The 140,382-nt window shown below is 40.1% G+C and overlaps 9 protein-coding genes across 16 annotated transcripts; 5 read left to right on the top strand and 4 right to left on the bottom strand.

Annotated features, from left to right (window-relative positions):
- Positions 1–4,372: 4,372 nt before the first annotated feature.
- On the bottom strand, positions 4,373–17,805 carry zfyve27 (zinc finger, FYVE domain containing 27). Of its 3 annotated transcripts, XM_084716057.1 has the most exons (14): positions 17,367–17,805; positions 14,870–15,101; positions 14,130–14,200; positions 13,835–14,021; positions 13,027–13,122; positions 11,766–11,878; positions 11,557–11,675; positions 9,436–9,507; positions 8,490–8,510; positions 8,231–8,251; positions 6,142–6,283; positions 5,945–5,991; positions 5,748–5,829; positions 4,373–5,631 (listed from the first exon to the last, which is right to left on the bottom strand). In XM_084716057.1, exons 2-14 carry the CDS (start codon positions 15,097–15,099, stop codon positions 5,561–5,563), a joined length of 1,272 nt encoding a protein of 423 aa, XP_084572183.1. In that variant the 5' UTR covers positions 15,100–15,101; positions 17,367–17,805; the 3' UTR covers positions 4,373–5,560. The 3 variants fall into 3 exon arrangements, with proteins under 3 accessions (XP_084572183.1, XP_084572184.1, XP_084572185.1); XM_084716058.1 differs by lacking the exon at positions 8,231–8,251 and having other exon boundaries at positions 17,367–17,800; XM_084716059.1 differs by lacking the exons at positions 8,231–8,251; positions 8,490–8,510 and having other exon boundaries at positions 17,367–17,788.
- Positions 17,806–20,512: 2,707 nt separating this feature from the next.
- LOC146330490 (regulator of G-protein signaling 5) lies at positions 20,513–24,962 on the bottom strand. 2 transcript variants are annotated; one of them, XM_084716056.1, is made up of 6 exons: positions 23,273–24,962; positions 23,100–23,164; positions 22,933–22,989; positions 22,790–22,842; positions 21,077–21,231; positions 20,513–20,952 (listed from the first exon to the last, which is right to left on the bottom strand). In XM_084716056.1, the coding sequence occupies exons 2-6, from the start codon at positions 23,141–23,143 to the stop codon at positions 20,785–20,787; spliced, it is 477 nt and encodes a 158-aa protein (XP_084572182.1). In that variant the 5' UTR covers positions 23,144–23,164; positions 23,273–24,962; the 3' UTR covers positions 20,513–20,784. The 2 variants fall into 2 exon arrangements, with proteins under 2 accessions (XP_084572182.1, XP_084572181.1); XM_084716055.1 differs by lacking the exon at positions 23,273–24,962 and having other exon boundaries at positions 23,100–23,251.
- An 8-nt stretch (positions 24,963–24,970) lies between these two features.
- On the top strand, positions 24,971–37,983 carry slc25a23a (solute carrier family 25 member 23a). 3 transcript variants are annotated; one of them, XM_084716052.1, is made up of 12 exons: positions 24,971–25,291; positions 26,968–27,178; positions 31,031–31,154; positions 31,277–31,364; positions 32,352–32,463; positions 33,839–33,997; positions 34,160–34,312; positions 35,337–35,450; positions 35,577–35,744; positions 35,826–35,973; positions 37,168–37,350; positions 37,802–37,983. In XM_084716052.1, exons 2-12 carry the CDS (start codon positions 26,990–26,992, stop codon positions 37,810–37,812), a joined length of 1,449 nt encoding a protein of 482 aa, XP_084572178.1. In that variant the 5' UTR covers positions 24,971–25,291; positions 26,968–26,989; the 3' UTR covers positions 37,813–37,983. The 3 variants fall into 3 exon arrangements, with proteins under 3 accessions (XP_084572178.1, XP_084572179.1, XP_084572177.1); XM_084716053.1 differs by lacking the exon at positions 37,168–37,350; XM_084716051.1 differs by having other exon boundaries at positions 37,168–37,983.
- Positions 37,984–42,896: 4,913 nt separating this feature from the next.
- On the top strand, positions 42,897–53,784 carry khsrp (KH-type splicing regulatory protein). Its single transcript, XM_084716050.1, has 18 exons — positions 42,897–43,139; positions 45,627–45,729; positions 45,810–45,863; positions 45,950–45,986; positions 46,097–46,155; positions 46,262–46,333; positions 46,427–46,484; positions 47,537–47,684; positions 47,803–47,901; positions 48,011–48,118; positions 48,287–48,389; positions 48,509–48,633; positions 49,379–49,675; positions 49,765–49,868; positions 49,982–50,070; positions 50,207–50,413; positions 51,229–51,440; positions 52,494–53,784. Exons 1-18 carry the CDS (start codon positions 43,050–43,052, stop codon positions 52,500–52,502), a joined length of 1,974 nt encoding a protein of 657 aa, XP_084572176.1. The 5' UTR covers positions 42,897–43,049; the 3' UTR covers positions 52,503–53,784.
- A 251-nt stretch (positions 53,785–54,035) lies between these two features.
- dcaf15 (DDB1 and CUL4 associated factor 15) lies at positions 54,036–64,636 on the top strand. The gene is made up of 13 exons (XM_084716049.1): positions 54,036–54,187; positions 56,801–56,898; positions 57,133–57,271; positions 57,431–57,537; positions 57,791–57,936; positions 58,047–58,208; positions 58,995–59,621; positions 59,717–59,808; positions 59,983–60,105; positions 60,329–60,411; positions 60,514–60,618; positions 60,730–60,845; positions 63,804–64,636. Exons 1-13 carry the CDS (start codon positions 54,092–54,094, stop codon positions 63,857–63,859), a joined length of 1,950 nt encoding a protein of 649 aa, XP_084572175.1. The 5' UTR covers positions 54,036–54,091; the 3' UTR covers positions 63,860–64,636.
- Positions 64,637–67,693: 3,057 nt separating this feature from the next.
- rfx1b (regulatory factor X, 1b (influences HLA class II expression)) lies at positions 67,694–88,451 on the bottom strand. 3 transcript variants are annotated; one of them, XM_084716046.1, is made up of 18 exons: positions 88,298–88,451; positions 86,301–86,676; positions 80,634–80,731; positions 80,448–80,540; positions 78,401–78,471; positions 77,959–78,277; positions 77,683–77,864; positions 77,474–77,593; positions 75,745–75,866; positions 75,239–75,357; positions 73,034–73,137; positions 72,795–72,946; positions 71,798–71,895; positions 70,349–70,498; positions 70,042–70,253; positions 69,804–69,957; positions 69,666–69,711; positions 67,694–68,676 (listed from the first exon to the last, which is right to left on the bottom strand). In XM_084716046.1, the coding sequence occupies exons 2-18, from the start codon at positions 86,647–86,649 to the stop codon at positions 68,498–68,500; spliced, it is 2,568 nt and encodes an 855-aa protein (XP_084572172.1). In that variant the 5' UTR covers positions 86,650–86,676; positions 88,298–88,451; the 3' UTR covers positions 67,694–68,497. The 3 variants fall into 3 exon arrangements, with proteins under 3 accessions (XP_084572172.1, XP_084572173.1, XP_084572174.1); XM_084716047.1 differs by having other exon boundaries at positions 80,448–80,537; XM_084716048.1 differs by lacking the exon at positions 80,448–80,540.
- A 4,424-nt stretch (positions 88,452–92,875) lies between these two features.
- rln3b (relaxin 3b) lies at positions 92,876–93,896 on the top strand. Its single transcript, XM_084714090.1, has 2 exons — positions 92,876–93,105; positions 93,374–93,896. The coding sequence occupies exons 1-2, from the start codon at positions 92,931–92,933 to the stop codon at positions 93,652–93,654; spliced, it is 456 nt and encodes a 151-aa protein (XP_084570216.1). The 5' UTR covers positions 92,876–92,930; the 3' UTR covers positions 93,655–93,896.
- Positions 93,897–96,209: 2,313 nt separating this feature from the next.
- On the top strand, positions 96,210–114,702 carry tnpo2b (transportin 2b). The gene is made up of 24 exons (XM_084716045.1): positions 96,210–96,504; positions 97,509–97,608; positions 99,271–99,346; positions 99,841–99,990; positions 100,232–100,338; positions 100,441–100,574; positions 100,711–100,792; positions 103,610–103,732; positions 104,817–104,935; positions 105,760–105,820; positions 105,943–106,114; positions 106,257–106,409; positions 107,130–107,355; positions 108,144–108,315; positions 108,429–108,623; positions 108,747–108,905; positions 109,583–109,670; positions 109,789–109,887; positions 110,766–110,861; positions 111,056–111,131; positions 111,696–111,795; positions 112,498–112,572; positions 114,332–114,461; positions 114,566–114,702. Exons 2-23 carry the CDS (start codon positions 97,510–97,512, stop codon positions 114,437–114,439), a joined length of 2,670 nt encoding a protein of 889 aa, XP_084572171.1. The 5' UTR covers positions 96,210–96,504; position 97,509; the 3' UTR covers positions 114,440–114,461; positions 114,566–114,702.
- Positions 114,703–121,473: 6,771 nt separating this feature from the next.
- nherf2 (NHERF family PDZ scaffold protein 2) lies at positions 121,474–139,712 on the bottom strand. The gene is made up of 6 exons (XM_084716044.1): positions 138,858–139,712; positions 137,435–137,752; positions 124,533–124,724; positions 122,937–123,090; positions 122,024–122,244; positions 121,474–121,922 (listed from the first exon to the last, which is right to left on the bottom strand). The coding sequence occupies exons 1-6, from the start codon at positions 139,062–139,064 to the stop codon at positions 121,755–121,757; spliced, it is 1,260 nt and encodes a 419-aa protein (XP_084572170.1). The 5' UTR covers positions 139,065–139,712; the 3' UTR covers positions 121,474–121,754.
- Positions 139,713–140,382: the final 670 nt, after the last annotated feature.

Genomic DNA, 140,382 nt, shown 5'->3' with positions numbered 1-140,382 from the left:
GTCCTTGCTTGACAGTACATAATAAATAAAACAACAAAACTGTAAATGATTTACACACAAAAAAAAAATAGCATCTTATTTTCACAAAGGAAAGAAAAACAACAAAACCGTATAATTTCCACATAGAAATAAATCAACAAAAACAATAAATAAAAGACAAATATTAATAAATAAATAATACCTTAGGCATGCAATGTAGGCAAGAAAAAAACTAAATATGAATAAATAACACAAATAAGAAAAATGATAATAGAATAACGTAAAATCAAATGTCACAAAACACATTTTTTTTAAATTATACAGGTAATTTGTTCTGTTGTTGGCTGAAAGAGAAATGATGTAGATTAGTGTGAATGCATTTCTCCAAAGTCTGGTTTAAACAAAGACAGAATTGCACCGCATTTAATTTTTAATATAAATGTAATGACCATGGTTGGGAGGGTTACTTTAAAAATGTACTCTTATACAGTTAATTACCTGTTAAAAATGTAGTCAGTAAAATAATCCAAGTATCACAGTATTAATGTAATTGACTACTTTCTATAATTTTTGGATTACCTCAATATAAAATATGATGAAATCATTTAGTCTAATGTAGTGCTTTTAGGGCTGCAACTGACAATTATTTTCTCAATAAATCGATTGGTTGTTTGGTTGCTCAGTATAATGTCCTCAAATGTCTTGTTTTGTCCACAAATAAAAATATTCAGTTTACTATCAGAGAGGAATAAAGAAACTAGAACATATTTACATTTAAGAAGCTGCAATCAGACACTTTGGATTTTTGATTCAAAAACGATTAACCAATTAATTAATTAATTAATTAATTAATTAATTAATTAATACTGTCACAATTTTGCCACTTGAAAAATGGGTCCAAACATGTGTGGACATATTTGTAAAACACTATCTTGCTGTGTTGTTCATTAATCAGCTGGTTATTTGGTCTATAAAATGTCAGAAAATGGTGAAAATGTTCATCAGTGTTTCCCTTTCAGCTTCAAGTGTTTTATGTTGGTTGTTAAGTTTATTAGTTTGTCCAGCTGCTACTTCCGTTGTTGTGTGCAATTGACTGATCGATTTAAAGAAAAAAAATGTGAAATTTCCAGCCATTGAAGCATTTTTTCACTAGAGACAATGACAATGAATTGACAACTGTTCTTTATTTAAAAATTCTAATCCTACTAATAATCCCCATTTTTACTAAATGTATCTGTAATCTGATTACATCTTTTTATCTGTAACTGTAATGGAATACAGTTATGTTTTATTTCTATCCAGATTATATCATGCTGTTTCATGTAATCTATTACTCCCCAAGCCTGGTCATGAAAACAAATAGGCCGTGTGCTGCTTTGATTATACCGAGCGACCAGAAGACATTTATACCTCTCCTATTGTATTGTGTAACAACAAAATAGGAAGTGGTTATATTTAGCTTTAAAAAAAAAAAAGAGGAAACAGTCACATGACAACAATTTGTCAGATTCTCTGACACAACTTGCAACGTGAAACACACCAGTACAACATTTTAGCTTCCCATCCTGAGTGAGACATCAGTGAAAAATGGCTGCCATGTGAACATGGTAAATGAAGAAGACTCATGATGATAACGCAACAAATCAGGAGATTATTTTAATCAGGTTTGTCAGAAGTGTGACTGAATGATGTTTATTCATTTGTGCAACCATGTATTTCCTATCACAATGAAAACATTTTTAGTATCAAAAGTTGATACATGTATAATTACTATCACGTCAAATGTGACATGTTATTCAATAAACAGATAAAACAGCACACAGTAACACCAGTGACAGACAATCTTATTGAACTTCACCAGTATACCCATTGATAAGTAACACAAGTGACAATTTATGTAAAATGTATTTTACAAATTGGTCACTACAGAGCATCAAACCACATGTTAATCATGGTATACTCAATAAATGATGCAATGGACTTACCAAGGGGACCACTACTGTTATTATATATTCTATATTATTTATTTGGCATTTTGTTTTTTTTGTTTTTTTTATGTCATTCATATTTGGTAGTTAGGTATAAATTATTGTATTTTATATGTTAGAAAAAGATGTTTGTCTGGAAAGGCTCTGCTACACTAAATGTAACAGGACTTTATTTAGTATCATTGTTAACACCTGTGTTCATCTACTATTTCATATACGACTGCTGTGAAAAAGGTCTATTTCATGGGAGCAAAGAGAGGCTTTAAACCAGCATTAAAGGAACAATGCGAAGCACTTACATTTAGTAATTGCTGAGAATTCTGGGAATATCCAAGGGGTGTGACACTGCATACACACTCTCAAGTGCTTTGCCTCTCTACAGCTCCCCTACAGTACAAACAGTGTACACCAAGAGCTAACATTAGCTTAGAAATTGAGTCTGCTAACATCAACAAATGACTGCAACCCATTACAACACAAGCCCAACTTAACTTACCTCACCTACCGACATGATATCGGTCAATCGTGTTCAGTCACATCACTTTTTTGGCTGATGCATGGTGACAAAAGCCTATGGAGTGTGAGCACAACCACAGGACACTGACTTGACGGCCACCGGTGTCGTTAATAACAACTGTTTCCTGAAAATTCTACATAGTGTGATTTTTTTGGGATACGAATCAAAGTCGTTGGCAAACAGTTGCCTTTTTACACATGTAACAGTTGCAGAGCACCAGCAGCATTCATTTGGACTCATGTTTCTGGCCACATGGCGAATGGGAGTCCAATATTTGCTCTTAGTTTGATTTTTCCTCTCTACAAACTGCTGAGGGGAAAATTTGCTCTTCAGCTGCTAAATGACACTGTGTTCACCAGCTAGTTGCTAACTGTGTCTGTGTGCTGTGTACAGTTGGTTAATGAGAGCTTTTTTGGCTGAAAACAGCTGCCTGCCATGTCTGAAAGTGACTCTGATGAGGGCGTTGAGAGTAGTTGGCCGTGAAACCAAAATAATAAGCTGAAAGATGCTAAATCTCTGTGTAGAGCTGAGGAGCAATAATTCTCAGTGGGTCTGTCACCAGGAGCAAAACATCTTTCACTTTACATTTTGAGTCATTGTTGATATAAAAATATTGTTTAGAGCCACTTTAAGGGTTTGTTTCTCATAAGCAAATGGACAGGCTTACATTACTGAGAAATGTAATCATACCTAAATGTTTATAATAGAATTTTACTTTACTTTGAAACCCAAATATCTGAACTTATGTAGTTTGAATTCCTGTCTTAGGTTACTCGAGTAAATGAGTAATTTTTGGACCACAAAAATCCAATCAAGCCAAAAACACTTAGCACTTACCACTTCTGGCTGTAAGTTAATCAAATAATCACAGAATTTATTTCAATTATGGCATTTCTCATCCATAAAATAAGGGCAATATATACAGAATGAATCATTAGGTCAAATAATAACTTGCGCTTTCTGGAGTTTTAAATTAAATATATTAGATATAATAGAACAATTTATAGTGACAGTTTATATATGATTACATTAAAAGCAAAGCAAACAGTTACAATCATCTGTGTCTGAATCATGATTAAAACAATGTTTCCAACAAGATCCACATTTTGAGTTATAATGCCTCCACACCAATTCTTTGAAGTCCCGCTTGCAAGAGTGTGAGGCTCTGGTGACAGTTTCAGCTGGTTGCTCAGTCCATTCAAACAACGTTAATCCAGTTGGGTCGGCTTCGATCCAGGTCGGGGTGAAAAAGCTCCAGGGACCTCTAGCAGCTTTTTCTGACATGTCAACATCAACTTCACGTGGCTTCGTTTGCCGCCCTCCACAACACCATCGCTGGCAACTTGTCAAAAAATGTAATGTGATTCATTGCTGTCCACGCATTTTCAGTTTACTGCCATAGAGTTATTGTTTTATGGTATGTCATGTCTGCTCGCCTTGTGTATTCTAGGGCTGAATGTCATTTGGATTTGGATTTTAAATGATTCTGCTAATTGATTCATGAAATACAAATTGCCCCCGATAAATGTTAGCAGTGGAAACAAGGAGCTAAGATAACGTTAGCTAGATAAAGTTGACTCTTTTCTGGTTCCTTGAATATCGTGGGGTTTACTTCTGCTACTTTACTGTAACAATAGTGAGCATCCCATCCTTGTAAAGCATTTTGTAGCATAGCATTTGCTAAATTGAGGTGACTTTTACAAGACTTACACAATTTGTACTATTCACCCGCTAGTTAAGCAACTGAGAATAATGCTAGACCCGCAATTTAGTAAGACAATTGCATTTTGAGACACAAAGATGTATACATTCAACTTGCATGTCTATAGGTGCAGACGGATCGGCTGGTCAATATACGTTAACGTAGGTGTTTGCTGTACACGGAAACTAGCATGACTGAAATTTGCGTAGGAATCGATTAGCAGAATCAAAAGTAGAATTTCGTAATGACTCCTGTGGAATCAAAATTTCTGAATTAATTGGAAACACCTTTTTACTTGAGGTCTGGTAAATAATGTGCGCACCATCAAGAGGAACATGTGGGTTGCAGTGGCAGCAGACACAACTGGCAAAACAAGAAATAAACAAATACATTGTCCTCAAAGACATGGACAAACTCAAAACTGATGACATGACACTGTAGACCAGCTGCAGGTCAAAGTGGATTGGTGGACGGCAAACAAGACCAACAGAAATTCCTTTACTGGCCAGCCTGCGTAAAATCTGGCAAATTTAGAGCTTCTTCACCAGTCATCTTCAATCTGGAAACATGCCAGATTTAATATATAATCAGTGCTCTAGGAGGGACTACTGCCAGCTACGGGTGTGGTTTTAGCTGTGACAGCAGCGAGAAGCGTCCAACAGAGGCACTGATCTGACTGGTTGAAGTTAGCCTGTGTTAGACATGATAGACAGATGGTTCATCCAATCACCTGCCAAGTGTTTTTTGAAAGTGCCTGCCCTTTTCCAAACAGTTTCTAAGGAAGACTTCCCAGATGACAAACAACAAACCACCTGGCGTGTCAGGTTAAGATTTATACAGTGCTGGCCTTAGTCATGTTTGTACAGGAAATACCTCTCAGCGTTACAGTACAGGTAAACTGCTACACAGGGCTGAAGATATCAACATTCAAGTGGAATCAACTTTGCGGCAATGAGACACGCGTACAAGCAAAGCCGATGACAGCCTATGAGCTAATTTGTATCACCAGACACCACTAGCCCGATCCTGGCCTCCACCCTCCACCCTCTGCTCAGCAAAGGGAAAAAGGTCCTTTGATTTTGGCGCCATTGTGCTCTGTAGAAAGTCTCACTGATTCATAAGGTCCAGTTCTTCATTGACAGTTGAAACATGAAATATTTAACATATTACAGTAGGAGTCCCATAAGCAGTACGAGTAGCTAACAAGGGATGCAACTGGTAGAGACGTGGGGTGGGGGACTATCTTGCAGACAGAAGTGTCTTCACTTGAAAACCAAGGCATGTGTTAGGGTTTCAGTAACTTGGAGTAGGACTCAGGAGGGAACAGTGAATGACCTCCAGCTGGCCACTGGGACACAAGACTGGCACACCACCTCATTGTACCTTGATGAGAGAGGAATTACAGGCAGCGCAAACAAACACTGTCTCTCTCTGGGCCTCTGGAGCTGAAGGAGACACAATAATAAGAGAATACAATCAAAGGTCAAAGAACAGACGAGTAAGAGAACAGGGAGATGATGCAACTGTCATGAAACTCTGATGATCAGTTTCTCCTTCTCACCTGTTGCCCCCATACAAGATCTCAGCACCTTGTAGGAGCAGCAGCGGGAGCAGAAGCTGTTGCCACAGTTACTGCAGTTCCTCTGTAATATGAAGAGACATTGTGTTGAAGCTTGTGCCAATAAAAGACAAAATTAAACATGATGATGACGTGATGCCTAAATATATCCCCAATTCTTCACAAGTTTTCAGTCTCACCCTTTTCTTCAGGACTGAGAAGACGGCATTGCAGCTAGAACAGTTGCCTTGGGGGGAAAAAAGGACAGAGATAAATAGTTTTGTGAAAATTAAATGTTCAGAGCTGAGATGTGACACTAAGCTCAGACAGATTCTTCTTTCATTGCTGAGGTATAATAAGAGGAAATAAATCGGCGGATGAGTCAGAGCAGACTGACCTGTGCTGGTGGTGGGGTAGCGTTTACGCAGTTTCTCTGTCAGTTTGGACACCTTGCTGCGTATTGGCTCGTTGCGGCTCAAGAGTCCATTTTCGGAGATGGTGTCATACTCAGGCACTCCAAGAGGCCCGTCATCATCCTCCTGAGGAAGAGGGAGGAAGGACGGAGGGGGGGTCGTGGTGAACAGAGAAAAAGGCAGTTACATGATGTAAGCAACAGTAACTGGAGCTGGGTTTACTGGAGGATGAAAACCTGGCCAGGAAACTGAGCCAAGCTCAGTGACAGAGTGAAACTGGATAAAAATCATTGTGATGATTTCAGCCAGTTTGACTGATTGATGTCTGGCAGATAAATCAAGCATGATGATGACAACTATGAAGACTACTAGGGAGACAGAACGGGATGGAAAACACATGAACAGTTTACACGCTTGTACAGCTGTACTTCATCTATCTGCTAAGCATAAGCACACCGAACCCTCTAAAGAGCTGAGAAAAAAAATGCATTATTATATCCTTAAACTGCTGAAATCCTAATTAAGATTTGTTTACACCTTTATATCTACCTACTTTTCTTGTTTGTAATGGTCATTGATAGTGTTACAGGTGTTACATGATGTTTGGGCATACACCATGTACACTACTTGTTGGGCTGGGATGTTAACGATTAACACAAGATCATATGAAAAAGTTGAATCATACACCTCTAGAGACTGTATATCATGTGTCATGTTTGCAAAAACGATGCACACCCCATGTCAGTGAGTCTTCCTGGGTTTTATTTTAGCAGTATTATTGGTATACTATTTAATAAAATACTTTATGTAAACTGCTACATTTAGCTGTGAGCTAGCACCATTAGAAAATAATAAATAAATTTAAAAAATTAGATGTTAGGCCAAAATTTATGGAGTGTTTTTAAACTCATTGAGTTTTGACTTGTTGAGGTCTGGTCAATGTGAAGAACTGAAGCCAAACTAGCAGACTGAGTTAGCAGTGTGAGGTCAGCAGGAGGAAACATATGCCTGACAGTATGAGGAGACACGTCGCACACATGTCAGTTTATGTTAAAGCTACTACAAAGAACTTTCATAATGTGTAGATTTTGAAGGTCCCTGTTGTCAAAAGTGGTAGTGATTCCACTATAATAACAACAAATGATATTGTTCAAAATATATATTTTTTTTAAATAAAAATCTCCTGCTTCTCTGTAACCAGTTAATGTGCCACTCACTGTAACTTCGCCTGGGAAAATGTAAATGTAAACCTGGTGGCAGCCATTAGGAATAATTATAGGAAAATAGCTGATCTTTTTACTGAGGGTCTCATTTGATTATGCAGGTCATTATGAGGCATCAGTATTAAATTGAGACTGTTTCATAAGAAGTTCCTCACTGTGGCATCTCTACTGCATTTCTACCTCTAAACCCACCTACATTTATGTCTCTATAGCAACCTATATGTTCCCAGAATAAAACTTGTTAAAAGGTCTGTTCCCCACGTTCTGCCTGTGTTCAAAGAAGAACTTACATTACATTTAAAATGGTGCCATTTGCTATCAAACAGGTTGGTAAAACTCGCTCAAAGACACAACTATGACTTTGGATGGTACAAGATGACCAGAGAGTAAGAGGACAGAGAAGAAGAAAATAAAATAACTTGTTTTGCCGTAGAAAACCATCCACCTCACCCTCAATAAACAGGGCTTTCAGGAAACAGGATAACCCGTTTCTGCTTGCTATGTGTCCGACAGCAGAAAGACAATTTGAAAAGGGCAACATAAATCTGCTATTACAGGAGTTTCTTAGCCAAGGTCCCCTTACAAGAAAATATACTGGGGACCCCCTCATATATGTCCCTTGGAATGATATCCAAAATCTAAGACAACATCAGTGCAACCTACTGAAATGGTTTGAGGAGGGAAAAGCTGATTTCACTGATGTGATTTGTTTCATGAACAATGCCAGTTGCGCAGACTAGAAATGAATGAGCAGCCTGCACGATGGGATTATTATTATCACTATCACATAACTGGATGGATTGATGGATGGATGAATAGATGGGAAAGAGGCACTGGGAAATCCACTTACCACTAAGACCAAAGGTGTTTCCTGATCAGGAAGCAGAGCAACACATGAGAACAACGTTACCAGCTAACTCTGATACTCAGTGAAATTACACAAGATCGCACCCAGACCATGCTGCAAAGAGCAAAGCAAGAACTACACCACAAGGTCACCAGCTCACAACACATGAAGTCGTTGTTCATGTGTCGAGTAGTTTCTACAATGCTAGTTTACTGAGTGGCAGAGCACTAGCCTCTTCTAAACAAAGGGGGGCGACACTCACCTGCAGGGACATTGAATGCTCCTGAGATAAGAGGACAGCAGAGACAAAAAAACAAAAAAAACAAAACAGGAAGCAACAGGACATACATCATGAGAGGAGGATTTTCCAAACAGTGATGTAAGCTCCAACAACTGTCCAATATGTAATGCTGACTTTTTCCAGCTGTGTTTATTCTACAGTGCCTTCATAACATAGTCAAACCCTGTTACTTCTCTTTAATCTGTTATAGAGTTAATTTAAAATGGATTAAATCGGCCACAAGTGTACACAAAACAACTGAAATCTCTCATACATATTAGTATTCAAACGCCTTCTTATTGCATTAATTGTTACTGTGATATCTCTAAGAATATTTAATTTTGAGCCCATTCAACCTCAGTCAGGCCCTTTGATCATTTATAGATATGAAAAAATCAATCATTGTGATTTTATTGAAATAACCTCTTAACATTCTAGTTAGTTCGTTTAGGGGTGTTAACATTTTTATCAAAAGATTATCATTTTTTAGCAGGCTAATTATGTGAAATGCAACACTGTGTGCTTGTCATGTTTATTTTACTTTAAGTCTAGGATTACAAAAGTGCTTTTTGACGTCTTGTTGAAGTCCACCTGTGGCATTCAATTGTGAATGTACTTTCCATAGCCACTGTGCTTTAAGACAAATATGGTTGAGCAACTTTAGACAACATTCAAAGTGACTAGTGGACACGCAACACTATATGTTTGCTAATGCTTGTAATGCTTCTTTTTATCCTGGTGTTTTTTTTAAACATCATCAATCTAACAAGAAATGTCAGAGGCCTGCATGTCTTAAATTCCACCATCAGATCTGATATTATTAGTAAAAAGTAAAGTGAGTCAGAAAAGATTTTTAAAAACACTTAGACATTGAGTGGGAAAATATGTGGGATTAAAAATTATAATAGAAAAATTAAGTAGTATTTACCTCAATGGCATCCTTGAATTCATCATCAGGCTCTGCCTCCTCAGCTTCCTCCACACTGCCAGGAGACAGGTCCTGTCATCAAACACACACACACACACACACACACACACACACACACACACACACACACACACACACACACACACACACACACACACACACACACACACACAAATTAATATATAAAGATGGAGCTGCGAAGCACACTCCAGACAGCTCCAGAATCCCAGGTCATCACAGCATCAGCACCTTGGGAGGAGGTTGTGCTATAATTCATCTGTCTGAAGCTGAGTTCACACTACAGGATTTTAGCCCTGAGCTGATTTTGAAAGTCACTGACAAAAGCCCCAAAATCAGAAGCTAATTGGTTCCCACTTCATTGAGTGAGGATCCTATGTGTTAGCTGAAACTGCTTTAGACTGTATAGCCACTACTACTTCATAATTACTATTAAAGAAGTTATAAAGAAGTTCCAACTAACATGACTTCCAGTAGTGCTGAGACCACACTGCACACTGATGCTTCGATATTAATAATCTAATATCACTTCAAGTTTGTTTTCATGACAAAACATAGTTTGCTCTGCTGCTTATTTTAGACTTTTTTACAAGAGGTGAGGAAAGGAGAGAGCTGAGTTTTATTTCTTCAGAAACTAATGTTATATTATTTTGTGCTACAGACACTTCATATCCAGGTTAAAGAGGTACTGCACACTTAAAGGGATAGTTCACCTGCGCCTGTACACCATCACATCACGTCCACGCAGTTCGGATGGTGTGAACACGCACGTGGCTCCAAGCTAAGGATTTACAGTGAAGATTTCGGCTGAACATGGTGTAAATGACGTCTTTCAAGTGAGCTTGGCATGTTGGGGCTTTAGGAGACTTGGATTACACCAGACACAGTATGGAGGCATTTTATGTTTGTTTTTTTTTGTTGTTTTTTCAGTCTTTTTTTTTTTGTTTTTGTAAACTGGTCACCATTCACCTACATTGTTTGGGAAATTCTGTAACGCCATTTTACCATGAATCTCCAGCAGTGTTTTGTGGACTAAAAAACTAAACCCAACCTTTAATTGGTATAAGGGTGAGTATTAGTTGTAAATCTAATCACATTACTGTACTGTGATGAAACATGAATGCTGTTGTTAATATTGACGTTTCTTAATAAGCTTATAGAAATCTGTATTTCACGGGTTGAAAATGGCTCCACATTCTACCCACCCAATGAGTGTTACACTCAGTGTTCAGTCTGTCTCTGGTTCTGTGCCTTATTACCCATTACACAGCCATGAGGCCACGCCCCCTATAGTGATTGTCCTGTGTGCTGCACCTCGCCCCTCTTCTCGGTCCCGCTCCCAAACTTTTTAGCATTTTCTAAAATTATGTAGCGGGTGGCGTTGGGCTCAGACCTGGGGTGCAGTTACGTTTTAATTGACATACTTGTGAGTAAAGTATATGAACGGATAGGAAATGGGCTCCATCCTCCTTGTCCTGTTTCAGAACATATAGCTCTGGCTATGCAAACACAGCAGTAACATGCTGTACACTGACGCTGCAGAATTAATACACAAGTGTCACTTGTAGTGTGTCTTCATGACCAAATGTCTAGAGGGCAGACAGAGTCACAGGGATTTCTCCTGGTCTATGATCTTGTAAGTGTGACCCCCCTCCGTTACTGATCAGTCATGTAGTGTGCAAACCACAACCTCAAAATTCATAATCACAAGACACAGTGATCTGACAACTTTGAAAGTTATGCAGTGTGATCAAGGCATAAGCTGCTCATAAACAGTAGGGTCTTATTAACTGTATGATGCTGTATGATGCCATGCTGTGAGCCAGAGGCCTCGGAGCAGGTAAGGTCCCATTAATCTGAGTCCCTGTCCAAGCCTTTGCTCGAGAATAAAATCACGACAGAAAAGAAGTGGCTCTGTGGATGGATGGAGCAAATCTGTGCATGGATTTGCATTACTCGTACCAGATAAATACATTGAGAGCATGGGATAAACTGGATAAGAAGCTTACAGTCATGGTTTGGTTTTAATGTAAATCACAACCACTAAATCCGTCGCTGTTCAACTGCGCATGCACGTTTCTCCACCATGCTCCTTCCTCTCACCTCCAGACTTGTTGGTGTGGGGGTCCTGTCCAACAAGTTGCCCTGCTCCTGTTCCTCACACGTCCCTTCTGCGGCCTGGGCCGGGCCCAGGTGGAACAGCTTCCTGAGGTCCAACAAAACTGGAGGCACAGGAGAAACAACACTTCACTTCAGGTTTACTTTCTCAAATGAGAGTGACCGTTTGCTTCTTACAGACAGGATGAACTAACCTCTGCAGAAGTCTCTGTTCCACAGGAAGATGGTGCTGTTGAGCCCAGCAAGCACCCAGCCCACAGGAGCGACGTAGAGCAGACACACCAAGATTAACATCCCTCCATAGAACCTGGAGGAAGTCAAGACACACACAGACAAACCACCATATGAGTGAATGATCAGTATGTTCTTATGAGTAGATGGACATTTAATGCAGTTAATGATGTAACTAAAACAGAATTAACCACTATTTAATTTTTTTTCTGACAGAAATATTTTATTACTATTCCAAATTCAACCCAATTAAGTAACATTAAATTACAACGTGAATTTAAAACTAGAAGACCTCATGTCTCTGTTTAATTATGCTTATAACTATGACCTTAGATGCTTTTAATACTAGACCAGACACAACAGTGACAAAGTGTTTGTTTTTTCATATAAAACCTTTTAATAAAAGCAACACAAAAGGCAAAGAATTTGTGATCATTTTTATCTATTTCGGCCATACATGGTCATAATGGAAATTGCCACCATTATATTGTTTTGTTTTTTTGTATGTATGATGTATCTTGGTTACTTAGCAACTAGCACTGTCTCTGTCAAAGAAATTTTGCTAACATTCTCGCGTTCACCCACATTAAAATACAAATAATTAGACTAAACTGTCCTAATCAGTAGAATAATTGAATAATTTGTGGAACATAAAGTAGGGGAGACTGGGGACAGCTGCAACACTTTTGGTCTCAGTATCTATCACTTTCAGAATTTCTGTATTAGAGCTCTCATATTTTGACACAAAGTACCATTATTTACTACAGAAACCAACGTTGCAACTTTTTCTGTTTTATTTTTTTCACAGTTTAAAAAAATATGCACAAATGTGAAGCATAACAAATCGACCAACGACTGCAGCTGAATACACCAGGAGAGGCAGTACCAGGTTCAGAAAAGATGTGAGCAGAACAAAAATTTCAGTTTCAGTATTTATGGAAATCTGGCATTTCTGGTATTAAGGTAATCACAAAAAGCTGTTTAAATTTAATTTACTTTTCTTGCCAGTATTAGTTAGTGCTACTAAGTCTGTGTACATGCGGCCAATGACAACATCAGCGCCGAAACCAAGCATAACAAGTCTGTTGTGTCCATGAGCAGAACATTAGTAACGACCAATGGCTTGGCTGTTATAGGTGATACTGTCCGTGTGTGTGTGTGTGTGTGTGTGTGTGTGTGTGTGTGTGTGTGTGTGTGTGTGTGTGTGTGTGTGTGAATGCAGACCTCGAAGACTTGGTGTGATTATCCCAGTACAGGACTTTGTAAATAGCTTCTGCTGACACACATGCAGAGGACAGCATGTCATCCAGGTGCTTCAACCTGGTGAAGACAAGACACAGAGGCACACCCACAAACACTGTGAGAACAAAGACACACCTCAACCCACACACGAACAAATGTTCTGTAAACATATGACATGTGAGTATAAGCCACAGAGTGTAGACCTGTTCCAAAAAGGGCAGCTAGCCGATATTATATATCATTTATTTGATAATGGTACATAACAAAGAAAACAAGTTAATTTAAAGGTATTCTGTGGAGTCTGTGGCTACAAAGCAGAGCTGTAGGAAAATGGTTAGATGATCACAGATAAAAGTGCTTTGTTTTGTTTGACAAGGAGGAGGATGAGGTGACAAGTTTGGAAGGTCATAAGGGGTTGTTGGGAATTACAAGTAACGTAACTGTTCCCCAACTATATAGAAACAAGGCTGGGAGAAAATGACATTATGAATAAATAACTTATACACTTAACTTACTCATCTGCAGAGACGCCGCTGTGACATTGCCTCAATTATATCTGGGGATTTTTTCTTCCTGCATCTGCTCAAGTTCGTTCACTCATTGTATTTTTTGTTTTTGGACTGTTTTGACAAAACTATACACTTAACAACATCAACTCTGACTTCAGGAAACTGTTTTTTTCTACTATTTGCTGACATTTTATAGACTTACTTAAGAAATAATTTGTCAAGAAAATCAGAAGATTAATAAAAAAAAGAAAACAATCATTAGTTGCAGCCCTACAGCTTACAGGTCTTTGACTTCCAGCATGGCCTCCTGTTTAGTGAGATGCACTGTCAGCAGGTCTCTGCGGTGCACAGCGTGGTAGCGCCTCTTCTGGAGCTCAGTTTCCGAGGCTCTGCCCCCACACCTGTCCTGCAGGTAACCCAGGGCAGCAGGCGCACACAGTGCCACCACACCAACTGTGAACCAACCCACTGATACCAGAGAGGCAGACACAACAGCAAGATAATAAATTATTCAACCGCTTTTTAAAACACCAAACAAAAGCTGGATCAATATTAAAGCCTAATGCCTCATCTTACCTTCATTAACAGTGCAGAAGAAGATATTGAGGAAAACACAGACGAGCAGAGAGCACACGGGCATCCTCCATCTGAGGGATTTAAAAAAACAGAAGAAGAAAAGCAGATGACATTGAATACTTCAGCATGAACATGGCTTCCTGTCATTACTCCTTACTCCATGGTGGAAAACGCACCATGGAGTAAGGAGTAATGATGCTTGTATTTCTAATATACTCTTTCCTTTGTTGAATTTCTGTTCTTTGTTTTGTTTTGTGTAAAATTTGAAGCAGTTTAAGCTTAATGACCTTTGTCTCTGTGTTTGTCTCTCCCTCTTTCAGTCTGTTGCTCAGCCCAACTCTCAACAGCTGCTGGTGTCTCAGTTGTATTTCCCACTTTTCTTCATTTATTATCATACTAAACTGAATATCTTTGGATTTTAGACAAACACGACATTTAAGTGCGAGGGAATTTTTTTTACTATTTTCTGACATTTTATAGACTGCAACCCTTGATTAAAATGACAATTAACTCTAGTCTTTGCTGTAATTTAATAACTACTAATAAATTTCAGTTTGTGAGTTTGGGCAAGTAGATCTCTCAATATAAATATTAACACTGAATGCTGCAACAGTTTCAAAAATATGCAAGATTGTTTTTTAATTTTTGAATCTAAAACCAGAAACCCAGCATAGTGCCAGAGAACTTTAAGCCCTGTAATACGATGCTCAAATTGGCCACAGACAAACACACATACACACCCGAGCAGGAAGCGGGTCAGCTCCACAGCATCTGCAACTGGTTCCAGAAACAGAGCCATTCTCTTATACGACACAACCATGTTGAAGAGGTCAAAGTGTGGTGTGGACCGTGGGCTCCCCAACTCAGAGGCATCTGGAGACCCGGGAGTCTCTTTAGATAATGTGTTTACCAGCTCGCCCCCTTCACCTGTACCCTGTGAAGGGTCCTGGGACACGCTGTGCATTGTCATTCCTGTGCAGAGGGAGGAAAAGAAAGCAGGCAGGAATCAGAGGGTGGACAGGCAAAAAGATTTCTGACTCGCTAAAGAGTTACATATTCCAAACCCCCTCAAAACAAAATTTCACAGTTCAGTCACAGTGAGGCCAAACTGGCAAACATGCAAACAAACTGAAACTGTCTGTTCAGAAGGTGGTGGTGAAGTTGGGAGACTGTAGCCTGGCTCCAGGCGTCTCAATCACACCCAATTCCTGCTATTTTTACAGCAGCTCAAGTGAAACAACGCAGCAATTCAGTCTATTATCAGACCAGCGAGACTGAACCCTTTGATTAAGTCATCAGAAAGCAACTTAACGGTGTGTATGTGATGGTGAAGTGCACTCCAGTGTGTACCAGTACACTGTAACATTACAGTTATAGTTGGTGCAGCAAAGACTGTGCTGGGATCATTCTGGTCTACTGCTTGTCACATGGCAGCATCTGAGGCTGCAGGTATGATGTCTTTTGTCTTTTCACAGCTTTAAGTGTCTGCTGAGAAAATACAATCATTTTCTATTTGAATTCAGCCACTATAAGCCAAGTGAAGCATGTGTTTATCTGTCTGTGTTGTTTATGGTGCTATTGGCACAGTTTGCATTTTACTTACAAAGGAGAGCTGCAATGATTAGTTGATTATTCGATTAGCCAATTATGTTGTGTCGTATCATATTATTCACAATATATATTTAGGTTTTTTTTCAAGATTAAAAAGATCATATAGAGGGAATGGCAATATTACGGCAAAGGAGTTAATTCCAAAAAGGGAAGCAACTTCAGTAGCATGGAAGTGGTTTGGTTACAAAAGCTCAGATGTAGAATAAACCACTGTAAAATGTAAGAAGTGCCAGAAGACTGTAGCAACAAATGGAGCAATACAACGAACTAATTTCACCATCTGAAGTATCAGACTGAGGACAAGCTGAGGCAAGCGAAAGATCTTGTGAGGAGAGCTGAAGAACTATTGTGAGTTATAAACCAAAAATATATATCAATATTTTGCAGAGCTCCAGTGATTGATGATTACATTAATCGCCAACCATATTGATTATCTATTAATCAGTGGAAGTCAATTTTTTTAAGGAAAAAAGTGCCCAAATTCTCTGATTTCGCCTAAATATTTTCATTTACTCCTCTCTGACAGTAAACTGAATATCTTTAGGTTGTGGACAAAACAAGACATTTGAGGACATCGTGTTGGGCTTTGGTAAACACTGATCAACAATTTCTGACATTTTATGGACCAAACAGCTAATCGATTAGTGGAGAAAATGATCAACAGATTGATCAGCAATGGAAATAACTGTTACAGGAAAGACTTAAAAAATAGAACGTATGTCCGTGTGCTCCAGATGTTTGAACCTATTTTTCAACTGCCATGATTGTGACAGAATCAATTAACTGAGAAAATTATCGACAAATTAATCAACAATGAAAAAACTGTTAGTTGCAGCCCTCCTATTTTGTCATGCCATCATAAATACCATTGCCGCAGAATGCCCTGAAATACTGTGATATAATTTCAGCGTGATATCGCCCATGCTTAGACAATCAAAAGAAACTTAGCTGCCAACTATTATGATAATAAAGTAATTGTTTCAGCCATTTTTCAAGTTAAAAAGTCCAACATTTGATGGTTTGAGCTTCTTACGGATTTGCTGCTTTTCCTTATTATTTATGATAGTAAAATGAAAAGTCTTTGAGTTTTGGGAACAATTAATCAAAAATGAAAATAACTGTTAGGTACAGCCCTATTACAAAGAGCCATCAGTTCACATGAGCACAAGTGTCAAAATGTCTCTTGTACAATTATACAGTCAAATTCACTCTCTGCATTCAATCTCTCCTAGTAGAGCAGTAATTCCTGGTCAAAATGATATTTTCAGGTCCCTGATAGTTTTCAAAAGAGCTACATGAACTTGTACATTTACCTGAGTACTGTATTTTCAACCCAGGTAATCCTAACCAGTAATCACACGGGTATTTTTTCGGGTACACTCCGTCCCTGACCATCCACCTCTTTGAACACCGTGTGTAATGAAACTATTCATTGTGACCGTGAACAGCCCCGGAGAGGAGAGGAGAAGAGAGGAGCAGCACCTCCGTAAATCAGCGCTGTGGCCTGTGAGATGCTGTCAAACAGGAAAGTTCACTTGGCTTGCTAACAGAAGAACACTGTGGATGTATTGATGCTAATTTAGCCCAGCTAATATCGTCTGTCGTGGTGTGGAGTAGGTAAGTTACCCCGAGCCGAGTGTCCAACAACAGCCAACTTGTGAAGCAGCAGCAGCGGCGGCAGCAGCGCTGTGAAGAGCTCAGGCGAAACTAGCGAGTCCCACCGACATCATCAACCCGGAGGAAGAGAGAGCCTCCAAATTCAACCGTCCAGGTCACCATGACAGCAGCCTGCCCTCCCGCCTCATGAACCGGTCACAACGAGCCGCTTTTAAAAAACTGTCAAGCTGTCAGCGGAGAAAACCTGCGGGTAGAGCAGTGGTTTAGTTTGTGGACGGCAGCTGGTCCCAGCTAGCTTTGTGTTAGCTCTGTGTTATTCTGAGAACATCCGCTTCCTCGTTTAATCCAGGCCGACTAGTAGATAACAGAAAGGGAGAGTGTGACCGATGCAATCGATCACAGAGCAGGATGATCTTTGGCTGCACTGTTGAACTCATCTAGACTTCCTAAAATAACATTTTGGGAGCTCTACTTTGTGTGAAGGGCGTAGATATACATTATGTTGAAAAACAAATAAATGTATGCTTCTAATATGAAACAGTCTAAAAGTAAAGACATGTTTTCAGGCAACCATTCAGCAGCCTCTGTGGAGACCAGACTGTCTGTCCACACAGAGGACATGACGAAGATCCTTTACAAAGGTAACAGTACTAATATCAGACTGTAAAAATATTTCACTACAAGTAAAAGTCCTGCATTCACAAAACCTCACAGAAGTATGGAAATATTATCAGATAAATATATTTATACTAAAAGTGTTCATGTTGCAATAAAATGTTCCCTGTCAGTGTTATTGCACAGACCCCAGACAACAGACCCCCAACAAGGTAAAAAAAATTAAAAAAAAGCTTTCACATCTATGGCAGACTTTCACTGAGTGATAGTTTTCATTCTTTCAGGCCAAGGTTAATTTTTAGGGTGATGTCTAGAGGGGAACCCCAGACCTGTGAAAAAGCTCAAACCTCAAAGGGATAGTTCACCCAAAAATGAAAATTCAGCCATTATTTAAACACCCTCATGCCAACTGAAGGTCGGGATTTTTTTTTTCCACAAAACACTGCTGGAGTTTTGCAGGAAAACACTGTTACAGTATCTCCCAAACAATGGAAGTGACAAGTGTTTTGTGGACTAACAAAACTCAACTCTCAATCAGCATTAGGGTGAATAGATGACAGAATTTTCATTTTTGTGTGAACTGTTCCTTCGAATACTGATCTATGGAGAGTTTAGGAAATCACAGGTTCCCTTCTGGACATGAGCAGGAGGTCTGTTGTAGTGAGTTTCTATGGTTACAGTGACGCTCTCACTTTGAAACTTTCTGTGAGTTGGATCTTCTTAAAGTGTGAGTGAGCTTCTCTCACTCTTTCTGTCCAGATTGAGACGTTTCTAAAAAATTATGTAAACAGTTTGAGCTCCTCTCTCACTCTCTCTCCTGATCTCTGGCTCAGTGTGTTCATATACGGAGTCATAGGAGGCCATAAAAATATAAATCTGTAAAACAATAAGAAAAGAAAGGTGGGAATCTAAATAGTTAGTTTGATCTTATAAATATAGAAACAGTTTGAACTATAGTCCATTTCTCCAAAAGCTGGTTGATTAACGCACAGATTAAACTTCTACTGCATGTCTATATTGGTATCAACATATATTAGCCAAAGTATTTCATTTGATTTTTGGGTAAATGTTATATTAAAGCCTAAATATGTTTCTGAACTTTTATACTGCACTTTACTAGGATTTACAAAACCATGCTAAATGTACATTGATTACATCTGTTGACTATAATCTTTTGACCAGCTACCAAAGCTGTTTTGCCCCCTGAATGCATGTTCACCCTGTAAAGTTTGTAAACAAGAAACCTGTCTATATGTTGTATGTATTACTATACATTTCTGATTATTTAATAACTAATTCCTCTAGACTTCAGTCCAGAAAGAGGATTTTTTTTTTCCAGGGTTTTTAATTCATTTTCACTTTTAAAGGAGCAGTATGTGGACCTGCACATGAAAAATTGAGTACTGTAGTCCAAATAGCGAGTTAGTAACATAGATATTGAATAAGTTGAAATCCTATTGAATATACGACCTCTGGTTGAAGAGAGTTGTTTCTGTCCACTGTCTCCTCCACAGACTCGGGGAGCAAAGTGAAACACCGCAGGAGTGCAGGACGAGGACAACATGGTCAACTGACAATAACAAGTGAGGACGACGACTCCACTGTCAGTTGATCAGCTGTTCATAACTCTGTCAGTTGATGTAAAGTTCAGTCTGTTATCCTGAAACTAAAAGCCCACTGTTCTGAAAATACACACTCTGGAGTTTGAGTTCAGTGACTGCCTGTCTTACTATCTGTCCATTAGCATTTTGTTCAATTTAACTGTTATAAACATCTACGTCTTCTACAAGGTCATTAATGATTTCTTATGACTCATCAACAGACACTAACTCATTCAGAGATCATTCAGCATTAATCTGAACCCTGATTAATATGAAACAGACAAACAAAACAGTTATTCTGCAGAGAACCTTTGATCTGATGATCTCTGATGGCATATCATGGTCATATTCTGATTTTTTTACAGTAAACATATTACAGATTTATCCTTTAACTGAACATTTTAATTGTAGGCAATTAGTGCATGGATTTTAAAGTTCTGATTGTACTTGAAGAAAACCAGAAAGAAAGTGAGACAGTGTGTAGGAGTCTTTCTGCTTTTCTTTAAGCTGAATCTTCCTCTGATGCACCTGTCATACATTCAGGTGTGCAGAGACCTTTTTTTTTAATAAAAGTTCTGATTGTAAAGATGCTTTGTGAGGTGTCAAGAGATTCCCACCCTAATAACTAGGAAACTTACTGCAAACCTCTATTGTATTGGACTGAAAAGACATGGTGAAGCTGTTCTGCTGAGGTGTGCCCCACATTGTTTGTCTTTAATAAACACCATCATCTAAGGAGGTGGACTTGAATGTTCCCAAGGCCACCAACTTAGCAGTGAGCTAGTCAGCGATAAGGCTGAAACACTGTTTAAACTGCTTAAATGTCAACAAATGCTCTCAAGCAGACTGTCAGAACAAGATTAGCAGGCTTCTTTATATGAAAAAACAGCTGATCTACAAAAAAATACTCATTAGCATCATTAAATACTACATGAAGAGTCTCTTTTATGGAGTATTTATTTAAATCTTCTGTGGATGTCACTTGTAGCTTATGCAGTCTGGAGGTGCAATTACATTTAAACTTTTTAACTATGTCTACAACTCAGTGTCATAATAACAACATGTATCATGCATACAACACACAAGGATAGCACAGCCATATGGACAACAATCACAAAACAAGCTAAATAACTGTTAAAATACAATCAATATGTCAAGCAGAGCGGATTCATCAGCATATATTTTTAAAGCAGGTAATAAACAGTATATGTTTAGAAAGCCTTAATGGTCTCCATGTAGTGAGTGGAGCGCAGGAACCTGGGGAAGGGGTCTTTGGCCATCAGATTGTAGATCCTCTGCTGTGCCTTGCTGAATGTGTCGGCACACAGAGAGTTCATCACACTCAGCAGAGCCTCCCGGGTCTCAGCGTCCAAGTTTACCTGAGAGGAAAACAGACAACCAAAAGAAGATCTTTAATTGCCCTGACTCTACAGACATCACTAAATCCCATTCATCATTTTTGTCAACTGTTCACACTCTTCCTCCACTCTCCTTTCCACCAACCTCCTGTGGGGCGTCAGAGTTGATAAACTGGCTGTAGATGCCGCTGGCCTTTGTCTTTGAAGGAGAAACCCTGTAGTCCTCACAGGCCAGCCAGAACTCGAGGTTCTCCTCACTGAACTCCGAACGCAGGAAGCCACGAAACGCCTGCAGACCACCTGAAGGAGAGGTGAATGAAAGAGAAAGAGAGGAGAGCAAGGCAGAGGGAGGGGGAAAGGGTGAGACGAATCACAGGGTCACTGTACAATGTAAACAGCATGGATCATTAACTTTTCAAAACCCTGGACTCAACCTGAAAGCACTTTTTCCATGCGGCTCTGTCATGGAAAATGTCAAAAACAAACTGTAGGGAAGTTAACTAAAGTGTAAACTAAAAATTAGAAATACTCATTTTGAAACTTGAAAACTGCTTAAACCGATACTCTGGTGATTTAGTGAGACATTTATAAGTTTGGGCTCTCGCAAGAGATGATAGATGTCAACATCAAATTGGCACAGCACAAGATATTGAGACATTTAGTGTGGTCTTCTGCTGCTGTAGTCCATCTGCTTCAAGGTTCAATGTGTTGTGCGTTCAGAGATGGTCTTTTTTATATCTTGATTGTAACAAGTGGTTATTTGAGTTACTGTTGCCTTTCTATCATCTCTAACCAGTCTGGCCGTTCTCCTCTGACCTCTGGCCTCAACAAGGCATTTTCGCCCAGAGAACTGCCACTCACTGGATATTTTCTCTTTTTCACACCATTCTCTGTAAACCCTAGTGATGGTTGTGTGTGAAAATCTCAGTAGATCATCAGTTTTTTGTGAAATACTCAGACCAGCCTGTCTGGCACCGACAACCATGCCACGTTCAAAGTCACTTAAATCCTTTCTTCCCCATTTTGATGCTCGGTTTGAACTTCAGCTGGTCATCTTAACCATGTCTACATGTGGTGAGTGTATACCAACAAACAAGTCAGTGCGGGTCTCAAAACAATATCCCAACCTTATAAGTCACATATGTACAGAGGTTTGCTTATTCCTTTATCTTCATGTTAATATTTCTTAAATTAAACCTAAAGTTAAAGTTGAAAACATGTATTTTTAAAGCCCTTAATAAATTTTAACAAGAGAGATTTGTTAACAGTTATTTAATGCTTATTACTGTATCAATTAACAGTAAGTTAATGCTTAAAACTGTTTTGACTGATGTTAAGAGCATCTTTATAAACTGTTAAATAATGTATGAATGAATACCTCAGTTAACATGAACACAGCAAATGATTACTAGACATATTAGTAAACTTAATAATAATTATTACAACGTTATCTAATGACAATTTATGTATCCTTATTGTAAAGTGTTACCACTTAAACGTATAAATAATTGTGCATATTTTATAAGAATTACCTGACATAATTTACCATTAATGAATGCTTAATAAATGTTAACAAGACACATTTAACAGTTATTTCATTATTTCTGTAGTAGTAAGTAACCTTTATTATTATTATTTTAGTAATTAACAGTTAGTTAATGCTTAATGCTTAATGAACTAATCCAAATCTTAATAAACTATTTAATACTGTATGAATGAATACCGTAGTTAACATGAATGCTAATAGTTAATGATTATTAGACATATTTGTAGACTTATCTGTTAGTTAATGATTATTACTGCAGTATCTGATGTAAAGCATTACCTAAAAAGAAATCATAGGACAAATCTTCCTTACTTTTGGTGCTCAGTAGAGTTTCCAGGTCCTGAAAAGCTTTTCCATCCTGAGCCCTGAGAAGAGAGACAGAAGAAATTCAGCTTCACTGTGATAGCTGTCCGATAAGTGTGATTATTTTAAAACATGGTTTTCAGTAGGTTTACTTGTGCTTGTAGTGCGTCTCAGCCAGATGGCTTAACTTCACCCGCATTTCTTTTGCCCTGAAACACACAAGTGGGGAAAAAAATTACATACATGCAACACTTTATAATACAAACTCAGGGAATCACATATTAAAATAGGAACCATGATGAGCCAGTTGGATACTTACTTCTCCCGACATGAGGAGGGCAGGGAGGAGAGCCCCTTACACATTGAAGTGTAGTTTGAGAAAAGCTGCAAAGGGAAAACAAGCAGACAAATCTGTGTTTGTCTGCACTACACGATTTACTCTGAGTTTTTCAGTCAGTCAGCCTCCCAAACTACAGCTCATATATAGTTTACCTGTTTGCTATCTGATCTGTCAGTCTGCACCTCTCAGAACAGCAGGTGTAGAGACAGCAGCTGAATGGAGGTGGCGTACGTGCCTGAAGGACATGTAACCCTGTCAACATGAAATACAAAACAAGTCAGCACGTATAATTGGAAAATTTCAGTGTGTGTGTGTGTGTTTTGTCAGGGATCATTAATAGTGTTAGAAGTCTGTCATACACAGAACCCTGATTGGCCTTTAGATTGTTTATCACAAGAGAATAAAGTGATGAGGGAGGAGCAGGTGGGTGGGCACCATCACTCTTCTCTGGACAGTCAGAGACCTGCAGGATGGAGACATGAGTGTTAACGTTGATGGATAATAATAATAAGATAATAAGATAAAACACCTGGCAAGATCATTAAATACAGTTTCTCTACAATACACTAATACCACTATGTTTCTTCTTCTTTTCTTAACCAGTTTTTCTCCTTTGTTCTCATTTGTTAGGTTTCTATGTCTGTTTTATAAGCCGTCTACATGGTTCTCTGCAGTCAGTGCTCATCTCTGAAAACTTCAATGCATAAAAAAGGGGTGCCTAAAAGGGATAGTTCAGATTTTTCTGACAGGAAACCAACTTTATGTAAGCCAAATATTGCTTTATATTACTCAGCCAGACTCCATTGGGGAAATCAGTCATGTTACGTCACAAGAACAAGGAAGTTGCCAGCTTACCACCGCTTTGATTTCGCTTATACAACAGTGGTTTCCCATTGGAAAAGGCTGCACAATGAGAGAGAGAAAGTGGTCAGTATATTCTAAATATAACATACACTTACATACGTTTTGCTGCTGACCATCCACAGCAGTGCATTGCTGAGCTTTCTCCACCAGGACCCCACTTCAAAAAATCTGAACTATCCCTTTAAATCTGAGCTTAACATTTGGAATGTATGAGTGTTTTTTGACATTACAGCTAGATTGGAAGCCATGGGTCTGGTGGACTATCTTCATTCTGTGATGTCAGGAGCAGCACAGCGGCGGACTCTGAGGAGCAGGGGCGTAACAAATAAAAAGGGCACCAGCATGCTGAAAGTCATGATGCATTTCCAATCCCTGTTTTAGGTTAAAATCGTTTTATTGTGAGACTTAAAGTACAACAACCACTGCACAGCTGTAATAAAAACACACAGGGAACTATTAACCATTTAACTATTTAGAAGCCAACAAAGTTTGTAGTATGTAGGGCAACCTACATTTTCTTTGCTGAAGGGGGACCCTAGAGGGGCCTTTACCATGTTTTGATCTACCATAGGGGCATACAAGAGGGCACTATCATACTTGTACACTAAAAGGGCAGCCTAAAGGGCCCTGCATCACATTTAGTCACTTAGAAGCCACCCAAGAGGACTTTACCAGACTTTGTCTACTTGGAGGCACCTGAGAGGGGGCCTAACCATACTTCGTCCACTAGAAGGCACCCAAGACAGCTCTTAATCACACTTTCACTGCTAGAGGAGAACTCCAGAGGGTATTTATCACATTTAGTCCACTGGAGGATATGAAAGAAGGGGATTTGACAGGTTTTATCCATCACAGGGACATCCAGTGCTCCAACATCAGTATTAATCAATAATGAACAAAATCTATAAGTGGCTGCTACAAGACGCTAAATGCCAACCACAGACTGTATCCTGTCAAAATCCAGTCTATGGTAAAGTCGAAGTGTCTCAGTTCATCCTCCGCATACACACACACACACGCGCGCGCGCGGCTCTGACACTTGGCCGCAGGCTGCAGGCTCCTCCGGCGGTGGGACGGACGGTTGTTTCTCGCTTCCTGCTTCTACAACAACAGTCGTAGCTGTGAAATCCACAAAGCAGGACCGATCGATATCCTCCGTGGAGCTCTAGGGTCCAGAGGGAGCTGCTTGTTTGGTGTCGGATTCGGCTCCGGGACTGACTGAGCTCCAGTAAGCTGAGCTCCGGAGCCGCTGCTTCCTCTGCATCCTACCATGGGCGGCGGGTTGTCGGTGTGGAGATAAACACACAGTGAGTCACAAAATGTCCCGTTGGTTTTATTATTAGATCAAAACAGCGACCATAAGAGAGAGAGGGGAGGATCAGGTGAACGCCGTCATGTATATGGAAGATAAAATGCTCTTGTCTTTGAGCTCAAATGGTTTATTGCAGTACCAATATATCGATAATAATCGATCGTGTCTCCAAACATCATGTAGTCTATAGCTCCACCCAACATAATGCTCTAGAGACGTTGAAAATGTTGATTTTTCTGGTTTGAACGATCAAAATAGATTGAGCGGGTAAACGCAGACACATGTACACACACCCGAGCGTGTCCTGTCACGCAATCTGATTTTTGAAAAACGCGTGTTGATTTAATTGCTATAAGTGGCTGCTGCCTGCATACACTATGTTTTGACAGTGGACAAAATAACAGGCACACACTGTTCATCCGGTGTAACCCAACCAAATATAATGTAATCACTGACTAATCAGTGGTTTCCTAACCTCTTGGCTTACGACCCCTCACAGGAGACCTATAGCTACGTTTCCACTGCAGGAACTTTCCCCAGGGACCAGGAACCTTTGGAGGAGTTCAGTGCATTTCCATCGCAGGGACCAGGCTCTAAATTATGGTCTGGGTACATTATTTTGCCCCTGAAAAAGTCCTTGCTCGGCTGGTAGGACTTTCCAAAAGAACAGGAACTTTGTGGGTGGGGCTTGCAACTCTGTACATTGCTGACTGGTTGAGTACTTGCAGCATTTTTTTTTTAAATATATAGAAAATCTGCAGCCACAAATCAGTAAGTTTTTGTTTACTGTGATTCAACACAACAACATGGTCCAACGATGTAGCTGATGTCATTGATGATGTTGATTGACAGCTGTTATGTTTTCATACGTCAACCGATTAATTTCCCTTACCTCCATGGGCCTTCAGATAATGACGAAAATGCAGACAACAACATGGAAAAAGTAGTAGTTCCTGGAACTACAAGTTCTGGGTACTTCAGGTTGAAACACCCCTTATCGCTTGTTAAATAAGTCTACTGGTTGTGGTCCATTCAACTTCAAAGACTTTACACATCAAAGTCTGTTTACAGGTCATGTGCAGTACTGCTGTGTGTGTGTAATATATTAAAACTAAAACATGTTAAAGGTATAACCAGGAATCATTAAAAATATCTCAACTAAAATGGTTACAATATGCCTTGTCTGCTGTGAATGTGTGGAGATTGATTTGGACTAAAGGTAGCCTATATTCTCAGATTAATTGGATTATAACATGAATAATAATCCTCGTCCAGCCCTGCCTACTCCTTAAACTGCTTGAGGCATGAGACTTGTTGCATTGTGGGTAATATAGATGCCTGGTTTTAACCAGGCAGAAGAAAATTTTGGAATAAAAAAGATGATAGCTCTGATTCTGCTGAATATGTATTTTCTAAAATTGTCCTTTGTGACTCTGACAGTGTCATAGGGCTGCAAAGATAATTCAGTTGAGTTGTCTTTTCATGACCCTCAAAATCAGTTTGTGACCTGTTGTGGGGTTCATTACCCCTAGGTTGGGAACCACTTAACATTGATTACAGGTGTGTATTGGATTGATTATACTTTTTATGCTTGCTGTAGAATTAAGTGTTTTGCTTTTGTAGCTTGTGTCAGGCTGTGGTGATTGAACTGCTTCTTCTGTATCCCATCAGCTGACTCTGACTGGCACCAGTTATGGGACCCCAGTGGATCCCTTGGGCGCGCTGCCAGGACAGTGAATCCTCTGGTCCGGACCTGGACAGGGAGAAGCACTGGGCTGAGCTGTTTGATCAGCTGGACGTCAACAAAGATGGACACATCGACATCGCTGAACTGCGGGCCGGGCTGGCAGGTCGAGGGCTTTCCAGAGCCTCCCTGGAGAAGGTAAGACAGCAGGACACCTGTATCACACACACATCTGTTGCAGTACTGGGATACCATACAGTGGCATGCACAGGGTTATGAGTATTGCATATATATGTTGTATCACATTAAACAAATACAGCTGTTTATATTAAAGGTGCAATACACAACATTCAGCCTCACTAGTTATCAGCAAACAATTCTTTGCTCAGTGAAGACAGTGAAGACAGTGGCGTCCTGAGCAGAGACTGAAGTCACACTTGCACGTTCGTCTCTCTGTCTTCCCCGTGTCTGCTTCAGCATGAACTGGAAGTATTTTAGGCAAGAAATAGGTGATGCAACAACATAATCTCAAACCATCTTTGATCGACACTGAAGGTTTGATCTGAGTTTCACGAGTCTCCGTTGGAAACCAGAACCAAAATGGCAGCCAGCTGGTCACAATATATCCTCTCTGTATTACAGCTAAACAGCTGACTAAAATCTGTTTCTGAAAACATTCAACGCAGGTAATTGACAATTTAGTAACATAATTCTGATCCATATTTTATCAGCACTGCCTAGTTTGACAGTTTGATCTGAGTTTTGTGAGCAGTGTGTGTTCACATGACACTTTTCCCCCCAACTTTACAGAGTGAATGAAGCGTGGATTTGTTTTGGTCTGAGATACTGGTGGTCTGCTACTCTTGATGAAGCAGATGTCGTACACAGCACCTTTAAGAAACTAAAGACAAAGAGTCAGAGTTCTTTGGTCAGATCAAAGAATCAGAGAGTCAGTGGAGAAAGGACTGTTCACGTGACACAATGTCATCGCCATCTGTGAATCAATCAATAAATTATTCCTTGTTTGTTCCCTAATAAAACTGTGTTAACCGAGCTTCCTAGCTGGTCTACAGAGTACCTCAGTCATTATTCTTGCTTAATAATTCAATTAGAGCCTGTATGTTTGCAGTCATTTGTTGTCACACTTGCGACAGGGCCATTGTTTAAACTGGTTTGTACATATGTTGTGTGTGTGTGTGTGTGTGTGTGTGTGTGTGTGTGTGTGTGTGTGTGTGTGTGTGTGTGTGTCTGTCTGTCTGTCTGTCTGTGTTATTAAGAGTTTCAAAGCATGGAACAGTATATAATAATAATAGTGATGATGATAATGATAATGGCAGTAATAACATTAATAACAGCATTAATAACATTAATAATAATAACAGCAATAAGAAAGATGCTATGATGACACAAAAAACTAAGTAAAAACTTATATATATATATATATATATATAAAGATTAAATAATAATAAAAACAATGCTAATAATAATACATACATACGTACATACATGAGTGTGTGAGGTGTTTATAGGGATTTCGTTATCTTGATAAATCAAAGGGCCCAATGATCTCTCCTCTTTACAGGAAACATCCAGTGTGATTGTTCCCATTTTTCATGATGTGGCGCCTCCTTGATCCTGGTGATCTGCTCTCAATGTTTGTGCAACAGCAGGAGTCACGGACATCACTTTATTGTGAATACACACAGTCTGTGTCTTTCCTCTCAGTCCGTCTTTGACTGTTTGTTTTGACAAAAAGTGAGTGGGTCACCAAGAAGACCCATTGTCACTTCCTCTCCTCTCTCTCTCTCTCTCTCTCTCTCTCTCTCTCTCTCTGTGTGTGTGTGTGTGTGTGTGTGTGTGTGGACATATATTACTCATGTTTTGAGAACCTGTTTACACAGCCACTTTGTGCCTCACTTTTCGCCTCCCTTTTGTGGACAAAATCTAAGTCTCCAAAACGTTCATCATTAAAATTTACTTTAATCCATAGATTAGGACAAGAGTTGGTGTGTGTGTGTGTGTGTGTGTGTGTGTGTGTGTGTGTGTGTGTGTGTGTGTGTGTGTGTGTGTGTGTGTGCAAACATGTAAAGGGCATCTTGCTGTCTATTTTTGCACAAGGAGCAGGACTTTGTAAGATGAGAATGATAACCTTTCTCTCGGTCCGACACTTGATCTCTTTTCACGTGTGAATGATTGTCCAGCGTGTTAAGCTTCTCTTCTGTACCATTTCTTATTGGCTGTGTAAATAATTCTTATTTGAGCTATTTGAGCTCTCCATTTTTTTCTTCACATTTATTTCATGCAGTTTTATAGCGTGGACCCACTTTTCCGAAACTTTCTGACAGTATTTCAGTAATGGGACTGGATCATATGTGAAAATTTACCTTTTTCAAAACAATAAATTAAATTCTTATCATATAATATATGGTCTGTACTGTGCATCGTCAATATATTTACTATTAAATGTTTACACTGTGTTTAATTAACAAAGCCTTCAAAATAAATTCTCATAAACAAGTGCTACACAAAATACAAGTCTCCAAGCTGCAACATTTGTATGTGTTCAATAGTTCAACAAACAGACTAATGAAACAAGCTTAATACAAACTCTTTTTTTTATGTAGGTCAGTTCTGGACTACACAACATGCTGTAGCATGATTTGTCCAACAGATGGCGAGGTAGAGAAGTATTCAAAGACTACAAACCTGGAGTGCAGTCTTGGTCTTGTGGTATAACTACAGCTGTTTGCTGTGTTTCCACTGATAGATTAGGTACATTTATTAGATTGCCTTTACAATAATCCAACAGCATGATATGTTGTCAGATGTTCCTCGTGTGCAGAGGCCAGCGGTTCTCCATTTTTTTTCTGCCTAGGACTCCTTACAGAAAGAGAAAATAAACTGAGGACCCGCTCATATATGTCCCTTGGAATAATTTGTTGTAGGCTTTTTTTTCTTTACACTTTGGCATAGTTATATGAAAGAACAAAACAAGAAAAATATTTGCACCATGTCAACACAGAATACCTATAATACACATACAAAATACATCAAGAGAGTGTTTTTCCCTCTTGCATACATAAATAAATGTGTATGCATTAAAAAAAAACTGTATCACGATGATTTGAAATTATATATAATAAAATATATGAAAAATAAAGGTAGCCAAAAGTATAAAATTGGGCTAGTAAAAACATAAAAAGAACAATAATCGACCTTGCCTGGGACTTGAATTTGATAAATGAAACTGTTTGCATAAAGGATATAGTTTGTGTAAATAACTGATGATTGCTAAGAGTCTAATCATAAAATAAACACAGGCTATATGAAACCTTTTGTACAATAGTGTATATACATACATATATATATATATATATATATATATATATATATATATACATATATATATATATATATATATATATATATATATATATATATATATATATATGTATATACATATATTTATTTAAATGAATGAATCTAAAAACTTTTCATGGACCCTCTCATGGCCTTCAGTAAGACAGAAGGTCCAAACAGCTCTCTGAACAGTACAGTACAGGCACATTAAGGTTTCAGACTCTATAAATCGTTTGTTGCTCTTGTGTTTGTTTTGTTTTTTTACTAGAGATGCACCTGAACTTGAATATGCTATTCATGAAAGCACAAATAATGCAATGGATATTTCTTCTATCTGAACTTGCTCATTATTATTCAAAATATGTCAGCTCCATGGTTACCTCAGCAGACTTTAAAAAGGTCATATCTACCTTAATAAATCACTGATTTAATGCACTAACTTTATTACCTTCATCACTATTGTAGAGGTTCTATTTTTAATGTAAAACAGAATATTTTGATGTATTCAGTTTCAGATTTTTCAGTATCCTCCAGGTAAAGGGGAGGTGGCGGTGGGCTTCAGACAGTTCACAAAACTTAGTTTAACTCAAATTAAAAAGACAGGGAGATGAAAAGTACAGTATGACAATGTCGAAATGTATGTCATAAGATATGTTTTTCATCGCCTGCTCTGGACGTCTGTATTTTCAGCTCGTGAAGGCCGGGGACACCAACCAGGATGGAGTACTGGACTTTGAAGAGTTCACAGAATATCTTCGCTCAAATGAGAAACAGCTGAAAATCATGTTCAGAAGGCTGGACACAAACAATGACGGTCTGGAGCAGCCCACACACAGTGCACAGTTGAAATAATAATTGATGGCACTATTACTTCAAAATGTTCAAAGTTTTTCTTTACTCTAATTCTGTACTCTCTTACTGTGTGGGACTTTGCAGGTCAGATCGATGCAGCAGAGATCCAGGACTCGCTTCGCACCATCGGAGTGAACATCAGCCTGAAGGACGCTACCAGGATTTTGCAAAGGTCTGATAACAGTATGTTGATGTCTGCACATCACCCCCATATATTTACAGCTGGGCTGATTCTTACTTTGCTTTATGAGTGTACATGTAAATGCAATCAGTAACAACAAGGATGTCTCATATTCTTGGTTTGTAGTATATTTGACTGCTTTCAGCTTAAACAAATCAGTTTAATCAGCTTAATCAAACAGTTTATATGAAAAGTCAAAGGCTAAAGGATTAGCTCAAGTTAAAAATCCAAATTTCAGCAGCAAACTGCAGCTTTACCATTTTGCACAGTCACACCAACAGACAAAATACCATTCAGTCATTTTCCTGTCTTGTGAACTAACACAGCTGAAGACAAATACCACTTCCTCCTAAAACTGGTCTCTGAGTGTGTTGTGTAAGTGGTTTCTGGTTATTTTAACAGCAGATCAAACATCTTTGTACTCAGATTAAATTTCTGTTTAAAGCTCATACATCTGAGCTTTGCATCCTTGTGTGATTTCCCACATTAAAGTTTCACAGGTTCATTGACATGCTGGACCTTCACCTGGCCAGAGTAGGTCAAGAGGTTTTTGGATGATAGCAAAACGTGGTGGTTGCTCTAACAATCAGAGCTTGGATGATTCTCTTCACCTGATATTCTTCTTCATGCATGTTTCTAGTTCATCTCTTCTCAGAAACGTCTTTTCTAATGCTGCTGTTTTGTTCATGAAAATGTATTTCCTTTTACTCTGTGTGAGTGCTACTTGTTGTACTTCAGTATCTTTAAAATGGCTTTAGTTTTGCACATTCAGTTCCTCTGTCAGATTAGATTGTGGTAAACCAAGAAGCGTCTCATACATTGTTATACTGTCAAATCAATCAAATCAAATTGAAGGATTCCTCATCGCCATTTCTAAATATAGCCATATTACTGATCCTACCCTCTGTAACTCAATGGGTACCTTAATGATTCTACGTTCTATGAGTTTCTGAGGTGGTTTATTTGTTTCTCACTCAGAATGGACAAAGATGGCACCATGACCATTGACTGGAACGAGTGGCGAGACTACTTCCTGTTTAACCCTCTCAGTAACATGGAAGATGTGGCACGCTTCTGGAAACGTTCAATGGTGAGGTCACACACACTGAAACATACACACCTTGAACAACAACGTTTTTGTGTAGGCTAACGAAATACGACATGGTCGGGTTAAAGCATCAATTGAAGGTTCCAGTGTTCCGCCCCTTTTTGCTCTGTGCTCAAATGACACTTGAGCGATCTTGGTACCTCAGATAACTTTGTCCATTCTTGTTTCCTGTATTTAAATATGCTATGTGCTAGACTGGTCTAAGTTGAAAAGAAAAACAAATTTTGGGGATGGTTAAAAGACTTGCATGGAGACCTATAAAAGGAACATATATTTACATTTTAAGTTAGTAATGTAATGTAGTAATTTAATGTAAATAAATACGAGCTAACTAGCTAACTAATCATCATTAGCTAACTAGCCAGCTAGTGTCTTGCTCACATTAGCTAAGTTAAGATGTGATGGGCCAGTGTCAGTTTTACAGGACAGGAGAAAGTTGACTGAGGTACCAAGTTTGCTCAGCTATTATTGGAGCACAGAGTGAGAAGGGGTGGGACTTAGAGAGGGTTAATTGTCCCCTCCCCCTTCCAGTGGACTGCCATGAGACCTTTCTTTGGAAATTACACACATGGGGTTTGTCAATTTTGAAGACAATTTTACAAGTCAAGAAAGTCGCTGTTTGTCACAGAACTGTTTAAGTGTAACACTGTGAAGATACGTAAATAGAAAGACTACACACTCAGAAGTTGCGCAGTGACATCAGGACTTTCTCCCTCTAAAAGCTAACGTTTGCCGCTGAAGCTATGATGCCTATGTGTTTCATATCGGGATGAAGTCACACAAGCAACGAGTTTAGCTCATTTTTCCTCCTCCCAGCTGATAAAAGGACCAAGAGGCTAAAACACTTCAGATAAGATAATGTTACGAGGCACAGCCATGTTGGTGAACACGACGTATATTGTGGGGGGGGGGAGATGTAGTTCATGAGCAATTTCACACAAAACCAAACCAAACTATGACAAACCTACCAAGAACTGTGACTTTCTTGTATTTTCTTGTATCTGTTAAACTGACAAACATCATATGTGTAATTTGGGACACAATTTAAAGCCTAAAATTATTTGTCTCCCGTCTTTGACACCTGTTCATATTTTTTCTGAAGTTTGGTCCCATGTGACAGAGCAGAAGGGGACGGACTTTGCCGTTCTATTAATTCTTGAAAAACACAAAATTTAACCGTCAATAACAACCTCAATTACATACTGTTTAACAAAAAAAACAACTGTATTTTAAGAGGAAACAGGTTTCTGTGTTTCACCTCTGACTGACAGACATGTCCTGCCTTTTTGACCTCCTAAATCTTCCCCTTTATTGTCTTAATTTCTGATCCTCATTCCGATCTCCGCGGGTCCAGTAGATGTTGGATATAGGTGAGCAGCTGACAGTCCCAGATGAATTTTCTGAAGAGGAGAAGAAGTCTGGCTACGCGTGGCGGCAGCTGATGGCTGGAGCCATGGCTGGGTCTGTGTCTCGGACTGGCACTGCCCCCTTAGACCGCATCAAGGTCTTCCGACAGGTCCGTTGGGGACAGCTATGATTTAATCTCTTTGATCAGTCTGAACCAAACGATCATTTTTGTGTCACCGCTTATGTGTTAAAGTTTTCTGGTTGTCTTTGGTTTGTGGCCGAGTGCTTTAAGATAAACCGTCAGTCAGCCATTACTCTGTGACTCTGACAGGTTCACGGGTCCACTGATTTTAAAGGGAATGTGCGGAGCAGTTTTCAGTACATGGTGAAAGAAGGAGGGCTGCAGTCGTTGTGGAGGGGAAATGGAATGAATGTTCTTAAAATTGCCCCAGAAACTGCTATCAAGTTTACAGCGTATGAACAGGTGGAGTAGACTTGAGATCCTACTTTTGCAGACTTGCACGACTACTTTACACTCTATCCTGTCACTGTCTCTTTCCCTACCTTTCACTACAGGCCTATTCAACAAGCAGCCCATTATGGCCCTTTTAAAATTTTCAGTGGCATTTGTGTGATCAGTAGGACTGTACCAAATGATATTGCCCGGGTAATAAACGGCTAAATTAGTATTCAATAGTATATAATAGACTAGAATAGAAAAAGATAGAGAAGATAATAGGGAGAGGAGAAGGTGGGCTGCTGCACTCATTGTTTCTTAAGTGATTTTTCTATTTGGTCCACCTGTTACTGAAGTTAGTAGCCCTGTTTTAATATCTTACCATTCTCTCTTTTAAAGATTGTATTTTATTTTCTCTTGACCAGCTGCCTCTGCAGTCATTTGCCAGGTCAACTGTTTAAAGGAATAGTTCCACATATTTGGAAAGGTGCTCTTTCACTTTCTACTTAAATTTAGACAAGAAGATCGATACTGGTGTCTTGTCTGTATACTTATGAAGCTACCAGGCAACAGCTAGTTAGCACTTAGCGTAGCATAAAGACAGCCAAACAGCAAACAGCTCCGCTAAGTCTAACAACTGTATAATAATTGATCAAAAATAAACAACTCAAATGATCCTGTGGCACTTCAGATGTCATCACACCAAGAGTTTCATTAATGTTTTTATGTGTGAGAGAGTCCTAGCAGGAGAATTTACATATTGCACTTTTAACAAATAAAATTACGTGATTACCAGTGTCTGTTATGTTTGAACAGAGCTAGGCTAACTGTCTCCCCCTCTCTCCAGTCTTTAGGTTAAGCTAAGCTAGCCAGCTGTGCAATCTTCTTATCTGACTCTTAGCAACAAAATAAGCAAATTTCCCAAAATGTCTATCTATGTCTTGAAGCAACACATCTATTTCCCATCAACTGTATATTATCATTTGTCTGTGACTCTCAACTCTCTCTTATGGTTACTTTATTGTTTCCTTTGCTCTATAACTCTACATAGATCAAGAAAGTGATGCGTGGCAGTAATGAAAAAAGAAATCTGAGGGTCCATGAAAGGTTTTTTGCCGGCTCTTTGGCTGGAGCCACAGCTCAGACAGTCATCTACCCAATGGAGGTAATATCAGGGTACATAGAAACACTCGAGGTTGCATGATGGGTGAAATGATTCACGTCTTTTATTTTTATGTTCCTCCATGTTTTTTTTCCCCCTTTCCATCTCTTCTCTGCCTTTTCCCCACAGGTGCTGAAGACCCGCCTCACACTAAGAAAAACAGGCCAATACTCAGGAATAGCAGACTGTGCCAAACAGATCATGCAGAGAGAAGGTGTCGCCGCCTTCTACAAGGGCTATTTACCCAACTTGCTGAGTATTGTCCCTTACGCCGGCATCGACCTGGCTGTGTATGAGGTCAGAGAGACGTGACAGCAGACAGCTTTCGTAGTGCATCTCTTTGGTGTTTACCTTCTTCTCTCTCCCTCTGCTCCACAGACTCTGAAGCTTTCCTGGCTGAACAGGAACAGAGGTTTAGCTGATCCAGGGGTCATGGTGCTGGTTGGCTGTGGCGCTGTTTCCAGCACCTGTGGACAGTTGGCAAGTTACCCACTGGCACTGATTCGCACCCGAATGCAGGCACAAGGTAAGGTTAACAGTCTCATACTAATATAGAAACAGATGGGTGGCTAATTACAGGAAAAGAATAATAAAAAGGGTCTAACCTGCACTTTTTAGTCCGGTTAAATGATTTGTCTTTCCCCTTGGTGCTGACCAAAACAAAACCCAAGTTTGTTAATATAAACTGAAATTAAATAGAGTTTCATCAATATGGAGATATTTACTTAACCAAATTAAAACAAACAAATAAATCAATTAAATAAATTTGAGTCCCATTGCAATTATATAAGAGGGGGAAAACTGCTAACTCTCAGTTGCTCTGTTTTCTTTAACAAAGTGTTGCATTTTTTATTAGCTAGCTAAAAAGTAAGTTAGCCTAATTAGCATACTGATGATTGCTTTACAGAAAAGCTCGAATTTATCTCCTTTGAGAAAAAGTTGTCGTCTGAATTAATGGAGCAGTATGGCTGCTGATATGTTGATCAGCTGGAGTGAAAAAAAGGTACATCATAAAACCCAACTGGGTTGAGTCTGTCCCATAACTTTTTTTGGCGAACTTGATTATTTTGCTCAATCCATCTCAAAAAGGCAGCCATTTTAAAAGTTACATTTCATCAAGTAGAAGTTTAAAGTTAACACTGGATTCCATTTTAAAGTTTGGGTGCAACAGAATTAAATTTAATTACGTTTAGGATAAAACCCAAGCTGATCGGTTTAAATTTTATCTTTCTCAATTTTAAGTTCAATGAATCACAAACGTTCTTTCTTATAATATACAGTATCTCTTTGACAAAATCTTATCTCAAGGTCCACTTCAGCTTTCTACTTCATGCTCCATTCTTCAGGAAGATGTGGTGGTGTTTGCAAAATGTGGTTGAAAGCACTCTGAAAACCATGCGCTTGAATTTCTTTTTATCAAACTACTGTCTCTAAGGTCTTTCTTAATGCATGATATGCTTTTTATTGTTGGTCAATAATGTAATTCCAGATCTATTCAGATTTACAGACAATGTCACATTGTTTACCACCTTTATACTGTAGTTAAAGAGCTAAAAAACACCAGGATTAACTCTTGACTTAGTTGGGTTAGGGTCACAGAGAGACAATCGAGAGCAAACAGGACTTCTGTTCGTTAGTACCAGATGCCCTCAGTTTTACAAAATTGTGTAGGTAGATACTAGAATGTGTTGGTGGTCATCTTTTTGTTTTCTTCCCTCAGTTTTAGTGAAAGGAGCCCCTAAACCCTCCATGTTTGCCTTACTCCACAACATCGTGACCCAGGAGGGTTTGGCTGGACTTTATCGAGGAATTTCCCCCAACTTGCTGAAAGTCATCCCGGCTGTCAGTGTGTCCTACGTTGTCTACGAATACACGAGGATAGTCATGGGAGTGGACATCGAGGGTAGGAGGGGTGGGAAAGGGAAGGGGTAGAAAAAGCTTTGATGGTTTGGGGCAGCTTTCAACTACAAGCACGTACAGATCTGTTGGCAGTGCATGAGGATTTGGGCCTTGACTGTGGATCAATACATGATCCTGTGATCACAAGTCTTGAGTTTTCAGGATGGGGATGACAGGATGGAAAATAAACCATGAAAGGCAAAGAGAAAAACAACAGATCATCATCATATCTAATCTCTTGCTCACATTTGGAGGACCTCACCTGAACCGTGATGACTTTCCCGTGTGATATATTGCACTGCAATGCATGCCGGCGGTTGTGTAAAAGCTAATCAACTAGTCTCCTGCTACTGCATTGACTTGGACAGATGAAGACTTGCATGAACTTGCCTGGCAACGAACAGAACCAAACTTGAAGCCATGTTACATTCCTACAGCATTATCTTTTCTCCTAGGTGGTATATAAGGAAGATACAGAACTGATAGGAGGACCGATCCAATTTCCTGCTCTGTAAGTGAGGGGATCTTGAAGTCGCTGCACAACGGAGGAGTTACAGACTCAGGACTTTGATTGACTTGTCTGAAACCAACATTACACATACTTAAGTACTGAAATAATTATAAAACAACAGAAAATTATTAACTCTCGAATGAGGATTAAAATGGTAAATGGTGAGAAAAAGATGAGACTCTGTCAGTCTTCTCTCTACTGGAAGAGTTACTACTGAATAAAGTGCACCAAAAGACTTTATATTTTACAGAAGTGAAACTGCCAAAGCCATGTCAAGAAGCACAGAGGACTTTCTACGACCTCTCATGCAAAATATTCATGTTTTGTATGTCTTATAAGCAGTAGCTTGTTTGTTCCTTTTTTCAGGGGGATGTCCCAATGGGAACATCCTACTAATGAGAAGAGTGGTTCTTTTTAAGTCTGTAAAAGAAAGTTTTTCCTCTAAACACAATATACATGTTAGAAAATAGATGCTGCAAACAATAAACACTGAGAACTATGTAGTACTGAATTACAGTTAGACCGTTAAACTGTTGTTCACGATTTCTGTGTTCAGGATTTTTTTGGTGGACCTGAAATATGACTTGGGCTTGTTGACCCACCAGAGCCATGGTCCCCCAACATTATATAAGGCCTGACAATGAAGGAGACCACCTCCCCCTCACTGATGGTCTGTGACAAACGCACCTCAGTGACTCTCTCAGTTCAAATCAGCCCTGCAGTTCACATCAGCTCACTTCAGTTCCAACAGCCTGACACAGAAGTAAATAAAATACCATCCTGTCACCGTCCTCGGGTGCTGGTGACTCAAACATGTCTGGACATGTCCAATAAAGCTTCATGTTTCAGGTCATTAGGTTGTAGTAGTGTTTGACACTGAGACATGCCCCTAGTTTTTCAGAGCTGAGAAAACTGACTGACACATTTATTGTTGCTTTATTTATTTATATAAATTTATATATTTATGTTGCTTTACACAAACGTTAAAAACATGTTGCTGGAGAACCTGTAAAAGCAACATATAGTCACATCTCAAGTTAGCTAATGTTAGCAAAACTTCTGATAAAAACACATCTGATAGTTAATGTGAGCAAAACACTAGCTAACTAGCCTGCCATTCTATCTAAATCTTTAGTTAGCTATTTAGCTATCTTTTTTGCTAACATGCTAACATGAGATGAGACTATATGTCACTTTTAAAGGTTCCCCTGCAGCATCTTTAAGCCATCTTCAAAATTTGCTTTTCTTGTCAACGCAGATAAGCCTAGCAGAGCATATCTAAGTACAGGGAATAGAAGAGGAGAAAAGGTGAGCGTGGTTCTGCCAGGTATCAAGCCTGCTCGACTGTTACTGGAGCACAGAGCAAAAAGGGACGGGACTTCAGAGGGGTCCATTACAAATCCGTCTGCTGCTTCAGTGCTATGGACAATTCCATGGGTTTATCTATACACAGCACAGTTGGGCTACTGATTTTTCAGTGCCGTGGTCGGGGTCATAGATTCTAACTTGCACAGACCTTAGTCAGATAAAGGATCACTGGTCATTTTGCTAAGAAAGATGACATCCCTCCTCATCCCCACTCAAACTGTCTGCTGCTTATAAGTAAGTTCCTATGCAGAGAGGTGTTTGTGTTTTTTATGTTTGAGACACACTACAGGGTCCAGTGCCACATAGTATTTTCATTAACCGTATGTGCACAATGTGCAGGTTTAACACTATGGTGTTCATGCCAAGGTAAAGGTCGCATCGTGTTTAGTTAACACTAAAGAGTTAACTTTGTATCATGAAACAATAAGAAATGAGATTTAATGCCAATGAACATTTTTGATGTGTCAGTATTTATTACAGAATGTGCAAATAAATACATGCGTGGTGCTACTTTTGTTAAATAAATGCCATTGCGATTTTTTCTGAAGGACTGACATGTTGAGAGAAGGTAGATTTCTGTAGACATGACAGCCTAATGAAAATACTACACTAATAATTACCAACTTGTCTCTATCAAAGTATTACTGAACTGACTGAACTTTGCTCAAACCTGTCACCTTTAGGTGCCGTGCAACTGTAGTTAAAAATGTCATATTTAGAGTTACTGTCACACTGCTACTAATTACACATGTCCAATCGGTGTAGTTTCATTGAGGAGCTCTGGCTGTGTAGTATAATAATTGATAATTATGCAACCAAATGCAACTTTAATAGCAAAAGGCAGTATCATGTAGTTTGACCTCATGGTTTCCCAACAAATATGAGATTTTTTTGATAAAGCTTTATAACAAATATGTAAGTAATATTGCCCAAAAGGACACTTAGCTTATTTGTATGTTAGTCATGTTGACCTTGCTATTCATTACCTTATAGGAATAAATATGTATCATGGCAGCCATATTGATATGAAGTCATGGGGTAAACACATGTGTTTCCATTGATGCTAATTAAGGACCTCTTCCATTTAATGTGCACGACACTTGGGTTTTATTTAGTCTGTAAAAGTATGTTATATATTTATGCTGCTGTTTTATTTATCTCATTAGAGTATTTTTTGCTAAGTCTTCATTGACATGTATTTGTATCATTGTTTTTGTTTTTGTTTACCCTAAGCACACGCCATGACAAATTACAATCGATGTTTGACTTAAATGGTAAGAAATGACTCAGTCTTTAACATTTTCAGTGAACCCTGCAGCACCCTGACTGTGTTTGAACTGAACTTTATTGGTAACACTTGTGTTTACATTACTATTGGTAGACAAAATGGCCCTTGTGAGAATGGTCTGTTATTATTTAAAAAAAAAAAAATCAGTGACTCAGATAATGTGTGCAAATCTTATCCACTCTCTTAAGTGTGTTCTTATGGGAGGGAGATCTGATTTTTCCACCTCAGTTATTTAAAAAAACATACTTACATTTTTAAATAGTATATGCAATAAATTGCTTAAAGGTCAGATATGAAGGAGTTGACCCCTCCTCCCTGACTCAATGAATGAAGGAGGCCTATAGACTGAATGGAGTGAGGGCGTGCCGTCACGAGAGCAAAGCAGTGAATTAGAGAAATAAAACATTATTGTTTCACATTAGTTAGATTTTAACTTGTATCACATTTTATGGAAAGTTGTAATAACACAGGAAGGGTCACTTTGATTGACTTGAAGAGTGACCCCAGTTTGATCATTGTCTGACTATGAGGACTTCATGACTTGCAAACCTAAATAAAAAAAAGGGGTCAGAGGGGTTCCTTAAGACAAAATCCTATCAGTTAGGGGTCTATGGTCTAATGTGTACATATTGTTGGGGTCCTTGACATGAAAAAGTTTAGGAAATCCTGTTCTAATTCACAAATAAACACACCCACACTTAGAAGCGATTCCCAGTCTGCTCTGCCTGTGTGTGTATATTTGTGTGTATAACTCTTTCTGAAGCTCTCACAGACCGAGAGCAGAGGAAAAAGACAGACAGTGATGTAACCGTTGGTCTCTACAAACCACTGCTAAACAGATTGGAGGAGCAAGACATGAGAAAATAAGAAAATACAGGCAGAGGGCAGGGTCTCTGCAGATACAAACACCCCCACTCACTTCATAGGCATAGACAATAATTAGTGGAAGGAGCCACTGTGACATCACCCACTGGTTTAGTGGCTCTCATTTTGAATCCTCAAATTTTTCATTATGGTGGTTGCCATCTTGCAAACAAAGCCTGTACAGTACTGACAAGAGGGTGGAGGTGGTACTTGATTTTGGCTTGTTTGTTCAGTAGGAATTATGGCAGCCCACCTGGTTGTGATCTTTCTCATATATATTTCTGAAAATATTTCATGAAAATATTTAAAGCAAGAACTAGGCAATGTAGTAACAGGATTTTGATCCAAATTTGATCAGTGCTGCCGAGTTTATAACAGGAAACCAGAAACACAAGAGCAGATGATCTTTCCATGGATGTATTGAGGATCTGCCTTGTATTACAACCTGACAGTACACACTGTAGTAACAGAATCTCAATCAATAATTGATCAATACTGTCTTGTTTGACAGTTTCGTGAGCCCTGTGTGTTGCACTGTATAAATGGGACCATAATTTATTAAATGAACATAATGCTGTATAGAAGAAGACTTTAAACTAGCAATGGAGACCATAAAGCGTAGATGTATTATAATGAACAAAATAGTCAATGCAAAGTTGGTGCCCATTCAGTCCAATTAGAGTTGCTCACCTGGTGCACAAGCTAAAAATTTTTTCTAGCTTTCAGGTTTACTTCCTGCTTATACAACCCACTGACTATGCACAGCAGTGTTTCACTCTTTCCCCTGTCCATGAGTTCCTGCTCAGCCTATAGACATTACATTGTGGAGATGTCATAGATTTTTAAAATGTTTTTTTTTTTTTTGGCTTGAGGAAAGTTTTACAAGTATAAAAACTCCATGGATCAAAAAGTCATAATATTAAGTTCCATAACTGATCTTGTTTGCATTTTTAGGTGTCCTGTCAACAGATTTTACAGACATCTCTTTTACAATGGTGGTCTATGGGGGAAAATGCCTTGGGAAATTGTTGCTGCAACAACACTGGAACAAACTGATGTCATCATTAAGTGGTCTAGTTCCAAAACAAGTCTATGCCATAAGTCAATTAGGAAACAGTTCACTGAGGTCACAAATCAAGTGGTCATTTTCTCATAAACCCCTGCTGGTCATTAGAAAGACTGCAGGTTGTAGGTGCCTTTGCATAGGCCTCACTTTTCAGATCTGGAAGCTGTATCCACTTATTCTACTGTCTGTGGTCTTAAGCAATGAGATATTATGCTTATTTGAGTCTACACTGTAATTTTAGACAAATGCTGCGTAGCATGGCTTTAATAAAAAAAGGCAATTCTTGCTAAAGGATTCACAGGCTCGTCCTCGGTGAGCGGTGTGTGCCAGACCCCCTCCAGCCCAGGAGGTGGCAGTATTTCCTATTTAATAACCTGAGACACGAACGCAGAGAGGCACAAGGAAGAAGCAGAAGAAGAAGACCCGGTTGCTGAAGGTTCGTTGATTGGTTATTTTAAGCAGGGAAGTTTGCCGGCGTGGTTGGCAGGCTCACTCACATTGGTGTCCCCCCGCACGCTCTTGTTTAGCCTTCCCGCTTCTGCGCAGCTCGACCCGGCCAAAGCTACTCAGCCTGCCCCCTGTGTCTATTTGTCCCTTGTGAGCAGCATGTCTGATTACGGCTCTCTGCCGACTAACGGAGTCGGCGCTGGGATGAAAAAAGACGCCTTTGCTGATGCTGTACAACGAGCCAGACAGGTAACTGAAGAGCCCGGCTTGAGGGGGAGACAGCCGGCGAGCTAGTTAGTTAGCTGGTGGGAAACCTGCAGCTAGCTTAATCACCCGTGACGTTAGCTTTAGTTTACTAGCTAGCTAGCGGGCTAGCTATCAGCAGTGCCATTCATTTGTCTAACACGCCCGCCAGGGTGAGAGATCAGATGAAAATGTTTGCTGGGCGGATTGAGCAGTGGCAGAAATGTAGGTCACTCTTTTACTTAAAGATAAGGACTTGTCGCCACCGGGAAGCTTAGGGTAGTTAAGCTAGCTACTTCAGCTAACTTAGCTCGGATAGTTAGTGTAGTTCATTGACGGTGACCTGGTCTGAAGTTTCATCCTCCATGTATGAAACTCCATTTTAGAAAAAAAAAAAAAAAAAAAAAAGAATAATATACAGTCGTGGCATTATTGTCAAGTAAGGTGTCTTGTTATATTAACTTAGCGTTATATTGATAACTAGCATTTAATTAACAAAACTATGCTTGTAAGTTATTGAGTGACTACAACATCAGTTCTCAGTGGCTGTTTCCTTCACGGTCACAGGCGAGAGTGTGAACTGGGTGCAAAATCAACTTTTTTTTTTTTTGGTCCTTCAGCCAAATATCCAGTGAATGTTGATATTTTACCTGCTATTTAATAAATTACCCTTGGGCTTTTTTTTGCTGGTTAGTGAAGCAAATCTGACTACCAGCTTCTTCTGGTGCTAATGCAGGTCATCAGTGTTAGAACGGCATCTGATGTTTGCGTTATTGATTAAACCAGCCCTATTCGGTTATTTTTAAAAAGGGCAAAAATGTTGAAAAGGTGCCGAGGGCCTGGATATTTGCATTTGTTATATCTGATATGTAAAGTTAGGAATTCAACGAGTAAAACAACGCACTTCTTACATTTTGAGAAACTTTTGAGAAAATTTTGAGATTTAACTGTTTGAAATATAATTAATTTATCAAGCAGAACAATGAATCAATTGATTCTTTCAACTTGAATCAAGGGGCTGTGAAGATATAGTTTAGACTAGAGCCTGACCCATACTGGGTTTTGGAGGCTGATAAAGATATTAAGGATTTATACAGACTATGAAATGTATACATAAACACATTTTTTGCCTTAATCCCTCAAACGTGGTTAACAAACACTTGTTACAAAGATATGTAATGGAAACAGGATATTTTACAGATTAACAAAAAACTTTATTGTCTGAAATGTCCTCAGGACACTGAAACAGTAAACTTTCACTGGTATTTTTAATTATAAATAACTACAAATAAGATAACACAAATAGAACAAAATGTGTATATTTAACTCAAATTAAGAAAACTGATAAAATATTTACGTATATTTACATAAAATGCTAGCCATAAAAACAATCTGCATTATGTTCTGTTAAAAAAAAATATTCATATACATGCGTATCGAATAACAGATACAGTGTGCTGATACAGATATAGCTGTGATTGGGCTGATGGCCTGACATATTGGCACTATTTTTTTAATTTTGTGTAACTTAAAGGTGCACTCTAACTATTTAGTATTAGGGTTAGGGTACTAAAGTTGAGGCACTTGTGAGACACATTTAAAAATGAAAGATAAAAAATTGTTGCAGCAATCAGGAACTCAAAGTTCCAACCTCCTACTAGAAAAAGTGCAATGGAACACCAGGCAACATCGGAGTTCCTGCTTGTGAGTTTGGGGCAAATCCATTAACCCTGATGATCTTCTTCATGAAGTAGCAGTTGTTGGATGTCAACAATAGCAGCACCCATGGAAGCCTAAAATAATACATACTATGACATATTATAACCTGTTCTGCATATAAATTGATGTAAAAAATATGTCACCATTGTTAAAGGCCATAAAATGTAGCATCTGTTCCCTTGTGTGTTGTTTTTCTTCCTGTGTCATTTATATCAAGGAGGCTGCACTGCTGAGGGTTTAGTTGTGTGTAAATTTGCCAAAGAATCTCAATAGTTTGTCAGTTCAGCCATGTATTTTGTTTACCTTTGCTGTCTTGTGGAGGTCAGTAGTTGGAAATTTCAACGGGGAAATTCCGGCCTCTGATGTTGTGAAGGAACGTAGCATCAGTCCATAGTATGGGTCAAGCTCCAAAAAGACTAAATTTTACACTTCCCATAATGTAACGCATTCCATCTTTCATTAGATCCTCCCTGTCTGTTAATGCTCACATTATTTCAAACTCCACATGCCCAACAAAGGCTTTCTGTTCTAAATTTGTCGTCTGCTGGCCCAGATGATGTAATCAGTGTAGAGCTCTTTGTGAGTAAATCGATCTTCATGTGTCACTTAGATAATCTTTATTTATATAAATCACAATTATACAATAAAATATGGTTGGAAGGTCACTTAGTTCTGATAGGGTTGTTGATGTACTCTCACCAAAACTTGTATCTCTGAAAGTTCATCGTATTTAAGGGTGACTGCAGACACTTCATCCCGTGTATGTCTTTTTAGATTGCTGCTAAAATCGGTGGAGACAGTGTTCCCTCAGTGAGCAACAACGGAGGTGCTGAGAGCTACCCGTTTGCAGCACAGAAAAGATCACTGGAAGAAGCAGGTTAAACATCAGCTCAAACAGGCACTTTGTCTTCATTTGCTTGTCCACAGTGTTCAACTCGTGTTTTCTTTTATTTTCAGATGAACCCGATCCTAAGAAGGTAGCATCACAGAGCGAAATAGATTCTGCATTGTGTACGTTAAATACACACATTGATCCAATTACAAACCCGCTCAGCTCATTTGCCAGCTACTCACTGCTTTTTCTCCTCCTTTTGCAGCTATTGGAGCTCAGCTGGCTGCCCTGTCCCAACAAAGGTATAGTTATTTTTTAAGGTTTCTTTAACATCAACACTTTTGTTTCTTATGGCTATTATGAAGACAAGATCCTTTTTTTTATATTTCTTTTTTTTTTAACTTGTCTGCAGTATTAGACCCTCCACAATGACAGAGGAGTACAGAGTGCCTGATGGCATGGTTGGTCTCAGTGAGTACATGTGCATATGTTTCCTAAACCATTGACATTATGCCTGTGTTTCTGCATTACCTGTGTTCAAACTAATATCTAAATGTCTTTGCTCTTGTCCCTAAAGTCATCGGGCGAGGAGGCGAACAGATCAACAAAATACAGCAGGATTCTGGCTGCAAGGTGCAGATTGCACACGGTGAGCAATGTGCTATCCCCAGATTTGTAAATTCAAAATGTTGTAAATGAGTTGTCCAGTTGGACTGATACACATTTTCCTACTCATTTACAGACAGTGCCGGCCTTCCAGAAAGAAGTGTTTCTCTGACTGGGACACCAGATGCCGTACAGTAAGTTGGTGTTATTTCTCAATTTCCAATGTAATCGCTAGACTCAACTCTCAAAGACAAAGTTTGGTTTTGTTGGAATTTCGTACATGGACGTCTATACAACTATACAAAAGTTTATTAGTGTTATTTCTTCACCTTTGAGTAGAGATGCCTTAATCAGATAAATGGTTTTACAATGATTTCCTGTTTGCTTGTGCAGTTACAATGGTTTGTGCTGTCGGGCCTTTCAGAATTTGGTCTATAAGCAGCACTTCCTTTCAGACTTTGTACAAATGCCTGACATTGCAAAAGATAAATGCCATTTGTTGTCCTTCTTCTTATCTTAATAATTTCTACCCTACTCATTTCTACTTAAGCCTGAGAGGCACAAACATGTCTTAAACATGACATGGACAGCTTGACTTAAAAAAAAAAAAAAGAAGTAGTTAATTTCCAGTTTTAGCTTAAAGCAAGATGAATATGTCTGCTCTCTCAATGGAGTTGCTACTTGAGTTAATTGAGGCCAGAAATTCCTGAGTATGAATTAACTAAGAAAGCTGAGTTTTCTTGCTGCAAAAACTGTTGTTCTTCCTTCATCTAGTGATGCCACAGTTGTATAGTTAAGGAGTATATAGGAAGAACTACAGACTGTTTCAGCTTTGAGTTCTTGTCTCTGCCTCTGGGTAGCCAGGGGGCACTGCTAAATGAGTATGTCACCTACAGAGTAATAGTTGTAGGCTAGGTTTGTGACACACAGCTCAACTCGGCTTACTTCAATACAGCACACACTGAGGAATTTATTGCTTTGATTGACTACATTTACAATCAACACTGAGTGTCCACATGAAACATGGCAAAATTTCCCTGTAAATGCACAGGAAAAAGACCAAAGCAAGACATTGCCTGTTCAAAACTCTGGCATACTGTAAGTGTACTGTACCGTAGGTGCTTCTTGTACTGCCTGTAATAGGTCAGAATAGTGGGACCGAATAAGTAAATTGTTTATATCCCATGCTAGCCTTGTTTCCTTCAATGATTTCATCACCCTGCTTTCATTTGAATTTTGTTTCCAGGAGAGCAAAGGCACTTATCGATGAAATAGTGTCAAGGGGTCATGAATCGACCAATGGGCAAGCAGGTTCCATGCAGGAGATGATCATCCCTGCAGGCAAGGCCGGCCTCATTATAGGCAAAGGAGGAGAGACCATCAAACAGCTACAGGTGAGAATCACAGATTATATAACTTTGTGACCACTCTATTCAGTGTTTCTACTTTACAAATGTTAGCAAGAATTTGTTGTGTGCGTATTTAATGTAACATACTTCTGCAAAATCTCAGGAGCGGGCAGGAGTTAAAATGATTCTTATTCAAGACGGATCCCAGCCACCCAACATTGATAAACCCCTGCGCATCATTGGAGACCCCTACAAAGTGCAGGTACTTTCTAAACAAAGTGGAGATAATTTTGGTTAAGTGGGATAATTTAATTTTACCCTTCAAATCATCATGTCTTCTTTGTGCTGCTTTTTGTTTTGTTTTTTCTTAGCAAGCAAAAGAGATGGTCAATGAGATTCTACGAGAACGGGATCATGCAGGTTTTGGAGACCGGAACGAATATGGATCAAGAATGGGAGGAGGTGGCGGCGGCATCGATGTAAGCTATCTGTTTGTTTCAATACAAAAAGAAAAGTTACAACAGACCACTTCTCTTGATAATAGAATAATAATTTGCAAATGTATGATTGTTTGCTGTAATCTTAATTTAATAGATGAAATGAAGTCATTTTCAGCAGTTATCAGTAGCTGTTTTGTCGTTTTACAGATAGCTGTGCCCCGCCACTCTGTGGGCGTTGTAATTGGTCGAAGTGGGGAGATGATCAAGAAGATCCAGAGCGATGCTGGAGTGAAAATCCAGTTCAAACCAGGTGAACTCTGCAAACATTTTGTCAAAGATTGATCTGTGTATCTTCAAAATACATCCCTCCTTGCAGTTGATGGTCTTTTTGTTTATGACCCTGCTTGTCCTTTTATCATTTCATTACAGATGATGGTACAGGTCCTGATAAAATAGCCCATATTATGGGTCCACCAGACCAGTGTCAGCATGCTGCTTCAATCATCACTGACTTGTTACAGAGCATACGTGCCCGAGAGGAGGGTGGGCAGGGGGTAGGTACAGGGTGCAGAGGCAGACCTTTGATTTCTTGTAAAGATTCTGGAAACCCAAACCCACAACAGCATTTTAACCATGTAATGTAGGGTCTCATGTTCACTAAATTGTGCATGCTCATGCTTGGACATGTATCATGAAAATGGCACACTTAATTTCATGAGCCCAACTCTAAAACAGTAATGACAGTAATTTGATCTCAAGAACACAGGAGGTACTGATCTATCACAGCTTCGATCTACAGCAAATAACATTAGCTTGGATCCAAACTAACATGTTAAAACACCAGTCAAGCAATTATACAAACTAACCAATCAAGGAGGTGGCAGTTCAGCCAGTCCTGTGTTCTGCAATGTGAAATGAGTCCAAGGACTCTGGTGTCTTTGAAAAGAGCATAAATAGTGGCTTCAGTTTCCTGTCAGAAAATGCTGTCCAATGACAACATAAAGCTGTGAAAATATTCTAAATATAGCATACACTTGTTGTATATTTTAAAGTATGTTTTGCAGCTGACCCTGTCCACAGCAGTATGTGGGTTTGTGTTGTTACTCCTTGTAATAGTTACAACTGTTTGTTTTCACTCAGATTTTTGGGGATGAAATTAAAAACTAAACTTTCATATCATACAAGAATTTTACTATTTAAAGCCAAATTTCCATAGGATTTTAATTGTCAGTCCAGATTTCTGGAACAGGTCTTCACTGTCACACTTATTGTGGCTTATGTGTTGTGTTTCCTCCGCAGGGCCCCCCAGGACCTGGTTCAGGGATGCCGCCTGGTGGGCGAGGACGGGGTAGAGGCCAGGGGAGCTGGGGACCTCCGGGAGGAGAGATGACCTTCTCCATTCCTGCTCACAAATGCGGGCTCGTCATTGGCAGAGGAGGAGAGAATGTCAAATCTATCAACCAACAGACCGGTGCATTTGTGGAGATATCTCGTCAGCCCCCACCAAACGGTGACCCAAACTTCAAACTGTTCATAATCCGAGGCTCCCCGCAACAGATTGACCACGCAAAGCAGCTCATAGAAGAGAAGATTGAGGTATGTTTCAGAGCGGAGGAGCAGCACACAGTTCCTCTGAGTTTATTCATAGTTTAAATGGCTTCTTCCTGTTGTGTTTTTTTCCTCAGGCTCCGTTATGTCCGGTGGGGAGTGGTCCTGGAGGCCCAAGTGGTCCGATGGGTCCCTATAATCCTAACCCTTATAATGCAGGGCCTCCTGGTGGTGCTCCTCAGTAAGTACAATCACTAACAACACTTAAAAATAAGAATTTTGAATTTTCCTTCAGGGAACAGTGATATCAGTAAGTGGCTTTGTGTGTTTAAATACTCCTGTCCTTCTCTGCAGTGGAGCTGCGCCTGGTGGTCCCCAGTTCTGCCCTCAAGGATGGGGAAATACCTATCAGCAGTGGCAAACCCCAGGTCCACAGGACCCCAGTGAGTACCAGTACTTACCTCAAATGTTTTTTTTTGTTTTGTTTTTTTTATCCTATAAGGCACTTAAATTGTTTTCAGGTATGTTCATAAATTTAAAAATCTTAATTCATTCTGTTTTCCCCCCTCCTCTTATTAGGTAAGGCAGCAGCAGACCCGAACGCAGCATGGGCAGCCTACTATGCACAGTATTATGGCCAACAGCCAGGGGGTGCCATGGCAGCTCAGACTCCAGGAGCCGCAGCAGCAGCAGCACCAGGGGACCAGAGCCAAGCAGCACAGGCCTCTGGAGGCCAACCAGACTACACCAAAGCCTGGGAGGAGTACTACAAAAAGATGGGCATGAGTAAGTAGTGAGCTCTATTGAGACTCAGTTATATGTACTTGGGTAAACTGTGAACTTTAAACTTCAAGCTTCTGTCTGAGAGTATTGCTGCAGTTATTACTGTTAAAGGAAGAATCTAATATTTACTGTACTGAATTAGAAAATGACAATGATATGTCATCAGAGGTCACGCTAAGTTGAAATACTGGCTTCTATGACAATAATACTATAGCTAGCAAGTTCTCCTTTGAAATTTCCATTCCTGGACAGGACAACTATTTTAGTTTGCCCATTTCTTGTTTATTCACATTACATAGAGTTAAAATTGAAGGCGAATGTTTGCCAAATGAGTTGGTGTCTCTTTATGAGGTTTAAGTAATCTTCTAAAAGGGTTAGATGTTTATGAAGGTTAAATTGAGCATCATGTTAGTGGAGTCTGGCAGGCAGTGGCTGAACTCCAACTCCAGTGTGTGTTTTCAGAGCACTGTGCTTTTGTTTTAAGGATAACAGGCTTAACTTTACATTGACACACAACTGACAGAGGAATATACAGCTGATCGACTTGGAGTGTAGGACTTTTCGTTTGGCATTGTCAAGGTATAATGTTGCACATGTCTGGTGTTAGGTTCAGTCTACTTGCAGCCTGCAGGCAACCTGCCTGTGCTTTGAGTCTGTGCAGGAGGGGATGAGGGCAAAAACAACTCGCTCAGTACTCATTTTTGAGCACTCTAGTCTTACATATTTCACCTTAAATTAATCAGTCATACTCATGTCAGTAGTGTATCATGAAATGAAATCAGTACGTGACTGTATGTGCATCTGTGCTATTCTTTCAGCCCAGCCAGCTGGAGGGGCAGCAGCCGCTCCAGGTGCAGCAGCAGCAGCAGCAGCAGCAGCAGCAGCAGCAGCAGCAGCAGGAGGAGCTGCAGCTGGAGGCCAACAGGACTACAGTGCAGCCTGGGCTGAGTACTACAGACAGCAGGCTGCATACTATGGACAGGGAGGGCAGGCACCTGGACAGGCAGCTGCTCCACAGCAGGGACAACAGGTAGAACATTGATGACCACTGTCCAAAATTAACCTTGTAACAACATAAACAATTACCTGCCAAGAACATTTACTGGCAAAGATATTGAATATCCATTTTCATAGAAATGATTCCCACACCGCTTGCTCTGCCTTATTGAGTTAAGAATGAGATAGTATGATAGTTGATATAGAAAGCATATTAGATCTGCAAAGATTAATTGATTATTACATTAATCACCAACTATTTTTATAGACTGATAATCAGTTTGAGTATTTTTTTTTACTCCTCTGACAGTAAACTGAATATCTTTGGGTTGTGAGTAATACAAGACATTTGAGAGGGGAAAGTGTAGCTTAGAGAAGCATGTGGACAACAAACTAATGGATACTGCTTTGTGTACCAGCAGCTTAAAGGGATTGTTCAGATTTAGTTTTTTTGGGAGGTTGGTACGAGGTGCTTTATCTATAGTCAGTGTATTAGCCCAGTTTGGAGAAGCAGCAGGAGTATTGCTGTAGGAAGCTAAGTGTACTGTTGTGGACAGAGTCTGCAACAAGACCTGTTTTAGCCACTTAATAAAAATCAATATCAGTTTAAGTTTATGCTATATTTTTAAAACTTTACCTTTCCATCACACAGTCTTTTCCTACTAAAAACCACCATTATGTAAGCAAAATATGACTCTGTCCAAAGCAGCCAGTGTTTGTGGTATTATGACTTCTGTGTTTTTATAGGGTTGGTTTGAATTCACTGAAGATATAACTGTTCCCATAGTATAAATCTACAGTATCTAATGTAATATGTATTGTATTTCACAGTATTTTGCTGTGCTTGGGATGCTTTACTAGCCCAAATTGTCGGTATCTGACACTCTGGGAATGAGACTCGATGATCAACCATCTTAAAGAGCATGCAAAAATCAAAAGCATTCACATTTTGTTTTGAAGTGTGACAGGTCGTGGCGCTATTTGTCACCAGGCAGTTAATTTTACTATGGTTATATTTTCATATGCTTGAAAGAATTTTCATATTTCTTTCAAAGTTACATTTTGTTTCTGCGATGTGTCATTTCAGGCCCAGTAAACGGTTGACTCAGTCTGTTGGACGGCTGCAATGACCCTCTGGACTTACTTCTTTTTTCTATCAAGAGATTTCCTTTTTGGCTTTAATAACACAAGACCATGGTTTACTCATCCACCCAGACATTTTCTATTCCAAACTTCTTGTTTGTTTTTTAAAGTCAAAATTGAAGAAAGGGGAAAAGGGAACACATTTGCCCATGCATTGAACAAAGCACTAAATAACTACTTTTCAGTTTGCCCCAAATCTGTTTTCACCTCACTCACGCCTTGGTATACATCTTTTAAATGTGAAACAATAAGCATCTTTGCTTGCAAGCTAGCACAACAGCATCTCAACACTGACTGACATTTAAGTAGTTTTTTTCCCTGTCAATTTCCTGAGGGTAAAAACAGACTAGCAGTATTTTGAATATACTCAGAAATTATGTTTGTAAGAAAAAAATACAGAAATGTTGGTCTCTTTCTTTTCTTGTTCTTGGTACTTTTTTTAAACTTGATTTTTAAAAACATTCCCAGTGTTTAAGTTGCAGGTGTGTTTCTTCCTGCAATCATTATTTCTTAGTTTAATTTTATTCGTGGTAATTATTTTCCTTAAAGGGACCGTTCACCCCAAAATCAAAAATGCATATTTTACCTCTTACATGTAGTGCTAATGATGCATAGAGATGGTTTTGAAGAGAGTTGCAGATTTTTGGAGTTATTGGTTGTAGAAACGTCTGCCTTACAGTGACTATAATGGAACTAGACGTCACTCAGCTTGTGGTGCTCAGAGCACCAAAAAACGCATTTGAAAAACTCAACAGCATTGTCTCTTTCTAGAAATCATGACCCAGAGTTTGTGCTTTGAGCATCACACAACCCAAGTGGCTTTTAGCCTTTTTGTATTTGAGAGAAGTCTGACATCTCTATGGCTGACGTCTCCAAAACTCGGCAGCTCACACCAAAACGGCCCACATGGATGAATAGCACGACAGGGTGTAGGGAAAATGTGCATTTTTGCTTTTGGGGTGAACTATCCCTTTTAAGAGGGCTGTGTGTCTGTATACAGTGTATGCTACTGAACAGAAAAATGTGTGTACGTTTGCTGTAATATGGCACTAACTGTCCTACAGTTTGTAGGCTGGTTGTGTGAGCATGTATGTGTTTGTGTGCTTGACTGCCCTCTGTTTAATTTCCTTATTGCTGGAGATTTTTTTTGTTCTAATAGGTTACTGTATGCTGATTTTTTTAATATTATTTTTTACAGCTTGTTTTTAAATACTTAAATAAAAACATTCAAATGACCGATTTCTTCCTCCTTTCTTTACTTCCTCTTGTCACCAGCATTATGTTTGAGTTTGTTTACCTAATGAAAAATATTTGGCTGATCCTACATTTTATTTCTTATGCTGGAAGTGACACCGGTAGAACCAGACTTAATTGGAGCCTTCAGCAGTGTCTTCCCACAGGATGTCACCTCTGTTGTCGTGCCCTACCTTTGTTTTGGTTCTGATGGATGAGTCCACCGGCCAGTGAGGGCAGTCACGTGCGGTCCGTGGACCAACCAGAACGCGCCTCACTGGAACGAGGGACAGCACAGTTCAGTGGGAGATGGCGCCCAGCTCGAAATCCGAAAAGGACGATAGCAAACAAAAAGCTCAACGGAAACATAAAGACCATGTCGTGAAGCTTCTTATGCGTGGGAAGGTAGGCGTGAATCCACGAAACATGTCATAAAACACGACAAGAGTGGTTCAGAAATGATGTGAGGCTGCATCAGTGGAAACCGTGTTTTCAGCAGCCTCTGTGGCTACGTTAGCTAACTGCTAACCAGCTTGGAGGCTAACTAACGTCTGACGGCAGGCAGGTGGCTAATTAGTTAATGCTACAAAGTATGAAAGCATTCAGTGTCTCCTGTCTTCAAGCAGTTGTTCCCGGTATTTGTCTCTCTGGGTGTGGTTTGCTAACAGGCCTATAGACCTCTGAATGTGAATAAACTGTTAGCATGCTAGCTATTAAAGCCACTGGCAAACACCTTTATATTGTGACCTGAAAGCTCAAGCGGCGTTAGCTTCAGCTAATCCACAGCAGCAACATGTAACGTTACTCTGCAGCTCATAAATGCATCTTCAAACCCCGAATCCAGCGTTGATCATTGAACCATCTGATCTGATATTATAAACATCTGGTCTGCTGTGTGTGCTCAAGCCTTTTAAATACCGTTAATACTGATGCTTTTGAATGAAGCTGAATATCCAGTGTAGTTTGTTCTATGTTGAACAGTCACCACTGAAAATGATTTTCTATTACAGTTCCTCTCAAGCACTTTGGCTCTCTCTCTTTTTAAAATAGTCTTATACCTTCTAAAACAGGGACACTCAACTACTTTGCTAGGGAACAATTTTACAAAATAACAGGATGCCAGGGGGGCAGTTAATAAACAAATTTAAAGGGGTAGTTCACTCCAAAATAAAAATTCAGTCATTATCTACTCACCCTCTTGCTGATCGAAGGTCGAGTTTAGTTTTTCAGTCCATGAAACACTGGTGGAGTTTAACAGGCAAACAGTGTTGCAGAAACTCTCAAACAGTGTAAGTGAAAGGTAACCTGTTTTCAGGCATAAAAAAAAACTAACAAAAAACATAAAAAAAACCTCCATACTGCTCATTTGGTGTAATCCAAGTCTCCCAAAGCCCCAGCATGCAGTTCACTTCCACATGCACATCTTCACACCACACACCCAGCTCAGATGGTGTGCACGTGTGAACATGGCTCCAAGCTAAGGCTCTACAGTAAAGATTTAGGCCAAAAACATGGTGTAAATGACATCTTTCAAGTCAACATGGCATATTGGGGCTTTAGGAGACTTGGATTTTAAGAAAATTACTGCTCACAGTTTTTTTCTCTTCTTTCTTTACACATTTGTCATAATGATCAGGAAGACAATTAATTGTAGTGTTGAAGGAATCTCATTTGGCTCCTCTTCACATGATCGTCACTGAGCAGTCATTGCAAATAGCAACTCTGCTATCCTTTTCAGACATTTACAAAAAACCTATCCACACCTCACACCATATGTGCATAATTAACGAATCATCTTGTTGGCAGAAATATTGGCATTTCTGGGAGCCCCTGTAGCTCAGTTGGTAGACCTTTCTTCCCATGTATTAAGGTTATTAGCCTTCTGCAGCTGCCATGGGTCTGATTCTAGCCTGTGGCCCTTTACTGTGTGTCAGTAAGGCCCTCTGTCTCTCTCCCCTTTTATTTCTTCTCTATAGCTGACCTCACAAGGCACAAAAGCACAAAAAATTATAAAAGAGAAAAAAGAAGAAAGAAATACCGGCATTTTGAGCCAATACAGATGTTGTGCTGATAATATCATGCATCCCTAGTCTAACCTTAAGGCACTTTGCACAGTCTGAAAGGCCATCACACAGAGATCAGCTTTCTGTTACTAAAGGCCTCATTTATTCTATCAAAACTACCATATCTGTATTTCTTTTGTTTGAAAAACAGTAAAAGCAATTTATTTTCATTGCTAATTAGAAAATAGTTGGAGGGCCACCCAGCACACTACTGGGGGCCAGACTTGGCCTGCGGCACACAAGTTGAGTGTCACTGTTCTAGATTGTAAGTGTAATTTCATATCCTGATTATAGTGATGTAAATTATCATGGTTATCAATATTATCATGGCTTTGTTAAAATGTGCTGAAAATGTTTTATATCGGAAACAAATTTACAAGGTATCATGTCCTTTGTGATGTCAGTGTTTTCACTGATGCAAAAAAGAAAAAAAAAATGTTGCTGCCGCACCTGCGTCTGGGAGACTGTTGCTAACTTTGCTTGATGCTGGACAGTATTTACTTTGCGTTTTTCAGAGCACAGTAATCAAACACTGCCAGTATGATAATTAAAATTTGAAACTATACTACTAATCGTCAGTAATTTTATCACCATTTATCATGAAGGTGATTATCGTTTCATCCATATTCTTTTTCATTCATGTACATGACTTAAGCCTCTTCTTTACCCTCTTCTTTACCCCATTTAGGGGCATGAAGTGTGCACCAGAGCTCACCATCTCATTCATTCTTTTGCACATATGTCGCAAAACATCTGCAGTTTGCTTGCATGAATGAAGAGCAAATCTGTGGTGATCAACAAACTAATTGTTCCAAAATTTGAATGTGTTGCTATCAAAAAAGTAATTCTCATTCAAGAATTGAGTCAAAGCAAAGAAAAAAAAATGTAACATTGCAAATCCTATATGACAAGTTTTCATGCTTGTTTATTTTGATGTCTCCTGCTTGTTCTGCAGCTGTCAGGACAGTTTTCCCAGCGCCTGTTCAGGAAGCTGCCACCTCGAGTGTGCGTCCCATTAAAGAACATCGTCAGCGAGGAGTTCCTGAGAGCAGGGTCAGTGTTTACTGAATAGGTTTGCCAAAAAGCAACTTGTTCTATGCAGTGGACTGCAGTATACATTGTTTAGCTCACTGAGAGTCACTATCTGTACCAGTACTCATCTGATGTATTGGACTGGTGCATCTGTATCTGCTAATGACCGTCATGCTCAGACTGAAGATTCACCATGTGTAATACTGTTCAGGGTAAGACATCTGTGACAGTGGTGTGTCCCATTTTTGGTTCTAGACATATCTTTCTTGGCTTCACCAAGTGTGGCCGCTACGTTCTGTCCTACACCAGCGACTGTGGAGAAGATGATGATTTCTCTTTCTATACCTACCATCTCTACTGGTGGGAGTTCAACCTGCACAGTAGACTCAAACAGGTAAAGGAAATGAAAAGCTCTCACTGAAATCATATTGTATTCCATACCACAGGCCTAACTAGATGTAATTCCAAATCCTCCTGTGAGAATTATAACAGGAGAACTTAGATAATCCAAATTAATGTATAGATATCTGTCTCATGTGCTTTTTCTCTTCAGGTCCATCATGTACGTCTGTTCGCAGGAGAGGAAATCTACAGTGACCTGTACCTGACGGTGTGTGAATGGCCGAATGACCACTCCAAAATTGTCATCTTTGGCTTCAAGTAAGAAATACGAAACGCATTCCTCAGCAGCCGTATGGAGCAGATTCAGTTTAAGCTAGAATTCTGTTTTTTCAGTGTGGGTAATGATGTTCGTATGGGTGCTACAAATCTTTGAAAACACTTGAATTTTAAGCTTGTTAGCTTTTTACATCAAGAAATACACCTTGAAAATGTTTAAAAATTACCCGAATTTAACTGTGGACAAAATGCAGGAACCTTGTGATAATAAGTCACGTGTTGTTCTCCCTGCCAGCACTCGCAGTTCAAGCTCCGTTCTGATGAACTTAATGATGAGTGATGAAAACAACAGAGACATCTACATCACCATTGCCTCCATGCCCCCTCCTAAACCTTGCTCGCACTGCTGCCCAGTTCCCTCAGCTTCCACCATACGCACAGGTAAAAAAAAACACACACACACACACACACACACACACACACACACATTATTTACTGTTTCCACAGCCTCCATCTCTCTCTGATATGACTTTCTCCTCTTCTCTCATCAGGAAGTGGCGAGTGTCTGGAGCATGGCTATGTGCTCAACAGCAGGTACCAGGTTGTGTACCCGTTCCCCACGTTCCAGCCAGCTTTTCAGTTGAAGAAGGACCAGGTCATCCTGCTAAACACTAGCTACTCCCTGGTGGCCTGCGGCATCTCACTCTGCCCAGGTAATACACCTACACCAATTTTACAATGAGGACATTTCCTCATCCTTGTCTGTGTCTTATGATAATTAAATCATATGATCATATGTTAGATTTTGTCTTCAGATAGGATGGACAACATACTTACTCAATTATATTAATAGGTTTTCTATGTAGTGACTCCCCAGAACCCACAGAGGGGCAGTTGAGTGGGTCTCAAAAAAAGAGATTTAAAAAAACAACAACATTATATTATATTTAAGAGACAGTTCACTTCAAAATCAAGAATACGTGTTTTCCTCTTACCTGTAGTGCTATTTATCCATTTATATTGTTTTGGTGTGAGTTGATGAGTTTTGGAGATATCAGCCGTAAAGTCGTCTGCCCTCCTCCTGATATAAAGGAACAAGATGGCATGTGTGGTCCTCAAAGTGCCAAAAAACATTTGAAATATTCCTTTGCAGTAGTATTGTGCATGTCTGTAATTGTAATAACCCAGAATTCCATGTGCTTTGTACATGTATGAACATGACCCATTAAATACTATAAACCTACACCTTGGTTAATAGTGCTTAAAATTAGTAGCGCTGTGACACAATAAATGTAAAACAGGTGTTCTTTTTTATTACGGTGCTAAGTTAATTAAGAATCAGAGGCGGTATATCTGAAATAAACATGTAAGGGCCCATGCTGATTAGTTGTGGGCCCTAATGCAGCTGTTTTACTCACATCTATAGTAGTTCCACTGCTGGGTTGAGTTTGATTTCAGCATTAGGTTGTTTTTCAGCTCCCTCCCTTTGTCTCTTGCAGGTAAGCAGGGCCAGTCATCGCAGATCCTTTATACAAAGGGAGCAGCTCTGTCAAGTCAAGCCTCCGCTGCGTTTTCCTCTCCTCCTCCTCCTCCTCTCTCCTCCTCCTCCTCTTCCTTGCTACCTCAGGGATCTCCCGAAAGCCGACTGCCACCTAGCAGACCCGCTCCAGTTCCCTCATCTCCTAGCCAGTCGCAAGCAGCCGTGCGGGCCCGTGAGTTCGCAGCCGACCTGTTCAGGCGGGCACAGGCTGGAGGAGGAGGGGGGAAAGAAAATGAAGGCCAAGCAGAAAGGAGAACAGCTGATGGCGGTGAAAAAGAGGCAGCGCAGATACCAGGAGACAAAGGGATAATTGCAGAGAGGAGGAGAGAGGAGGGGGATCTTAGAGAGAGGAGGGAGGAAGAGAGACGGACTAGTTTAACACAAGCGTCAACGTCAGCCGGGAGCCACAGTTTGCCACAGTGCTCTGAGCAAGTGATGTCTCCTGCCTCCTCTTCTTCATCACCGTCATCCCCTTCGACCCCATCCTCATCGCAGGAGGCTGGCCCCAGCGAGCCAGGATATGTCAACTACTCACGCCTGCACTACCGCCTCCAACAGCCAGGGGCAGCAGAACAGAACACAGGAGGTGAGAGAAAGAGGAGGATAACACGAGGTGAACGCGTACGTTAAAAAAGTCTAACACTGCTGATGAGCACTTGTCCTCTCTGTTTGTCTCTCCAGGTTATGAAGACGATAAAGTTCAGCTTCCTTTCACAGTCACTGACCTAAAAGGACGGAACCTGCAGCTGGTCACCGGGGCACACAATGGACAGGTGTGTGTTTGTACCTGTGTGTAGTGGCTGTGAACTTAGAAATGTTTTAGTCAATATAGCAAAGATTGAGGAAAGTATAACTTCAGCTAACTGGACGTCCGTATGAAAGTGTAGGATTTTCCCTAAAAATAAATGTTTACATGTTTGAATGTGTGTGTGTGTTCTCCCTTGCAGAGTGTGTGTGTGGAGCAGTTGACTCTAGACTTTGAGTATCTTATCAATGAGGTGATCAGGAGCGATGCTGCCTGGGCCCCTCAGTTCTGCTCCTTCAGCGACTACGATGTTGTGATATTAGAGGTCAGCACACATATACACACACGCACACACACAGTCTGCACTGTCTGCACCAAAGTGAAACTATATCAGTTGCCAGCTCAGGTGTGTGTTGCCGAGTTGAGGCACTGTAACCTGTGATTCTGTCCATATTAGAACCATGTTTCAATACCCAACCCTACATTTGACCTGGATAATAATATGTGTGTGTGTGTGTGTGTGTGTCTGTGTGTATGATGTGTGTCAGGTGTGTCCTGAAACCAACACTGTGATGATCAACATTGGTCTGCTGTTACTGGCCTTCTCCAACTCAGATGAGGAGCACTGCAGGTACTTGTACTGAGATAAACCCAAACCCTCTTCAGCTCCCAGCTGCCCCTTTCTTCTGTCCCCACTTAGTTTGCTCTTCATTATTTTTGTTTTTGTTCGCAGGCCGAATACGTACCATTCCAACCTGCAGGTCAGCTGGGACCTAAACACTGGTGTGTGTTGCACCGTGGGTGTAGGTGACCTCACAGAGGTCAAGGGACAGACCAGGTGAAGAACTGCTGCCACACACACACACACACACACACACACACCCCTACACACCTATATCTCTGTTTTTGACAGAGTGTTAAAGGTGTTCATCTTTCCCTCTCCTGTCAGTGGGTCAGTGTGGAGTTCTTACAGGAAGTCCTGTGTCAACACGGTGATGAAGTGGTTGGTTCCTGAGAGCAGCTCCCGCTACATTAACCGGATGACCAACGAAGCTCTACACAAAGGTGAGTTCTGCGGCACTCATTTCTGATATTTAACACAGAAAGATGAGTCAGAGGTCAAACTTCTAGTGTCCAGATGTGTAGCAGCTGGGCAGTCTTTGTAAAGCTCTGTTAAAAGTTGAATACAAACATAAATGTCACCAAAAAGGTCGGAAAAACTGCTATACAGCTTGATCTTGTTTGCTAGTCAGCATATGATGAATATACTGACACAGATTTACTTATGAAAATTTGACAATTAAATGAACATATACTTTGATACGTCACAGTCTTGTTTGCCTGACTTAGAGCCCACTTTATATGCCATGTGCCAGTAGGTTACCAGTAATGGATTACATTTAGGCTGGTTTGCACTAACAAGAATGTTGAATTGAATGATTAAATCCTGGTTTAACTTTAAATTTTTAAACTTTATACTTTTAAATTAAAGGAGAAGTGTGTGATTTCCAGTGGCATCTAGTGTTCAAACCTTAGATTGCAACTAAGATGATTTACCCCGACACTGCCCCTCTCTCACCAAGAGTACGGTGGCCGTCAGCGGACAAAATGGCGAGCGAAAGCTATCTCACAACAAACTACAATTATGTGTGTAGGATGAATTACCTGTCCAGCAGAAAACACGCAACCTCGGCGTCACTGTGAAAACGTTTGTCCTCCATCAGCGATTTCCATCGTGTAAACGCTATGCCGATGTTGATTTGTGTTTTTGCCGTTTCCTGTCATGCTTGCGTTTACTTTCTTCGCGTCTCTGCTTCTTGGATGACGGGGATTCACTGTCCGCTGCTTTTTGTTCTGGTACAGTGTATGTATGATCCTCCATTTGTCAAAACTGTGCCAGTCAAGGTTCACAACGCTAAATGGTCTGCCAGCAATCACCCGCGTCTATCCTCCCCGTCTACTTCCGTGTTTACACTGCGGTGTCTACGTAAGGTCGCCATGGCCTTCCCAAGACTCACTATTAGTGCAGTTTGTCCGCTCTGCGCTGCCGTAGACGGCGCAGGATGATGATCTCTGTAAGTCGACCCGCCCGTATGTAACTATAAATGGCTATTTCTAAAGTAACGGGAACATATAGATTATGAGTTTACGTTGATTGATAATAATAAATAACATACTTATATATAATATATCTCATTTATGTACATAAATTCCTGTAATTATTACACACTGGTCCTTTAAGATTACATCTAAACCCCAGTTTACTTTTTACTCTAAACCTACATCAAATTAAATTTTGTCATACCAAAACTTTAAACCCCAATTTAAAATGTTATCCAGTATTAACATTCAACTTTCTCTTGATGAGGTCTTACTCTTAAAATAGATGGACTGAGCAAAATAATCAAGTTCCTGAAAGAAATTTAAGGGACAGACTCGACCCAAGTGAAGTTTATGATTCATCTCTTCTTTCTTTCACTCCAGTTGATCTGTTACAACAGTCTGCCAGCAGCTCCCACACAGTCTCTTTTATTCCTTACTGTGCTGTTTATTTCATCTTCTGTTTTTTTCTCAAAACAGGAGAAATCAGGGCTTTTCTGGCTAACTACATTTTTAATTTAAAAAAAAAATTGCTAACATTTAGTTAAATTATTACAATACAATATTAAATAAATACAAATTATAATAATAACATACAATTATTTTAGCAAATAATGTAGCATTTCTTTAACCTTATGGCTGGCTATCAAATAATGCAACGTTTTAACTTTCTAGCTATCTAGCAAAAAATATAGCTAATTATAATTCTACTTCAGATTTCCTAAACTGAGACTAGTTTTTAATTATGCAACAGATCGCTGCTTAATTTTAAATCTGGATTTACTCATTTTAAACCTAGTTTTGCTAAAAAAAAAAAATCTTTGTTTGTGCAACCTCATCTTAGGCTTGTTAAAGCAAGAAAAGCACCTGTATGATGACGAGTCTGTTTTACTGAGTCATGCAGGAGGACTTTGTCACCGCAGACAGTCTGACTCTCCCAGTAGGAAAAGCACAGGTGTTACTCATAATTAACAATGGCTCTGTTAATTACTGTTATGACAGTGTGACAGTGAGCCAGCATGCTCAATTTACTTTATTTGAGATGTCACAGCAGTAAAAGCACAGGCGTAAATAATAAAATCAACAACGGCTTAATTCCAATAAGCTATTTTTGTGCATGCTGGCTTACTGTCACATTGTCATGGTATACAACGGTAATGCTAACACCTGTTTTTACTACTGTGACACATCAAAATGTCTACTGTGAACGGGGACTAACCAGGACCCTGACAACAAGTCAGCTCATTTTTATTATTTATACCTCTGCTTTTCCTCTTCTGACAAGTCACAGTGTCTTCAGTGAAAAAAGAGATCCAGTATGGATGATACCAGGTGCTGTGGAATTACTAACTGGTTACTTTGGATCAATTTAGCTGTAGTATTTACTATCAGTGCTAGTTGAAGTTTCATTAATTTGAGCAGCACAGTTTTTTATTGCAGTAGCGTAACTTCTCAGGAGCTAGTACTGTGTGACACTGGTGTAATGCAGAATTTACAATAAGATTTTACTTTCCCACTCTGGAGGCAAATAAACATGTTTGCAAAATGTGTTTTTGTTTTTAACGGGCAGCCTGCTGGGACAAATTGACACTATGTTTTTTCCACAAATTTTTCCAAAATATGAGGCTCATTGTGGACTGATAGAGAGGTTTAGTTTGGACTAAAATAAGGAACGGATAAATGTCCAAATGGTGAGTAATAAACATTTAACTGACAAATAGTTTATTTGCATAAAGGGCAGGGAAATGTTATCTGATCACACGTGGTCACTTGATGTGCAGTGTAATAACAGGTGTGAACTCACGTATTTAAAGTTGTGATAACCATACCAGTTTACACCAGGTGTGAACAGGCTCTTTGATTTGTGTTTGTGCAGAAGAGCGTGGATTCTAATTCAAACGTTGCTCATCTTCTCACCTGCAGGCTCGTCCCTGCAAGTGCTGGCAGACAGCGACAGATGCACCTGGATTGTATTATGAAGAAAGAAGACGACCACAAGTGTCAAAGCAACAGAAACAAAAGCACACACGCAGAAACACAACGACACGGCCTCGTCTCAGCAAAGCTGCACACGTCCAGTGACTGCGCTTTTGTAACGTGTTAAAACAGGTGTCAAATTGAAACTGAACAAAGAACGCTCCAAATTAAATATTGTAAAGATGAAGTTTCTTAGGTGGTGTGTGTTTAATTTTACAGGATTCATCTTTTTTGTAATTGTGTACTGTATCACTGCAGCCACCAAAACCAAGAGCTGGACTGAACGAAGATTTTGTTTTTATGTTTTTGTTTTTATACATAAAGGCGTACTGTTATTGTAATGTGAGTGCTTTACCGTGTGTGTGTGTGTGTGTGTGTGAGTGAACGTATGCAACATCTTCACCTGTGTGATGTTCACAAGGGTGTTTGACCCCGAGAATAATTGTGTTCATGTGTGAATATGTGCATGTTTAATATGTATGTTAACATTTGACAGATTCTGCTGCTTCTGAAGTTTGTTCTCAAGTTTGTTTCCTCAGCTGGCCTCTGGACCAGTTCAGTCCAGCTGTGCTGATTCATACAGCTGCAGTATTTAAAGTGAGACAAATTGAACACAGTGCTGCATCACTTGACTCTTTTTTTCAAAGCTGTCATGGAAGAAGGAGAGGGTTGTTGGAGTCGCCTGCTCGGCAGGTTGACATCACGCTGTATGTGTACTAGAATGGAAGTCAGACTTTGTTTTATTGGAATATTTTGTTAAAATAAAATGTTCAAACGTTTGTGTTTGTCAAACTCAAACTCCTAAGTTTCAGAATAAGCTCAAAAATGTTTTGCTGACCTATAATCTTTTAAAAGTCATAGTATTTATGATATAATGTTTTAATCATTTACTTTTCTTCTTTAGATAAACTTGAATCTTTGAATTCTGTATTTCAAAAAAATGTTCACCAGATATATCATTATTTAGGTCCCTAAAAAATTAAATTTAATAACCATTATTCACTTTCACTTCAGTGAGTTTACTCAACAACTTTAAAATACAAAATGTTTTGTTTTGAAACTCAAAGAATCAAGTTTATCTAAAGAAGAAAAGTAAATTATGTCAACAAGAGAATATAGTTTGTAAAAACTTAAGTTTATTTCAAAACTTAGGTGACGTTTAGTGAAGACGGTTGTCTTGATGCCTTTTTTCAACTTTCCTTTTTACAGTGTTCCTGATGAAACCCTCCTCTGTACTTTATTCTCTAAGGAGAGATCACTGATTTAAAAGCCTGTGCTGTTAATTTTAAGTTAAGTTGAGATTAGTAGATCACACGTACTTAAGTTGAAAATGTTCATCTCAAACCCTGCTTAAGCAAAGCTTTTATTCCTAGTATCTTTTATAAATTGAACTTAAGCACACCGTTGGAAAAGATCTTAAGACTAAGTTCAATTACAAGAACATTTTTTACAAATGAGGGCCCTGGTGTTTCACATGAGAATCCATCTTGCCAGGCTTCAGGTTATCCATTTGTGTCCCCACCAAAAGTGGAGCAGCCAATCAGCGTCCTAGCAGGGACTACTAGCAGCTATGGGCGTGGATATAGGTGTGCTGACAGTGAGAAATGTCCATGGAAGAATTGATCTGATTGGCTGAAGTTAACCCATGATAGAGGGTTCATCAAATTGCCTGCTGAGTGTTTTTTAAAAGTGTCTGCCCTTTTCCAAATAGTTATTAAGGACAACTTCCCAGATGGTTCTGAGTAACAAGCCATCTGGCGTGACAGGTTACCCTGGTGCAGGTGATGTGGAGGAACAAAGTCCAGGAGTGATCCTGTGTAGAAAAAGATTCAGGCACAAGTTTTCAGAGCAATCACATCCTTTTAGTTAACAGTGAGAATAAAGCTACAAACGTTGATCACAGATTTAAGTACAAAGGTCTTCAGAGTAACATCAAGAGGACCTCATTTATAAAAGGATCAGCTGCACAAGCCAAGGACAGAATCCAAGCCACAAATTCTTTAGAGTAGTGACATCGCAGTTAGCAGTTGTTACTTTTCAAGTCAGATTTTGTAAATATACCCTTGTTTTAGTGCTCTTTGGTGGGATCTGGGAGGCCATCCTGAAGGACATCCCACTACTATCAATATCATCTCTATTATTTTTCAATTCAGTCCAACACTTAATAAAGTCAACATCTGCTCCTGCCACGTAAGAGGCTGCTGGTCGAGCATGTGCTCTTTGGAAAGGGTTCAACCAGAAAGTCACCATATTCACATGCTTGGTCCATCATCATCATCATCACAATAAAAATATAGCTCAATAATCTGGATGGTGGACATACCACGACATATTTCTTAAGGCAATAATGGTTAAACAACATACAAATAGTTTCGCTATATGACAGTGTTCACAAAAGGTACATAATATAGGTAATTATCTACAAAATGTTCAACATTGATACCCAGAAAATAAACATTTACTTATACACTACAAAAACAGATAGAGATAGCTGTAGCTGGTACATCTAACTGGTACAAAGGTTGCCATGGAAACAGTGTAATAAGTGCTGCTGAGATAAGCTTTGGCCTCGTCTTGTGGCCTGTTCAGGCTGCACTGTATCTATGAACTGTAAAAAAAAATGTCGAGAAAAATGTATAAAAGTAAAGCAACCAGCTGATTTTCGGGTTCACTCAACTGAGGGCTGATTTAATGTGGCAACTTAGGTTAAGAAGTTCACTCAGTAAGTTTGACAAACTTGACATTACTATTTAGATCTACTTATGTACTTAAAGGAGAAATCTATAACACATTTACTGTAATAAATCATAAAATGACCAAGATATGTCAACAAACATTAAGGAAACATGCTAAGCTGAAATACTCTCGTCTGATAAAGCTACAGTTGCAGCTGCAGTGTCGTCTGAAATAATTAGTTCAAATTAATGCCAAATGTTCGCTGCATGAGTTTACAAGTCATAAAAAATAATCAATAATATTTTAGGTGTCACTGTTTACAACAGTTAAACTGAGCAATATGTTAATGGAGTCTGGCAGGCAGTCGCTTAGCTCAAACTCCAGTGTGTATTTTCAGAACAGTGGGGTTTTATTTTCCAAGATAACCGGCTGAACTTTACACTCACAGACAACTGGCAGTTATAAACAGGTGATCAACTTCCAATGGAGGACTCATCCTCGCTTCTTACTGTCAGTGTACGATGTTAGGCATGTCTGGCGCGCCTGCAGTGTTCCTGCATCCTAGCTTCCTCAAGTCTGGGGAGGAGGAGGTGGGGGAAACAACTTGCTTTAACCATGGATCATATATTAAATTTCAACCTATTTCATATACAGTCTGCACACATTTTTGCATGCACACTTGATACATACTGCTCCTTTAAGTTCACTTAAGGCGCTACCTTAAGTTTGTCAAACATTACTATTCACATCTCATCTCATACTTAAGAATCCTTAACTTTTCTCATTGTGAGGAGGCAAAGTTGAAATAGCAAACTGAGTGGACTTAAATCTAGGTTGACAAAAAAAATAGCCCTTAGTTGAAGTGACTCAAAAGTGTTGCTTTACTTTTTTAAGTCCTCTCAACTTTTCTCTTCTTACAGTGTGTGTGGTGGGATAGCACTTGATCCGTCTGTTCAGTATGTGTGTGTACGTGTGTTTGTAAAAGAGAAATTATGAGCATGAAGGATGGATGGATGATGAATAGATAAAAGGATGGATGGATAAGGAACAGCAAACTGGGAAGAACCATCACGAAGAGGCTTGACTGTCACCATCTCAGATTTGTTTTTTTTTTTTGTTTTTTTCACAGCTAGTAAAAGTTCATGACAACACCACATGACTACTTCACAGGACCTTCATTTATTATTCCACCGATACAGAATATATAGAATACAAGCTTTTTTTCAGGATAGAAATCTCTCAAAGGCACAGGGTAGCAGTTAATTGGCCAAATTTATAAGGAAAAGACATAAAAAAGTAAAATATGGCATCCACAAATAGTCAACATCCATGTGCCAACAAAAACCACGTTGCAGTATCATTCCAGATGCTACTCTTGAGGTTAAAAATCGCATATATCAGACAATACTGTTCATTAAAGTCCAGCTCCCCTGCATAGTCATTGCTTTAAAAGGCAAGGTGAGTGATATTTTGAGTATAGAGCACAATGAAGAGCATTGGAGTCTTATCATCTCTCCACAGCAATCAGGTCAGTGGTTAAGGCGGGGCAGGAGGGAATCAAGAATATATATGTTTATATATGTATTTATACTGTATACAGTACAGCTTAGGCTGGACAGGAGTAGCTACTGACTTCCAGCCACTGGATAAACAGGGAAGGCACAGGGAGAGGGGGGGGTGGGGGGTCTGTAAATGACCAGGTGAAGGCAAAGAGGAAGAATGGCAGCACAGAAGTACAGAATACAAAATTGGCAAAGAGCTCTCCCACTTTCTCACATGGTTATACACACACACACTCAACACCAAACATCATTTGTTTGCAAACCAGAAGCACACACAGGATGACAGAATGGGATGGCATAACATTCAACTTAAAGCAAAGGTGTGTGTGTGTGTAAAGAGTGTGTGTGTGTGTGTGTGTGTGTGTGTGTGTGTGTGTGTGTGATAATTATACAGATGATTGACTAAGGTGATGTGCTGTTGGTCTCAGTCAGAGTGTGCAAATTTAAACTTGTCCTGGGCTGCTTGGCGGGCGGCTCCATCGTCTCCTTCTCCTCATCAACCGCGCTCAGCGAGCTGGACTGCAGCACCAGATCTCCGGTGTCGTCCTCGCTCTCCTCTTCCTCATCCTCCTCTTCTTCTTCTGATGGACAAAGGTATTGACATTGACATTAAGTGGCCTGGGCCTGTACCACAGAGACTTCATGACTTATAGATCCTGAGTTAACCGTTTGGTAACCGTGGTAATTAGGGTTAGGATCTGATTTGGGGAAAAAGTCATTATAGATGAACAGTTCCTCAGTTGATGTTCCTACCCTAATCGAAGAGAAGAAAAGTGTCTTACAAAAGCATCTTGACTTCCCAAGATCTTAAATGAACTCTCCTAACTTTAGGATAACTTAAACCGTCCTAATTTTTACGTTTCCACCTTTAGTAGTAGCTAACTAGCAAACAGTAGTGTTCGCTAATAGTAGCTAAATTGTTTGCATAGCTATCACCAGGGTTTCCTAAGTTGTTAATAGTAGTGTTCACTGAGCTAACTGTAGTGTTCGCTAACAGCAGCTAACAGAAGCTAAAGGTAATGTTTGCACAATGTTTGCTAACAGTAGCGTTTGCTAGCTATAGTTAACGCTAGTGTTTTCTAACAATAGCTAATTATAGTGCTTGCTAACAGTAGCCAACTATAGCATTAGCTAATTTGTTTTATCCATATGGCTACTTTTTTATTTTCACATAATGGATGTCGAATACGGTGAGACTGTGTCGGCTTTCTTTCATTTCTTTGTATGTTTCAGTGTTTCAATTGTTTCAGTATGTTTTAGAAAACAAAGGGTTACAAAGTTGTTCGGCTCTATGACATGAGAAAAGTAGCGTTGGTTGCTAGGTAACAGACATAAAAAATTGTAAGTGATATTGGGATGATTATCTGGAATTTCCTAACCTGAGCTAAGACAGGATGAAGTGAGATGAGAGAATTCCTGAAGTTAGTTAGGATTTGATTCTATAATACCAAATTGGGGAAATTCCTATTTTAGACTCTTCCTGTCTTAACTTAAGACTAAGTAGTTTCTGTAATGTGGCCCCTGATTACAAACTTGAATCTATTTGTGAGAAGCACCACACTGAAATTACCTTTCTCCAGGTCCGGGGAGGTTCGGCTCTTGATGGTGCTGGCGAACTGCAACACAGAGCGTAGATTGGACATTTACAAACACGTGTCATGCAGTTCAGACTAAAACTATGTGAGCAGCTGTATGTTCAGACACTTACTTCTCCCATGACTGCAATGGGTGTCACTCCTTTAGCCTGGGCCACCCTGTGTTCTACCAGGTAGTACATGTACTCATCATACAGCAAGCGAATCAGGTGAAAAGAGCCAAAACTGGCAGCACTGCGAAGAGTAAGGTCCCGGATCACCATAGAGCTGGTGAGAAAGTGACAGACAAAGAACGTTATCTTCAACATGAAACTAAACATTTTGATCTACAATTTGTCCTTCTCCCCTCACCTATAGAAGGACCAGTTCAGCAGGAAGACCTTGGCAGCCTTTGGTAGGGCGACAGCGTTGTGCTCGTAGGGCTTCAGGGCCTGAGTGACAACACCATCCAGCCAGGTGGCCCACTGCTCCAGAGAGTTCTGCTGCTGCAGGGTCATTTTAAAGTCCTGCTCGAGCCGCTGAACCACACGGTCTTCACACTGACACACCCAGGATGCCTGCTCCTACAGCAGACACAGGTGGACAGTGTCAAGATTCTGCTCTATTGTGACTACAATACAAATGTACAGTAAGACAAGATAGAGACAGAGGTGCAAACCTGTACATTAGTGAAATCCACCCGGTTTAGGTCTGAAAGCATCTGGTTTATCTGGGCTGAGTTCTGGAGGACGGCGCGGGCTGCCTGGGCCAGGTGGTTCAGGCTGGTGTAGCGGCGAAGAGTCTGGGAGAAAGAGCCTACACACACCACCTTAAGGAAAGAAGGAGGAGCCATAATAAGTTGCTGCATGTCAGGAAGGAAGCACAATAAAGGCCTTTACACGCCAAAAGTGCTGTGAATAAATGGCAGGAAATTGTGAATAATTCAGAGGTGAATTTGCAACATGCCAGACTATTTGCATCAAGCACAACGCGATTCTGCGAACGTGAGATGAAACTACACCACAACCGCTTCAGGACGTGTTTCAGAATGTCCATCAGACAATCTGAAGCGCAACAGTGACAGCTGGCACCAAGCAAGAAGAAGCAGAGGAGTAATTCACACTGAATTACTAAAGACTAATGAAAACTATAACTAACAGGTTACACTGACATGTAATTTCACACCTCTGTCGACTCAAACCTCACTCACCCACAGGGAAACTCTGCACTTGACCCATTCATGCACTGCAGCCTTTAACACTGAATCTGTCGGTCTTTATAGGTAAAATAAGTGGTTTGGGTGTGAATAACTGAACTGCTGCTGTGTGCCTGTTCACACACAGGTACAATTATGGAGCTTTTTCAATGTCTCTTGTGACCAAGTCAAACCGTATCATGCTGATTTGCGTTTCCATTACCACTTTTAACACGTGGCTGTGCTGAGTTGTGCCTGACGGACCTTCTCTGGAATGGGGCCAAAGCAAGCCTGACCCACATCCAAGTGAGCTGTGGTGACGCCTCGCCAACCACAGCCAACCCATGATGACCCTCCTCCTCCCCCTCAAACAAGCTTGTGCGTGCAGGAGAGCAGAGAGAAAAGAGTTGGGGTTTTTTTTTAAGTGTCTGTGTTCAGCCCTCAGTATTTTTGTAGTTTCTATCAGAATCTCTGTGGTTTCATATTTAGTTTCTCTCCTGCATTGTGGTTTATACATTTAGGTATCTGCCTTATTTTACATGTTTGCTTTCAGCTGTATAGTGGTCATGTTAATTTACTGTTGATGAAAACCTAACATTTCCAAAAATAACTGCTTCAGAGCAAAAGCTTTCTAATAACAACACAGGGTTTTAAAGTGCAGCTGTGCTGGGCTGACACGTTGAGCCAAACCAAGTCGAATCAGGCCAGCATGTGTAAGGAAAAGACATAACAGACACTCCAAAATATATAAGCCGGAATATTGTTCACTTCTGCTGTAGATGTGAAAGCTCTCATTAACTTGATACAAGTTAGAGAAAATATGTTATTAATTTGCAAATTAATTGCACAGAAAAAGTTTGTTTGGTGTACTGAGGCTGAGAAGTACTACATTGAAGAAGTGGTCACTCGAGATATTTATTATCATACAAATACCTTTGTGCGAACCATCTCTTCTGGGATGTTCATCATGGCGCCTGTCAACCAATTCTCCAGACTCTTGGCAAAGTTACGGATGGCCTGAGTTAAGGCACCTGAGGAGAGGATAGACAGATGGATATATAGAGAGATAGAGAGACAGAGCAATAGATAGATAGATAGATAGATAGAGATTGAGAGAGAGAGAGAGAGAGAGAGAGAGAGAGAGAGAGAGAGAGAGAGTGCATTCATATTTAAATATGCTGGTGTGGAGTAGAAAGCAAAATCCCAGAACTTTGCCCTGATTGAAAGACCAACTTACAGGTCAAATTCAGGCACTTTTCAAGAATTTTAAAGGTGCAGTTTCTATGTTTTCCAGCACCTTACAGCTGTGGCAAATGACATTTATATATGTATAATCAAATGATCATTTCCTTTCTTCGTCACATTAAATCAGATGTTATTGTGCAATAAACTAAAATTATGTTTTGTGATAGCATTCTACAGCGGGGTGACAAGGGTGAAAAAAGTCACCTCTCTGTAAGCAGACCAGCCAATATAACCAGGCTGAGCCAACATAAAACAATCATTTAAACCAACCATTCCCAAACTTAAGAATACCACTTCTGAGTCTGAATATCTTCTGATCTAATCTTACCAGTGACGAGATATAATGTATAAAATATAATGTTTAACACCTGTTAAACTAGGCCAGGCTCTCTCCAACTTAATTTATTTCATTTCTTTATCTTAAAAAAGCAAACAATTCAATCAGACAGTGATTTGTTAGGAAAATAATGCAATTATAAATTCAAGCACTTGATCCAAAATCCAAGCACCTTTAAAACCTGGAAAACAATACATTCAAATTCAAGTGTTTTCAAGGATTTCCAGCACCTGTAGGAACCCTGAATGTTCCTTCACCTTTTTGGGCTGGCATGCTGTAAATCAGTCAGTCGTGATTGGTTTACTACACAGTTCTGTATGCAGAGCTCTTATGAGCTTACTAACTTACTAGGGATGGGTCTCAATACATCAGGGATGAGCATCTCTACCAGAGTCTGGTAGAGGAGGTTGTCGCACTCTTTGGTCCAGTGCAGCACCGGCTCATACTTGCACAGCACCACTAGGCACGATTTGGGCAGACGCTTCTCAGACTCGTTGTGCCTGGAGGAGAGGACAGACCCTTCAAACTCAGACGTACGCCCTGGTGTTTCTTTCATCAGATTGTTTGAGTGTGTTCGTGACACTTACAGGTTGAGTGATTCTGTGTCGCTGCTCTGGCTGAACCTCCAGAAGGATTTCCACAGTGTCTCCACAAGAGGGAACTGAAGGTTGACCATCACGTCCAGAATGGCCTGTGGGGATCACACATAGCATCACAGAGGTGTCTAAACCATCTTCACACTTAATGTGTCATGACTCCTTGAGATTTTCATCAGAAAGAATGTTTCATTTTCCACTTTTGAGATAGTACAGGGAGTTTTGTGTCTTTTAGCACTTTGAGGATTTATCCAAGCTGTTCATAAACACATCAGAAAGATAGTTTATTGTTGTGTCTCATTGCTAGGACATCAAACGTCAATGTTTGGGGTTGGAATATAAGTGGAGGGCAGAGTCTCTGCAGATACAGCCACCACCACCACACTCTTATAGTGAGTTGTTATAGAAATATATTATATACCTACATTATGAAAACTTTGACCTTTTACCCATATATTTGCTGAGTTTGTATAACTTGTTTACTTTAGTAGTTTTACACTCATCACTCAAGTATTTTTTAATTGTTACTGTTTGGCCATGAGAACAGAACTGTCTGATCTTATTGATAAGGATGCCTTTAAGACCACCTGTATCTTGTGCACAGGGTCAGACTCTGCTGTCACTTCCTGAGAGCAGATTCTGCCCTTTCAGCTGAAACATTTACTCTGTGACTCCAACTGTTTAATAAAATACACAAAGACAACCGTTTGGTTAGGGTTAGGCTCATAAGTGATGTGGAAGAAAGTAGGTCTATTATTATAATTGTTAATTATCATTATTATTGACATTATGTCTGAGGTTACATGAGGCTGAAACTGAATTTTAGTGGTAAAAACTTCTATGTCAGAACTGTTGCTGGGAGTTTTCACCGTCTGAGAGGCTTGTTCAATGTTCACGGATTCCTTCAACCATCGCGAGGCGCTGTAGGATTCAGACTTGTGAGGTTCACGTGTGCTGTACATACAATGCTGAGACACAGCCCTCATTTGCATGATGCCCATGATGCATTGCTGAGAGTTTAAGTTTACTATTTTTTTTAACTATTATTATTATTATTATATTATTTATTTTTTGAATTTGTTTGTGTTTTTAATGTACATCTGTTACTTTCTGTTAGTGTTTGTGACGTGTTTGGTCAGAAAATGGTGGTTTATGTTGGTAATTGTCATTTTTGTGCTGGTTTAGAGATGTTTTAGTTGACAACATGTGTGAAGGGTCTTGTACATTTAATCACTCCAGCTGGAGTTTTTCTGAAGAGGTGGGATACAATATTCCTGATGCATAATGGATGCTATAAGAAGCAGAAGTAAAGTATAAGATAAGAAGCATAAGAACCATAAGAAGCAAAGATGATGCTTTAGTTAGTAGTACGTGTTCTGAAGAAGGGAAACATAAGGGTATGTGCGGACTAAAAATCCACATATGCATGTAAGATTGATTAGTGCAGAATTTACATTCAATTCATTAATGATATTGATGGAATTGTAATTTTTGAACTGGTTCTAAAGTGGAACTGGGTCTTAATGCCCATCCCTAATATATAAATTGTCTTTTTTAGGAAAATATATTATATTTTGACCCTAACACACAACAACTTGAACCAACATTTGCAGACGAGTCATTTCAAAATCCATGCAAAGGTAAGCACACTTAAAGCTACTACAAGAAAAAAAACTCCTTGTAGTATCTTTAGATGTTTTTACTGTATTGACATTTTATCAGCTAACCCCAGCTGATGTGTTTTCACTAAATTTTAAATACAAAACAAGCTAAAAGAAACTGCTGTTGTCCTGTAGTATTGGAGAAATGAATGACCCAGAGTTACTAATCTCAGATTGTCAATGAAAAATATTGACTGATACACTAAAGATAGCAAGAGTAAAGTTTCAATGTCCTTAATATCAATAACAAATTAATATATAGTACCTCCAGGAGTATATAATGAGCTTAGAAATGATGGAGAAACATTTAAATAATACATTACAGTGCAAATAAAATCTTATGTAGTCAACTAAAACAATTCAGATGACTGAAATACTTAAAATAAATGGCATTTCAGTCAGAAGACTATGAGTAAAACTAAATCAACACTGAACAGTAACGACATAAAGGGCTATGACCCCTGTATGTAGAAAGAGAGCAAAGCTAACTTCTATGTTATAATCAGCGTGTGTGTCATTATCAATGACTGCCTACCTCACAGTGTTCTCTGTAGAGAGTCTGAAAGGCCTTGAGGTGTTCTAAAAGGATCCCATCTGGCAGGGTTCGATTTTGCACATCAATGTCCACAAAGTCTGGCAGCGGCCTTGATGCTTCTACGTATGACACAGCAGCAGAGAAACAGAGGGAATGAAGAAAAGCAGGAACATCTTCAATTACACCTCTGACCCAGTCTTTATCAAAAATCATTGCGTCTCAGGGCAGCTGTTAAGCTCAGTTGGTAGAGCGTCCGCCCCATGTATGGAGGCTGTCAGTCCTCTGCAGCGGCCGCTGATTCGACTCCCACCTGCAGCCCTTTACTGCATGTTATCCCCTCTCTCTTCACCCCCCTTTCCTGTCTACTCTTCGGCTGTACTATCAAATAAAGGCAAGAAAAGCCCAAAAACATAACTTAAAAAAAAAAAGTAATTGTGTCTCACTTCTTTTACATTAAATCACACAGTAAAACACTGTGTTACTAGAAAAGTGCAGGTCTTGCTTACCCAGAAACTGCTGATACTGTTGCACCTGCGCTGAAATATCACAGAGTGCCGTCGCCTGCTGCTGACCCATCCCACCTGATGTCCCATTGATGATGCCCTGGGTCTTCTGAACTGGCTTTATCCTATTGGACAGAGTAGCCACAAATCAGGGACACAAAGAGAAAGAGTCAAAGGAAGACACAGCTGATGTTGAGATACATAACATAATACTGTGAGCAAAGTAACCGACCCTTCCTAAGTCCCTCCCTTTTTCACTCTCTGCTCCAATAATGTTTGAACAAGCTTGGTGCAGCTTTTTCCTTTTCTGTTTCCTGTGCTCAGATAGGTTGTGTGCTAGGCTCATCTACGTTGAAAAGAAAACCAAATGTTAAAGATACTTAAAAGGTGTTGATGGGTTTGCTACCATTTTGCTAACATCAGTTATCCGATGAAACTAGTTATCTATATAGCTAATCTACATTAATCGATGGTTAGCTAGTGTTTGCTAACATGATCTAAATTGAGATGTGACTACAGGATACAAGGGGATTTATTCATCATTTACAACAAGGTTGTATAACAAGACACACACACACAGACACACAGACACACACACACAGGTCCCCTGGCAACATCTTTAAATCATATTCAAAATTTGGTTCTTGTTTTGACAGCCAACAAACAGGCTCACTGCCCTGGAAACCTGTTCCAAACTCCTTGCTGGGCCAATAGTAAGAGCCCCTATGACATGGGCAGGGGGCGGGATTATCTTGAGCACCCAAGAGTTTAATGTTTGTTTGTTTGTTTGTTTTTCAGGCAAAAGAGCAATGATGAGATTCCCCAAATGTGGTCAGTTTATCCAAATAACATCTGTTTGTCAGGTTTGCTGTGTTGTGATTTGGAGATGTGAGTGGCTGCAGGCCAGTGTATTTTGTTACCCACCAGATCCTGCAACCTGCATTGTTTGAGGACGTCCTCAGATCCTTTACTTAAGTAAAGTATGTGATATATTTCATACATTAGTATATCAACATTGCAGGTAAAATAATCTAATAGGTTACCTAATATAGTGTAACACCAGGTGAGATTGCGGGAGTGTGATACAGTCATGTCTTGTCTGAGTAGTGATGAATCTGCTGTAACAGTAGACTTATTCATTTAGTAGGCAGTAGTAGTAGTTAGTAGTAGTTTTAGAAGTTGTTGTGCTTTTTTTTTCTTTCTTTTTATTGCAAGCTGCAAGCAGCATTACAGTGCATTACCACCACCACAAGTTGAGCCAACTCCAAACTGGCACTAGCACCAGCACCAGCACCAGCACCGAAGTAGGTTCTTGTTAGTCAAAAAGAGGTAAAAGATGAGTCTACCACACAGCATATGTAAGTGTGTAAGAAGCAAGGGTATGTCCTGCCACTCTGCGCCTCTGATTGGCTTAATCTGATATTCTTACTCTAATCCTACCCAATCACACTCTTTATGCCTAAACTTACCCAAACCAACAAAGGCAACAAGTACTAGCCAGTCAGAGTCAGAATAGGGCAGGTTAAGACCTCACTCCACTGGGAGAACAAAATGTGTGTACAGGAAACAGGGAAGAAGAAAGATGGCCAAGGTTCCAAAAGTGGTGGGACTTAAGAAGGGTAAATTAATACATCTTGTTGTTGCATTTATGCCCTGTTTACTATAGCAGTACAATGTGTCTGCGTGTATGTTTACAAATTTCACCAACAGGGACAGAAGTACATGTGGTTACCTGTTTTTCTGTGAGAAAGGCTGCTGCCTCATCGCCATGTGCTGTTGTTCATCCATCAGTCTGAGCAGAGGAGACCCCGATTTGATCCTCAGACCATAGTAGTGGTACTTGGAGTTCCCTCTGAAACACACACATGAAAAGTTATGAAAAGGCCCTGAGATACTTGTCTATCAAAATCAATGTATGTGTGTGTGTGTGTGTGCGTGTACCTGGTCCCTAATCGCCGTGTCCGTAGCCCCATGAAGACGGACCGGATGAGTTTGCCGAAGGATGCAGCATTAACAGGTTCTAGTTTCTGCTCCTGGCAGTGCAGCAGATAATGGTAGTAGAGGGTGCAGCGAGGTAAGCTCACCCCCTCCGCCCCCTCGTAGTTATCACACAGCCACTGCACCTAGGGAAGACGGACACTCACATAATTTAATTTTCTGAAGTTTTATGTCTTAGGTTATTATCAATACATTTCCACTTTGAACATCAGTACTCACAGTAGCAGGTGGGGCACGAGAGTTAGGGCTGGAGTAACTCTGCCCTCCTCCGCCACCTGTGGCTGCTGCTCCTCCCCCGCCTCCTCCCCCTCCTCCTCCTCCTCCTAACACATAACCTCCCTGAATGACATAGCCCCCTCCACCCGCAGCAGCTCCCCCGCTATTGGCTCCTGCTGTTGCCACAGAAACCGGCTGTGAGGTTACAGAGCCACTAATGTCTGACTCAGAGCTGGGCGTGGCCTCGTAATAGGTGGAGGAGGAGGCAGGAGGGGTCTGGGAGTAGAGGGGCGAGTCGGAGAAAGGGTAGGTGCTCGATCGACTGGACAGGAAAAGACACACACACAGAAACATATAAATGCACTATAGGTAGAGTTATGTGACTGAACAAAGGTGTGTGATTGATCAGTCGTGTGTGTGTGTGTGTGTGTGTGTGTCTAATTACATGGTGGACGAGGTAAAAGTCGAATCTCCTCCTCCTTCCACATAAACCTGGCCAGAGTACTCATGTTCCACCTGCAAAACCAGGCAAACAGGAGATTAAATATTGTCATACTATTACCATATAAAGATGTTACAGTGAAATGTTAACAAACAGTTTCTATTTAACGTCAGTACAATAGCCACTCTTCTTTTGTCTCTGTTTTTTGTCTCCACCAACTCTTGCTATCTCTTTACCTGCTAAATGCTCCACTATGTTTCCAGTTACTCACTAGCTTTGTCTGTGTTATTATGTGCAGGGCAAGTAGAGTATAATGGGTTTTTTTAAATCTCAAAACAGCTGCCTGCTGCTGCTCAGAACAACACAGATCAGAGTGATAAGAGTAAAACCAGACAATTAAGTTGCTGGCAGTTAAAAATAAGACAAATAAATAAACAACTAAACTAAAACAATGAGCTGAAAGAGTTGGTCATTCACACTCAAAAAAAATATCACTTTTATTTTTTCTCCCATTTTTCATGAGTTGAAGAAAAGGTTTATACCTCCCAAATTTTGTTCACAAATTTGTTCAAATCTGTGTTAGTAAGCAAAGAGTCCTTTGTCAAGACAATCCATCCACCTGCCAGGTGTGACACATGATTAAATAGTATGATTATTGCGCAGATGACCACTAAAATGTGCACTTTTAGGTTGAATTTATCAGGCACTGAACTATAGCTATTTCACATAGGGCTACAGTTCGGTGCCTAATGATGCCTTTTTCAAGATAAAACTGCACATTTCATAGTGGCTGTCTGCTGTGTCTCTTAATGCCTCACCTGTCAGGTGGATGGATTATCTTAGCAAAGGAGAAGTACTCACTAACACAGATTTCAATAAATTTACCAAGAAAATTTGAGAGAAATAATTAAACACTTACTTCAACTCAAACTTCAAACTGGGAGCAAAAACAAAAGTGTTTATGTTTTTGAGTGTATATAATTTCAGACTGGAGCAGCTTTAGACCTTTAACTTAAAACAAACAGCAATGCACAGCAAGTGAAACTTGACATATATCAGCCAGTTTTCTTTTAATACTGTACACAACACACCATGTTCTACTGAATAAAGTGTGCTGTGCTCCATAACTGGGTCAAGAGGTATTTTGTCCCGAGGAGGAGCCACGCAGGCACAATTAATGAAACCTGTTTGACGGTTCACCATCATTAAGCCAAACTATTGCCTGTTTTTCTTGGTAGACGTGATATTTTAAAGATGGATATTATGGAATACAACGAGGAAAATAATGAAGTGGCAGGGTTGCACTCTGCCATTAAAGATGAATGTATGTGATGGTACAAAAACAATCCTAACAGCCTCATTCACTCACACAGGCAAACAGCATGACCTGCAGAGTTCAGTGTTCAGGTACAACTCAGACAGCCTGAGGAGGCTGCAGTGAGAGTGAATGAAAGGGGAGGAGTGTGAATAGATGTGCATCCTGCATCCCTCTCTTTTCTATCTGCCTTTTACACTGGACAGAGCTATAATGCATGCACCATCACATTATGTTTACACTTTAACATCAGGAATTTATTGTTTATGAGCTTGCATAGGGATGTTTATGACTAATAATCCGTTGATTAATCACCATTAAGAATTTAAGAAATCAAAAATGTATTAACCGACAATGTACAGTATGTTTTGTGTACTATTTCTTTGGAGCTCACAGGTTTTCTCGTGGTTTGGTTTGGTCTAACTTGTGAATCTAGAAATGTTGATGGTTAAGCCACATTTGACATTATTTTGTTTGGCGGAGCCATTTACTGGGTAAGGACAGGTGGACAAGAGCAGCCGTTTAGAGCAAGAGCCTTATCGTTTTATTATTTTGTTCATGTTGGATTCTAGGATTAAAGAATAAAACTTAGACTGACAAATATACCTGCATTTTGCATCTTATAGATTATTAATGCTTAATCACTTGTCAATATTTAACAAGTTCAACTAAATGCACAACATTTCCATCACTCATCTTACACGGTAAGAGGAAATGTTTAGTATGTCTGTTTACCTCCTGGTTAATGTGCACAGACGGCAGGTTGTTGATGTGGCCAGTCTGAATCCTCTTTGCTGCCTGCAACACCGCTTGCAACACTGACCTCTGCTGGTGAGTGAAGCCACAGTGACAAATGAAACAAGTGTTTTTCTTGACAACGTTGTCAAAAAAAGAAATTCATGCAGTTTGTGCGCATCTTACCTGCTGGGTGTTCTGCACTGGTTGAACCACCTGAGTAGGAACACCAGGGGCGGGTGGGCTGGAGTCTGACAGACTGTCGTTGGAGTGAACGGAGCCCTCTAAGGACGGCAGGGGGAGAGAAGTTTTATCAGAAGACAGAACGGATGTCAAGAGAAAAAGCCACCATTAGCACACGTTAAGTACTCACGACATACTGCTTCCAAATCGTAATAACATCCACCACAGAACATCCTGTGACAAAGTTTGTTGTTTTTTTGTTTTTTTGTTCAGCTGAGGAGAGACTGACAGTGACGATGATGAAGAGTGTGTGTGTCCAACTCTACTTTGATCCTTATATCTTGTATGCAGACGGACAGCCTTGGACAGCTAATCTCCCCAGATGGAGAGAGAAATCACTCCATCTTGTAAACATGCAGATCAGATGAGAGAGGGAAATGAGAGATACATGAGAGATGATGGATAGAGGGAGAAAACAAAGGATGGTAGGTAGGCGGGGGAGGGGGTGACTTTCACTTCCTTGTAGCCTTCAGGTGAGGTGGCTGTTTTGCACTGACCAGCTCGTAATCTCATCCTGGGTTAACCGCTGTAAACATACCCAAAGTTACATTTGAGCCGGCACAACTCTTAACACACACAACTCAATTTAATTTTACATTATAACTGATGGAAAATGATAACCAGTCTCTCCTCTTATGTTTGTACATTTTGACTCTTAAATAGAGAGTACGAATTATTTAACATGGGCTTGTATGAGGTACTTATCGATAGTCAATGTATTACCTACAGCGGATGGTGGTTGGCAGCCCTTGGCAGGCAGAGGAGTAGCAGCACAGAAGCTAAGCTATTAACTGCTGTTGGATGGGGTTAGCAACAAAAGTACTTCAGCCACCTAGAATAGGTCCACCTAAAAACACTATATCAGTTTAAGTGTAACCTATATTTGGAATTTTTTCACCATTTTAATTTGCCGACAGGGAAGCACTGGTGTATAAGCCAAATACTGCTCTCTCCAAACCAATGCAACTCCATGGGTGAAATCAGTCATTTTAACTCACAGAATAACGGGAGTTTCAGGTCTACCACTGCCTCGACTGATTGATTAGTTTGTTTGTGTATAATTGTGTGACCTTGGTGTTTTAAAAGGATGGTTTGAATTCACCCAAGTCACACAATTATGCAAACAAACTAACTGACTGAAGCCGGATTATATCAGCAATTCCTGTATTCTGCAAGGTAAAATTACTGATTTCACCCATGGACTTTGGTTGGTTTGGAGAGAGTGATATTTGGCTTATAGAAAAGCAGTTTCTCATCTGAAAAGGCTGTCCAATGCAAGGTATATGGTATATGTTTTGTTGCTGGCCCTGTCCACAGCAGTACATTGCTTAGCTTCTGTGCTGGTTCCTCTCTCTGCTCCTCCAAACTGGAGGTGTGCTGACTGGCATCTACTGTAATACACTGTCTATCAATAAGTACCTCATACAACCCCACATTAAATGATCTGAACTATCCCTTTAACTGCTCCAACCCACCTGGCAATTTAGAAAGCCTTAACTTTTTATTTGAATAACTTAAAATTCCTCTCATGGCACAGTTCAACAACAATGCATTTCATTAGAGGTTAGATAGTGTTTCCCACAGGCTGACCGCTGGGAAAAAGCCTAATGAAGGTACTGACAGAACAAAACAATCAAGCCGATGTCAATCTGGTCCATGACTTTGTTTAGGTTAACCTAATCCTGACAACTGCAGCTATAAAATACAAACCTTTGGCGTGTGCCAATGTAACACCAACCAATCAAATTTTGTTGATAAAACTGGTATATATAGTCTACACTTTTCATCACAGGATATTGTAGGTAGGACTAAAACTATTAGCTAATCAAGTTTTTTATAATACAAAAATATCAAAACTTTGTTGGGTACAGGAATAAAAAAAAAAGCAATGTTAAGACATCAATATTGGCTCTGGGAAACTGAAAGCCATTTGTGTTTTCTGTACATTTTACAGGAGAAATACTTGATTAATCAATAAGATATTAACAATATCTGGTAACTGACAATGAAAATAATTCTAGTTGTAGCTCTTCCTATATCATAAATTTCAGTTAGAAGATTTCTCTTACAAGTTCTACCAGTTAAACTGGTGAAGGCATGATGCTGCAAAGTGTACTCTCTATAAAAACCAAGTGAGCTACAGCCTGACGGCTTTGACACAAGCCCTGTAGCAAAATTATTTATATTTGAAACAAATTTTGCTCTATTACTAATATTATGAAGTCCCAGCTGAACAGAAAAAAAACATGTTTTCCATTCTATATGTTACATGTGATACCTTCTGTTTTGTGTTGTTCAAAAGAAGTGAGTATAGTTATACTGTGTTTGGTGGAAATCTTTAAACACAGCCTGGTATCATAACTGTGGATATGTAGAACCAAAACAGCTCTATAGATCATGTTTATCACTACACAAGACGCATAATTGTGCGGAGTAGAGCCCAGCTGTTTTTAACAGCGGCCCATGTTCAAGATAGGACTGAATGCCAGATTTTAATAAGCACAGTTATTCAGCTAACTTAGTTGTCCTACTTCATGAGCATGAGACGAGCCCCAGGCGTGTGGGTCGCTCACTCTGGGTGAGAGTGCACAGTGTTACTTGATACTAGCAGGCAAAAAGATCTACGAATAGACAGCCCTAAAATAAACATACAGAGAGACACCAGTGTTGGGGTTGGTTGTCTCTCATTTCTCCTAGTTAACACCATATTTTAAAGTATGAACTGATTTCTTAATGACAGGGCTGATTTTAATTCTGGAATCTGGAAAAGGTCCAAAGCCTTGAAAGCACACATGACATTAGCTACCATAGATACTGGCTTATCATATTTTTGTATTACAGCAGGAATTAAGAGGCATGTTGATTAGGGTTGGCTGATATGGCTTTTAAATAATATCTCATTATTTTTAGGATATAAATAAACATACTGTCGGGGCTGGGCAATACAAAACCTAATATCACAGTATTTTTGACCAAATACTTCCATATGACTATTGGTGATTTTCAAAATAGTAACAAACTGAGATATTTTTTGATAAATAATCATCAGTAATGTGGATATAATGACTAAGTGAGATAAAGGCAAATAAAAGAACAACAAGAACAGTCTGATGAGTTCAGAAAATCTCCTCAATTTACTGTAATGCAGCCTTTAAAACCAGGAAAATTATGTCATATCATGACAAAACATTATCCAAAATTTTCGATATTTAGTCTCATATCACAATATCAACATAATATTAGTATACTGCCTCCCCAGCCCTAATGTTGATGGAATATAATTTCGAAAAACATAATTATTGCACTAACTCCCTAAAAAAGCAAAAGCAGCAGAGAAGAAGTGAAGTCAGGTTTCATCCAGCAGCTCCCACGTTGGGGACTTTGCAGCCTAGCAACCAAGTCCATCAGCTTATTTTGTCCTCATAATGTATGCACTACCCAACCAGACAGGCAAACTACAACGGTGATTTCTCAATCCTAATGAGCCTTAAATCTCTGATTCTTTTTATTCTTGCCATCTAATCAGGACTATTTTAAAGATGGGATGCAACTCAGTATGGCAGAAACCCTGCAACCCATGTGACACAAGAAACACTGAACTAACAAACATCAGCGTAACTAACAACTATTACAATACAGGTTGTTATGTACAAATATAGTCAGATAATTCTGTGGATATCATTTGAACATATTTTGCGCTGACCGTTACTGCAGCTATTGATGACCAGCTCCAAACTAGACAGATATTTCTTGTTAAAAGTCCTGCTGTCAAAACACTGATAAAGAGTGAAATCTAGGCTGGGAATAAAGAAAAGAAATGGCTGCACATTTGATGCATATGTAAGTGCCAAAATAATTACCCAGGTCAACAAACATGCTGACTATTCATATGTAGTGCTAGTTAGTAAAAACATTAAGAGTGTTAACTCTTAAACATACTGTGTGCTCCCATTTCTTTCTCGCTTTGTCTCACTCCCCCAACGCCTCCACCATTCACTATCCACTACATGAAATTGCACTTTTTTGTATGCTTTTGTACAGTTATGACAAAACGCACAATAAACACAGTTTCTCTAATTTTTTAAAAATATTATGATAATATCCTAATCGCAAATTCTATTTGCTACAACAACCATGTAATTAAAATCTGACATAATCCAAATGATTAATTATGTCAACCAGCTAGGACTGCAAGTAATGATCTACTGATTATTTTCACAATTAATCAATTACTTATTTCCAGTGGTTCCAAACAATGTGCTAGCTTACACACAGCTGTGCCACAAGGCAAATCCAGGTGCGCCATGGGATTTTATTATTATTACAATAAAAACTACTACACAAAAAGTGACCTGTCCTTTGCAGTGTGTCTTCCCCCCACTCTCTCCCCATTTCCTGTCTGTCTAGAACTGTTCATAGAAATAAAGACTAAAAAGGTGAATAAATAATGATGATTTTTTTAAAAAAAGGTTCATCTCAATTTCCCAGAGCCCAAAATGACACTGTTAAATTGCTTTTTGTCCAACCAGCAATCCACAACCTAAAGACTCTTCATTTACCAACATGACTAACAAAGAAAAGCAGCAAATCCTTACATCTAAGAAGCTGGAACCAGCAAATGTTTGACATTTCTGCTTGAAAATTTACTGAAAGGATTAATCAGTTACCAAAATATATTGCAACAACCTTTCTTTTGATTGACAAATTGATTACTCGACTAAACATTGCAGTTCTACAACCAACAATCCAAAACTAGGGGTGTCCCAATCCGATATTGATATCGGATATCAGTCCGATATCAGCCAAAAAACGAGTATCAGATTTTATCGGACTGCATCTAAAATCTCCAATATAAGCGCTCCGATAGGTGACTCTGGTTGCTGACTATTGTTCTCTGTTTGAGTAACATCACTTGATCAAGCCTTTTCTAACATTCCACACTACAAAATAAGTAATAAAAGTATGTATGATTCGTGCTGATATCGTATCGGATCGATATCGGCCAATACTCAAGGCTGCAATATCGGTATCATATCGGAAGTGAAAAAGTTGTATCGGGACATCCCTATCCAAAACATAAAGGTATTACATTTTTGATGACATAAACCAGAAGAAAGCAGAAATTCTGAACATTTGAGAACCTATTTGGTGATTTTCTGTGATAAATAACTAAAACAATCATTTGATAATAAAACGGTTGACAATTAATTTTCTGTTGATTAACTGTTGGATTTTTTTTGTCACATCTTAACACTACTTTTGTTTAACTTTGTTTACACTGGTAGTCAAAAAAACTAGGAAATTTTAAGACATTATGACGGGTCCTTGCAACTAAAGACAAGCATTTATCATCATTTTGTATGTATGTATAGACAAAGATTTATACACAACTCTCCTCTGCACTGTAAAATCTATCCATATGTACGGGACAAATGGCCAATCTGGAACTAGGATCCCACCTGTCGCTCACACTCTTGACACAGACGTGGGACAAACTGAAGCTTGCTCTGACTGCATGTCATATTATGCCCTCCTGCTGCCTATGTGAGCTAGAAGGTGTGTATTTTGTGTGTGTGCACAGTATGTATTATGTGGGTATGTGTCTCTCACCTGTAACAGTTACTATGATGTACTGAGGCGAGCTGCCTTGACCATTACTCTTTTGGACAGCAGAGTGCTGGATCTCAGGGGTCACATAGTGCTGCGTAGGAGTGGTCAGAACCACTGCCTTCTGGCTCTGGGCCTGAGTGGGCGGTGCTTGAGAACAAAGTGCATCCTGTCCTGTTTTTGAGGCCGTGGCTGATTGGTTTGCTGATGCGATGCTTCCAGAGGACGGTGGGATCTCGGACAGGAAGTGTGCCGTCTTTGCGGATGAGGGTGTGGTGGCAGCAGATGTTGCTATGGTTACCGTGTTGGCTTGCTGAGGCTGAAGGTCCTCCGAGTATCCAGAAGTTGCCATGGCAACCAATGCTTTGAGTAACTAGTTCTGTGGATGAAAAGAGATGGCACTTAATAACAGTGTTCCTATTATCCAAAGGCAAAATCAAGCACTGTTAAAGAATTTACCAGGTGCATTTTCAAGCTTTTCCAGCACATTACAACTGTCGTGAATTACATATTTATATACATATACTAAAAATGAATGTTTCATTTCTTCATCACATTAAATCAGATCTTATTGTGCTTTAAACAACCAAATGTATGTTTCACGGTAGCATTCTACATAAGAGTGACAAATTAAAGGAACACACTACAAAGTTTAATGTTTCAAAATGTGTCACTTGTCTGTAAGCAGACTTGGCATCCTTTACAACCTGAGCCAACATCCAACTTATTTAATTTCCCTATCTAAAAAGCTAGCTGTTCAGTCAGGCTGCCATTTATTATAAAAAATAATGCAATTACAATTTCAAACAAGCACTTTCATGAAAATCCAAGCATTTTTCAAACATTGACAACACTGCAATAACATTCAAGTGTTCATGATTTTCAGCATATAAACCCCAGTAAACAATGAAAGTGCTACAAACATATAAAGCAACATGCTTGTTAGAATATAGTTTCTCTTGTATACGTTTTGGCCACACAGACCTGGTGTGGCTACACTCACACGTGTGTGTGTCAGACAGAGAGAGTGTGTGGGGAACATAAACCAGAGGAGGAAGTAAGGCTTTTGTCTGAGACCAAGCAGTAGTCTACAGCTTTTCCTGTTTGATCCAGCATGAAACTCGGTGTAATCTTAACCACCATAAATAAAGACATTAATTACATTTCCAAAATAAGGTTCACTGACAGTGACCATCGCGTTTCAAGTAAAATAAAAACTTAATGACAAACTAAAGATGAGGAAATATGCCACCATGGACAGCCAAAGATAAGACCACCTGTAAATATACTCTATATTAACCATCGGACCCACTGTCAGTCAGGACTTAAAGCCATCCCACTGGAAGATAAGCCACTCCTGCGTTAACCAGCACGACAAACAAGACAATCAGATGATCATCTGCACACCGTGTTCACGGGAGTGACCTGCCCGATCCAATGTCAGACCGAAAACTTTTTCAAAGTCATAAAAACACCATGAAACATGACACACGCATATCGCAGCGTTAAGTAGTCATAAACGATTGAGGTGTGTTCCTTTCAGTAACTAATATTTCTTGACAGCTTTGCTTGAAAAGTGAGTTGAGAAAGCGACAGAGGGATAGCTTCCCCTGCTAGCAGCTCACGTTGAGTTGTGACGTTGACGCGAGCTAGCTAGTTGCTAGTTACTCATGTCAGACAGTCAACACATCTACGACCACGCCACCAATAGCGTCTCATTATACTTTCGTCGTAACCGAAAGCGCAAGAAACAGCTTGAACATTGTCACAAATTAGCACAAGAAAGTACGGCTGGCACAACACACCCGCCATCTTGTGCTCTTATCAAAGCTCTGACATCGCCATAACAACGGTCTGCGTTTGGAAAAGAAGCTAGCAACCACTTTCATCACCGACACGCTCGAGCAATTTCGCATTACCGCTGACGACTGTACAAACAAGCACGCACACATAATTAAAACGCAATGACATGATAATTCGTTTATATTTCACTTTTTCACCTCTAATGTGTCCCAGTACTGTCCTTTTTTTAGCCGTTCAAGTTTTTTTCCTCAGATTTAGGTTGTTATTGTTGACTCCCGTTGCTTGGTTCTTGTCGCCAGGACTACCGTGACTATGGCGCCTTGCCTTCACCGGGGCAACTGTTGCTACCCTCTCGTCATCGCCCCGCCCCGTGCTAAATGCTGATTGGCTGACTTGGGAGGTGGTCGCAGCGTCAGTGAAATAACTGGCCGCTGATTGGTAGACACGTCCTGTCTGTCACTTTCACCACAGCCTAACGTCAGATGACCACTTCTACTGTTACTTTTGTGATTGCTCAGAATGTCAAGCAGATAGATGGAAAATGATGGAATGTCCTGTCATTCACTTCATTCATTTCTCATGAAATGTTGTTACCACCGCTTAGCTTATCTCTGCTCCCTCTATGGGCTCATATGAATTTTTAATATTGCATAACATTCAGAAGTTCCACAATTTATTTAAGTCTCTGCAGTATCACCAGTTGGCCTTTAAAATCTCTCTTTGTCATTTGTAGTGAACACCAATTCAGATAAATTCAGTTCAAGTGTGCTTTATTGGCATGGATGTCTTGTGAACAGTATTACCCATGCATTAAATACACAATAAAAAAAAGGGTAATACAATTCAGTTCAATGATGATATTATTGAGAGCAAGAATATGGCATAAAAACAGTAAATGTGTTGTATGCATTGTGTGTATTTGGCTCAAGATATATGTGTCACATTCAGTGATGATGTTTTGCTTATATGTCCCTTATTTTGTGACATGCAGTCACATCTTCTACAGTTAAGTGTGCTGCATGTCCCACTACTAATAGAACCTGTAGCTTTTCACTGTCATCTACTTCTCTTGGGTTAGGAATTAATACATATATCTAATTTCTTGATTTTACAATCAAAAGTGCAATTCAGTGTCAGACCAAAAGCACCAACGCAGTGCTTTTCAAACTGGGCCGCAGGGACCACCAGATGTCCTTGAGAGGGTTGTAGGGGGTCCCCAGAAAAAGGAGGAATGGAATATTTTAACTTTTATCACATTTTTTGGAAGTTAGAACAACGAGAGAAGAAACAGGGTTGGCAGTTTTCATTTATTGTAATTTATGGTGATCCTAGTTTGATTATTGACTGATTATGTAATCTAAAAAAAGTCATTTGGGATTCCTTAGAACAAAATCCTCTCAAAATGGTGGGTCTGTGGTCTAATTTGTACTACTGTGGGGACCCTTGACATTAAAAAATGTTTCGGATTCCCTACACCAACATTAATATGGAAAGGTTTATAATAATAATAATAATCAGCAACATCATCATCATCACCACATGTTTAAGGGGCTAAACATACTCCAAAACTCACCAAACTTCCCACACGCATCAGTTCTGGCAAAAACTTGCGTCTGATAAAGCTTTTGGCAAAAATGGCCAAAATGGCTTGGCTAGAATCAAACCTACTGCTGCTGCTGTGGACTTACCAGCTGAGCTACCAGGGCACCCCAGTCAGATAGTTTTTAATGTATTTGTGGCCATCTGTGACTGTGTGGAAAAATTCCTGGACAGAGATTTCTAATTAACTTTGTTGGCAAGGTGATTTCCTCTGTGGGAGGGGAAACTAAACTGAAAACAACTGAAACTTTGTAGGAGATCCTATTTATCTCCACCAGGTGTAAGTGATCGAATTTCATCAAACTTGGCTCCAATGACCACCTGGACTAGAAGATGAACTGATTATATTATGGTGGTTAAAGGTCAAAGGTCACAGTAAGCTCACAAAGCACATTTTTGGCCATAACTAAAGAATTCATGTGCTAATTATGACAACATTTTACACAAATGCTTGAGTAATTACTTACATTTTACTAGTTAGATATAATTAAATTACAAAATAAATATAATTATAATCCTCTTCTAGTTAGATTTGTTTTTGGGAAAATGGGTTTCCTGAGACTAAAAGTATATTAGGCAATGTGCTGCAAACCATTAAATATTTTGCTGCTGATTAGTACATCAAAATGATTTTGTAAAATGGTGAGACTTAATTACTGTAATTAAGTCATTTTGGAGGTGGGGGGTTCTTACACTTTTATTAGTAAGTATGCATTACACTTTGTAATTCACTGAGTATCCCACATCTGCATATTCAGAGCCAATAAATGCAATCGGCCCAGTGAAAAACGTGGCGTACGGATGAAAAGGAAGCCTGCAGCAGACACAGGCTTGGAGAGAGAGACTGTGACCACTGATCAGAACAGAGCACAGGTTGGGAGGAATTTAAACTAAAGATGTGTAGACACTGAAACCCTATTCAATTAAATGATACCACACTGGACAAATGTTGTGAAAAAGTTACCAATATGCTGAGTAGTTTCTGGGGAAAATGCCTCACACTTAAAGGGACAGTTCACCCCAAAATCAAAAGTACATATTTTTTCCTCTTAACCTGCAGTGCTCTTTATTGATCTAGTTTTGCTGTGAGTTGCTGAGTTTTAGTAGTAGAGATGTCTGTCTTCCCTCCAACATAAGGGAACTAAACGGGACTGATGGGTTACTCAAAGATACTCCTCAGCAGTTTCATGAAGGAATGTCTTTATTTCTCGTAGATAGAGAGCAGTTCAGGTACATTCTACTGCAGCGAGAAAACAGTTCCTATGAAAGCGATCACAACAAAGTATTTGGATTATCTTGAGTAACCAGGTCATGATTTCTGGAAAGAGACACTGGTTTTGAACTTTTCAAATGTATTTTCTGGCACTCTGAGTACTGCAAGCCTGACTGATATTTTCAAAACTCTGCAACTCACACCAAAAACTTCTAGATGGATAAATACTACAACATACAAGAGGAAAAAGGGGATTTTGGATTTGAATGAATGTTCCTTTAAATATTTGAACACCAGTAGTCTTAACATTTTTTCTGTAAATTTCTGTATACATTTGGCTATGCAGAGAATATTTTGGCGACAAAAGAGTGCTAAATGTTGTGATGACCACAGCCACACGTGGTAACAGCCACTCACACCCTCACCTCATTACTTTGCTACCTAAACATGTTAATTTCATTTGCAATCAACCAGGTTTAAGCTGTCATAATGTAATGCAATGACTAAGAAGCAAAAGGAAAATGCATCTTAACCTGTTTTGTAGGCTAATCTAAAAGGTGGTCATTTTGAATTCCATTAAAAACAAACATTTTCAATACATGTCTGATATCTTTCTAATCAGCTTCTCTTGTGTTGTTCTTTCACATAACTAGCACCCCAATTCCAAAAAAAGTTAGGACACAGTGTAAAATGTACATAAAAGCAGAATGCAATGATGTGCCTTTACAACCTATTTACCTAATTTTTGTTATTATACAGCGATTCTGAATTTGATACTTCCAACATGTCCCAAAAAAGTTGAGACAGGAGCAACAAAATACTGTGAAAAATACAGAATGCTCAAAAAAAATGTTTGGAACATTCAGTAGGTAAACAGGTTAATTGCTAACAGATGATTATGTCATGTTTGGGTATAAAAATGGCATCCTCAAAATGCTCAGTCATTCAGAAGCAAGAAGGGGTCAAGGTTCACTACCTTCTGAAAAACTGTGATCGAGTAGTCCAACATTTTGCACATTTTGCAAAGATGGACGGAATTTAGGGATTTCACCATCGGCAATCTGTAATATCATTAAAAGATTCAGAGAGTCCAAAGAAATCTCTGTATGCAAGGGCAAAAGCCAAAAGTCAACACTGAATGACCATGACCCTTGACCCCTCAGATAGAAATGCATTAAAAAAAACACTTTTACACAAAGGATATGACTGTAAAATATGACAAATCTTTACCAGGGCAAAGTTCAAAAGCCAGAATCTGTAACCGTATAGGGGTGAGTTAGTGCCCATGGCATCATGGGTAACTGTCACATTTGTGATGCGCTGAAAGGTACATACAAATTTTGGTGCAACATATGCTGCCATCTAGATGACACATCTTCAGGGACATTCCTGCTTATTTCAGCAAGACAACGCCAAGACACATTCTGCAGAAGTCGTATATCAAACAGGAATAGTCAGTTCCCAGCTTTTTCAGACTTGGGGTTATACGTGGAGGAATAAAGATAAATAGGCTATGCTAAATCAAGAGACATACATGAGGGGGGCCCGGGTGTGTTTTCTATCTTGTGAGGGGCCCTTGACTGAAGAAAAAATGAGAAACTCAGCCGATAGAGATCCTTGGGCAGAATGGATAGCAATCTCCATCCGGTGCATGGCAGAGCAGACAGTGAGACGAAGATTGTGCTGGTGACACGCGACACAATCCACCTGATGTAAGGGACAGAAAGGCCAACGAAAGGTCAAGGTGATTAGATAGCCAAGAGCTCTGTTGACATCACCTCTGGCATCATTTGCTACTTAATCACAACTTTTCTTTTTCTCTAACTTCATTGTTGCCCCTAAAGGTCTCCGGTCTTATCTCTGGGAATGACGAAGAGCTGGAGGTGAGCTGAGGTCCTTCGCTGAGATATCAGGGCCAATATAAGGCAGGGGGGGCTGTTCAGAAAGAAACAAACCGCACAGACACCTCTAGCAGTGTCCATCCTTTGAGATACCTCCAGCATCTTTTCACTCTCACCATGTGGAAGGCAGCGCTCTTGACACTGGTCTTGTTGGTGGCATTGGTAGAAAGGGTGCGATCCAATGATGGTCATCCGTCTTTCTATGGGGTGAAACTATGTGGAAGAGAGTTCATCCGAGCCGTCATCTTTACCTGCGGTGGTTCTCGCTGGAGGAGAAGCGTGGGAGACTCAGGTAAGAGTGTACTTGTGACTGCATACAAGATCAGCTGGTGGTACCGATTGTCACCATGGTACATGGGTCTCAAGCCTAAATCAGCCTGGGTTTAAGGTGTCTAATTTTTTGGCTTACAGTTAATCAGTCTTTATTTTTGTGAAATGGTCTAACTTATAATAGACTAATCTATGAGCAAAATTAAGGCTAGTCTAAAATATCTTTGCGAAACCAGCCCCTAGAGTCAAACTGTCAGATTAAAAGATTCACCCTTGTTTTTTTTTATCAGCTCTTATTGGAGAAGAGGCCTTTGACCCATGGAACACAAATCCCATCCCTCAATTTACCAGTGAGCAGGATCCTGCAGAGTCACAAGCATGGAGAGATCAAACATCCAATGTCGCATCTGTGGCTGCTGGATTTAGCCGCTCAGCTCGCTCGCCAATCTCAGAGGAGGTGCTGGAGGCTCTACGGAGCGCAGATAGGAAAGGACGGGATGTTGTGGTTGGACTGTCCAACGCCTGCTGCAAGTGGGGCTGCAGCAAGAGTGAAATCAGCTCTTTGTGCTGAACATTTTTTTCTTACATGTGTAGTACGCCTTGTCCTGTCAGTAATACAGAGCTCTACTCTTTTTCTATGTGATTCTTTCATTTCTTCACACTTAGACTGGGTCGCACCAACAAAGATCATTTTAATCTGAGATTAGTTCTAATTAGAGTTTAGCAAAACTAGGCTTATAACTAATCTTCGTTTGGCAAACCCAAATGGAGGGGATTGCATTGTTTGCTAGCTAGCTAGGAGGTAAAAAAACAAACAAACAAACAAACAAAAAAACAAACAAACAAACAAACCTTTATATTATTTGCTATGTAGTTAAAAAGTGAAAAAGAAGAAATGTTTATTGCTGGTCAACTAAAAAAAATAAAAATCAATATTTTCAGGTTTGCTAGTCAGCTTAAAAAAATTAAAAAAAAAAGTATTTGCTTATCATGATCGCAGAGAATAATTTTTCTAAATCCACCTCAAAAAGGCAGCTTTTTTTAAAAGTTCATGCTGGCTGTAAAATCTAAACTGAGGTTTTAAAAGGGTTTAAGTGTTATCTTTTTAAAAACTTTAAGCTAGTTTAAAAGTTTGGTGCAACATAATTTAAAGTTAAACCATGATTCAATCAGGGTTTAAATTATTCCTGGTTGGTGCAACCCAGTCTTAGAATTCCTAAAATTCCACATCCCATCCAGGTCCATGTGATGACTATTAATACAGATATGTGAATGTGTGTTCAAAACTTGATCCATATGTTTAATAAAGCTTTATGTACTTGGTATGACAGCCTCTGTTCCTCTCTGAAAAATATATACTAAAGTGATGTTTCATGCCGTTACAGCACTTCCACTTTTCCAAAGTCTTGTTTTTGAGTTTTGACGAGGATTTCGAAATGAAAGGAAGTGGCGATGACGATAAAAACACTGTTGTGATGGCAACTGAATTGTAGCTGCTTTCTGTTATTCTACAGGGGGTAAATGCTGTGTATGAACATGTTTAAAAAGTGAAATCCAGGACAATAGAACTACAACATGCTGCCTCTGTGAAGCCTATAATGTTGGACTTTGGTTTGGTTATTTTAGTGTGTTCTTGGCAATTTGCTCACCCACCTATCAGAGATGAAATATCACAGCTACACTCATTAAAACTGAGTTTAACAAGTTGCTCCCTTAAACTGCTTACAACAAGGTCTGTGAATTATTTTGAGCCACTGAATCATCATTTCTGGAAAGAGACATTACTGTTGAGATTTTCTGGTGAAGTTTGATGACAGGGAATACAGTACTGAGGTGATTTACAGTGGCTTCAGTCCGCATTCTGACTCTGGGGATGATGAAGACATGGCAGATTCAGGCGGGGAGAGGACAGACGTGAAGGGGGAGAAAAGTGAGAGGGTGGTTAAATATGAGTCAGTGCCCACCTCCTGTGGCCTGAACAGGAGTTATGTCGAGTCAGCCCTGAGATTCCAGGAGTCAAACCTGGCAGAAAACCACCTCAGTGTTGATGGACTGAAGGCAGACTTGATGTTAAAATGACTCACTATCACTCATATTCAGTACAAAGTAGTGTTATGAGACAGGATGAGCCAGGGGCTAGCTGGTTAGCATGCTAACTTCAGTATATCTCTACAACACAGCACGTCTTTGACATAATTTCAAAACTGCTATTAATTCACATTCTGCTCATGGTTATTTTAGTTATTTCTTTTAATGTTTTAAACTAAAATTCTTACATATTTCTTCTTTAACATCACAACCATATTGAAGCTATTAAATGCCTCAAATGTCATATCAATTTGCATTAAATGTACTTTTGTATTGTCAAATTACTTTAAATGCCTTTTTTCATATTAGTATTTTGTATGTTATCAAAAATGCATCTATTTGTGAGATACTTGTGCCCATCTCTGAGTGTAGCACAGCCTTTCCAGTGAAGCTTTCTTTCTTGAAGTCTCTGCTTGTATCCACCGCACAAACACACAAGCCAAAAGAATGAGTGATCCATTCAAAAGATTTTAATGTCAAAAATTTACATCTATTCTAATTGTTTCCATTATTAGAACCTTTGGTAAATGTCTTTTTTCCAGTATAAACTTAATATTTTTTCTTTTTTTTTAACCCAACAGAGAAAGCTTACACACAAACCCCCCAAAAAACTTCTTAAATAGTTTTGTATACAGACATTTTTTTAAAAAATGTAATTTTAGTTGACCATACTAATATAACTAACTTTGACAACCTCAGAGCAGACAAAACCTCAGAGACCCCCTGGGCCCCTGGCTGGGAACCAATGCAGTGAGCTAACGTGCACAACAGCAGCAATAACAACTATGTTCACCCCACAACATGGCAGCCGTGAAAAAGGTCTTCTGTCGTTAGTTTTAGTCGTGTTAATAATGTTGTAGTGTCCACGCCCTGTATCAGTTCATACAGATCAGTCTCACAGTAGTACAATGCTAAAGGAATTTGAAGCTGACGCCATCTGGTGGTCAAAAATGAAACGCACCACAAAACGATGCCTATAACACGCTTGTTCAGAGAATTAAAAGTATGTGACACGTCTTAATTAATTGACTGCAAACACTGATACAAACTGTTTACAGGTTGTATGCCTCTTTAGCTCTCTACTCGGCTACCCTACCCAACGCTCTTGTCCTGTACGGAAGCCGAACATGATCAAACGGATCACCCGGCTTGATTGCAAGGCATGCAATCTCTGTCACATACCAGCTAGCACAGCAACCACACAGATCCACTGAGATCAGAAGTTTGTGTTTAGCTGCGCACATCGCAGTCATATTTTATTTAATGTTAGTTGTCACCGCGTAGCGGCACTTTTGTCTATAGAAATATAGATCTACCACAGCGGAGTGAGCAGGTAACAACCTTTCGCGGTACTTTCAACATGATGCTAGCTAGCCTTGCTACTGGTACGTTAGCTAGCTGCCGGGGGATGATATTATGCGACTGCTCTGTTATGACTATTAATGCTCCCCGTTTGCGTTGTCTCTGTTGCTTTGATTACAAACTCTACTTGGACAGTTACACGCGATGTCCCGATAGTTACCGTATGACAGCGTTTTGCAACTGTTTTCTGTGTGAATCTTGTAGCTAACTATGTGTTCAGTATCGTAGCGACGCTAAGCTAGCTAACGTTAGCTATCTGAATGAGCCAGACATTTGCGCCTGTGCCGTGTGGGCCCAACGTGGAAAAAGGCTGCTTAGATCGATTCATAGTTGCTGTGGCTACTTGTTAATGTAACTGTAACTTACTAATGCACGGCCACTGAGTTGTACTATTGATTATCATGTAATCAGAGACGGAAAATAAACGTAAACATAAACGCCTTCACGGCAGTGTTTTGCTATATTGTATACAGATATTTACAATAAATTTAGAATCCTGTTAAGGATTCAAGTGGGCAGTTGGGAAGCTAACAGTTAACGCTATTTAAGACGTAGTTGCTAATTGTGGTATTATTTACTGCGTAGCTGATTTCTACGTGATTTGAGTCGTAACGATCACATTGCTGGGGTCCAATGAAACTGAAACAGAAGGAAGGGTCGTTACATCACCAACCAACAGTATATGGTGCCACTTCTATTGAAGCTTATGGGAGATGCAGTGTCATTAATGCCATTTGGGGCAAATAAACGAATGGGCACATTTGCAAAAATCATCCAGTGTACTGTTCTCTGGTGTGTGATGTTATTGCTTTAGAGGTTAATCTTCATCAGGGGTCATACAGCACAGATAATTTATGTTTTAGTCTGCCACTTCATGCATCTCCCATAGGCTTCAATGAACTGGCTCCATTGTCTGACATGACTTCTTTGGTGCATGCTTCATAAACAGGTAATGTGTGTTTGTGTGTCCTGTAGAATGGAGTGGCAGCCAGATGAACAGGGTCTGCAGCAAGTGCTTCAGCTACTCAAGGATTCCCAGTCCCCAGACACAGCGACACAGAGAGCTGTGCAAGAAGTATCCTTATGTCTGTGTGTGTGTGTCTGTGTGTGTGTGTGTGTTTGATAGTGTTAGTTAGGCTACGATTACACTGCAAGCCTTAGTGCTCAGTTCTGATTTACTGTTCAATCAGATTTTTTTGTCTGGCTGTTTACATTATATCACATCACATTTCTAAATGTGGCCAATATCAGATTCCAGTATGAACTGACTCGAATGCTCAAAAGAACAACAATAAAGATGTCACATGCAGCACATTGACATTTGGAAGTAGACATAAAAGCCACTGAGGCCAGCATTCAGTGTTTTATTTATAAGCTGAAGTGCATTGGAAACCTGCAAATTTGTAAGCAGATGATAATGAGGACAGGATGAGATAGGGAGCAAAAAATTAAATTGTGGCCTTGTGTGGAGCATTGGTCAGAGAGAGGAGTGGTGGGACTGTGACATGAAATCAGGGTTCAACATTAACCATGGCCTCATGGCCCGTGGTCACCAAATATGCCATGTAGGTCCAAGCTTTATCCTCATACTGTGAACCTGCACCAACACAACATTACAAGCTGACAGCCTGATTTCTGCTCATCTTTTAGTTCAACGATCTATGAAAACATCCACAAAATGCCAATACAACCCTTAAAGAAGAAGTGACCATGAAAAAAATCAATGGTAAAAAAAATTGTTTTAAATAAGAGCTGGAGTTTGAGTGGGTGGAGACTGACACGTGTAAGGACACCACGTTCTGATCTTTGTGCTGTCAGTTTCCTCAACTAGCTAAAAAGTCTAGCACATTTTTCAGTGAAAAACAATGCTTTCAAGAAACATCACATCACATCTCATTTTCATGAGAAAAGTGGATAATACAGGTGCCACAGTTGAACGCTGTTTTTAGTTGTGTTAAATTTATTTTTCAGTCTTATTTTTACATGTTTACACATTTGGGCCACCAAAAATGTACTTCAGCCACCAAATGTAGGGGCTCGTTGGGCCAGTGCTTTAAGATTAAAGTAAAAAAATATATGTGTGTGTGTATATATTAGTGTCTATCCCTGGAATGTCTTCAGAAAAAAACAAACAAATTCATTCATTCATTCAGGGTGTGGAGGGCTACATGTAACTACATCTGTCTCCACAAGTTGCATGAATTCTGATATGATGATGATGATGTTCATACTGAGGTCACAAAGAATCAGACTTGTCTCTGATTTAGGGCCACATGTGAAAGTGACCAAATCAGAATCAGAAAGACCAAATTCCATGTGATTTGTGCTGCTGACTTTGTCATGATAAAAACAACAAAAAATCTGAGTCATATAAACGAATCTGGCGAGCGCTTTGTCTGTTCCGCCATCTTGCAGCGTCACCATTCCTGCTGTGACATGTCTTGTCTGGCGCTCTTGGCGTCAGCTGGTTGGGTCTAGAAGGGAACCCCAAATTTTGCAAAATTTGCAAGATTTTTCATGTTTTTTGTCGAAGTCTTCATGATGTTCAGATGTTGCAGATCTTGGGTTCTGACTGGTGCTGTCCTACTCGGCTTGCATCGAATGAAGCGGAGTTATTGATTGTGATTGTTTTATTAAGCCACACTGTCCAAATGTCAGATGGGAACACAAGGCATCAGAGGATGTGTGAGCTGTGATTCTGTGTGTGGATGGTTGGACTCCTTAACAGCGCCTGCAGAAACTGGAGCAACTGAACCAGTTTCCAGATTTCAACAATTATCTCATCTTTGTCCTCACAAGCCTCAAATCTGAGGGTATGTATGTGCACATCAAAAACAAGGATACTAGAAAAAAGAAAATCCATACACTGGAGTGTCATAATATTATATTTTGTAATACTGTATCCATTGTCAAAACAGTGGATCATGATACATGCAAAGAGTCATGGCAGTGGCTCATTTTGTGTTGTGTTAAAACCCTGATCACTACAGAGCAATGTTCTTATTTATCTTCACTGTTCTTCAACTCAGATGTTATGCATATGTTGGTGTGTTCTTTATACTGTAACAATTTTCCTGAAATTAGATTCAAAAATAGCAAAATATCACCATGAGTATCGCAATATATTCAGTTGTAACCCCTGTATCGTGATTCGTATTGTATCAGCCCTACTAACAATTGAACGGTCATTTGCTAAATAACCTTCTCAACCTTGCTTTTTCCCCTGCAAATATTTTGGCATTTAACCTCCTCTTTCCATTTTTGAAATGTATTTATACTCTGTTTCTCTGCTGCCTTCCTCCTCAAGACGAGCCCACTCGCTCTCTGAGCGGTCTGATCCTGAAGAACAATGTTAAGGCTCACTACCAGAACTTCCCTCCCAACGTGGCGGACTTCATCAAACGAGAATGCCTCAACAACATCGGAGACCCCTCGCCGCTCATCAGAGCTACGATCGGTGGGTGTTTGAGTGAGAAAGAGAAAGCTAGAGTTGGCTGCATCTCCTTGCCAGTGTGAGTCAGACTGCTATGTAGGTGGTTGAATTTTTTGCAGGTAATGCTGCTGTGTGGGAGCCAGCGCTGTATTTTCAAGATGTTTTATATGTTTGAATGCCACGATGAGTTAAGTTATTTGTTACTCCAGAATCTTTTAAAAGCCTGATTCATGTTTGTGTAACTTTTCCATTATCTGTCATAAAGGTATCCTGATCACGACTATAGCCTCCAAAGGAGAGCTGCAGACCTGGCCAGAACTGCTGCCTCAGCTCTGTAATCTGCTCAACTCGGAGGACTATAACACCTGCGAGGTCAGGCTCATCTACCTGCACAGCTTTGTAATGTTAAAGGGATAATCAGATTTATATCAGTTGCCCGTGTCTTTAATAATCACTCTTTGTACTGCCTTTCAGGGTTCTTTTGGGGCGTTGCAGAAGATCTGTGAGGATTCATCAGAGTTGTTGGACAGTGATGCCCTGAACAGACCTCTCAACATCATGATCCCCAAATTCTTACAGTTTTTCAAGCACTGCAGCCCCAAGATCAGGTGACACGCCAGTCTCATGCTTTCTGATTTTTTCTCTGCTGGCTCTTTGTATCCCGTCCTCAGCTTTTCCATTTTGACTCTACCTGTTAAACTCCTCATTATTAAATACCACTGTCTGTCTGTCTCTCTCTCTCAGGTCCCATGCTATTGCGTGTGTGAACCAGTTCATCATTGGTCGAGCTCAAGCTCTAATGGACAACATTGATACCTTCATTGAGGTGAGTGCTACAGGATTTTTGTTTTCACTTCAGTTTTTTTCAAACCTACTTTCCTCACATGTACCTCCATGCTTTTTAACTCCTAATACTCACCTTTAGCTTCTTTCAGAAGTGTAAAATTTAACTACCAGCATTGAGAGTAACAAGTTCATTTGTAACTGGATTGTAATTCCACTACTTTTGACGGTTACTAGACATGTAACAAATTAACTACTTTTTCAAATCAGTTACAATGACTGAAATTTTAATGGGCTTTTTACATTTGTCTTGACTGAAAACAGTTGGACAGCTGCAGAGAATAGCAGACGCAGCAGACAAACGCAGCCTTTTCCCTAATCTGTGATGTAACATCACCCAACCAGTTGAGGGGATATGATCTTGCTTATATTTATTAACTGCTGTAGAAATTAATGGTTAGCATGTATATCTAATACTACTGAACCCTACTGTTTAAACAAGCTCTCAGTGATGAAGATGATAGGTACAAATTCCCTCAAATATGTTGTATTGCTGTGCATTAATATCTTTTTTAAAATCACTTCTTAAAACCCCTTTTTATAGACTTGCTTTTATGTGATGTCGTCTTTTTAATATATTTTAGCCTCATTGTTTGTATGAATTTATCATTACATGATGTCTTATTTCATTCTTTTATTTAAAATAGACTAGACAGTTCTCCTCCCTCTATTTTCATTTATTCTTATTGTCATGTTTTTCTTGTTTCCCTGTTCTTATGTCTTGTACTGTTTTGTCTTATTTTGACTATGTTTTAGTGTCTTTTGCTTGTGTCATAGTTTTACGTAAAGCTTAAATTTTTCTTGCTCCAGTTTGCCCTTATTGTGATGCCCTTCTGTTATTATTTAGCCTTTGGGATATCCTGCTCTTCTGCTTTGTCTCTCAAAGCACTTTGCAGAGCACTTTGTTTTTAAAGTTGGCTCATAAATAAAGTTATAATTATTATCATCATTAAGAGAATTAAAGCAGATATTTAAAAGTAATTCAAAAGTTACTTTCCCCAGTAACTAGTATTTTATGCTAAGTTGTACCTTAAAAATAAAAATCAGTGTGTGAAAGTTGACTAAGAAAAGTCAACCTGTTTAATTGGTATTCCTCAAGGTTCAATCCTTGGCCCACTGCCTTTTCAGTTTGTTTACAAATGACCTGCCTACAAGTTGCCCAGAGGCAGATTGCTTTATGTAGATGATGTGGTCACGTATATCACCAGCCAAGTCACCTAGTAGGGCTGCAGAGATCCTAAATGCAAACTTGAGTGATGTACATCAGTGGCTGCAACAGAATCATCTTATATTGAATTTGAAAAAAATGGCGCACACTTGAAAGATTTAAAAACAAGATAGGGAATGTTTTTCCTCATTTTACGTATTGTATGCATAACCTAACATAAACAATAAGGTACTAAAATAATGGACAGAAAGCCTGTCCAGTGGCATCACTCTCACATACTAAGAAGATACGATCTAGTTACCCTTGAGAGCTTCATTCATTTTTATGCCTTTGACAGCCATAGCAGGAAGCATTGAGTTTTCAGGTTGTCTGTCCATCCCAGTCTTGTGGATGCAATATCTGAAGACAACATTTCTCAAACGTTGCACAAGTGACCGCCTGGACTCCAAGGTGAACTCCAGTGGTCAAAGTTGAAGGTCACTGTGACCTCATGTCCGTTCCATTCTTGTGAATGTGTTATCTCAAGAAAACCTTGAAGGAATTGCTTCAAATCTGGCACAAGCATCCACTTGGACTCAAGGATGGATTTGAAGGTGAAAGGTCAAGGTCATTGTGACCTCACAAAACACTTTCACTAAAATCATGCAGATCAATGTAGTGAGAACTTCTTTTTTGCTAAAAGAAAATGCAATTTGACTTGTTGACGGAGGCATACAACCACAAGGTGTAAATTCTAGTTATTTTCTGATATTAGTGTTCAGATGTAGCAGCAGTCTATCACCAGAGCTTCTTTTCAGATGTATTCAAAGGCATGACAGCATCAGAGTAACTAGAAGCAAAATACCACATCGTAAATCTAAATTTGGAAAATCAGCACATTAACAACTGAAATCAAATGAATTCCACATATAAAATCATTTACAACAAAGGCGAAGTGCTGGCTAAAAGCAAACCAGAGCTGTACTCATTTTAGCTAATTGTGCTTGGAATTACCAAGGAGTATTTGTGTTTGGTGTATTATTGTATATGTATTTTACTTTATTTTTCATATCTGTAGTCTATTGTGGTTTGAAGCTGGATATATTAATTACGCTGTAGGCCTACATGTAAAAGCCAAACTAGGCATTAGGGAGTTGAAAATTTGCTATAACTATAATCTCTCTGTGTAACACATCAGTGTCATGCTCTGCATTTGATCTAATTACATCGTGCCAATCAAATTAAATAGATAATCGATAAACTAATTCAATTACTTTTGAGAGAAGTAACTAACTAGTTACTACATTTTATTAACTTGTAGTAGTAACACTAAAAGTTGTGTGTTTTTACTTTCAGACGTGGGTGTTGGTTATGGTTAACTTCCACATTTCCAGTGAACTTTTTCCTGCTTTCTTTGTGCGATGTTTGGCATCTGCTGCTTGAGACGAGCCAATACAGGAAGTTGTCATAATGTAGGAAAAAAAGAGCAGAGATTGTTTACTGAACCTTGAAACCCTGCTCAGGTCCATGTCAAGATATAAGTCTGGCTTAACAGATTGAAGTGCATGTTGCATGGAGGTGCCCTCTGTTAAGTCTCTGTCAACCTTTTCTCGCCCCGTCCCTCCCTTCTTTCCTCGTCTCTTTCGTATCCAGAGCCTTTTTGCGCTGGCCGGTGACGAGGACAGCGAGGTGCGGAAGAACGTGTGCAGGGCTCTGGTCATGCTGCTGGAAGTCCGTATTGACCGCCTCATCCCGCACATGCACAGCATCATCCAGGTGAGGGTGGGACGTGATCTCACACGCCACTTTAAAATCCAATCCAGCCCTCACACACTCCCACTCCCAGATTGAGTGTAGCTCTGTGTGGCTGTGGAGGGGGGGTCTCTCAAGTAAGGGAGGGTATGAATACAACTGCAAACTTTGGGATGCCCTCGCTTTTCTCTGACAGAACCAGGAACATTTGTCATGAAGGATATTGTACTTAAGTAAATATTTAATCTATAATCTTACAGCATTGACAAAAGTCTAGGTATTATGGGCAATGATGGGCACACTCATTACATTCATGACATACCAAGCTTGTGAAAGGAAAAATTATTCATTAAATAAATAAGAAGTCACTCCACGATTCTTTGGCCAAATTTCTTTTCGACAGTACTTTAAGTTGTACAACATCAAGTCAAATCAAATCCATTCCTCCTCTTCTCTTTCTTCAGAAAAATAAATAAAAACCACACGTTTATAATGATATAAATATAGTTCATCAAATGTCTGTTTGAGGTAAGGCAACTTATTACTTTGGAAACAACTGTACAGAACTAACTTTTTTAGTAATGTTGTGCTTCTTCCATCCCGAGCCAGTGTTTCACGATGTACCAAAATTTAGCTACTTTTGCGATGCTTTATTTTATTTAAAATGATTCTGTATAAGAATTTCTCAATGTTTACTTGTTGTGGGTCAATATTGGTGTGTTAGCACAGAGAAAGAGGCGAATTTTGGCCTCTCACAACACCAAGGGTGTGTGTTTGTGTTCAGGTCAGCCTCTGACTGAGCTGTGCGCTCACACACTGCTTCTTTCTGTTGTTTCCCTCTAGTCTCTTTTCTCCCCTCTCCTCTCTGTATGTTCATGAAGTAAAGTAAAGGATCAGAGCAGAAGCCAGCGTGACTTGTGGTGTTTATTCCTCGAGAAGCTCCGCCTCTACCCCCCTCCCCCCCTCTCCTCCAGAGCTCCCTGGGGCTCAGAAGCTGTGCTCCAATGCTGTATTAAGCGCAAATTATTTGGGGATCTCATTTTGGTGCTTTTTAAAATTCCTCCTCCTTGCGCCTCATCCTCACCTCCTCTTCTTGTCTTGTCACCAGTACATGCTGCAGCGGACCCAGGACCCAGATGAGAACGTGGCTCTCGAGGCCTGTGAGTTCTGGCTGACTCTGGCTGAACAGCCCATCTGTAAAGAGGCGCTGTCTGGCCACTTGGTCCAGTAAGTAACCTTCAGTAACCGTCTCGTTCTTCAACAGCCATACAGCGGTACAGTGCCACCTGTGGTAATAACTCTAGTCTCAGCCGGCTCTGTGGTTTCTGAGGCCCACCACAAGAAGGTCACCCATCATGGACTTTGGGTTACTATTCTGCACTGTAAACATGTGGACACTAGGGCTGAACAATTACTCCAAATTTTATTAATATCAAAATATGGCCTGCTGTAATTTTCACATCACAAGAGCAATATTTTTAAATGTATGTGAAAATACCATCGTAAATTAAACTTGTTGTGGTGCAGAGATGTCCTGGCCTACACATCATAGTCTACAGATTTAAAGGGACAGTTCACCCAAAAAGCAAAAAATACATGTTTCCCCCCCCTGGCCTGTATTGTTATTTATCCATCCAAATTTTTTGCTGTTGCGAAGTTTTTGAGATATCAGCCATAGAGATTTCTGCCTTCTCTCGATTAAAATGGGACAGTTTCCAGAGCTACTTATAACTTAAATGGCTCATAATAAAGTGTGTGGATCATCTTGCTCTATTGATGCATGTTATTTATAGCACTGCTTTACACCTTTTTACCTTTTACACATTTTATACTTTATTGTATGTGTTGATGTATTCTGTTCTCACATCAGTATTGTTAGTATCCTTATTCTTCTTTTATTGTATTGCTTAATTTTCCCCACAGGGATAAAAAAGAGGTTAATACCTGATTAATACCACATGCCAAGAGGTCACTGGACAGCTTGATGACAAGAAGTGAAAATCAAGTGTTTCATCATCTGAGTATTAATGTGGTTGTCTGTCTTTTTTCAGACTGATTCCTATCCTGGTGAATGGGATGAAATACTCTGAAATTGACATTATTCTTCTAAAGGTGAGCCGCTGCACCCCCGGATGAATCGGATATTCCTCACACAGACACCCTTCCTGCCCCTTCTGTCTCTTTTTACTAGTGACAGTTCTTCGTTAACCTTTCTCTCTTGTCCTGTCCTCCAGGGCGACGTTGAAGAGGATGAAGCAATTCCAGACAGCGAGCAGGACATCAAGCCTCGCTTCCACAAGTCCCGCACCGTCACTCTGCAGCACGAAGGAGGGGAGGGTGAGGAGGGGGAGGACATCGATGAAGACGAGGACGATGATGATGACACACTGTCTGACTGGAACCTACGTAAGTTACACGCAGACAGGCGGTTCTTTTTCCTAGACTTTCAACAAGTTTGAGAAAAGGCTTAACGTTTGAAGACCATCTAAACGTAGTGTAATTACACTTTTAAAGTTATCGATTGCTGATGGTTGTTTTCTCCCTCCAGGGAAGTGTTCAGCTGCGGCGTTGGACGTTCTTGCCAATGTGTTTCGTGAAGAGTTGCTTCCTCATCTCCTGCCTTTGCTCAAAGGCCTGCTTTTCCACCCTGACTGGGTCATCAAGGAGTCTGGCATCCTAGTGCTGGGGGCTATCGCTGAGGGTGAGACAGACTTGCTGAAATAAACATATTTAAGTCACATAGGTGTACTTTTGTACTGTTTGGATCAAGTTTGGATCTTTCACTGACTGTAACTATGGGGATACATCTAAACAGTGGCAAAGGAATTATTTCTTGGATAATAAGGTGATCAATAATTCTTGATATTTTCACTGCCTGAGATAAAGAATAGCAGCCAGTGGCACAAAACACTTTGAAATCTGTGTAAATCTGTGTAAAGTTAATGTAGACATTTTCTTCTGTGTTAGAAAATAATTGCCAAAAACGTGAAAATGCTGAGAACCCGCTCCACCTGTGCCACAAATCCACTCACCAACACGACCTCAGTGTTTCAGAGAAAACTGCTGATTTTTTCATGATTTGGAAACCTAATTTTCATATATATTCTTTTATTTTTTTTTTTATCATTTTTTTAATGATTCAAATTTGGCTGAGTGGTTTAAAACACATTTTTGTGGTGAGACAAACTCGGAATAATTATTCTTGTTTTACACTGACTCTTCCTTAAGTATGACACTTGTGGCTTAATTTCTCCTTAGCTGAGGGATTTGCCTAGGTGTGTTGCATAGAATTCCTTAAAAGGTTTCCTTAGTTAAAGATGAACCTGAAGGTCTTTACTGCATTGAAAGAGATTTTACTGTGGTAAAATAATTGTTTCCATGGAGACTGTTGTAGACATATGAAACCGCTCTGTCCTTTCAGGCTGCATGCAAGGCATGGTACCTTACCTGCCTGAGCTTATCCCCCACCTCATCCAGTGTTTGTGCGACAAGAAGGCCTTGGTCCGCTCCATTGCCTGCTGGACCCTCAGTCGCTACGCCCACTGGGTGGTGAGCCAGCCCCCTGACGCACACCTCAAACCCCTCATGACCGAGCTGCTCAAACGCATCCTGGATGGCAATAAGAGGGTACAGGAAGCAGCCTGCAGGTACAGCTATTACTATTATTATTTTTGCATACATTTGTGTCATGTGATTTTTCATTTTCCACTTTGGGGGGTTTAAGGGACAAATGGAAACTTTTTGTGAAAATATAGTGTAGGCTTATATCTCAGCATTTTATTCATTCCTGCAAAGAAAACTAAGTTTTACAGAGAATTGTATAAAATGGTTATTTATGCCGGTTTCAACAAGTTAAATTCAAAGACCATTATAAATTAAATATAAGACCAATGTCACATTCAAAACGTGCAAAGGATAAGCTCTTAAATGACTGATTTTTACTTCTGTAGTTGTTACAGATTTGCTCCAAAATCACATTGAAAAGCATGACTGAAAAATGTATCTTTATAAAAATAAACTCCATTAATACAATCAATTTATTTCTTAGACCTATCAAAATCTTATTTAAGAATTTTAAAGACATTTTAAGGCCTAAAATTTAGATTTTTTTAAGACCAAGCAGACACCCTTGAAAGGTTCCTCAAAGTATCTGGAAAACTCATCTCTGATGCATTATTGACAGTAAAGACTCAAAATTCAATCAAATCGCTCTTTTGACACAAACTTCCTGCAGTTACTGCGTTTACCATTTGTGTTTGTGCAGTTTATTAGTTGTTTTGTACTGTTATTTATTATGCATAGAATATAACATGAAATATGTCCATAAAATATGTAACTTGGTCAGGGGTCGTCAGTATCGTCAATGATAGAAAAGAGTTTCCTAAAGGAAAGAAGTTGGGAACCACTGCTCTGACCCATCTTGTCTTTCCTGCAGTGCGTTTGCCACCCTGGAGGAGGAGGCGTGTACGGAGCTGGTGCCTTACCTGAGCTTCATCCTGGACACCCTGGTTTTTGCGTTTGGGAAGTATCAGCACAAGAACCTGCTTATCCTCTACGACGCAATAGGAACACTGGCAGACTCTGTGGGACACCATCTCAACCAGCCCGTGAGCACAAAATACACACCTTCAGACAGCCTTGTTTGGTGTTTAATGTATTAAAATGTTCTGTTGTTGTAAAAGAACAAATGAATCACAGGCCAACAAACACGTTTTTTTAGGAGTACATACAGAAGCTGATGCCTCCGCTGATTGCCAAGTGGAACGAGCTGAAGGATGAAGACAAAGACCTCTTCCCTCTACTCGAGTGTCTGTCCTCTGTTGCCACGGCGCTGCAGAGCGGCTTCCTCCCGTACTGTGAGCCTGTTTACCAGCGGTGTGTCACCCTGGTCCAGAAGACGCTTGCTCAAGCCATGGTGAGCCACACACCCACAAGGACTTTTTCAGAGGCAATTTATGTTTTTGCAGCTTGATGTAAATGCTTTATGCCATCTTTATTGTTATTTTTTTCTCTTCTCTTTTCTGTGTGTTTATCTCAGATGTACAGTCAGCAGCCAGACCAGTATGAAGCCCCTGACAAAGACTTCATGATCGTGGCTCTGGATCTTCTAAGTGGCTTAGCTGAGGGACTTGGGGGTCATGTGGACACACTCGTCGCCCGCAGTAACATCATGACTCTGCTTTTCCAGTGCATGCAGGTAAGGGGAGCCTGTGTGTGTCGCTGTATTTACATTCTGTTATACCTCTGCTATATAGAAGTATCCTTAGTGGTGGTGTCTGCCATTCTGTGCTGGAAATGTGAACAATAGGTAATGTCACCCATTGTTTCATTGACAATGAGAGAAAAAACACAAATGACAATTTGTGTTTTTCTGCTTTGAGTTAAAATTTTTCACTTTGAGGCTTTCAGAGCACCTCTTCAAAAAGCGAGGTGCTCCAATCATCTGAAATGCAAGAAGCATGGGCCCACTCGAAGGGTCAAACACTTCCTGCCTGTAGAAACAACTGTGAAGAGATGCCTCTCACTGCCAACACTGTGCTCTGTGTGACTGGGGGCCTTAAGCAGCAAAAGTACAAACTGTTGCGTACCTAAACTTGACAGGGCAGAGTAAACTGTCTTAAAAAAACTAAATTAAATAATCAAAGAAGTTGTGTTGTGTTGTGTTGTGTTGTGTTGTGTTGTGTTGTGTTGTGTTGTGTTGTGCGTAAATGCACACACAGTGTCTCTCTCATCACGGAGACATACCCTGTGTCTCACCTGCAACCCATTAACTATTAATCAGTGTTCATTTTTATGACCTGCCCTATCCATGGATTAACCGCAGTGATTAGTGTGTTTACGTGTCTCTTTGTCTCTCTGTCTCTTTTGTCCCAGGATACAATGCCTGAAGTAAGACAGAGTTCATTTGCTCTTCTGGGTGACTTGACCAAGGCCTGCTTCCCTCATGTCAAACCGTGTATTGGTAATTACCTAATTGTCTCTTTCATGTTTACACACATACAGGACACACAATGTTCCCATCATCCTCTTTTTTTGCGTCTGTTTTGATTTTGCCATTTTTTCTTGTCTGTGTCTTACAGCTGAATTCATGCCAATCCTCGGGACAAATCTGAACCCAGAGTTCATCTCTGTCTGCAACAATGCTACCTGGGCCATAGGAGAGATCTGTATGCAGATGGGTGAGCTGCAGCAAATCTATGTCCTATCAAAGAAAGAATATTAACACAGATACTCAAATTACATTTTTTGGGTGAAAAGTTATTCTTTACGGATTTATATATGTGAAATATAAATAATTTATGAAATGTTTTCGTCTGCTTTAATTTTTTTTAATTTCTAAATTTGCCCCATGCTAGAAAACACACTTGTCCCAGAGAAAGTAAACAATACCTACTGATAACTATTATGATCATCTTTGTTTCAAAATGATTTTTAATGAAAATGTTGGTCCTTTAAAGTTGTGTCCCAGATTTCCATCAGCTCCATCAGATTTTTACAAAAACATGATTTAATCAGGCATAAAAAGGGTTGCATGTACCCTAAGGACCCCTGTCTCGCATCCCTGCTTAAAAAAGTTAGGACTACTGCTCAAGCACTGGTAAACTTTCTGTTTTTTGATAAATTCATTAAATTTATGTGGACACTGTTGCTCCTCTAAATCAAAACTAATAATAAGAAGAAGAATTACGGTTTAAAAATGTGCATTTTGATGAGCATTAAGATAACTCAAAGTAACTTTTCAAAATAAAATATCTACTCCCTATAAACCATGCTGTGAAATGAAAAAAGGTTACATTTTGTGAACTCTGTGAAATGTCCACATTTAATAAAAAAAAGGCCTGTTGCAAGGTTTAAATAGCCAAAAGGCTTCATCTTTTAATATATATATATTGTCCCGCATAATTAAAGAGTAAAACTCAGAAACTCCCTTAAAATATGGTTTTGTCCCAGTTCCCAAGAATGAGTGTTATGTGTGATTCTGTTAAGTTCTTGTGTGCTTGAATATGAGTTTGTGTGTGTGTCTCACCACCATCCTTAATGTTTCCTTCTCTGTCAGGAGTGGAGATGCAGCCGTACATCGCTATGGTTCTGAACCAGCTGGTTGAGATTATTAACCGACCCAACACGCCCAAGACCCTGCTGGAGAACACCGGTATAATGAATACACAGATCGTTTCTTATGCTTGTTTTTAGACGGATAATTCTGTGTCAGGACTAACAGTTGAAATACAGTCAAAAAGGCATTTACTGGTTTACATCAGAGAAGTTGAACCAGTGCAGTTAGTGTTGTGATACTGCACACACACGCACTATTCTAACAGCAGCCCTGACTCCATCCTTCTACAGCGATCACCATCGGCCGACTGGGCTATGTGTGTCCTCAGGAGGTCGCCGCCATGCTGCCGCAGTTTATCCGACCTTGGTGAGCGACTGTTTAATCTCTCTTTCCGTGCCTTTCATTCTCCTGCGCCGCGGCATCTTTTTGGTGTAATTTAATTAACAACATCTGCGCACACGCACGTACACACACAGTCAGCGCTGTCAGTTTTCATATATCACACACTCGGCAGACACATGGTTTCCATTCTCTTTTTCTCCTTCTCTCTCTTTACATTCTTCACATAATTATGTTGGCTTATCCAGACTTGCAAGACACATTTGTGGCATTTCTCAGGCAGTAAGCATCCATTTCCTTTCCTCGTTGCGTTTTTGTGTGATCACACTGCTGCAGAGCACAATCACTTCATTTCGAGGGCTGCAGTATTGACATTCTTCAAATAATTTCTTGAAATGTTTAAAATGAGCAAGCAGTAAGAATGAAGCATTGAAGTCTGATTTTTCTCGAGTGAAGAAGAGAAGACAGACGTCCTCCCACACAGTATGATGATGACAGTTTGGCTGTTAGCATTTATTTGACTGTTTTTGATTGGTTTAAGCTCCCTTGTTTTCATTTTGTAGATGTAAAATATTTTCTTTTGTACTGCAGGTGTACGTCTCTGCGGAACATCAGAGACAACGAGGAGAAAGACTCGGCGTTCCGCGGGATTTGCATGATGATTGGTGTGAACCCAGGAGGTGTTGTGCAGGTGAGACGCTGTACGCTGCAGGCATTAAAGAGAAAGTTCACCACTGTTTATATGGCTGTCAAATCAGTGTTGGTGGTAGATGTAAATGTCAGTTACAACAATAAATTCCTCAGTACATGCTGTATTGACAGAGAAAGCTGAGTTCTCCTGCCGTTTTTCCTACATCCAGTGACATCACAGTGATGTCACATTGATGTTGCTGGTTGTTGCATGGTATAGTTACTGACTTTTGCCCATGGAGTTCAACTGGTTTGGTGAGAGTGCTATTCGGCTTGTATAACTGCAGTTTCCTGCCAGAAAATGCTGTCTGACAGAAAAGTAAAGTGGTTAAAATAAAAATAGTACACACTTAAACTGACACTTTTTTTTTGACATTTATTTATTTACCTACATGGACTGTCTTAAGATTCCTTGTGTTGCTGACCCTGTCCGCAGTTGTTCATTGCTTAGCTCCCATGCTGTTGTCCCACTACTGATAAGTCTTCATACAACCTCACATAAAATAATAAAATAATAATAAAATATTGCTTCTGTTGGCTCCATTCACTGTCAACACTGACTGGATATCCGCGTGGAAAAACTGTGAATTTGCCCTTTATGTTTTTGCTTTGACAGTCCCTGTATTTGGCTGTAAACCCAGATTTTTTAGGATTTAGTGCACTTTTCATGTTTTTTTTCACCTCTTCCTCTGTGTTTGCTCAGGACTTCATCTTCTTCTGTGATGCAGTGGCCTCCTGGGTGAATCCTAAAGACGATTTGAGAGACATGTTCTACAAGGTGAGCGGCTCGCTCAGCGACAGTAGTGTCCCGATGAGGGGTAGAAACAAAGTCTGTATCACGCTGAGGAGCAAGCTCTTGTGTTTACACCAACAGTCCAATCCAAAAAGACTGACTTTAATTCATCAAGAAATCACTACACTCTTCATTCTCCTCTCCCTCTGCTTTGTGAGTCACTGTGAGGTTTAAAGACCTTGGCTGAAGCAGTGTGCTCATCTCAGTTTACTGCTATGAAGCTCAGCAGCACAGACACTGCTGCTGTTCTGCAGAGACGTTACGTGAACACACTCCCCATCAGGAGTTTATCGCAGGAAGGCCAAAACACTCTGCATGAAAATTCATTGTCAAAATTCACCAATGCATCTGTCTACATTAATGGAGAATTTCTTTAATACTTCTATAATATTCCTGTTGAGACTTTTAACCGGTTGGCTGACAGCAGAGTGAATCTATTATAGCTCAAATTAACCTGGCGATTCTATTTCTGTTAGTGTTGATAAGGACTTTCACGTAGTTTACAGCACCTTATTCTCCTAAAGTAAGGAAAATGTTCACTTAATCTTCTCTTCCTGTTCTGTGACGAGGCCTGCTCTGGTTTGGATGGAGCAGCTCGTTCTGTTTGGCTGCTTCTTGACACCATCATTATTTTTAAACAACACATTTTCTGGCCACAAATTGTGTGTGGCAGTTAAACAGTGGGCACATTTGGAAAATAATTATCATACAAATCAAATTTACTTTGTTTCAGGCAAAACAGACTTGTAGTCCATGGCTGGTGGCCCAGGGCAAAAATTTGCAGTTGGGGCCCCGAATGGCCCCGATCTCTGTGTGCATCATGTATGTACCTTGCTCCTATCAAGTGAGGTGAAGATAGAAGTTCTGTCACCCAGAAAACTAACCAGGACTTTATGCTGGAATAGCACTACTTGGCCACAGCTCTTCATGTCATGTAGTACATAAAGCCTTTGCTTATACAAAACAATACCAAATGTGTTTCCCCCCTCAATCAAAGCTTTATCTCCACATATTCTCTGACAGCATTACATAACGAGACTCTTGCGAGATTTTTCATGGTTTCAGTCAAAATGTTCTCTCTCGTGAGATCCTGTGGGTCTGTGGCTGTGTGTCTGCTTTGCCTGCTGACAGTGACAGCATGAATAACTGGATTGACGATGTTAAACAGCAGCCCGCAGTAACTAATGAAGGTACCCTTTAGGATGTTAGACGCTGGTTGTGACAACAGCCAGAAATGGATAATGGAGAAGAGAAAAAATGGACTATCTCTACCACATATGAATGATGGAGTACTGTGTAACATACATATTTAAAAATATATATGAATTCACATTTTTCATCAGGTATTCAAGATTTTCAGGAATGAAGTCCCTTTCTGTTAATATTTTTGACCCAGTATGACACATTGTGGTCCTCTGTGGAGTCTGGTCTCAGACAGCAGCTCTTTTCATGAAGTAAAGGTTTATGTTTTGCCATTGTGTTTTTTTCCAAAGTTGACATTTGCCTAAACTGTTGGAGCAGCCGAACTGCACAGGTTCTTCCCGACTTCTTAGACATTGTTGTCATAAGTAACGTTACATAAAAAGTGAGTGTCAAAGTAGAAAACATATAAGGGCAGGGTGATGGAGGAGTCCCCCGCTTCGTGTCCCCCACATCTTTCCGTGACAGACTCAGAACAACATATTTGTTATTGTACACAGACTTTAAGATGACTTGAGGTTGTGTCTTCTGTCCCTTCCTGCAGATCCTGCATGGTTTTAAGGAGCAGGTCGGGGAGGAGAACTGGCAGCAGTTCTCAGAGCAGTTCCCCCCACTGCTGAAGGAGAGACTGGCAGCCTGCTACGGTGTTTAGATTCTCTACACCCACCCAAGAGGTAAAATCCCACATGCATCATTACCTAAACTCACACCAGAGGGATGTGAATGTCCACACTGACGTTAACGTCTCTGTCCGTTTTCTGTCTGTCCGTCCTCCCAGGTGAGCCAGCAGGAGGAGGGTGAATGGGAAATCATCCATCTGTGTATTGCACTGCCCAGATCTGGGGGGAGGGAGAGGGACGCTATTGGCCGCTCCCCCTGACGGACGGCCCCCACGCCCTATGTGTTTGTCCATAGAGGGAGGGTGGGCGGGTGGGAGGGAGGGACAGAGGGACACCTCTAGATTAACTAGGCAGGGACCCGACACAGAAAAACTAACTGGTAGGGACAGATAAGAGAGGGACAGAGAGATGGACATGGAGGAGAGACGGAGGGATAGACGAGTTGGGGGGAAGAAAGAGGGATGCAGGGAAAGAGACCAGCACAGAGAAAGTTCAAAGAGGGAAATCAGTAACAAAGCAGGGAGGAACAGAAAGGTCTGTTGCTTGGCTGGGAGGACAGGGACAGTTGAGATTTTAATGGGATTCTTAAACTTAAGAGTAACCAATAGCTTGACCGACAAAGACAGACCAACGTACACAGACTCTCACAACACACACTTGCACATGCTGTACATGCAGTACATGAAACTGACTCTGGGTGGCACTATTATTTAGACTTTTCGAAACCTACTTCATGTAGTTAGGGACAGACAGGCAGGTGTCTATACTCTGTTCATTTTTTCTGGGTGATAATATTTCTTTTTTTCCGGGGAATAGGATTCAATATGAATTACTTCATCTGTAGTCACTGAATTCTACTTAACTGTAAGATAAGTCTCCGCTATCCGCATCTATGTTTCCTACCTTCATTTTTGACCAGAGTGCTGCTTCACAGAGCTATCCATCTATCAGACATATTCCTGTCACGTTTTCTACCTGATCAAAAGAGAGACGGATGAAAAAAAAGAAGAAAAACAAAAGAAATAAACATGAGCAAGTGTCTTTCCTCGTGGCTTCACAGAAACCATTCCTGTAGGAAGGGAGGATTAGGGCTAACACATTTGTATTCTCACCAGAGGGGGAGGAAATCGTAGAACGAAATCACATCCTTAGTTGTCTCTTGGAGATTTGTGCGTTCGTATCTGTGTGTGTATGTGTGTGGGAGCGCGTGTGCATGTGCAGTTTGTAAATCCTTACTTCGGCATTCTGTGTTAACAGTGTGTGAAATATGTATTGTTTTTGATATGGTACCGAGCTAAAAACTTGACTCCCACCGCAATGTCCTTGGCACCTGTTAACTGTGACCAAGTGTTTGTGTGCGTTTGTGTGCGTGTGTGTGTGTGTGTATGTATGCAAGAGTGAGTGTGTATGTGTTTCTGTCTACATTCGTACTGATATCCATTTGATGCCATATTGATATCTTAAGTAAAAACAGTGATTGGCAATGTCATTGTGATCTTTATAATGTTTTAAAAATGGTCCATATTCTTTTTTTTTGTTTTTTGTTTTTTTTTTTTTTGCTGCTACTGATAATTTTTGTTTATATAGTGGACTTAAATTCGCACAATTAACGCAAAAAATATTTGAATTAATGCTATTTTCAGTGACTGTTAAGTTGTTTTTGCACTTTTTATTTTATTTTACCTTTTTTTTTGTATGGACTTTTTTTTTTTAACCTCACCCATATGATATGTCTTGACCCTAATGTCAGTGTTTGTCATACTGTGTTGCACTGTGAAATTAAGTGTCTTTGACTGGCAAAAATATCCCAATACTAAATGGCAAATAAAAACAACTTTGTGAAACTGGGACTAATCCGCACTTTTACAATGACTAACTTTGCCATATTGCTGAGGTGTGTGTGTACATGTGTGAGATCCCGCATGTGTGTGAGATCCTGCATGAATAGGCGCGCATGAGTTCCGTACCCTTTCTGCCTCTGAGCATGATTCGGATAGTTAGATGGCGTTCATATGACGTGTGCACAGTACGGGTGCAAATTAATAATGTTTTTTTTGGAAGGGTTCGTAGTCTGCCCCAGCCTACTTTGTGTGCATGCTCTGTGTCTGTGTTTTCACACTCTGTGTGTGTGTGCGCGTGTGTGCGCGAATGTGTGTGTTTGTGCAGTGCTGTATGTTTGACGTATATTTTAGAGCAGAGGTCTTCAAAGTGAGAAGTGGGTCTCTCCAGGGGGGGGGGCTCCAAACAGGTTCGGGGTAAATGATGTGACAGAATTTACATTAGTTATCAAAAGATCTCATAGAATAGACCAAATATGTGCGATTTGGTTAAAGCTACTACAAGGAGTTTTTAACTAATTATAAAACAGTCTCAGTTTAATACTGATGCTTCTATCAGACCTACATAATCAAACGAGACCATCAGCAAGAAGATCAGCTGTTTCTATATAGTTATTCTTCATGTCTGCCACCGGGTCGAATCCTCCTGGATATCAGATGAAACGAGCCCGTTTACATTTTCCCACGTAAAGTTACATTGAGTACTATGTTGTCCAGTTAAAAAAGGAGTAGATTTTTATTTAGATAAAAAGCCAAAAACTCTTCAGTTTTGGTCATAAATGACAAAGAGGAGCAGCAAATCCTCTTATTTGAAAAGCTGGAAGCAGCAAATGTATTTTTGCTTGAAAAATTACTATCAAAATAAATTGCAACTAATTTAACACTTTGGCAATATTGGTTACAAAACATTCATGCCAATGAAATATATTGCGTTAATTTAATTTTTGATATATTGGCTATTACAATGGAAACACTACTGCTTTTGTCCACAGGGACCTCCAAAATCAGCACAATATGAAAGTTCCTTGTAGTAGCTTTAAAGAGAGAATATTTACATACAGTTGTTGGGGGAATTTTACTGCTTTTGCTCTTTCCCATAGTCAGAAACTCATAAATGTCAGAACTTTTTATTTATTTGGTGTGCTCTTAAGTCAGGCTGCAACTAATGAGTATATTAATTATCAATTAATCTGCAGGTTATTTTCACAACTATTTGTTTAGTCTATAAAATGTCCAAAAAAATTGTGAAAAATGCTTGTCACATTTGTCAGAGCTCAAACCGACATCCTCAAATTGCTTCTTTTGTTCAAGCAGCAGTTCAAAAGACTGTTGATTTACTGTCATAAATAACAAAGAAAAGCAGGAATTTAATATGCTGGAAGCAGGGGGGGAAAATGACTGAAATGATTATCAAAATAGGTGACAACAAACGAATAAGCCATCGGTTCTTAAACTGGGGGCAAAAACCAGGGATTTGTCTGCCCTGAGGTCAAAATCAGATTTGCACATGTTAACAAAAAATACTTAAGTATGCCACACCTCTGTGACCTCAATGAATCATTGTTACTCTTATGGTGAGGATGTGTGTGAAAAGATGTTAGGCTTATACTAGAAAAGAGGTAAAAGTTCCTGCAGGTAGGGGGGCTCCAAGGAAGAAAAGGTTGGGATTAATCAACTAATGGTTGCAGCTCTAGTCTGAAGTTATTTCAAACAGCAATATTAGGTTGTCTTAGCTCAATTGTTTATTGTCTATAGGATCAAATAACATAATAATGATTTCACATCCAGGAACTGACTAAAACTAAGCAAGTAAAGTAGGGGGGGCACCTATTTCCAAGCTTTCTCTGAGAGGAGGCCCACGTTCTCAGCCTTTGAAAACCCCTGTTTCAGAGTAATATGATTACCCTTTACATACCAACACACCACCTCAATTCACAATGAGAGCACAGTATGCTTCAAAAAGACGACAGCTAGGACACTGCCAAAGAGCCACTGAAATTTAACAACAATAAGTAGACACAAGCTGCTATTTCAACATTCAATATGTGCATCATGACGATGTTAAACTACAGGCACCAAAGGGCTTTTTAAGATTAATCCTCGAATAAGATTTTGCCAGCAAAACTGAAAACAGGGATCTATATTTTTGTCATTGATATTCTGCCAGTGATTTCCAGCTCGTAGACATTTGGAATCAAACAAGTTGGCACTTGATTTGACCTGGACTGTGACAATCACTGAGATAATCAAACCAATCAGTCGCTTCAAATACAAGACAATCTGATCCCCAGTCTAGTTCCTTTTTCCACAGTCTCTTAGTTCAGAGCTTGCACGAGAAAATGTTTTTGGTTGCTTGTTAATTTTAGTGTTTGTTTTTTCAAATTTGTGTAACTGATGTTTTTTTTAGTTTTTTTGTATCTGAAGGATCAGTGTACATTTTCTTTGTGATATTGTAGTACTGAGTTTGACAGAAAGGAAGGTTGGGACAGCTTTTTGACCGGGTGCAAAGAAGATGGAAACAAAGGAGGGATGGAATAAGATGAAGAAGGATTGATTTTTCTTTCTAAATTCTGTTTATATAATAAAGAGCATGATATGGTTGCAAATTTGGCAGACAGACGTGGTACCTTTTTGTTTTCCTGTGGATTACTTTTGGCAGTCGTGTTCCCTTTTTTCGAAGGTGGGAATGGAAATAAAATGCTTTGAGTCTATTATATGATTTATAGTTTATGTGTGTAAAATCTCTGGATTCTTGAAAATAAATCATGTCATGCATGCTGAAGGCTGGATGTTAGAGTTGCCAGTCTGGTGTCTTTTGTGAAAAAAAATAAGGGTTGTGTTGTAACATGCCTGTGTTAAAAACAAACAAACAAACAAACAAACAAAAAATATCCTTTCAGGTTCAGTCACTGGAAATCAGCTCAGCGTTCAAGAATACTGTCGTCTGTAGATTTGACAGCCATTATAATGAAACACTGGTTTTCCAAAAGAATGCTCACCCAGTTTATGGCATATTTCACTATGAACTGATAGCTGACATGGTATTATGATATTTACACACATTCTGAAAGTTTATTTCACATCGTGATAAGTTTGAACAAAGCACATTTGAGAGAAAGTTCCTCAAAAGGCTACAACGAGACATGAGGGTCTACAGTTTATCTAGCGAACCGTCTGTCTTTGAAATATTTTCCTTTACAGAAACCCCTCTAACATTGAAGAGAAGCGCTGCGGTGACCCAGCATCATTTCATAACTTAGCCTCTCCCATTTCTTCTGTATTTACATTTAAAATGCCAGTATCAAGACAGCTACTCCAGGACTCACAATGAGCTCAGTGTAATTTGAAAAGACATGACACCATTACGTCAACAATTAAAATCTACCAAAGTACAACAGAAAAACGTATCTACAGCGAGTACGGCCCAAAATCAGACAGAGTGCCGGCTGTTGTAGACTCGTGGTCACTACTCATGGCTCTGAAATGACTGTGATTTAATCAAGACAAACACTGCAGTGACCAGGCACCATTTCCATGGATGATTCTCTCAGTAGTTCTGCCAGACATTAATTCCATTGTTTAATCCAGCGTACTGTAATATTTCTGACACATCTACAGTAAATGTCTTTTTCCTTGTAGATACTGTAAAGTGACGATCTAGAGAATACTATTATACATCTTACAATGCAGTTTCACACAGAACAGAAGTTAAGATCATTTCTACAAATGTTACTACCTGCCTATTTTTCTTTATATTTTACTGTGCCTCTGCAAGATTGAGGTACAGTACTATACAACAGTGAAGAATAGCAATATTATACTATGTCATTCTGTCTTTTGCTCCTTGCATTCTGGCAGTGATGGAAGAAGTATTCAGATTGTTTATTCCAAGGAAAGTAAAAGTACTGATACCACATTGCACTGCATTCACAATCCAACTTAAGTAAATGTGTGTAAGTATTATCAGTAAAATGTTCTTATAGTATCAAAAATAAAGCCCTCATTCTTCGGTAATATGGTACCTGTCAGTGTTTTACCTACGTGATGTTGACCGCTGATTTATGTATATGCTGCATTTTACTGCAGTTCAGTGGAGTTCAGTACAAAGACAAGATATTTAATGTTCAAACTGAAAAACTTTTTTTTGTAAATATAGACTTGTTCTGAAATTGAGATGCGGCAACAAAGACGCTCAAAAATCACCTATTTGCAATATTCAACAGGTTAACAGGTGACATGGGTATTAAAGGGGCGTCCTCGAAAGGCTCAGACGTTCATGAGCAAGGATGGGATGAGGTTCACCACTTTGTGAAAAAACTGTGTGGGCAAAGTGTCCAACAGTTTAAGAACGTTTCTCCACACAAAACTGCAGGAATTTATAAAAGATTAAGAGAATCAAGAGAAATCTCTGCACAAAAGGAGCAACAACAACATCAGTCAACGGTTTCTTACATCCAGATTGTTACCAGCGCTGACTTCAAAAGCAGCGTCTGTGATGTTATGGGGGTGTGTTAGTGCCCATGGCATCATGGGTAACTGTCACATCCGTGAAGGCTCCATTAATGCTGAAAGGTACATACAGGTTTTGGAGCAACATATGCTGCCATCCTGACAACATCTTTTTCAGAGACGTCCCAAGACAATGCAAAGATACATTCTGCATGTGTTACAACAATGTGGCTTCATGATAAAGGAGTCTGGGTACTTTTCTGGCACATCAAATTCAGAAAAAGTGTATATGGACAAAAAAAACAATGAGGTTTATCAGTTTGAACATTAAATATCTTGTCTTTGTGCTGTATTCAATTGAATATAGGTCTAAAAGTTTTTGCAAATTATTGCATTTTGTTTTTATTTATGTATGACACAGCATCCTAACTTTGTTGGGATTGGAGTTGTGTAAGATTTACTTGTTTCACTGTCCTGTGAGAACAGTGTTTTTCTAACAAGTCAACTTTTCATGAGCAAAAGCAGCCCCATTTTCAGCTTTGTGACGATTCGTTTTCCAGCTGAGAGCTGGAAAGGGTTTTTTTTTTTAAGATTATTTTTTGGGCTTTTTGCCTTTAATCATAGGACAAAGACATGACAGGAAAGGGGGCAGAGAGAGAGGGGATGACACGCAGCAAATAGGCCACAGGCGGGAGTCAAACCAACGGCCACTGCAGAGGACCAACAGCCTCACTACATGGGGCACACACTCTACCAACTGAGCTAGAGGGGCACCCTGCTGAGAGGGTTCCTAAATACTTTATTTAGCTTAGGAAGTGGGAGATTTGGTGATAGATGATTTTCACTGGACAGGAAATGTATGAAAAATTGTCATCTGAAAAGTAACCAGTAACTTAAGCTGTCAGACAATGCAGTGGAGTAAAAAGTACAATATTTGCCTCCGAGATGTAGTAAAGTAGAAGAACAAAGTTGCATAAAATGGAAACACCTAAAGTACAAGTACTCAAGTGCAGTATCTGAGTAAATGTACTTAGTTACATTCCATCACTGCATTATGGGGTCAAAAGTTGCTGAAAATCTCTTGTCTCTTGCTCCAGTCCATAGGAGGTGCTCTCTTCTTGCTGCGGCTGGCAAGCGCCTTTTGTTTAGCCTCAGCAGCTGTGGGACTCAGGCGAAGGCCACTGTCCGAGAACGGGTCCGAAACACGCCTGTCGTCCTCATCAGGGACCTGCGATACAAACAAACGGATGTGATTTACGCAAACGCTCACCGACGTCTCGTTTTCTCATTTGGTTTCTCACATCTTTGCTCTCACGCCACCTCTCTCACCTGGATGCTCATGTCCGAGCTGCTGATCTCTGATTGGGTGGTGGAACTTCTCGAGGACTGAGATGCCGAGCTCCCGTTGTTCCGGGATTTTGGAGATGTTTTTGTGATCGGGGAGTCTGTCAGCGTGACGTTGATGATTGGTGGATCCGTGGCGGGGAGTTCAGCGGTCGGAGAGGGGGTGGGCGGCCCGCTTTCTGTGGCTGATTCATCCACATAGACCTCTGTGAGAGAGTAAACAGAAACATTTTGTCTGAACAGCAAAGAGAATTTTGCACTGTAAAAATTCATACAGGAAGTTAGTGGAATCAACTCATCTCAGTTTCTAGAATTTATTTTCAGACCACTTCAGAACTTATAAATATGATTATATATTCTTTTAACTTTAAAATTTTTTGCTTTAAATGTTATTAAATTAAGCTTTAAGAAACATGATCAGCATGTTAGTTGACTTCTCAGCATGTATTTTCTGGGAGTTAAAACGCTCCCGAGACCCTTCTTTTTTATATTTTGAACAAAACATATATGATGAAAACTTGCTGTGGTCTCTAATACATTTTAAGATAAGTCATGGTCTTTTGTTTTCACAGTAATGAATAAAAAAAAAATCTCAAAACATTTAAATCATTACATTTAAAATGTCAGAAGTGAGGATGAACTGACTTTTCAAACTGTGAAAATGTTTGTTTGTAATGTTCATCAGCATGACTGAGGTTCAATTTAATTTCTTAATCTTATTGAACATGTTTTTTCAAGTATAACTTATTTAAGTTTGACTAGAAAAATTTTATTGTTTTGAATCATAACAAAATTACCTCAACTTGTTTTTTCAGATTCAGTCAAGTTTCAATGTTAAGACAGCCCAGACACAAACTTTTTAAAACTGAAGACAGTTGATTTGTTTGTTTGCTCTGACCTTTGATATGACTGGCGGTGGGTGTGAGCCCCAGTCTGTGGAAGAGCTCGTCCGTCTCTTGGTCGACCACCAGGAGGCGCACTTCCTCCCCTCCTGCTCTGATGAGTGCCACGACCTCTGAATGCCTCAGGCCCTCTACGTTCACTCCGTTCACCTGAGGCAGACAGAAGGAAATGTCAGAGGGAACAGAAACAGTGAAGAGGAAGAAGACGGGGTGAAAAACAAGAGACAATAACTGAGAGACCTAATGGGACAGACAAGAGACAGGGGCGGAGATGAAGAAGTGACCATAACACAAGCTGGAGGTTCAGTAAATGTTTTGCCCCACAGACCGACAACACATCTTTATGGAAGCCATCTCTCTAAGTTTCTACTCTGTTTTCATCTGTGAAAACAGCTGAAAAGATTTTTTTAAGGATGATTTTGATACAAGTTTGTTGTTGTAATACTCATTTCAGCCACAAGAGGATGAGGACTAATATATGATAAATAGGACTAAAAGCTTTTCATCAAAGTGGTTTTAATATCTCTGTAGATATATTATGTGTCATCAAGTTATCTAACATTACTGTCGTGCTTATGTTTTGACTACAAATGATCTATTTAACACTAACGGCACATTAAAATACATTTCTGACCAAAAGGAAAACATGAGTGTGATGTTTCATATCTTGATAACACAATATGTACCTTGTGTTTAGAGCACACAGAGAAATGAAAACTTGCCTGGAGGAAAACATAAAAGCATTTAGTCCCAGTAAAAACATGGACGGGGTGAACTCCTGTGGCCAAAATAAATATTACAACACCTGACAAAACTTATTTTCATCTGGTTTCATGGCTGAATTAAGTAACTTAGAAAAATAGTAAATCAATAAAAGTCAATAAATAAAACAAAATAAATCACATTTATTCACATTCACATTACATTTTGTTTTATAGGCGTAAAAAGTAACATAGAAAAATGATCCTAGAAGACAGAAAAATCACTTGTTTCACAGATGTAAAAAAAAACAGGTGAAAAAAAAGTAACAGAACTATTTAGAACAAATGGATCACCGGGTTTGTTTTACTCAGCTGCCCTCAGGGTTTCTGCAGATCTGTGATTTGAGTAGAAGTGAGTGTATTTGCATGAATTCCCTTCCTGCCTCCACACTCTTCCTCTCCACACATTAATATTTAAATACATACATTCACACTGATATAAATGGAAACCAAGTCCCTCTCAAACAAGCACACATGCTGTATCTGTTCATCTGAACAGAACACATGAAGACATGCGTACATGTCCACATAAAAAGACACAAACACCAGCTCTTCCTCTACACCTTCATTCAAGATTATCCCCAGACATCTTTTCTTCCTCTCCCCCTTTAAACAACACCTCTCCCACCCACTCTAAGCCTGAGTCCAGCTAATCTGCTCTAATCCAATCACACCTCAAACTGGTGTGCAGACCTGATTAATATGGGGTGGTGGCATTGCTTTTCCAATCACCTCTCTAAAATTTACCTCCGCAAGGTCAACTCTGCATATATACTGTGATAATGTGTGTGTGTGTGTGTGTGTGTGTGTGTGTGTGTGCTTTGGGTGTACCTCCACTAGTCTGTCTCCAGGCCTGACGTCTGCAGTCTCAGCCGCAGAGTCGGGGTCCACTGAACGCACAAACTGCCCGCGCTTTGTCTTATCGCTGTGCAGGTTGAAGCCGTAGCCGTGTTCCCCCTTCACCAGGTGACACAAACGGGGAACAAGTTCGACTGGAGGCTCTGGTGAAGGCTGCGCCTGCAGCTGCAATGGGAAAAAAGAGAACAGACAAGGATGAGAACTTTAAAAAACATGTCACATGTCATAACATGCACATCCCATCTTAATTGTTTGGTAACCATGGTAATCAGGGTTAGACCTGATTTAGAAAAAAAAACATTACAGATGAACAGTTGAGTCAATGTTCGTATCCTAACCTAAGATAGGAAATGTGTAACCAAGCATCTTTCCCTCATATTTCACTCTCCTAACAGTATTAACTTTCACTTTTCCACCTTCAGTCCTGGCTAATTCACTAGCTAACACTAGCAAACAGTAGTATTTGGTACTCTTAGCTAACAGTAGCTAATGGTAGTTTTAGCTAAAGGTAGCTAATGGTACTGTTAGCTAACAGTAGCTAATGGTAGTTTTAGCTAAAGGTAGCTAATGGTACTGTTAGCTAACAGTAGCCAATGGTAGTGTTAGCTAAAGGTAGCTAATGGTAATGTTAGCTAACAGTAGCTAATGGTAGTTTAAGCCAACGAATGCAAATGGTACTGTTAGCTAACAGTAGCCAATGGTAGTGTTAGCTGACAATGGTAGTGTTAGCTAACAGTAGCTAATGGTAGTGCTAACTAATGGTAGCAAGTAGTAGTGTTAGCCAATGGTAGCTAATGGTAGTGTTAGCTAACAATAGCTAATGGTAGTGTTAACTAACAGTAGCTAATTTAGCTAACTTGTTAAATCCAGATGGCTGCTCTTTTATTGCTCTGACACAATGGATGATGGATGAGGGAGACTGAGTCTACTATATTAGCCCACTCTCTTTTTCTTAGTCTCTCAAATTAATCCTGTATATTTCCAAAAACAAATATTTTTGGATTTCTCTTCAGATGTTATCAAAGCCTCTAATTCATGTCTCGCCTGAAATTGCTTTTGCTCCAGTTTTTGTATGTTTTTGTGTTTAGACACAGTTAGAGTTACAGTTAGAAAGTTGTTTAGCTTGGTGAGATGTGAAAAGTAGTGTTGGTTTGTACTTAAAACTTAAAAGTTGTAAGTTGGATCCAGTCATTAGGATTTCCTAACCTGAGATAAAATAGGATGGACTAGGACAGATTAGACATCTCCAGCAAGTTTCAAGAGACATATATGACATATATGAAGACTTTTGTACGATGTAATGCACACAGTGAGATATTAATACTTAAAAAATATTCTTATTAATATTATATTATTGATTTCAGATTCAGATTGACTGTGAGTGTGTGTACATTGGTGTGGCTGTATGAGCTTAGCAGGAGAAAGTGGCTGCCAGGATGAGCCAGTGGTCTCAGAGCTGAGCAGAGTGGGCTAAGTGGATTTAGCTGAGAGACATTAAGACCAGTTCTGAGCCTAATGACCAACGACAAGAGTCGATACTTTGCATGACTCACCTGCTGACCAGACCTGTGACTCTACTACATGGTGCACACTGGCCCTGTGTGTGTGTGTGTGTGTGTGTGTGTGCGTGTGTGTGTGTGTGTGTGTGTGTGTGTGTGCGTGTGTGTGTGTGTGTGTGTGTGTGTGTGTGTTTGGTTCATCCCTGTCCTGAGGGTAGGATAGTGACTCCTCTAGTGACTCTGCTGTGACTGCGTCTGGGTAAGCTGACCTGAGGGCTTTCTGACGGATCTCTCTGTCCTTTCTGCTCCATCAACAACAGACTCATTGTGCACACGTACACATGGAGAGAGAGTGATATGAAGTCTGTAATAGTGGCACAGTGCTTGCCTGTCACGACCAAGCTATATAAGATGGAAAGGTCGTTACATCACAATAAAACATATGCTTCAGACCCTCTCGTAAATTCTGTAATCTTCAGATATGTGATTGTCGATGTGGGCATGCTGATGAGACATCTCTCCATTTATTCTTTCAATGTGAAAAAAAATCTGTGAAATTTTGGTCTGATTTAAATTCTCATGTTTTTAATTTCCCAAATGTGACTCACAGTTTTACACTTATAATATAATAATATAAGATACAATGACAATATAGCCCTCTTATTTTTTTTAAATGTTATTTGGAAAACTTTTGTTCATAAACAGAAGTTTTTAGGTTGACAATCTTTCCCTGTTTTTTAAATTTGATTTTAATTTGATGCTCAATTCACTTAGTATTACAAACAATAAAAAAAGCAAAAGTAGGTTTTTAGAATATTACAAATATATATGTGATGAATTCCCCTGAAGTCAAATGAATGATCTGCTCTAATGACTGTCATTATTATTATTATTTATCAAAAGTTTTCTGTTTTGTTTTGGATTTTTTTGTATTACGTATTGAAAATATTATTTGTCTCTTGTTACATTAATACATTTTTTGCATCACTTATTTTTCAATATTCTTTAATATTTGTCGTTGCTATTATAATCTCTTTGTGTGTATGTACTGTATGTAAAGATCAGTCAGTGTGTTATTCTCTGTGTTTTTAGTGTTCTGTCACTTTTTAGAGTCATCTCTTCGTCAGAGGTCATGTTGAGTTTGTGTGCTCTTCATGCATCTTCCATAAGGTCCACAGAAGTCTGGCACCGAGCAGAACGTAACACGTTCTCTCCTTCCTCCTTATTTAGTTTCCTCGGTCTCTCAGCCAGAGTGTGAGCTGTAGTGATGGAGCAGAACACCTTGACGACAGATCGCCGTGGTGACAGCTCAAGTTGCTGTGGTAAGGGGTCACCATGTCTCCCACTGATTTTAAAGACCTCTGTTTATCTTGCCGGACAGTTTACTGTTCTTGTCCTGTCCACTAGATAGTTTTTTCATGTCAGTTAGTGCTGACACAAGTTGAATCATCGATTAATTGATGGACAAACAATGTTTTGCCAACTAGTTTGTCTTTTAAAGACACAATATGTAAATTCTGCTGCTTACAGTTAACAAAACATACGTGAAGTAGTGTGGAATCATGGGAGTTGTTGTGTTTTCTGTTAAACCACCACCATAACTGATAAAAATCTATCTGACATTACAAGAAATCATGTTCATGGACAAGAAAATATAGAAGTTTTATTTAAGTTTTATTGACTTTACGTTTAGTCACATTCACTTACCAATGGCTAGCAGGACATGCAACTAAATAAATTATGGATTTCTGTGTTTGAACATTGTTGGAACCATTTCATATAATGTAAGTAAACAGTATGTAGCACTTTTAGACATTTTGATGCCGAAATGTTACACATTGTAGTAGTTTTTAAGCAAAAAGGCTAACGCTTTAACTGGTTCCAGTTTTAATGGTGAGCTTGCAGATTGCAAACACCTCGTCTCCCCCTACCTTTCCACATATGTAGGATGATAGAGCCAGTGTTTGGTTTGTCCATTGTGGGCTACTGCAGAAACATTGCAGCCTCCATGGAAGAGGCACCATGTCCTCTGTGGATATAAATGGCTCATTTTAATGTAACAAGGTGACTATACACTAATGAAAACATTATTAGATTTCATTTCTCCTCCTCCTTGAACCGCCACCTTATCGTGGTGGAGGGGTTTGAGAACCTAAATGATCTTAGGAGCTATGTTGTCGGGGGCTTTGCCCCTGGTAGGGTCTCCCAAGGCAAACAGGTCCTAGGTGATGGGTCAGACTAAGAGCGGTTCCAAAGCCCCCTATGGAAAGTTCAACACCAGGGTCAGTTACGTCGCCCGGATTGGCGTTACCGGGGCCCCACCCTGGAGCCAGGCCTGGGGTTGGGGCTGGCAGGCGAGCGCCTGGTGGCCGGGTCTTTGCCCACGGGACCCGGCCGGGCCCAGCCCGAAGGAGCGACGTGGGCCCGCCCTCCCGTAGGCCCATCACCCGCGAGAGGGTTCAGAAGGGGCTGATGCACTGTGATTTGGGTGGCAGTCGTGGGCGGGGGCCCCGACAACCCAACCCCAGGACATGGAATCTCACAGTGGGGACATGGAATGTCACCTCGCTGGGGGGGAAGGAGCCTGAGCTGGTGCGGGAGGTTGAGCGGTACCGGCTAGAGATAGTCGGGCTCACCTCCACGCACAGTCGGGGCTCTGGAACCCAACTCCTTGAGAGAGGCTGGACTCTTTTCTACTCTGGAGTTGCCCACAATGAGAGGCGGCGGGCTGGTGTGGGCTTGCTAATAGCCCCCCAGCTCAGCCGCCATGTGTTGGAGTTTTCCCCGGTGAACGAGAGGGTCGCCGCCCTGCGCCTTCGGGTCAGGGATAAGTGCCTCACTGTTGTTTCGGCCTACGGGCCAAACGGCAGCGCAGAGTACCCGGCCTTCTTGGAGACCTTGGGAGGGGTGCTGGAAAGTGCTCCGACTGGGGACCCCATCATCCTGCTGGGGGACTTCAATGCTCACGTGGGTGGCGATAGTGTTACCTGGAGGGGCGTGATTGGGAGGAACGGCCCCCCCGATCTGAACGCGAGTGGTGTTCTGTTATTGGACTTCTGTGCTAGTCACAGTCTGTCCATAACGAACACCATGTTCAAGCATAAAGGTGCCCATCAGTACACGTGGCATGGGGACGCCCTAGGTCGGAGGTCAATGATCGACTTTGTGGTCGTGTCAACTGACCTCCGGCCGTGTGTCTTGGACACTCGGGTGAAGAGAGGGGCTGAGCTGTCAACTGATCACCACCTGGTGGTGAGTTGGATCCGCTGGCAGGGGAGGAAGCTGGACAGACTTGGCAGGCCCAAACGTACTGTGAGGGTCTGTTGGGAACGTCTGGTGGAACCATCTGTCAGAGGGGTCTTCAACTCTCACCTCCGGGAGAGCTTTGACCAGATCCCGAGGGAGGCTGGAGACATCGAGTCCGAATGGACCATGTTCTCTGCCTCCATTGTGGATGCAGCCATTCGGAGCTGTGGCCGTAAGGTCTCCGGTGCCTGTCGCGGCGGCAATCCCCGAACCCGGTGGTGGACACCGGAGGTAAGGGATGCCGTCAGGCTGAAGAAGGAGTCTTATCGAGCTTGGCTGGCTCGTGGGACTCCTGAGGCAGCCGACGGGTACCGGCAGGCCAAGCGTGCTGCGGCCCGGGTGGTTGTGGAAGCAAAAACTCGGACATGGGAAAGGTTCGGGGAGGCCATGGAGGAGGACTACCGGTCGGCCTCGAGGAGATTCTGGCAAACCATCCGGCGCCTCAGGAGGGGGAAGCAGTACCCTGCCAACACTGTTTACAGTGGTGGTGGGGAGCTGTTGACTTCGACTGGGGATATTGTTGGACGGTGGAAGGAATACTTCGAGGACCTCCTCAATCCCACTGACACATCTTCCGTAGAGGAAGCAGAGGCTGGGGACCCAGAGGCTGACTCATTCATCACCCAAGCTGAAGTCACTGAGGTAGTTCGGAAGCTCCCCAGTGGCAAGGCACCGGGAGTGGATGAGATCCGCCCTGAGTACCTCAAGTCTTTGGATGTTGTAGGGCTGTCTTGGCTGACACGCCTCTGCAACATCGCGTGGCAGTTGGGGACAGTGCCTCTGGACTGGCAGACCGGGGTGGTGGTCCCTCTATTTAAAAAGGGGGACCGGAGGGTGTGCTCCAACTACAGGGGGATCACACTCCTCAGCCTCCCTGGTAAAGTCTATTCCAGGGTACTGGAGAGGAGAATTCGGCCGATAGTCGAACCTCGGATCCAAGAGGAACAATGCGGTTTTCGTCCTGGTCGTGGAACACTGGACCAGCTCTACACCCTCCGCAGGGTGCTTGAGGGCTCATGGGAGTTTGCCCAACCAGTCCACATGTGCTTTGTGGACTTGGAGAAGGCATTTGACTGTGTCCCTCGTGGCATTCTGTGGGAGGTGCTTCAGGAGTATGGAGTTCGGGGCCCTCTGCTAAGGGCCGTACGGTCTCTGTATGATCGGAGCAGGAGCTTGGTTCGCATTGCCGGCAGTAAGTCAGACCTGTTCCCGGTGCATGTTGGACTCAGGCAGGGCTGTCCTTTGTCACCGGTTCTGTTCATTATTTTTATGGACAGAATTTCTAGGCGCAGCCAGGGGCCAGAGGGAGTCCGATTCGGGGACCACAGGATCTCATCTCTGCTTTTTGCAGATGATGTTGTCCTGTTGGCTCCTTCGAACCTGGACCTTCAGCTTGTACTGGGGCGGTTTGCAGCCGAGTGTGAAGCAGCTGGGATGAGAATCAGCACCTCCAAGTCTGAGGCCATGGTTCTCGACCGGAAAAAGATGGCTTGTTCCCTCCGGGTCGGAGAAGAGTCCCTGCCCCAAGTGGAGGAGTTTAAGTATCTTGGGGTTTTGTTTACGAGTGAGGGGAGGATGGAACGCGAGATCGACAGACGGATTGGTGCGGCGGCAGCAGTAATGCGGTCGTTGCGCCGGTCTGTCGTGGGGAAGAAGGAGCTGAGCCGAAAGGCGAAGCTCTCGATTTTCCGGTCAATCTACGTTCCTACCCTCACCTATGGTCATGAACTCTGGGTCATGACCGAAAGAACAAGATCTCGGATACAAGCGGCTGAAATGAGTTTCCTCCGCAGGGTGGCGGGGCGCTCCCTTAGAGATAGGGTGAGGAGCTCTGTCACCCGGGAGGAGCTCGGAGTAGAGCCGCTGCTCCTCCACGTCGAGAGGAGTCAGCTGAGGTGGCTTGGACATCTATATCGGATGCCTCCTGGGCGCCTGCCTAGGGAGGTGTTCCGGGCATGCCCCACTGGGAGGAGGCCCCGGGGAAGACCCAGGACACGCTGGAGTGACTACGTCGCTCGGCTGGCCTGGGAACGCCTTGGGGTCCCTCCGGAACACCTGGAAGAAGTGTCCAGGGAGAGGGAAGTCTGGGTGTCCCTGCTCAGACTGCTGCCCCCGCGACCCGGCCCCGGATAAGCGGAAGATAATGAATGATGAATGAATGAATGAATTTCTGCTATATTCCTTCGATAGCCCCTGTAAATCTTATACACCGGACCTTTACATGTGAAAATTTGCTAAATGTCTTTGTTGATGAATAAATCAAATATGTTTAGGTTTTGGACTGTAATCTGAAGCTGTCTCTGTGGGCTCTGCAAAGTTATGATGGGTATTTTTTCCACTATTTTCCTCTTACTTTCTTGCCTTCATAGTCTTTACATCTTTCAAGTGTTGTTTCTGTCACTTTTTAAAATATCATCTTAATTTAAAAACATCACTTTTGTTCCAAAGTTTTTGAGAAAATCAACCTTATTTAGGGAGGTTGGGGAGAATTTATTTGTGTCTTTGTATGTGACTGAGCCAGACTGTTGCGTGGCAGCCAGCACTGTAGTTACATAAGATTACTGTGTATGGGCATCTGCTGCCATAATAATATCATGCAACAATGAAATTGCGTCTGTATTTACATGTACAGTGTGAATGTCACTGGACGAATGACACGGAAGAGGACAGATGAGATAGAGAGATTATGTGCGTGCGTGTGTGTGTGTGTAGAGAGTGTGAGAGTGTGCCTTTTATACACTTTAGCACACAAAAAACACAGGGCTTTGAAGGTGTCTGCCTGGGATTAATACACCGTAATGGTTTCCTAATCGGAGCTGCTGAATTAGTGGACAAAAATAATCACTCACACATACATACACTCATTGCGAGTGTTATGAAATCAATGCAGTCATTGATGATGAAACCTCCAAAATGACTGTCTACCAAACCAAAGAAAAACTGCAGAGGTCAAGTCATCGATCGGTTTCACTAGCAGTAATTCCAGATAAGGCTGGGTTGAACCAACAAGGATTCAACTTTAAACCAGATTAAATCATGGTTTAACTTTAAATTAATTTGCACCAAACCTTTAAACTAGTTTAAAATGAATACATATTACATTTAAGCTTTCTTTACAAGTCAGAACCTACACTTCATGAGGTTTAGGTTTTTTAAAGGGCTGCTTTTAAAGAGGGATTGATCAAAATAATTAAGTTACACAGAAAAAGTTAAGGGACAAACAAATGAGTTTTGTGTTTTTCACTCCAGTTGACAGATTTTTCTCAAAGGGGAAATTAGAGCTTCTGTGCCAAGCTGTCATGAGTAGGCTAACTAGGCTAACTAACTTTTTAGCTAGCTGACAAACAAAATGTAACATTTTATTAATTTACAGGTTGCTAGCTAACAATATACCATTTTGTTACGTTTTAGTTGATTAGCAAACACTAACATTATGTTATCTTTATAGCTAACAGGCAAACAATACATCTTTAGTTAACTTTTTAGCTGCTTTGTATGTCTGAATGTATATATATGTATATAAATGTTTTAGCTAGCAACAAACAATGCAACATTTTATAAAGAACTACAGGGCAGCTGAAAGTTAGCTGTTTTCCCTCCTCTTTAATACTTACAGTATTGGGTCCCGACAGCATGGAAATTTATTTACATATTTAAATTTGAATAAGCAAGCATCTCACCGATTAAACTGTTTTTATTTTCAGTTTATTTGCGAAACTGAGATTAGTTTTGAGTTGTGCGATAGAACTCTGCTAAAATTTAAGATCTGGATTAATTAATGTTCAAACAAGTTTATCTAAACTCTGATTATAACTGATCTTAGATTAAATTAATCTTTGTTGTTGGAACCCAGTCTTATGAGCACATGAAAGGCCAGTATTTCAGGCATTCTTAGCACAAGCGGAAAAGTTATATTAAAAACCTTTATTCTGTCAAAAGCGCAGACCATCTGTGTCCTGAATGGGACTTAACAGTGGAAGTGGTCACAGTAACACCTACACACTGTAATACAATTCATCACAACAGCCCTCTAATAAAAAATAAGTTTCTACAGCTTATGAAGTTACGCTTCAGTTAATGTGGTCAGCTCACATTTGGAGTCACAGTTGGTGGTGATGTAACAGATTACATTATGTTGTACATGTGCTGTTGTTACTGCGTTTTATGCTGTTTGATCTGAACCTATAACCAAAACTGAGTTAGAGCCATGATGGCCAGCCAAGGGGCAGCCTGTATTTACCCTGCCTTCAGCTAAACAGATGGTGGTTTGACATGAGCCGCTGGTCTCGAGGATCCAGGTTCACTTTGTTTGGAGCCAAAACACTGAGCTCAATCTCTGACAGACAGTTCCCGTGTATTTCTGCACTTCTAAGATGTCACATGTTTGGCTGGCACTTGTGGAAATTTTGGTTTTGCACTTTTCGCACAGACATTTAGGAATTTGAGTGAGTTTAGGTGTATTTTCTGTACACTGACAGAGCTTTGATTAGCATAGGCTACCAAAGAATGTGTCAAACTAAACCTGATCCCCTTTTTTTAGCTGTAAAAAGGGGCGCAGAGTCCCCCAGTGGGAGAGTGTGAGCTCGTGTGCCAAAAATAGACTATACAAATAGACAACAATACCCATGAAAAGAGTTTCATTGTAAAACATTGTTATCTTAAAATCTGATCTCTCCCATGTCTGTTAGGTGCTTTCCTTCTTCCCAGCAGACACTCAAAGCCTGCCTTATCAAACCCATGCAAATTAAAGCTACTACAGGGAGGTTTTAATTGTTTATGAAACTGACTGACTGAAACTGACTGTTAAATGCTGATGCCTCTATGACGTACATAAGCAAACAAGACCATCTGCGAGAAGACTGGCTATGGGGGGCTTCTTCTTGAAATCAGATGAAACCTTTTCACAGGCAAAGTCACGGTGAGTCACACCTTAGCCAGTTAAAAAGAAGCAGGGGGAGATTCTTTATTTAGATACGTTTATTTTTGGGCTTATATTTTGGTGGTAATGGTGGTGGAAACACTGCCACTCTATTGCAAAATCAACAAAATATGAAAGTTCCTTGTAGTAGCTTTAAAGTCGAGTAGGATCGATAAGTACAGGCATAACTATGATACCTCAGCAGAGCAGGCTTAAAGAAAGACACCTCAGAATCTAGTTTCTCTGAGAAAAAAAAACAAAAGACTTTGACATATCTTATGAAAGTCATCTTAATTTGACCGTACACAAAATAAAATAACATGGGGTGACAAACTAAACTATTAACCCACAATGACCATTCAGCAGGATTAAATGATACCTACAGTTCTGTATGTTTTTGCAGGAAACACGGTCAGTTGAGCGGGGCTTTTGTGTCTGGTGTCAGGTGGGAAGAATCCTATACTGCCGATTGTGTGAGGTGTTAAGCATACACCAAGAGATAGCGCTCTGTAAACACAATGTGCATTTTAAATGTTCGCACTGCTTAGAGACCACAGTGGCTTGTAAACAGATGTAACAATGGGTTCTGATTGTATTCAAGCAGATGTTTGAAATGCAGGGGAAATCAAAGTTTGAGTCCATTATTTTTTCTGGGGTTTTTGAGTTTTTATTTCATCCTGTAGCTTTCCAGTAATCTTGATCGCAATACGTATGTTTTAGAAACAAAATGCTATTTTCCAAGCCATTCTGAAAAGTTTTTCCCATGTGACCTGACGTACGTTTCTGCATGATGACGTTGCTATATATAAACCCTCAAGACTGGGCCAAACTCTATGAAAATTGTGTGTAGTCAGGCCTAAATTAGTTGTATTCCTCTCTCCCTACCAGTTACCCTTAGTTTTTTTTCTCTCTGGTAATTTTTTTTAGCTACTTCTCCCGCTCTGTTTTGTTCCCCTTTCTTTTTTTTAGCCTTAGTGAGACCTTTTCTCATCATGAGCCTTAAGCCCACTAACTTAGCTAGTGTTCTTGCACTAAGCTCTACGATGCTCGGGATAGTTTACATGTGATCCCCTCTTGAAGCGTGTATAAACAGGGACTGGATGACAAGGATTACCCAAGTGCATCTATTCATGTGTGCAACCAACTATATTTACAAAAAAGGCTGTACTTAGAAAATGCTGCAATCCCTGCTCTGCCTTCTGGAGGAGAAACTATATGTAAAAACAAGAAATGTAAATACTACCAATCAGCTGAGCTAACATTATCTCTGTCTGACTTGCTAGCTTAGCTGGCCAACCAATTATTTCAAGACACGAAATAGTGATTCAAGTCCTTGCATTAGTACCATCAATTCTGTTTTCTCAACCCTTTTTGTAGCTTAAATTCATTTTCATTCATCTTTTCTTCAGTTTGTCTCTTCTCCTCATTGCACCTGAGGTTTGTGCTTGTGAGTACCAGAAGCCTCCAGTTTCTCTAGTTCTCTAGTCCCTCCTGTTCACAGAAGTCACCAGACTCTTGCTATAGATACTACAGTGGGACTGGATCCACTGCACTCAAGTGCTCAAATCCAGATTAGCGCCAGACGGACGTCTATGTCTATGTCACACACACTTTTAACACAGTAACATATTGGCTCACTGCTGCCAGACACAGAGACCAACTAACCATTTCAACTTGTACACAATGTGGACTCCCCTTCCTTTACTTATAAAAAAGCCTGTGCAGATAATCCTTAATACACACCCAACAAAAAAACATGAACACAACACTTTTATTACTGCCTCAATTTGTCAGATGAAGTAAAAAAAAACATTAAGACTTATTTCTGTTCACAGAAAAGGTTTATTTCTCTCAAACTTTATTCATAAATTTGTTAAAATATGTGTTGGTGTGCTCTTCTTCTTTGCCAAAATAATCCATCCACCTGACAAGTGAAGCATATGGAGATGCTGTTTTAACAGCAGCTGAGCCTCAGACTGGTCACAATAAAAGGCCACTCTAAAACGTGATGTTTGATTTTTTTTTTTTTTTTTTTTTTTAAAGCTTTATTAGGTACTGAACTATTGTTATGTTACATGGGGGTACAGGTATTGATTTTTCCCCATTAGGACAAAGTCATGAGGAGGAAAAAGTCTGCCTCTGATTGGCTAGTACTCGTTGCCTTCAGTGGTTAGGTTGGTTAGGTTTAGGCATGAGTGATTGGTTTGGGTTAGTTTAAGAATATCTGGGTAAGGCAAGCAGAGGCAGAGTAGGGCAGGTCATGACTTTACCCTCTTGGGAAAAAAATGTTGTATCTGTAGCTCTATGTGAAAAAGCCATAACCAACAAATTTGTGGACAAAATTTGAGAGAAATCTTTGTGCACAGAGGAATTCTTAAATCTTGCACTTCAACTCATGAAAAACAGAGGCAAAAACAATGTTATATTTAGGTTATATATAACTTCTATTTAACTAGGAAGTCACATTGGGATTAAAATGTCTTTTACATGTGACTACTTGGATTTGCCACTGAACGCACTGCTCAAAGTTCAAATTATTTAAACTCTGACCTTTCAAAGTGCCACCAATTAGATAACAGCTGTATATAACCATATAGCCAGAATCAACCATAGATATATGGAAGTGATGCAAGCAGAAGAGGGAGAGAGTCATGGTCAAGTCTGGAAGGGAAGCCCAGACCTGTTAAAGATCTAGTAAGAGTGACCATTTCAACATCCGTGCTACATCACAGTGAAAAACAACACGTTCAAATCTTGCGAGAGTTTTGAAAATCAACGGTTCCCTTCTAGACACGACCGAGAGCGATGGAAGAAGTTTTCTCAAACTCCATAACACAACATTAAAAACACACCATGATTTTGCTTTTGGCATTACATTTACTAATGAAATGCCAAAATGTCAGCAGTAAGATTGGGCTGCACGATTTGTGAACCATATAGTTTATGAACTTAGCAAAATCCAATGCTAAAGTTTGCTTAGCCATTTGTATACCAGGAAGACATGACGGATAGCACTGTGCTTTGCCTCTCTGAGCTTGGGAAAAATTTATTATCTGTTAAGGCCACTTAAGAGCCTTCTGAATATCTGACACTTAAATGTGTTCTTCTAGTGACCACAAGAAATGGTCTGATGTATTGATGTCCACCCTTACCTCTGTGTCTGTCGCCGTACTTGATGCCACAGAGGATCTCTTGACCTTTCCTTGTGTGGTCGTTTGTGTGGGTGAGTCTGCAGCGGGAGGATGAAATGTCTGTGCGTGGTTGGGTTTGGGTGACAGTGGTGAATTCTCTCTCGGGATGGGAGAGGTAGAAGGGGTGGGGCCCGGTGAGGGGCGTGGGGAGAGGGTTCCCATCTCAACAGCCAGGTCCTCGGTGCAGGCCAGGCCACGGCTGCGGAGGAAGTCATCTGTGTCTCTGTCCACCACCAGCAGCCGGGTGCGGTGAGGCACCTCACGGATACGGTTCACCACCTGCAGAGAGAAGAGATGAGACATAATGCTTTATTTGAAGGGTTGTGCACAAAACTCTCCTTACATTGACATAAGCATGTCATAACGCCTGTCATGAACAGGAAAGGGTCTTTATGAATACTTATGACTGTTGTCATTAAGTGTCATTTGGTCAGTTATGTCATTTTTAATGCAAAGTTGACATTGTTTGATATGTCTTTGTTCTGAGAACTGGACGTTAACCAAGCAAATAATGTTATTCTTTTCTGGAGCTGATAACAGAGGTAGCTATGAGTGACACATCTCGCTTCCTTCTCATCTCTGTTAATAATTTCACATTTTTAATTTTTTTAAATTTATACAATCTGCAGTTTGTGTACACGTGGGGGAAAGAAAGGCTCAGATGAGCAAAGATGGATGATTTAATATTTCATAACTCTGACTGAACCAAGTCTGACATCACTATGACAACAACAACAACAGTTCAGACTCTTCAAACGCTCATAAAAAAAATACTATATTTTGGCTTTCTTGGAGTATTTCACCTAAGAATTCAAATGAAATGTTTTGACAGTCTGTCAAATCAGATATTAGTATAGCTGGTATTTATCGCTAATATGTGCCGATACTGATATAGATGGAGATCTCTGGATAGGCCAATATTGGCTGATAATTTATTGGGCCCAGTATTTATAGTGCATAATAAAGACATTTCAAACAACATCAACATTGCATTAAAAATGCCACTGACCGAAAGACATTGACTGATAACATTGTAAAGACTCAGAAAGACTTGTTCATATTCATGACAGGTGTCATGACAATTATGACAGTCTTATGCACAGCCCTTCAAATACAGTTTAACCGCATGTTTTTGACCCTGAACTGGTACATAACATACTTTTACTATGACAAAGACACCCAGTGATTCCCATTACACAAGGCTCACATTGACCCATTTTAGTACCCCCCTCCTTCTCCTCAGGCGAAAGGAAAAGTGGTCGAACAGGTATAGAAGTCATTGTTTGTACCTCTGAGAGTTTATATGCCTCTCCTTGCTTCTCTCTATGTCACACAAGGGCTTGATTGTGATGTTAAAAAACTTATTTATTGAGCCATCACTCACTTGATGGTGGCTTTCGTTCTCCACATTTTCCCCATTCACCTCCACCACCCGGTCCCCTGGCCGCAGCCCGCCCAGGTCAGCCGAGGAGCCCGGCTCCACTTTGCGGATGAACTGTCCGCCTCTGTTCCGCTCCCCGTGCAGGTGAAACCCATAGCCGCGCTCTCCTTTGGTCAGGAAACAGAGCCTGGGTCTCAGCTCGCTCTCCATCCCAGCGCGTCAATAGACGGAAAACAGGTCGAAGTGTCTCAGGAGAATAAACAGGTGTTTGCTCCAAGAGCACTGGAAAGTCTGTGGCTCTTAATCCGACGTACGGCTGCGCGCTTCAGCGACCAAAAGATCATCATCATTTAGCATGATGCGAGTCCATTAATAATCCACAGTTGTTCAGAGAACAAATATCAAAAACTAGGCTAAAACTAATGAGTTTTTAATCCATCATGCAAATGCCAGGGGTGCGAATATGAGCGCGTAAAAATGGTGCACGGTGCGTAAAATAGTGACCAAAAACCAAATCCAAATCCAGTTCATCGGAGGAGTAATCCAAGAGATCAGAGATTAGAAAGCTGTTCCTCGCACGTAACACTTAATTCTCCGAGTCAGCGGGGCGTGTGTCCTCATGTCCGACCTGGTGCGAGAGTGAAGAGGCGTCAACAGCAGATGCGACTAAACGTCCCCGTCAGCGCACACCTGACGACGCAGCGCAGCCGCGACGCGCTGGCAGAAAATTAGAGCCTGTTAACAGCGATGAGGCTGTAAAGGGTTACTGTGAAGATCATTTATTACACCAGGGTGCGTTCAGTGTAACGCCAAGAACATTTGCTCCTGTTTCGCCCCCCTGGAGAGGCGGAGGTGGTGGAGGTGTAACCAGACAGACTCTGACTGTGACCTGAGGACGGAAATCTTCCTTATCCGCCTTCTATCCCTATCTGCACTGGAGATAAATGAAGGGGCGGTTGCGTAAAAAGGGATTAAATGTTTCATGAAATATAAGCTTTCCTTGTGTTTGTGATGTGGTATCAGGCTCACTTTCATTTATTCATTCAAAAAGGAGTCCCTCAAGTAATTTAGGACAACCAAGTTTGACTCAGATTAGGGAAGATGAGACATTCAAGAGGCAAATATTGTATGGAGCTATATTGGGGCCAAACGTTTTGTACTTGAAAAAATAAAATTTGACTTGAAAAAATAAAATTTGAAACTGAAAATTCATGTTTTGATCTTGAATTTTGAAAAATACATCAGTGTATTCAAAATAAAATAAATGCACTTTTTTTTTCAGATTAAATGTAATTATGATTCACTCTGGTAATTTGTTTGAATAAATTATTTATTTTAATTTTTCACTTTCATATGTTTTGATATTTGAGATCCTATTTCTTTCAGATTCAAATCTTATTTTTTACAGTTTCAATTTTTTTTTTTCAGTTTCATATCTTTATTTTTCAGTTTCAGACTTTTGGCCCGGATTTCGCGTGGGGGGCGTGGCATCAACCGAGAGGGTGTGGAATCATGACCGACAGCTTAA

This window comes from Lutjanus erythropterus, chromosome 3 (genome assembly GCF_056507025.1).
Source record: "Lutjanus erythropterus isolate fLutEry1 chromosome 3, fLutEry1.hap2, whole genome shotgun sequence".
Taxonomy (NCBI): domain Eukaryota; kingdom Metazoa; phylum Chordata; class Actinopteri; order Lutjaniformes; family Lutjanidae; genus Lutjanus; species Lutjanus erythropterus.
The sequence above is the reverse complement of the archived record's forward strand: the minus strand, read 5'-3'. Positions and strand labels throughout refer to the sequence as shown.

Excerpts from the sequence above, each read along its gene's own strand:
- dcaf15 (XM_084716049.1), top strand. The coding sequence starts at position 54,092 with ATGGCGCCCAGCTCGAAATCCGAAAAGGACGATAGCAAACAAAAAGCT. Across the intron at positions 59,809-59,982 it reads CCGGGGCACACAATGGACAG|AGTGTGTGTGTGGAGCAGTT; the intron begins GTGTGTGTTTGT and ends TCTCCCTTGCAG. Across the intron at positions 60,106-60,328 it reads ACGATGTTGTGATATTAGAG|GTGTGTCCTGAAACCAACAC; the intron begins GTCAGCACACAT and ends GATGTGTGTCAG.
- rfx1b (XM_084716046.1), bottom strand. The coding sequence starts at position 86,649 with ATGGCAACTTCTGGATACTCGGAGGACCTTCAGCCTCAGCAAGCCAAC. Across the intron at positions 80,732-86,300 it reads CATCATAGTAACTGTTACAG|AGGGCTCCGTTCACTCCAAC; the intron begins GTGAGAGACACA and ends TGCCGTCCTTAG. Across the intron at positions 80,541-80,633 it reads CAGTGCAGAACACCCAGCAG|CAGAGGTCAGTGTTGCAAGC; the intron begins GTAAGATGCGCA and ends TTCACTCACCAG.
- zfyve27 (XM_084716057.1), bottom strand. The coding sequence starts at position 15,099 with ATGACAATGCACAGCGTGTCCCAGGACCCTTCACAGGGTACAGGTGAA. Across the intron at positions 11,879-13,026 it reads AATCACACCAAGTCTTCGAG|GTTCTATGGAGGGATGTTAA; the intron begins GTCTGCATTCAC and ends GACTTCCTCCAG. Across the intron at positions 8,511-9,435 it reads AATTCAAGGATGCCATTGAG|GAGCATTCAATGTCCCTGCA; the intron begins GTAAATACTACT and ends CTCTTATCTCAG.
- tnpo2b (XM_084716045.1), top strand. The coding sequence starts at position 97,510 with ATGGAGTGGCAGCCAGATGAACAGGGTCTGCAGCAAGTGCTTCAGCTA. Across the intron at positions 100,575-100,710 it reads CACTGCAGCCCCAAGATCAG|GTCCCATGCTATTGCGTGTG; the intron begins GTGACACGCCAG and ends TCTCTCTCTCAG. Across the intron at positions 108,624-108,746 it reads AGACGCTTGCTCAAGCCATG|ATGTACAGTCAGCAGCCAGA; the intron begins GTGAGCCACACA and ends TGTTTATCTCAG.
- khsrp (XM_084716050.1), top strand. The coding sequence starts at position 43,050 with ATGTCTGATTACGGCTCTCTGCCGACTAACGGAGTCGGCGCTGGGATG. Across the intron at positions 48,634-49,378 it reads GAGAGGAGGGTGGGCAGGGG|GGCCCCCCAGGACCTGGTTC; the intron begins GTAGGTACAGGG and ends TTTCCTCCGCAG. Across the intron at positions 49,869-49,981 it reads CCTCCTGGTGGTGCTCCTCA|TGGAGCTGCGCCTGGTGGTC; the intron begins GTAAGTACAATC and ends CCTTCTCTGCAG.
- slc25a23a (XM_084716051.1), top strand. The coding sequence starts at position 26,990 with ATGGGACCCCAGTGGATCCCTTGGGCGCGCTGCCAGGACAGTGAATCC. Across the intron at positions 31,365-32,351 it reads GCTACCAGGATTTTGCAAAG|AATGGACAAAGATGGCACCA; the intron begins GTCTGATAACAG and ends TTTCTCACTCAG. Across the intron at positions 32,464-33,838 it reads GCTTCTGGAAACGTTCAATG|ATGTTGGATATAGGTGAGCA; the intron begins GTGAGGTCACAC and ends CGGGTCCAGTAG.
- rln3b (XM_084714090.1), top strand. The coding sequence starts at position 92,931 with ATGTGGAAGGCAGCGCTCTTGACACTGGTCTTGTTGGTGGCATTGGTA. Across the intron at positions 93,106-93,373 it reads GAGAAGCGTGGGAGACTCAG|CTCTTATTGGAGAAGAGGCC; the intron begins GTAAGAGTGTAC and ends TTTTTTTATCAG.
- nherf2 (XM_084716044.1), bottom strand. The coding sequence starts at position 139,064 with ATGGAGAGCGAGCTGAGACCCAGGCTCTGTTTCCTGACCAAAGGAGAG. Across the intron at positions 137,753-138,857 it reads AGAACGAAAGCCACCATCAA|GTGGTGAACCGTATCCGTGA; the intron begins GTGAGTGATGGC and ends TTCTCTCTGCAG. Across the intron at positions 123,091-124,532 it reads CTGGAGACAGACTAGTGGAG|GTGAACGGAGTGAACGTAGA; the intron begins GTACACCCAAAG and ends TGTCTGCCTCAG.
- LOC146330490 (XM_084716056.1), bottom strand. The coding sequence starts at position 23,143 with ATGTGTAAGGGGCTCTCCTCCCTGCCCTCCTCATGTCGGGAGAA. Across the intron at positions 21,232-22,789 it reads AACTCTACTGAGCACCAAAA|GTGGTCTGCAGGCGTTTCGT; the intron begins GTAAGGAAGATT and ends CCTCTCCTTCAG. Across the intron at positions 20,953-21,076 it reads ACTCTGACGCCCCACAGGAG|GTAAACTTGGACGCTGAGAC; the intron begins GTTGGTGGAAAG and ends TTTTCCTCTCAG.